This window comes from Oryx dammah, unplaced genomic scaffold (genome assembly GCF_014754425.2).
Source record: "Oryx dammah isolate SB20612 unplaced genomic scaffold, SCBI_Odam_1.1 HiC_scaffold_3, whole genome shotgun sequence".
NCBI classification, from domain to species: Eukaryota; Metazoa; Chordata; class Mammalia; order Artiodactyla; family Bovidae; genus Oryx; species Oryx dammah.
In genome coordinates, this window is record NW_024070187.1 from 111,505,837 (window position 1) to 111,649,054 (window position 143,218).

Genomic DNA, 143,218 nt, shown 5'->3' on the forward strand with positions numbered 1-143,218 from the left:
GGATTCTCCGGGCAAGAATACTGGAGTGGGGTGCCATTTCCTTCTCCAGGAGATCTTCCCGACCCAGGGATCAAACCCAGGTCTCCTGCATTGCAGGCAGATTCTTTACCGTCTGAGCCACCAGGGAAGACAAACTGGTAAACATCAGCCAACAAATGAGGGCTGTTGACAGACAGGCGGGACTGGCTTTAACTCAAACACTGCCCTACTTTATAAGTGGCATTAGGGTACTTCCCTGGTGGTCCAGTGGTTAGAACTCCATGCTCTCACAGCAAGGGTCTGGGTTCGATCACTGCTCAGGGAACTAAAATCCCCGCAAGCCACATGGTGTGGCCAAAAACATAATTTTTAAAATTACAAATATAAATAAAAGACTTCAGATCTTTAATTAGAACCTATATGTCTAAGTCAAGTTTTATCTGTGATAAAAGATCTCAGGGACTATGAGGACATAAAGAGGGCTTTCACGGACTGACAGTGTTTCATGGCTGAAAGTTTAATGCCAACTTTGAAGACTCTTTAAAAGAAAGCTGAAATAACAACTACCTCGCATTTGTTTTAACCCTCTGGCCTCGCCAGAGACGTGAGGAGGAACAACTGGTAAGGAAGGTCACATCACCCGCTGAACGACCCTCCCCTTCCCTGCTCACAGGACACGGAACCCAGTGCCCCCATGACCCTGAGACAGAGCCCTCCTGGTACAGGAGGGTCGCAGTGGGTGATGACCAAGGCGCTGCATTTCCCTGTTAAGAAGAACTAGGGGGAAAAGGGTGGACCCACAATTACCACTTCCTGTTCCCCAAATACGCAAAAAGCCGTCAGGTGCTCTGCCAAGCTGATCCCCGACAAACTGACAATTTCACATTTAGATGTGGTTCGCAGAGAAGGAAAAGGAAATGGCCACCCACGCAGTATTCTTGCCTGGAGAATCCCGTGGACAGAGGAGGCTGGTGGGCTACAGTCCATGGGGTCGCCAAGAGTCGGAGACGACTGCGCACACACACATGCGTGCGCACACAGAAAATCAATTCTTTTCTAAATCACTTTGGCTGATAAATGTAGAAGGAATGACGGAACTGGAAAACTACCATTTTCCAAGCCCCAGTGGAATGACTGATTCAGGTAGGTCATCAATGGATGTTTACAACCATTAGTTTTGGGGAATTTGGGTCTCTCAAGGTGTTTGGGAATAGGATACTCATACATGATGCCAAAGCACTATCTTATGGGTCACTTGCTAATTGCAAATAGAAAAATGGACTTTACGACTGAGATCTATCACCTTAAGCCTGAGCCAGCATCAAAGTTGGCATCACTCTGGATGGATGGTGGAGCAGGCCGTGGGATATGGTGAGGGCTTCATAGGGGTGCAGAGTGAAGTCCACATCACTCAGGAAGCATCCTCACCTCCAGAGTATTTAACCTGAATCTAAGCAAGTCTCCAGACCTACCTTCCAGTTCACAGGAAACACCAGGGGCAGAGGAACAAGGTGAATGATACCTTAAAGAAACAGTCTGACACATTCAGGGTGGGGGACATTCTACATGGAAACTGCCTTGGACCTGCCAAGCCTATCACAGGAAAGAAAAAAAGATTCTAGATTAAGAGTCTCAAACAATAATACAATGCAGTACATAAACCCTGATTAGAATAAATCTAGGGAAAACAGCTATAGAATAGACTGTGGTAACTGGAACATGGGCTGATACGATTAATCTTACAGAATTACTGGTAACTTTCTTAGGTATGAGAAGGGCATTTCACTAATGTGAGAGAACGGCCTAATCCTTGGAGACACATCCTGAAATACAGTCAAGTGTCAAAGCACTTTCAAATGATTAACAGCAGCAAAAATACACACACAGAGGACACACATGCGAGAAAGCACGAGAATGCAAGTACGGCAAACATTAACAAGGACTGAACAGTTCTTTCATCTTTTCTGTATATTTGAAAATGTTCATGATAAAAAAATAGCAAACTCAGAGCCTCAACAAAAGCTCAGTTGTGAACTTCTGAATGATCCCTCCATTCCGTTCACCCTCCCAGATCCCAGTAAAGAGCCCTGAAAGACTGCGGTGGGGACCGTGCTGACTTCGTCCTGTCTCCTTTTTAATCTCAAGGCCCCTCTGCCCTAACTCCTCTGAGCGTCCGTGCGTGCTAAGCCACTTCAGTCGTGTCTGACTCTTCGCCCCCTATGGACTGTACCCGCCAGGCTGCTCTGTCCATGGGATTCTCCAGGCAGGAATGCTGGAGTGGGTTGCTATGCCCTTCTCCAGGGGACCTTTGTGACCCAGGGATGGAACCCAAGCCTCCTGCGACTCCCGCCCTGCAGGTGGATTCTTTACTGCTGAGCCACCAGGAAAGCCCCCTGACCTCCTTTATGGGAGGTTTTTTCTTCCTCTGTAAAACGGGGTGTTGATCCCCACCTTAGAGCAACTAAAAAGGTTCTGGGCAGCGGAGAGGAAAGCATCCAGCCTGGCACATAGTACAGGCCCGATCCATGCACCTGGACAAAGAGCAGAGCAGGTGAAAGATTAACTCAGAAAAGGACTCACACTTGGACTTGGCATTGCCCCCAGCCCATCCTCCAGCCACACAAAGGATCGCGTCCACCTTCTCTGTTCCCAGGAGTTTCCCCACCTCAGCTGTCACCTGAAACAGAAGGGCCAGAAAAAGAGGCACAGATTGTCGGGTAAACCTCGACAGGCTGACGCCTGACGTTGCTATAGTCACCTCCATTGAGCTTTCACTTCTTTGTAAGTCAGTTTACAGTACCTGGCAATTAACACTTTGAAAATCAGATGCAGGACTAATTTACAATGAACATTTTGGACAGTAAAGCCTGACTGCATTTCAGTGTGATTTTTATAAAGCAACCTAGAGTCTTCTGAATATTCTAAAGGGTGGAGACATACACATTCCTGGGATAAAACAATAAATAAAGTAGGAAATGTTTAAAAAAAAATCAAAAACAAATTCATGAAGCGTTCCATATTTTTTAAAAAAAAAAATCACCTAGGATTTCACTGCCTATAGCTAGATTTCTGTTTATTTCTTTCCAGAATTTTCTTTGCCAATCACAGAATCATAATCTGAGATAATCAATTCTACTCTCCCTCCAATACAAACATCCCATTAACTGTAACTCAAAAAAAAAAAAAAAAAAAACCCAAAGCCAAAGAGAAATTTTTTCCTTTTAAAAAAAAGCAATAAAAAATAATTCATGGCAAAATGTTGGTAAGCAATGAATACATGCGGGTTCATTTTAATTCTCTACCTCTGTTTGATTAAAATGTTTAAAGTGTTAAAAACATACACATGTCTTTTGTTATAGTTTATTAAAACAAAAATCTGAGTAGACACACAACCCTGGCCATCATCCATGAATCTTTTCCATATTTTCCTGGAATGGCTGAAAGGATCACAGCCTGTCAACAGCTTTGTTAAGATCAAGCTTCTAAAGAAGCAGCTTAACACAGGCGTGGAACTCTCTCAGCAGTTAACATTTCAGCCTCTGACGGCTTTCCCTAACAATTTCTGAGACTCAGATCACTCTTTCGGGGGAGCTGCCTGGCGGTCCAATGATTAGGACTCCACGCTTCCACTGCCAGGGGCATGAGTTCCATCCGTGGTTTGCGAACTAGGATCCTGCAAGCCACGGGGCATGGCCAGAAATAAATAAATTATTCTTTCATATAGACCGATTTGGCAATGGAAACCAATCTTTCCTCTCCTCTACATTCTATACCAAAATCTTTCAATTTAAGTAGATTCCTGACCGTCCCTTGGCAAGTACCTGACGTAACCCTGGTCCAGCTTGTGAGATCTTCCTCCTGTTACCCCGGTTCCCTGGCTGCCTCCCCTTCATTTCTAAGCCACATCCCATTGCCGACAGCGAGATCTCATCCGCCAGAAGCTACATCATCTCCCCGACCTCTGTACCTGCACACAATCTGCGCTCTACCTTTTAGGGAAGCACGGAGCCCACAGCAACAACGCTCCTGCTTGATTTGTCTTTTTTTTTTACCACCTCTGTGTTCTATTTTTATAATAAAATTAACGAGGCATTTTAAAATTCCTCGCCCTTAAATCCTTCCTTCTGCCTATCCAACTGTCTTCTATAGGTTTAGTCTTCTTCTCACTTCTTCATCTTCTGTCACTAGTGAATTTTCAGCCTAAGGGGGCCAATTTAAATATGCCTGTGTGTGTGCTCACTCAGCCATGTCCAGCGCATTGCGACCCAGTGGAATGTAGCCCGCCAGGCTCCTCTGTCCATGGGATTCTCTAGGCAAGAACACTGGAGTGGGTTGCCATGCCCTCCTCCAGCGAATCTTCCCGACCCAGGGATTGAAGATGCATCTCAAGTCTCCTGCACTGGCAGGTGGGTTCTTTCCCATTAGCGCCACCTGGGAAGCCCTAATTTGCATGTCCTAAGGTTGAACTTCCTCTACTAGAGCTTTAGAATCAAAACCTGGATGTCATGCTGTTTGTCCAGGAATTCCTGATTGAGCGACTGGGGGATGAGAAGGCACAGGAGGGGCTAAAGATGTTAAAAGCTAAGCTTTTCCCAGTCTTCGTCCTACAGATGTGGACAATTTCACATTCGAAATGGGACACAGACATCAGAAAGCTGCGGCTAAAGGGGCAGGAGAGACACTGGCCGCAGAGGACCGCGTCTGGAGGAGCTGCCGCGGTCCACGCCCAGGGCCTCCCGTGCGTCTGGTGTCACTTTTCCTTGCTTTATTCACACGAAGCTATTCTGCTGAGAAGCAACTTTAACATGCAGTTAAGAGCACAGGCACCACCCCCTACCAGAGCCCAGGTTCAAATCCCAGCTCTGCTACCTATGACCTGTCTAAGCAAATACCTGCGACTTCCATACCCATTTCTAAAAGGGAGATACGATGAGACTTGGCTTTGGGGGTGTTAAAGAGATTAAGCGGCCTATTGCAAATAAGACACTTCTTACGATGTCTGACACACAACAAATCCATACTGAGTTTTCCTATTAAGTCCAATAAAACCAATAAGAGCATTAAGCACAGGAATCATTAGGAGGCTTCCTTGGACTGCGAGCTGCAGGGTTGGCATGAAGACCACAGATAGCACATCCTTCATGCAGCTGGTGGGAAGGGCTCTTCCAGAAATGCAGACCTGCTTAAGAGCATCTCAGATACTTATACCAAGACATCCAACAAACTGTCAACAGTTCCTCATCAGGGGCACAGTCACAGGGAGAAAGAGGGATATTTCACAATTTATCTATATAGCTGTAGAGTTTTGCCTGACTTCTTTACAATACGCCTGGTCGGGAAGGTTCCCCTGGAGAAGGGAATGGCTACCCACTCCAGTATACTTGCCTGGAGAATCCCATGGACAGAAGAGCCTGGTGAGCTACAACAGTTTACGGGGTCGCAAAAAGTCCGACATGACTCAGAGACTAACACTGTCACTTTCACTTTATAATTGGAAATGACCTAGTTTGTTAGTATTTTTGCTTTGGGTAGGGGGAGCTCCGCTTTCTGGAACGTATCTTCAATAAATAAGAGACGGAGATGAAGATGTTCACCACAGTATTCTCAACATTAGTAAGTAAAAGAAGTTAGAGTAAAAAAAGGAAAATTGCCAAAAAAATTTAAATGTACAAGGACAAACCAAAGAAACTGTGACCAATCCATACAAAGAAAAATTACAAGTTGACACAGAGGTGTTATTGAGTGATCTGAGGAAGAATTCAAGCTAAGTTAAGTTGAAAAAAGAGAAGCTGACCATAGCTTATAAAATACGAATTTATCTCAACCTGTAAGACTTACAGTATGCAGAAGAAGCACAAGAAAATGGGCTAAAATGTGAACTAACTAGTGAGCTAACTAGACATGGATCATGGGCTACTTGTCTTTGTATTTTTTTTTTTTTCACTTTTTCCAAATTTCCCTCCATGAGCACAATGGCTCTCATAATTAGAGAAACAACAGTTGAAAGAAGGAGAACACACCGCCCGTGGAGCCCTCTCCCCAGGGCTCCCCACTCCACGTGCAGTGCTTCCCTGGAATCACCTGGTCGGCTTGCTCTGCGAACAAGTCTGTCATTTTAACCACGACGTTGGCACTGGCCTCTTCGTTCTCCTGCACGTCGATGCTGGCAACCCACTGGAGCGAGGAGAAAACAGGTTTGGTCAAGAGGCAGTCAGGCATGACAGATTCAGGCGGGAGCTGGAGACAGGTTAGAGGCTTAAGCGAAAACCCACTAGAGGAAGGACCTAGCAATTGACCTCTAGCACCCCTTGCAAGGCTTTCCGGCTTTGGCCAGCATACCCCTTCCTGATCCCCAGGCCAGTCCACTGTACCTCCATACACCTCTTCCCCTTCCACTCTCACCTCTGAAAGCCAAACCCTGCTGGTGCAGAGATGCCCGAGACCAGGGATTTGCAAATCTTTCCTTAAAGGGCCAGAGGCTAAGTCTTTCAGGCTGTGATGGCCATACTGCCTCTGCTGCAACTACTCAACTCTGTATCACAGCTAGAAGCAGCCACAGAAAACAGCCCAGGAATCGATGAAAGAGCTTGGCTGTGTGCTGAGAAGACATCAGTCGAGGAATTATGAATTTTATATAATGTTCACATGTGGCTACTCTTCTTTGGATTTCTTTTCACCAATTAAAAATGGGGAACTCCTTTTTAGCTCTTGGACTCTGTGATAACAGGTGCCAGGCAAGATCCAGCCAGTGGAGAACTGGAATTTTCCAACCCCTGTCCCAGAGCACAAAAGGATGACTGTGGGCATGGCTATCAGGTCAGAGTTTGAATCCTGGTTCTGCCATACAGCGACTCTCTCATCCACTTACTCGGCAGAGGTTCCTCCCATACAAAATGAGGGCTGTCAGCAATCAACTGGGTTAGTGAGAGAATTAAATGAAATGCAGGATGCTATGGTGGACAAGTGGCATCACAGACTCAATGGATATGGGTTTGAGCAAACTCTGGGACATAGTGGAGGACAGAGGAGCCTGGCATGCCGCAGTCCATGGGGTCCCAAAGAGTCAGACACGACTGAGCGACTGGACAATATCGGCTGCTGACACTCGGTGCTGACTCAGAACGCTCCAGGGCCCTGCAGTCTGAAGGCCCCAGAGATAAACATCTCCCCCACAAGCTTTGAAGAACAGAGCATCCATTCAAAACACTCACTGCTCTGTGTCACAGTGAGGAGGGTACTGAGACAAAGAAATAGCTCATCCCAGAGCCCCCAGAGCTCCCAGGAAGGAAGGGAGAGAAAGACAAAGTCACGGGTAAGTCAGCTCTCCAGATTCCCCACGTGAAAGGACACCCACCGTACACCTCCTTCCACCCCGCCCTGAGAGGAAGCACAGCCCCTGCACCTGTAACACATGGATACAGAAGCCCTGTATTTCTTTTTTAATTGGAGGATAATTGCTTTACAATGTTGTGTTAGCTTCTGCTGCACAACAGCGCGAATCAGCTGTTTGTTTGTTCGGCTGCTCAGCTGTGCCCTATTCTTTGCAACCCCACGCACTGGGGCACCCCACGCTTCCCTGTTCTTCACCAGCTCTCGGAGCTTGCTCAAACTCGTGTCCACCTAGTCCTCTCTCGCCCCCTTCTCCTCCTGCCCTCAGTCTTTCCCAGCATCAGGGTCTTTTCTAATGAGTCAGCTCTTCGCATCAGGTGGCCACAGTATTGGAGCTTCAGCTTTAGCATCAGTCCTTCCAATGAACACCCAGGACTGAGCTCCTTTAGGATGGACTGGTTTGATCTCCAGGAATCTGTACCATTTTTCTAGATTCTATATATACATGTTTTAACTCTGTATTAATGTTACTGGAAAGACTAAATGGAACAAAGAGTATGTAGGGACCCTGATGTGCAGGAGCTTAGTGCCTGGCCCTGGGCTGGCAGTCCTTAAATGTTCCACCCACCCCCCCTGCAGACCTGGGAAGACGTCTCAAGACAGGTAAATGGTGGGTATTCAGAACCTTTCGAAGCATATTCCTATACTAATACGAGATGAAAACCCTGACTGCCTTTCTCCCTGGTCCCAGGCTGCTGCTGCTGCGGGCAAGTAAACCCCCAGGAAAGCTCCCGGAGCTACAGCGGGGTCTCTGAGCAAGAAGCCGCTGCAACTCAAGACACTGCGGGTGGAGTCTCCACCTGGAATTCGTGGGGCAGGCTGGGGGCAGGGGCAGGGTCCCCGACTCGGTGACAAGCGCACCTCCTACCCATGATGCCAAGTACTCCAAGTAGTCTTTGCCAAACAAAAGGCATTTGCAAGCTTTCAAAATATCACATACAAGGGAAGCTAATGGAACAGGGCTATATATCAACAGGGGGTTTCCCACGTGGCGCTAGTGATTTAAAATAAAAAACACGCATGCCAATACAAGAGATGCGGGTTTGATCCCTGGGTCGGGAAGATCTCCTGGACAAGGAAATGACAACCCACTCCAGTATTCTTGCCTGGAGAATTCCATGGACAGAAGAGCCTGGCGGGCTACAGTCCACGAGGTCGTAGAGTCGGACACGACTGAAGCAACTGAGCAGGTATATATCAATAACATATGTATATCAATAGTAGCTAACATTTAAATAGCTTTTACCAGCATCAGGTAATTTACACCTTATACGTAATGACACCAATTATTTAATCCTGATAACACCTCTAAGAAATAAATACAATCAGTACCCCCATTTTATAGATGGGGAAAGTGAGGCTCGCTAACATGAAGCGGTCAGTTCAGGGTCACAGGGCTAGTAACCCCAATGGCCGTGAACAAGGCAGTGATTTCAGATCCTTCCCTCCCGTGACCTCTCCCTCCGGTTCTGATCTGTCTGGAATCATGCCCGACACTCCGGACCCCGCAGAGGCGGCCTCCCGGCAGAGCAAGGCCCTGCACCTGGGCCCGGGTGCGCACGCAGACCTGTAGACCTGTGCGTGCACCTGCAAGCACTCACGTCTCAGGGGGTTCAGCGGCCCCCAGCTCCCTTCCGGACCGCCCTCCAGCGCGGCGCCCGAAGGCTCCTCCGCGCCAGCCCGCCGAATTACCCAGTTGCGGGCCCGGAAGGCCTGCACGCATCGCGAGCCCAGCGCGCCCCGGCCGCCGTACACCAGCACCCGGCGCGCCTCGCCCGCGGCCGCCGCCATCCCTCCGCTGCGTTCTGCTGCCGCTGCTGCCACCGCCCCGAGCGCGGACGCGCCGCCCCGCCCCGCCCCGCCCCGCCCCGCCCCGGCAGCCCGCCCGCCAGCCCAGCCAAGAGGGTCCCGCGGCACCGCCGCGCCCCAGCCCAGCCCGCTGCTGCCGCCTAGCGCGCGCCACCCGTCGGAGCTCGGCCGGCCTCCGCCCCGCGCGCCGGAGGGCACGCCCCGGCGTGACACCCACTGGGAGACGTGACCTCCAAGTGCTGTTTCATTTTCCTTTGCACAACAAGCCTGAGACAGGTTGTGTGTGTGTGCGTAATGTGATCTCCAAGTGGTGTGTGTGTGTGTGTGTGTGTGTGCGTGAGAGAGAGACGTGATCTCCAAGTGCTGTTTCATTTTACTTTGCACAAACCTGTGACAGCTTGTGTGTGTGTGTGTGTGTGTTGCTCAGTCGTGTCCGGCTGTTGCGATCCCATGGATTGTAGCCCACCAGGCTCCTCTGTCCATGGGATTATCCTGGCAAGAATCCTGGAGTGGGCTGCCTTTTCCTACTCTAGGGAAAGAGGAGAAGGGAGTGACGGAGGATGAGATGGTTGGATGGCATCACCCACTCAATGGACACGAGTCTGAGCAAACTCAGGGAGAGGGTGAAGGACAGGGAAGCCTGGTGTGTTGCAGTTCACAGGGTCGCAGAGAATCAGACATGGCTTAGAGACTGAAAAAAGAACAACTCTAGGGTCTTCCCCACCTAGGGATCAAACCGTGTCTCATCTGTCTCCTGCATTGGCAGGTGGATTCTTTACCACTAGCACCACCTGGGAAGCCCTGTTATATGAATTGTCGACTAAACAATATTTTCACAACCTGAAATTAGAGAGTTATTTTATTTGGTGGTCAAATTTAGGACTCAGAACCTGGGAGACAGCATCTCAGTAGCTCTGAGAAAACTGCTCCCAGTGAAGAGCCTAAGCTACTCCATCTTGTAAAAGAGCTCCATTTTGCAAAGGTACGGGGCAAACAGACTTAGACTTTGGATATTGCCTAAACTTGCCCCACTGTGAGTGAGCCAATCAGCCCTTAGGTTAAACCTCCTGATTTTAAGTTCAAGAATTTGTGATTTACCTTGGAAGTAATGATTTACCTTTGTGATTTACCTTGGAAGTAATGAGTTACCATTGTGATTTACCTCGGAAGTAATGATTTACCATGGAAGTAAAAAAAACAACCAGAAATCCACACACAACCCTATAGAAGAGGGTAACCAATCAGTAGTCCTTCAGCCTGAACACCCCCTTTGTTACCCTTTCACCTGAATATTCCCTATATAAGCAGTGTAACCCAAAACTCGGAGCTCCTCTCCTTAGCTGCTGCGTAGGTAACGGTGGGAGCCCCAGCTCGAGCTTGGTAATAAAAACTCCCTTGCTTTTGCATCGGATATCAGCTCCCTGGTGGTCATTGGGAGATTTCAGGACTTGGGCATAACACCAGGAAGCAGGAGGGGAAGTCAAGGTACATACAAGTTTGCCACAAAGGGAGCAGGCAGTCTGAAAGTCAAAGATCAGGTATCAAGGAACTTGGCTTTCTGTGTCTGGGAAGAAGCAAGCCTCTGTACTCACTGAGTTCATTCCTTTCATATGCACCTCAGCTACAGCTATCTAGGGCCAATCCTGTTTCCTTATTCACCTTGCTTCTTGCATTCTCCCAGCTCCTCAGCAAATGGGGCTGGGGGAAGCCTGGGGGGGTGGGGCGCCACATCCACTGGGTCACATGGATCACAGTTAGTTTTGGGAGCCCTCATTCACCTTTGGAGGCCAGCAATCACTGATGGCTGTTTCATTCCTTGTTTATTGATATGGCAGGAGATATTTTCATTTTACAGTATGTTGTTCATTACCAGAAAAAAAAGAATTGCTATGTCAAGGTCATTGTGATGAAGAAGCATTTCAAGGACCTGATCTCTAGCCCAAACCCAGACCTTCAGTTTCCTCAGGAAAGAAGTGTCTGGAATGGCCCATCCCCTGCCTGCTACAATGGGTTGCAGCACCAGCAGGGGTGAGTCCGGTTCCCTGAACTCCTGTTGGTTAACAATGCATCCCCCAGGACCCCCTCCAGAGATCTGACACCAAAGGAGGAATTTCACTGGGCCACTTCAACCCCACTCTGCCCCCAAACCTATCTGAGTGGCTGTTGCCAGCCTCATGTGACATTCGGTGATTGTCTAAAAATTTAAAATTTAAACGCACAGTGTAAGACAGAAATTAGGGAATACTGCATTCCTTGTGCCTGTAAGCGAAAAGAAAGTGACATGTCTTCACCACTGTGCGCTCAGTCTTTCAGTCTCGTCCCACTCCTTGCGACCCCATGGACTGGAGCCTGCCAGGCTCCTCTGTCCAAGGGATGCTCCAGGCAAGATGACTGGAGTGGGTTGTATTTCCTTCTCCAGGGGCTCTTCACTATCAGAAGAGACACAGACCCCAACAGGGTGATGGGAGAAGATTATTTGCTAAAACATTAGAAAAACACTTTCCCATTCAGATGACATGACCCGTGAGGGATAAAGAGGGCGTGTGTGTGTGTGTGTGTGTGTGTGTGTGTGTGTGTGTGTAAGTGTTGGGTCCAGGCTGCCCCAAGCCATCTCAGAGCTGTAGTTTTACCCACAGCGGATCCACCCAGTGATAAATTCAAGAATCATAAAACCTTGCTTACAGATTTCAGTTAAAAGGGTTGGGAACAGAGGTCATTTCGTGGCATTCATAACACTTCTAGGGGTTCTGACAGCAGTGACATTTCAGAGAAAGCAATGCCCAGGCACGCACCAGAGATCAACATCTGATACTGCGCATTGTTGGCAACATTCCAAGGCTAGTCTTTCCATCTTTGCTTTCCTTCTACCGTTTGCATTTTGTGAAACTGCTTGTTGTCTCTTTTAGACTCAGATCTACCTGATTTTGCCTGCTAATAGCTCCTTCGTCATTAAGAGAGCCGCAATAGGGTTATTCAAATACTCGAAATGAAGAACAGTTAAACTCTCTGCTGAAACCTTAGTCTAGTGGGAGATATAGGGTTACTTCCTCCGGTAACACACTCCTCCACACTGCAGTCAGGTGAAGACGTCTCTGTAGAGACTTCCCATGTGGTTGTAGTAAACATGGGCTGTGGGGGCAGGTGCTGAGGGAGGACCAGGAGACGCACCTGAACTCTTGAGCCCGTGTGTCTGGGAGAGCCGACCCCGAAGCAGTGGATCACCCCGTGTCCGGAAGATGCTGAGGACCCCTGGGGTTGCTGGGACCCCTGGGGCATGACCGGCGCCCAGCAGCATGCCTGGATGGTTCCAGAAGGCGTGGTACGGGCTGGCCTCTCTGCTCAGCTTCTCCTCCTTCATCCTGATCATCGTTGCCCTGGCACTGCCCCACTGGCTGAGTGGGAAAATCCTCTGTCAGACGGGAGTGGACCTCGTCAACGCCACGGATCCAGAGCTGGTCAAATTCATCGGAGACATTTACTACGGACTCTTCCGCGGTTGTAAGGTGCGGCAGTGCGGGCTGGGGGGCCGCCAGTCCCAGTTCACAAGTGAGTATACTGCGGCCACAGAAGCTGCTTTAGAACACTTATTTGTAAATACTTGTATGGGGTGCGGGCACGCGCGCTCAGTCACCCCGTCGAACTCTTTGCGACCCCATGGACTGTGGCCCACCCACCAGGCTCCTCTGTCCATGGGGTTTTCCAGGCAAGAATACTGGAGTAGGCTTGTGTCTAAATGCAGAATTGAAGAGCCGCTTCAGTCTAAGGCATGGTGACAAAATCCACAGTAAGCCAAGGACTTACTCTTGTTCAGCATCAAGATAAATCTTTTTTTTTTTTCTTTCTGCGGAGGTTTGTAGATCTTTGTACTTCACCTCTATGAATAATCACTATTAATATGTTGAGTGCTTACTTGTGTCAGACATTCTACAAAATGCTTTCCACGGCTTGTCTCTGTTAAGCCTTGTAACAAATTTATAACAAAGGCATTATTAACATTTCCATTTTGCAGAGGGTTACACGGACACTCGGAGAGTTTACTACCTAACTTGCCTGAGGTCAACCAGCCAGGAAACAGTGTCAGACTTTAGATGCAGGCCATGCAACTGGGGTGCACTCAGCCAGTCTGGCCTGCGAGTGTGGACCAGCTGCTGAAATGAAACTTACACTGCTGTTTACATTAATATAAAAGCTTCAGAGTCTGAGAAAAAGCCAAAGAGCTCTACATCTGAACACTGGAATCAGACTACCTGGGTTCAAAGCCCGAACTCATTGTTTCCTGGCAGGGAGAGCTCAGGCACAGCTGCTGTCTGTGAACGTGAGCAGGTACTGACCTGGGCAGGCAGACATCCAGGTCACGTCAGAGCTGTTCTGCGTGTAAACAGAGCAGGAATCCAAGCCCAGCGTATGGAGGGTCCTCTGGGAAGGAAAAGACAACCCCAAAAGGCCAATATTCTGCATGTCTTCAGAATGAAACAGATTGCCGGTGAGAACAGCAGCCTACAAATTCATAAGTAGCCCACAGAATGGAAAAACAAGGGAATAAGGAATTTTCTTCATTATTTGATTTCTGTATGCCAGGACTGTAGTGGAGAAGGATATGGCAACCCACTCCAGTACACTTGCCTGGAAAATTCCATGGGAGGAAGAGTCTGGTAGGCTACAGTCCGTGGGGTCTCAAAGAGTCGGACACGACTGAGAGACTTCACTTTCTTTCTTTCTTTAGCCAGAGTATCTTCTTAAACATATCAAGAGAGAAAACTGGAACCACTGACAAATAATACAAATTGGCTTCACTTATATACATAAAGGATATATATATTAAAAATTGTTAGGTATAGCAATAAAAAAAAATTCTTGGGGAATATTTATATTTACCCAGAAATTAAATTAGACAAGAGATACTGAAAAAATAGCTAGGTCTTTTAAGAATATGAGGGGATAAAATATATCAGCAAATCTGATTGTGCTGTACAGTAGAAACTACCACATTGTAAAGCAACTATACTCCAATAAAATGTAATAAAGATTACATAGAAAGCTGAAAACACATTTAACATGAATAAATAAATAAATATAACAAAGAAATAGGACAAGCTGAAAGGAAATGATGACAACTGTGTGCAGTACTTGGTTCTGAGCTGGGTCCATTTACTGTAAAGGACGTCACTAGGATAACTGATGGAACTTGAACCGGGCGTCAGGACTAAACAGCAGTTATACGCCAGTGTTAACCTAATGATTTTCATAGTTGTATCATGGTTGTCAAAGAGAATGCCCTTTTTGAGGAAATTGCCCCTGAAATACTCAGGGTTGAAGGAGCAATGTACCCTCACATGGTTCAGGGGGAAAAAAAAATTATTGGTAGCATCAAGGTTATTTCAAAACCACTTATTCAAAAAAAAAAATTAAGTGGGAGATGGCACAATTTTTAAAACAGTTGTAGATAATTTGCAAATTTTTTATTCTGTATTAGATATTCAAGATTTATATGATTTGAAGAGAAAGCAGAGTATATTTCTCGATACCTTTACATGTATAGCTCCTAGAGCCAACATCACCTACCTAGGAGGTGCATCAGAGCCCACCAGCCCCAAGACAGAATCAGGATTTACCTGCTACTATCCATAGAAATTTTAAAAAATCCTGCTCCTAGGGCCTGTGTGCAGATCAGGAAAATTGGGGGGTGGGTGTGAAACTGTTTTGTAAACTGGAGTAGGAAGGTTTGGTTAGGTCTCGTAAGACAAACAGCCTCCATTCCCACCTTCATAGGGATCTCCCCTAGAGTCACCCAGGAAGGTCAATTTCCAAATCAATCAGGGAGAAAAGCAAAGAGCTATATATACAGGATGACTTCCCAGGTAGTTCAGCAGTAAAGAATCTGCCTGCCGATGCAGGAGACTCACGAGAGCCCAGGTTCAATCCCTAGGTAGGGAAGATTCCCTGGAGAAGGAAATGGCAACCCAGTCTAGTATTCTTCCTTGGGAAATGCCGTGGACAGAGCAGCCTGGTGGGCTACAGGCCATGAGGTTGCAAAGAGTTGGAACAACTGAGCGACTGAGCACATATATAAGCACTCACATATGCAGCACAATCGTGATTAAGATCTTTGTTTGTACCCAGACTTTCTGAAATAAAAGCGAAACAGCCTAGCCATTTGAGTAGAAAAAAAGAGACAGATGCTTATTTAGCCGCGTTCATGTAATCACCCATATTGTAGAGTATTTGTGGGCCTGGTATTCGAGGAAAACAGGGATGAGCTAAACAGAGGAGTGTCTGCCACTAGAAGCTTTCCATCCCGGAAAGAGAAAGGCAGTAAGTGATCCCTGAGCAGTGACACATTAGTGTTACAAGCTTCCTTCTTTGTTCATTTCCTTCATCCATTTCTGTGCTGGAGAAGAAATCTTACTTATGCTCATCTACCTGATGAGGAAACCAAGGATCTGAGAAACCAATAAAGAAAATAATTTCTGTAAAAACAGCTGATGTAGTGCCTGAAAGGTAGTATGTGCTTGATCATTTTCAATTTGCTGGTGCCCTCGTCATCTCTCACCCCCAAATATTCCATCCACAACCAGACCTGGAACTGACCTCAGATCTCACGCTTTTCTTGTTACTGTCTATTTTAGAGAACAGGCCTCTCTCAGATGTGTCTTCTGCAAATATTTTCTCCTGTTCGGTGACCGTGTTGTTGTTTTTTTTGACACTGTCTTTCAAAGGGCAGAATTTTTTACCATTTTAATGAAATCTAATGTATCAATTATTTCTTTTTTAAAATTATTTTTTTCCTTGCTAGGGGTAAAAAGGACCTCTGGATGTCTCTAGGATATTACAAATTATGTAATAATAAGGTAATTATCTAATTTGAGATGCTAATAGGTTGATTAATCACTTCTGGGATTCAAGCAAGGTATCTTTTGTACACAATAAGAATATTTATTCAAACTCAGGACTTGCCTGGTGGTTCAGGAGCTAAGACTCAACACTCTCAACACAGGGAGCAACTAAAGAGGGAAGATCCCACGTGCTGAAATGAAGATCCGATGCAGCCAATAATAAATACTTTTTTTTTTGAAAAGGAATATTCAAATTCAAAATAAAGCTTCTAGAATTTCAGCTCTGCAAGAACTAAATTTTTACATTTTTGCTTATCCAAGTTATCTGATTTTCCTGCTATGCTGTGTGTCTGTGCTAAATCCCTTCAGTCATGTCTGACTCTTTGTGACCCCATAGACTGTAGCCCGCCAGGCTCGCCTATCCATGGGAATCTCCAGGCAAGAATACTGGAGTGGGTCACCATGCCCTCCTCCAGGGGATCTTCCCAACCCAGGGATCGAACCTGCCTCTCTTACATCTTCTGTGTTAGCAGGCGGGTTCTTTACCACCAGTGCCACCTGGGAAGCCCCCACATCATTTCATATGCCCCCAAATGCCCTCACCCATCATAGTAATTGGTTATTTCTCAATTTTTTATTAGATCAAATCTGGAGATGGTTTCATATCACTACATGGATATGATTAATTCTTTTCAAAAGCGATATTGTGTGGATTGTGCTTTAATTAATTAAATCAGTCTCCTACTGATTCATGGGCTTCCCAGGTGGTTCAGTGGTAAAGAATCTGCCTGCCAATGTGGGAGATGCAAGAGACATGTGTTCTATCCCTATGTTGGGAAGATTCCCCTAAAGGAGGAAAGGGCAACCCACTCCCGTATTCTTGCACGGGAAATTGCATGGACAGAGGAGCCTGGGGGGCTACAGTCCATGGAGTTGAAAAGAGTTGGACAGGAATCAGCACAGCACCAATTCATATTTTCGTTTCTCTCCAACCTTTTGCTGCTTCAATGAATATCTGATACACAGACACACACACACATGTATATACAGCTTTGAGCTGACCAACCTAGGTAGCATATTCAAAAGCAGAGACATTACTTTGCCGACTAAAGTCCGTCTAGTCAAGGCTATGGTTTTCCCCTGTGGTCATGTATGGATGTGAGAGTTGGACTGTGAAGAAGGCTGAGCGCCAAAGAACTGATGCTTTTGAACTGTGGTGTTGGAGAAGACTCTTGAGAGTCCCTTGGACTGCAAGGAGATCCAACCAGTCCATTCTAAAGGAGATCAGCCCTGGGATTTCTTTGGAAGGAATGATGCTAAAGCTGAAGCTCCAGTACTTTGGCCACCTCATGCGAAGAGTTGACTCATTGGAAAAGACTGATGCTGGGAGGGATTGGGAGCAGGAGAAGAAGGGGACGACCGAGGATGTGATGGCTGGATGGCATCACGGACTTGATGGACGTGAGTCTGAGTGAACTCCGGGAGATGGTGATGGACAGAGAGGCCTGGCGTGCTGCGATTCATGGGGTCACAAAGAGTCGGACACGACTGAGCGACTGAACTGAACTGAACTGAGCACATGTGGGAGTGCTTTTCCTAGAAGTGAAATGAGACATGCTGCCAAATTCCTCTCAAAGATAGTTGTATAAGTTAATATCACTAGCAGGTTTGACAGCATCTCCTTCCCTATACCTTCATCAACACCACGTATTAGCGAACCTTTGGTCTTTGCCAATCACATAGCTGATGATTTTCTATTTTAAGTGTTTGGTGAGGATTATTATGCTGGTCATATGTCCTAAGGATTGCATGAGCAAGTAAGGGGATAAGGAAACAATTAGGTAATCAGGCACAAGCTACCACATTGGGAATGAAAAAAAAAGAAAAATGCTGAGAGTTTGCAATAAAAAATAAAAATCTAAAGGACACTAAGATATAAGGAATGGAAATGAAAATGAGAAGTCCTACAGGGAAAAGTCCCATGGGAAGGAGTTCAGAAAAGTTCAGAAACTTTTTCCAGGGTAAAGTTTCTCAGGCCGAGGAGATAACCACATGAAGATAAATACACATGGAAAACTAAAAGGAAAATTCGATCAGAACTAAAGATGTAACTGTGCTGTGTCTGGAAACTTCTGAGTGGAAAGGACACTTTAAAGGGAGAGAGACCAAAATTCTTGTTCTCAGACTTGGCAGACACCAGCCTTCTCTGAATAAAAATGGGCAGGTAAGCCAGCAAAGGAGCGGAGGAGGGAAGGGGACGGGGTCAGGCAGAGAGTGGAGCCAGGAAAGCTTTGAATCGTGGATCTCAGTTGGGGTGGGAGAAGGGCTGGTCAGTTTGGTGCCAAGTAGTGAACCAGGGAGGCGGGAGTGCACAGGATGGACCCAGGTTAGACCAGAAAGTATTCAGTAGAAACCTCAGAGTAGTTGCAGAGGAAGGGGTTTGCCCAGGTGTTTTTATTATTATTATTTTTTTTAGCTTTCATCATTTTTTTTAAAGTCTTTATTGAATTTGTTACATCATTGCTTCTGGTTTATGTTTTGTTTTTCTGGCCATGAAGCATGTGGGATCTTAGCTTTCCCAGCCAGGCATTAAACCTGCACCCCTTGAACAGTAAGGCCAAGTCTTAACCTACTGGACCACCAGGGAAGTCCCCGTTTTCATTGTTTCAAATCATTCACATATAATAACTGAAACCAGTGACTCTCAACTCTACATACCATATGGTATATAGGACTATGGGGCTTCCCTGGTGCCTCAGACAGTAAAGAATCCATGTGCAATGCAGGAGACCCAAGTTCGATCCCTGGGTCAGGAAGATCCCCTGGAGAAGGAAATGACTATCCACTCCAGTATTCTTGCCTGGAGAATCCCATGCACAGAGGAGCCTGGTGGGCTACAGTTCATGGGGTTGCAAAAGATGTGGACAAACAGCACTCTGACCCTGATGAAAGCTTTGTGATCGGCCTTCTTAGACTACTTCTCGTGCCAGGCTCCTTTGCTAAAGAGACACCCCCTGGGGCTTGTGTGGATCAACTCACACCAGATCCCAGAGCTGCAAGGCTGATGCAGCTTAAACACCCAGCTGGGGTATATTCCGATTTTGCATCCACCCTAAGGAAGCGAAGGTTGTTGGGGAACTGATACGGGGTAAATTTATCTGGGAAGTCTCTTGCTTTCTGGAAGCTCAGCACTTGCTGCCTTGCCCTCACTCTGCTGTGCTAACGCCTTCATGGTAAGCAGCTCTGAGGCTGACGTGTTGGCTGGGTCTTGTCTCCGCAGTCTTCCCACACCTGGTGAAGGAGCTCAACGTGGGCCTCCACGTCACGGTTCTGCTGCTCCTCTTCTTGGCCTTGGCGCTGGCTCTGGTCAGCATGGGCTTTGCCGTTCTGAACATGATCCAAGTTCCGTACCGGGCAGTCAACGGCCCTGGGGGCATCTGTCTATGGAATGTTCTTGCAGGTAAGGGAGGCCCCACGGGGAGAGAGATTCCTGCCCACGTCACCAGGAGGCTAAGTTCCAAGCAGGAGGGCACAAGGTGTGAAGGAGTGAAAATACCCCACCTCAAGCTTCACTTCCCTGGGTTTGTTACCTTCCTGATGGGCCCCAATGTCCTTCTTACTAACAGTTGAAGAATAGCTGTCGTCATGAAGAATCAGGTCTTAGTGTGTATGAGTGGCTGAGGACTTGGAGCAGCAAAGAGGTTGGGATGAGAGACAAGGAAAGACAGAAAGATGGAGGTTGGAGAGATGGGGACCCTGGGACCAGTGGTAGGGGAGCTGTTGCTGTGAAGCTGGAGGAACCTCACAGAGAACAGAGGAGAAGGAACCTGGGGGCTCACAGTCCTTATTTTCTGTGACCCTCATAAGCTCCCTATGCTTGTTGTTGTTGTTCAGTAGCTAAGTCGTGTCTGACTCTTTAGGACCCCATGGACTGCAGCCCAGCAGGCTCTCCTGTCCTTCGATATCTTCTGAAGTTTGCTCAAATTCATGCCCATTGAGTCCATGGTGCTATCTAACCATCTCATCCCCTGCCACTTCCTTCTCCTCCTGCCTTCAGTCTTTCCCAGCATTAGGGTCTTTTCCAATGAGTCACCTCTGTGCATCAGGTGGATAAAGTATTGGAGCTTCAGCATCAGTCCTTCCAATGAATATTCAGGGCTGATTTCCTTTAGGATTGACTAGTTTGATATCCTTGCAATCCAAGGGACTCCGCCATATTATTAGACCCATAGCTACAGATGAAGAACCTGAAGCTCAGAGATGTTAAAAGATGTACTGAAAGTCACATAGTCATGAGTAGTAGAGGCGAGATTCCAACCCAGGTATAACTGAGTCTAAGCCTTTTGTCTTTTCATTAGTCCATGGTGTCATCTATGACCACCATGACCTATTTTCCAAGACAAAACCCAAGTCAAAAGATGTGTGTAAGTGTGTGTAGGTGTGTTGATTTAGGAGAGTATCTGGTATATAGAAATTAATTCACCTTTAGTTCAGCACTGAAAAAAATCACCTGTAATGAAAGTAACAAAATCCCCAAAAATGATTTCAGAAAGTCCAGGTCAAATGGTGAAGGTGTCCTGATGTCAATAACCCCTCGCTACCTCACTACCTTAAACAGGATGACCAGCAAGTATAAAAACAAGTAATGTTGGTTTTCTCCACTTAAAAAAAAAAAAAGAGAGAGAAGGCAAAAGGAGGAGATGACAGAGGGTGAGATGTTTAGATAGCATCACCGACTCAATGGACCTGGATTTGAGCAAACTTCAGGAGATGGTGAAGGACAGAGGAGCCTAGTGTGCTGCCCTCCAGGGGGCTGCAAAGAGCTGGACATGACTTAGGGACTGAACCGTGACAACAGTGTTGCTTTATCATGCATTAGAACCTAATGTCAGTAAATCAATTATTACACACTTGCCTATATTTGCAGACTATGGCCATCGTGTAGAATTTCTTATAGACGTGGCTCACTCCCATCTAGACTTGCATATCTCTGCCTGAATCCTCACAGTGACTGGCATGTAGAAAGTGTTCAATCTCACTCTTTAAATAAATGCTTATCTAGGTCAATTTCCTTCCTTCTTGAGGCAGTACTCTCAAGCTCAGAGTATTTATAAGAAGGCAATTTGACAAAACTTGACTCTCAAAAGGCATAAAAATATGAATAGCCTTTGATTAAACAACCCCATACAGTAATTTATGCTAAGAAAATAACTGGAAAAGAGCACAAAAATATACATTAAAAGGTGTTTCCTGCAGTGCTTTATAATATAAAAAATTGGAAGCAATCTAGAAATGCAGAAATTAAGTTACCCTTAATTAAACTTAATTAAATGTGTCACTGGAATGAAGCATCATAGACCAATTTAAAGTGGTGCTGTAACAGAATATTTAGCAACATGGAAAAAAAATTTCAAGTTAGAAAAAAATCAAGTGTAAAACAGTAGAAGTACCATAATACTAATTCTGTTAAAAAGAGAGAAATGTGAAGAAATATACTAAAATGTTCCAAGTGTTTTCATTTGACTTTTAGGGGGAAAAGCAAATTTGTCTTTTCATCTTTATGATTTTCTTGGATGTCCAAGTTTTTTCCAAGGAAAGAATAATAATCTAAAGAAAGATAATAATAAATGTGTTTTTAAAATATTAATTAAAATCGGGGTAGGAGAAAAGTCGAGCAAAAGAGAGAGAGATGGGGAGAGAAAAAGAAACAGAGAGAACCCGGAAGGTCCAGGTCCGAAGCAGCAGGTAGGGAAAGACATGAAGTCTGTCCCTCTCGCCTCTCCTTTCCTCCTTCTCTTATCTCTTCTTATCACTAAGCTTGGAAGGAGGATATTAAAGAGGAGAGAACTGTCTAGCCCACTGCTGATCCTCCAGTCCACCCCATAAGATGCTCTTGTGTCTTTCCTTATAGCCTCAGGGTCTGCATACACAGGCTGAATTAGTTAGAGATTGAGCTTATCCAACGTGGGTAAGTGCCCTGCACTGGATAAAGAAAAAATTAGAGGGCTTGAGATTCAAAGTTGATCTGATAGGAAGCTTATTCCCACACCTCTTACCCCTCACACAGTGAACTATCTACTGCTTTAAAAAGCAAATTAAAATTTGTGTCACCCTCAGAATGTTTTAAGGGGCTTCCCTGGTGGCTCAGTGGTAAAGAACATGCCTGCCAATGCAAGAGACCTGGGTTTAATCCCCAGGTTGGGAAGATCTCCTCGAGGAAGAAATGGCAATCCACTCGAGTATTCTTGCCTGGAAAAATCCCATGAATAGAGGAGCCAGGAAGGCTACAGTCCATGGGATCCATCGCAAAGAGTCGGACACAGCCAAGCAACCTAAACCTTAGAAGTTTGTTGCTTGTGCCCCAGAAAAACCACCTCACCTCTAGGAGTCGAACTGCAGAAAAAAGGGCTGTGTATGAGGGTGTACTTTCTGGGTTTCAGGCGGAGTCATGGCCTTGGCCATCGCCAGCTTCATGACCTCGGTAAAATTTCACGACCTGACAGAACAAATCGCCAACTTCCAGGAGAAGCTGTTTCGCTTCGTGGTGGTGGAGGAACAGTACGAGGAGTCCTTCTGGATCTGTGTGGCCAGTGCCTCAGCCCACGCCACTAACCTGGTTGTGGTGGCCATCAGTCAGATCCCCCTGCCAGAGATCAAGGCCAAGATCGAAGAGGCCACGGTCACAGCTGAGGACATCTTGTATTAATAACCTGCACCTAAAACCAGTTTTTGGTGTGAATGGAAACCTCCCTTTTCTTTTTCCAGGTTTCACAGTCCAGAATGTCTGTGTTACTGGCAGAAAGAATAAGGAAGTGGAAGGGGGGAGGGTAGTACGTGCACCAGAAAAGAAAACTTTCTGAATTTATAGCACCTCTCTACTTCTTTCTCACTGATCTTGCAGTTAGAGACTGCCACTTGCCACCTGTCTGTGATGCTGGATGATTCACTTAATATCTATCAAATGGGAATATTAATGACCTTGCAATGTTGTAATGAGTTTTTTGTTGTTGTTCAGTCACCAAGTTGTGTCTGACCCTTTAAACCCCATGGACTTCAGCATGCCAGGCTTCCCTGTCCTTCACTGTCTCCTGGAGTTTGCTTAAACTCATGTCCATTGAGTTGGTGATGCATCCATCCATCTCATCCTCTGTTGCCCCCTTCTCCTCCTCCCTTTAATCTTTCCCAGCATCAGCGTATTTTCCAATGAGTTGGCTCTTCACATCAGGTAGACTAGTGTTGGAAATTCAGCTTCAGCACCAGTCCTTCCAATGAATATTCAGTGTTGATTTCCCTTAGGATTGACTGGTTTGATCTCCTTGTTATTCAAGGGATTCTCAAGAGTCTTCAACACCACTGTTCAAAAGCATGAGTTCTTTGGTATTCAGCCTTCTTTATGGTCCAACTATCACATCTGTACATGACTACTGGAAAAACCTTACCTTTGACTATGTGGACCTTTGTCAGCAAAGTGATGTTACATGGATGATAGTGTTGCCAGCCTTTGTGTACTGGCTGACACCCTATACATATAAGACAGTACACATTCCAAGAAATGTCTAGAGACTCTTGGTATATTTCACTCAATACTAGGAAAGAGGCTAAGAGGAAGATGATAATATGCCTGACCTCCAGAGACACCTAGTCTTTCCACAGGACACAGGAATCAGAGAGCAACAATAACAGTAAGGATGAAAATAACCACCCTTCTTTGGGGGCTTTTCTTGTGGCTTGGCTGGTAAAGAAACCACCTGCAATGTGGGAGACCTGATTTTGATCCCCGGTTTGGGACGATCTCCTGGAGAAGGGAAAGTCTACCCACTTCAGTCTTCTGGCCTGGAGAATTCCATGGACTGGCTACAAAGAGTTGAACATGACTGAGCAACTTTCGCTTTCACTTTTCACTCTTCGTTAGAGTGGCTACTGCCTCCATTGCTAAAAGTTTTACATATACTAAGTCATTAGGTCCTCAGCACAAGTTTGTTGGTATAGTACTACTTAAGTCCTATTTCATAGAAGAAGAAACTAAGGCATAAAGAGGTCGGATCACTTACCAAGGTCAGGAATTAAATGGAGGGAAGTCTGAAGCCAAAGGGTACATGTTTAACCACTTGGCTAATCTGAGGTTTGGTGTACAAACAATCACAGAGCAATGGGCTCAGTGTTATAACGGCATATGGAAAAAGGACCCAAGAAGGAGTTCATGCTTCAGGAGGGAATGCGATGTGCATCCCAGAGTTGACACTCGATCTAAACTTTGAAAGAAGAGGAGACTTTTTCCAGTGGTAAAGGAAGCAAGGTTGAAGGATTCCAGGTCAAGTCAGTAATGATAAGGAGGCACGGCATATGATATTACAAGTGTTAAGTGTGTTAGCCGCTCAGTCCAGTCTGACTCTTTGCAATTCCATGGACTGAATCCCCTCAGCCTCCTCTGTCCATGGGATTCTCCAGACAAGAATACTGGAGTGGGTTGCCATGCCCTTACAAAGGGGACTTGAAAGTATGTGCCCAGCAGGGTTAGAATATTGCTTTATTGCAGCTGTTGGACAAACCCAGATGCTTTGTATTAGGTTTTCCTAAATGGTGCTGTGATAATGGTTAATTTTATGTGTCAACTTGGCTAGGACATGGTACAGAGATGTTGGAGAAACACTACTCTAAATGTTGTTGTGAAGGTATTTGGCAGGAGGTGATGGGGTTAAACAGTAGATTTTCAGGAAAGCAGATTGCCCTCCATAATATGGAATGGTCTCATCCAATCAGCTGAAGGCCCTAAGAAAGAGACTGACTCCCCCAAGGGAGAGGGAATTCTGCCAGCAAACTTCCACTGGACCCAAACTGCAACTCTTCCCTTGGTCTTCAGACTGCCAGCTTACCCTATAGATTCTGGATTTGCCAGTCTCCACAGTCATGTGAGCCAATTCCTTGTAATATATATATATATATATTACACACACACACACACACACACACATACAGACACACATACAAAGACACACACACACACATCCTATTGGTTCTGTTACTTTGGCACATGACTCTAGTACACAACTGTTTGTTGTTGTTCAGTCAGTATGTCATGCCTGACTCTTTGTGACCCCATGAACCGCAGCACACCAGTCTCCTCTGTCCTTCGCCATCTCACGGAGTTTGCTCAAACTCATGTTCATTGAGTCAGTGATGCCATCCAACCGTCTCATCCTCTGCCACCCCCTTCTGTTGCCTTCAGTCTTTCCCAGCATCAATGTCTTTCCCATGAGTCAGCTCTTTACATCCAGTGGCCAAAGTATTGGTGCTTCAGCTACAGCAACAGTCCTTCCAGTGAATTCAGGGTTGATTCCTTTAGGGTTGACTGGTTTGATCTCCTTGCAGTCCAAGGGACTCTCAAGAGTCTTCTCCAGCACCACAGTTCCCAAGCATCAATTCTTTGACACTCAGCCTTCTTTATGTTCCAACTCTCACATTGTACATGACTACTGGAAAAACACAACTCTGTTAACTCTATTAATTCATTTTCCCACTATGCCAGCTGGGGTGAATCCTTTCCCAGCCCTCCTGTCTTCATGCCAGGTGAAAGTTATTCCCCCTGCTCCCGTCCCCGCAGATTAGCTTCCACTAAAATGACGCCTGATATGGACTCACCCTACTTCTCTTAACAATGAGCCTCAGAAAGTTTCCATGGAATCTCTTCTAATTGCTTGTGATTCCCTCTGTGTCCTGCCCCTTTCACCTCTCTGTCCCCACTCCAGACACAGTTGCAGTCCTACTTAGCAGACTGTTGTCACTCATCAAATATGCAGAATGGCACACAATGGAAGGCAGAAAAAATGTGATAGGATATGCATCCAAAAGACAGAAGCAGGCTGCAGTGCTGTCTTGAAAACATGTGGAAAGGTCAATGTTCTATCAAGTTTAACATGAAGTCCTGCAGACAGTTCTTTACAATCAAAAACATAAACACAAAATTTGGGCAACAGTTTATATGATAAACATCTGAGGGTCGTGGGACATGTATTCATTCATTCAACAAGTGCTGAAGTTTCTGCAAGTAGAGCAGTGAACAGACAAAACTTCCTGCCCCTGCAGAGATTTTGTTCTCTGAGAAGCTGTGGTTGGGTGGGTATTGATGGTTGGTGACTCATCTCTGACAGCTTGTGAGCTCCTAAAAAATGCCACCCTAAGCCTTAGATTTCACCCTGATGAGACTCAGGTCTGTGCAGACTCTCAGGTGGTGGAAGAGTGAATTTGGTTTTGCTTCTAATAGTAGAATTGCCTTATCAAGATGGTAACCTTGATGAAGATCCATCTGCTCCATGGTGTCAAAGGGCAGGTGAATGTGTAGTTTTTCAGTGACAGGATCTACAGCTTTCCAAAAGGTTTCAGAAGTGTCTATTTTCAAGCCCTGGTCCACCAGGCAGCGACCTCCATGCTTCTGGAGATAGTCAGGTTTGGTCTGAAAGGTATCTCTCAGGAATATCACAGAAGAGCTTCCTATATGGAACGTACTGAGTTTTGTTAGGAGTGAGGGGAGGAGTGGAGACAATACATGTCTGGGCCACAGTGCACTCACGTGAGACTCAAAGGTACAGAGAAAGTATTGCACCTTTATTCTGACCATAGTTAATCTGGTCATTTTATGAGTCAAAAAAAGAAAAATAAATGCATAATTCAGTTTATTATTTTTCTTGAAGACTTGAATATTACATTTTTTATTTTTAAAATTAAATTTATTTATTTATTTTAATTGGAGGCTAATTGATTTACAATATTGTAGTGGTTTTTGCCATACATTGACATGAATCAGCCATGGGTGTACATGTGTTCCCCATCCTGAACCCCCCTCCCACCTCTCTCCCTATCCCATCCCTCAGGGTCATCCCAGTGCACCAGCCCTGAGCACCCTGTCTCATGCATCAAACCTGGACTGGCGATCTGTTTCATATATGATAGCATACATGTTTCAATGCTATTCTCTCAAATCATCCCACCCTCGCCTTCTCTCACAGAGTCCAACAGTCTATTCCTTACATCTGTGCCTCTTTTGCTGTCTTGCATACAGGATCATCATTACCATCTTTCTAAAATCCATAGATATGTGTTAATATACTGTATTGGTGTTTTTCTTTCTGACTTACTTCACTCTATATAATAGGCTCCAGTTTCATCCACCTTATTAGAACTGATTCAAATGCATTCTTTTTAATAACTGAGTAATATTCCATTGTGTATATGTACCACAGCTTTCTTATCCATTCGTCTGCTGAACAGCGTAAAAGGGTTGGTTCACTTTCTCCTCACCCTCTCCAGCATTTATTGTTTGTAGACTTTTTGATAGTAGCCATTATGACCAGCATGAGATGGTACTTCATTGTGGTTTTCATTTGCATTTTCTTCTTTGGAGAAATGTCTGTTTAGTTCTTTGATCCATTTTCTGATTGGGTCGTTTATTTTTCTGGAATTGAACTGCAGGAGCTGCTTGTATATTTTTGAGATTAATTCTTCATCAGTTGCTTCATTTGCTATTATTTTCTCCCATTCTGAATGCTGTCTTCACCTTGCTTATAGTTTCCTTCATTGTGCAAAAGCTTTTACGTTTAATTAGGTCCCATTTGTTTATTTTTGCTTTTATTTCCAATATTCTGGGAGATGGATCACAGAGGATCCTGCTGTGATTTATGTCAGAGAGTGTTTTGCCTATGTTTTCCTCTAAGAGTTTTTTTAGTTTCTGGTCTTACATTTAGATCTTTAATCCATTTTGAGTTTATTTTTGTGTATGGTGTTAGAAAGTATTATAGTTTCATTTCTTTACAAGTGTTTGACCAATTTTCCCAGCACCACTTGTTAAAAAGATTGTCTTTTCTCCATTGTATATTCTTGCCTCTTTTGTCAATGACAAGGTGTCCATAGGTGCATGGATTTATCTCTGGGCTTTCTATTTTGTTCCATTGAGCTATATTTCTGTCTTTGTGCCAGTACCATACTGTCTTGATGACTATAGCTTTGTAGTATACTCTGAAATCAGGCAGGTTGATTCCTCCAGTTCCATTCTTCTTCCTCAAGATTGTTTTGGCTATTCGAAGTTTTTTGTATTTCCATACAAATTGTGATATTATTTGTTCTAGTTCTCTGAAAAATACTGTTGGTAGCTTGATAGGAATTGCATTGAATCTATAGGTTGCTTTGGGGTAATATACTCATTTTCACTATATTGATTCTTCTGATATATGAACATGGTATATTTCTCCACCTATTTGTGTCATCTTTGATTTCTTTCATTAGTGTTTTATAGTTTTCTATTTTTAGGTCTTGTGTTTTTTAGGTAGATATACTCCTAAGTATTTTATTCTTTTTGTTGCAATGGTGAATGGAATTGTTTCCTTAATTTCTCTTTCTGTTTTCTCATTGTTAGTGTATAGGAATGCAAGGGATTTCTGTGTCTTAATTTTATATCCTGCAACTTTACTATATTCATTGATCAGCTCTAGCAATTTTCTGGTGGAGTCTTTATGGGTTTCTATGTAGAGGATCATGTCATCTGCAAACACTGAGAGTTTTACTTCTTCTTTTCCAAATTGGATTCATTTTATTTCTTTTTCTGCTCTGATTGCTGTGGCCAAAACTATGTTGAATAATAGTGATGAGAGTGGGCACCCTTGTCTTATTCCTGACTTTAAGGGAAATGCTTGCAATTTTTCACAATTGAGGATAATATTTGCTGTGGATTTATCCCGCACAATTGCACTCATCTCACATGCTAGTAAAGTAATGCTCAAAATTCTCCAAGCCAGGCTTCAGCAATACGTGAACCGTGAACTTCCTGATGTTCAAGCTGGTTTTCAAAAAGGCAGAGGAACCAGAGATCAAATTGCCAACATCCGCTGGATCATGGAAAAAGCAAGAGAGTTCCAGAAAAACATCTATTTCTGCTTTATTGACTATGCCAAAGCCTTTGACTGTGTGGATCACAATAAACTGTGGAAAATTCTGAAAGAGATGGGAATACCAGACCACCTGACCTGCCTCTTGAGAAACCTATATGCAGGTCAGGAAGCAACAGTTAGAACTGGACATGGAACAACAGACTGGTTCCAAAGAGGAAAAGGAGTACGTCAAGGCTGTATATTGTCACCCTGCTTATTTAACTTATATGCAGAGTCCATCATGAGAAACGCTGGACTGGAAGAAGCACAAGCTGGAATCAAGATTGCCGGGAGAAATATCTATAACCTCAGATATGCAGATGACACCACCCTTATGGCAGAAAGTGAAGAGGAACTAAAAAGCCTCTTGATGAAAGTGAAAGTGGAGAGTGAAAAAGTTGGCTTAAAGCTCAACATTCAGAAAACGAAGATCATGGCATCCGGTCGCATCACTTCATGGGAAATAGATGGGGAAACAGTGGAAACAGCGTCAGACTTTATTTCTTTGGGCTCCAAAATCGCTGCAGATGGTGACTGCAGCCATGAAATTAAAAGACGCTTACTCCTTGGAAGAAAATTTATGACCAACCTAGATAGTATATTCAAAAGCAGAGACATTACTTTGCCGACTAAGATCTCTCTAGTCAAGGCTATGGTTTTTCCAGTAGGCATGTATGGATGTGAGAGTTGGACTTCGAAGAAAGCTGAGCACTGAAGAATTGATGCTTTTGAACTATGGTGTTGGAGAAGACTCTTGAGAGTCCCTTGGACTGCAAGGAGATCCAACCAGTCCATTCTAAAGGACATCAGCCCTGGGAATTCTTTGGAAGGAATGATGCTAAAGCTGAAACTCCAGTACTTTGGCCACCTCATGTGAAGAGTTGACTCATTGGAAAAGACTCTGATGCTGGGAGGGATTGGGAGCAGGAGGAGAAGGGGACGACAGAGGATGAGATGGCTGGATGGCATCACTGACTCGATGGACCTGAGTTTGAATGAACTCTGGGAGATGGTGATGGACATGGAGGCCTGGAATGCTGCAATTCATGAGGTCGCAAAGAGTCAGACACAATTGAGCAACTGAACTGAACTGAACTGATTCCTAAGTACTTTATTCTTTTCATTGCAATGGTGAATGGAATTGTTTCCTTAATTTCTCTTTCTGTTTTCTCATTGTTAGTGTACAGGAATGCAAGGGATTTCTGTGTGTTAATTTTATATCCTGCAACTTTACTATATCCATTGATTAGCTCTAGCAATTTTCTGGTGGAGTCTTTATGGTTTTCTATGTAGAGGATCATGTCATCTGCAAACAGTTAGAGTTTTACTTCTTCTTTTCAAATCTGGATTCCTTTTATTCCTTTTTCTGCTCTAATTGCTGTGGCCGAAAATTCCAAAACTATGTTGAATAATAGTGATGAGAGTGGGGACCCTTGTCTTGTTCCCACCTTCAAGGGAAATGCTTTCAGTTTTTCACCATCAAGGATAATGTTTTCTGTGGGTTTGTCATATACAGCTTTTATTACGTTGATGTATGTTCCTTCTATTCCTGCTTTCTGAGGGGGGGGGCGGTTTACCATAAACGGATGTTGAATATTGTCAAAGGTTTTCTCTGCATCTATGGCAAACCACTCCAGTACTCTTGCCTGGAAAATCCCGTGGATGGAGGAGCCTGGAAAGCTGCAGTCCATGGGGTCGCTGAGGGTCGTACACAACTGAGCAATTTCACTTTCACTTTTCACTTTCATGCATTGGAGAAGGAAATGGCAACCCACTCCAGTGTTCTTGCCTGGAGAATCCCAGGGACGGGGAGCCTGGTGGGCTGCAGTCTCTGGGGTCGCACAGAGTCGGACAAGACTGAAGCGACTTAGCAGCAGCAGCATTGAGATAATCATATGATTTTTATCTTTCAATTTGTTAATGTGGTGTATTACGTTGATTGATTTGTGGATATTGAAGAATCCTTGCATCCCTGGGATAAAGCCCACTTGGTCATGATGTATGATCTTTTTAATATGTTGTTGGATTCTGTTTGCTAGAATTTTGTTAGGGATTTTTGCATCTATATTCATCAGTGATATTGGCCTGCAGTTTTCTTTTTTTGTGGCATTGTTGTCTGGTTTTGGTATTAGGATGATGGTGGTCTCATAGAATGAGTTTGGAAATTTACCTTCCTCTGCAAAATTCTGGAAGAGTTTGAGTAGGATAGGTTTAGCTCTTCTCTAAATTTTTGGTAGAATTCAGCTGTGAAGCCGTCTGGCCCTGGGCTTTTGTTTGCTGGAAGATTTCTGATTACAGTTTCAATTTCCGTGCTTGTGATGCGTCTGTTAAGATTTTTTTATTTCTTCCTGGTTCAGTTTTGGAAAGTTGTACTTTTCTAAGAATTTGTCCATTTCTTACAAGTTGTCCATTTTATTGCCATATAGTTGCTGATAGTCTCTTATGATCCTTTGTATTTCTGTGTTGTCTGTTGTGATCTCTCCATTTTCATTTCTAATCTTGTTGATTTGCTTCTTCTCCCTTTGTTTCTTGATGAGTCTGGCTAATGGTTTGTCAATTTTATTTATCTTTTCAAAGAACCACCTTTTAGCTTTGTTGATTTTTGCTATGGTATCTTTTCTTTTTCATTTATTTCTGCCCTAATTTTTAAGATTTCTTTCCTTCTACTAACCCTGGTGTTCTTTATTTCTTCCTTTTCTAGTTGCTTTAGGTGTAGAGTTAGGTTATTTATTTGACTTTTTCCTTGAGCTAAGCCTGTAGTGCTATGAACCTTCCCCTTAGCACTGCTTTTATGGTGTCCCATAGGTTTGGGGTTGTTGTGTTTTCATTGTCATTTGTTTATATGCATATTTTGATTTCTTCTGTGATTTTTGGTTATTCAACAGCATATTGTTCAGCCTCCGTATGTTGGAATTTTTAATAGTTGTTGTTGTTGTTTTTTCCCCTGTAATTGATGTCTAATCTTACTGCATTGTGATCAGAAAAGATGCTTGGAATGATTTCTTTTTTTTTTTTTTTAATTTATCAAAGCTAGATTTATGGCCCAGGATGTGATCTATCCTGGAGAAGGGTCCATGTACACTTGAGAAAAAGGTAAAATTCATTGTTTTGTGGTGAAATGTCCTATAAATATCAATTAGGTCTAACTGGTCCATTGTATCATTTAGAGTGTGTGTTTCCTTTTAACTGGCAGTTTTAAGTTCAGAGAAATAAGTGAATCGCTCAGGCCACATTATTCATCAGCCATGGAGAAAGGATTCAGTCACCACCTAAGCAATGTCAAGGTCACCATTTTCCCACAGCAGGATTGCACTTCTTGTGAGACTTCTAGGGCTCCTTCCCAAGACTCCTGCAGATAGCTGTTCAGGTTGAACCTCACCCACAGGAGAACTGCTCACATCTATCCCATCCTTCACAGACCTGTTGTGGCCTGATCCCTGCAGATGCTTCCACCAGAGAAGATGCTTTTTCTTCCTGTTCACCAAGGTGCCTGGCAGGCTCACAGCACCTGAACCCAGTCCATGAACAAACTGTTAATCATAATATTACTTTATGACATTGGTTATCAGGGTTACAGTCTGTGATCTACTTCCTGGTAATCAGTAGTTTTTTTCTGGTGTTGGTGGTGGTGTTCAGTTGCTAAGTCATGTCTAACTCTTGTAACCCTATCGACTGTAGCACCCCAGGCTTCTCTGTCCTTCACCATCTCCCTGAGTTTGCTCAAACTCATGCCCATCGAGTTAGTGATGTCATCCAACCATCTCATCCTCTGTCGTCCCCTTCTCCCTTTGCCCTCAATCTTTCCCTGCATCAGGGTCTTTATCAGTGAGTTAGCTCTTTGCATCAGGTAGCCAAAGTATTGGAGCTTCAGCTTCAGCATCATCAGTGCTTCCAATGGATATTCAAGATTGATTTCTTTTTGAATTGACTGGTTTAATCTCCTTGCAGTCCAAGGGACTCTCAAGAGTCTTCAACACTGCAGTTCAAAAGCATCCATTTTTCAGGGCTCAGCCTCCTTTATGTTCCAACTCCCACATCCATACATGACTACTGGAAAAACCATAGCTTTGACTAAACAATGCATGTCATGAAATATCCTTCCTGCCCTTGTTGTCTGTGCTCCACAAAGGAGAGGATTTTGTGAGTTTCTCTCTGCTCTTTCCAAGTTCTTGCACAAGCAGTTGCCTGATAAACACTAAATAAACTATGAAGTAAGTTATTGTACACCCCAGATTTGTCCCTGAATGTCTGTACTGTGATGGGTTAAATTGTGTCCTGTCCTAAATTCGGATATTAAAATTTCAACCCCTAGTGACCATGTTTGAAAATAAAGTCTTTGCAGATTTAATTCTTTAACCAAGGTCTTGAGAGTGAGTCCCTAATTCAGTTTGACTGGTGTCCTTACAAGGAATGGAAATTTGGACACAGGCCTTGAGAAGATGAAGGCACAGAACAAGTGATGCTTTTACAACACAATGAAGGGCAAAGATGGCCCATTCATCTCCAGAAGCTGGGACAGAGGTGTGGGACACATTATCCCACACAGACTCAGAAGGCAGCTGCCCTGCTGACCCTTTGATCTGGTCTTTTCTATGGCTTAACACACCCAGTTTGTGGCTCTCTGTTATAGTAACCACAGGAAACCATTATATGAATATCTGTTGACCAATTGATCACTCTCTAGGTTAGGTATAACTTGCACACAATTCCAGATATTGAATTTTGTTATCATATGTTTTATCATCATTAAACACATATTGTGTAGAAACCCTGGCAATAATGAAAAGCCAGTGAAGCATCGATATGAAATTCCATATAGTGGCTACCTTACATAGTGGGGTGTGTGAGATCCTGATACAGTGTGATATGGGATCATAGACGGCTTCTAATGTACTAGAAAATTTACCAATTCTGGACATTCTTCTAAACATGATTCCACAGTATGCATCTTTCATGTCTGCCTTTCTTCAGTAAGTACAATGTTAGGAGATTCTTTGTTCTTCTTAAGGTGGTGTAACGTTATGACCAACCTAGACAGCATATTAAAAAGCAGAGACATTACTTTGCCAACAAAGGTCTGTCTAGTCAAAGCTTTGGCTTTTCCAGTAGTCATGTATAGATGTGACAGTTGGACTGTGAAGAAAGCTGAGCGCCGAAGAACTGATGCTTTTGAACTGTGGTGTTGGAGAAGACTCTTGAGAGTCCCTTAGACTTCAAGGAAATCCAACCAGTCCATCCTAAAGGAGATCAGTCCTGAATATCCATTGGAAGGACTGATGCTGAAGCTGAAACTCCAATACTTTGGCCATCTGATGTGAAGAGCTGACTCATTAGAAAAGACCCTGATGCTGGGAAAGATTGAAGGCAGGAGAAGGGGATGACAGAGGATGAGATAGTTGGATGGCATCATCAACTTGATGGACATGAGTTTGAGTAAGCTCCGGGAGTTGGTGATGGACAGGGAGGCTTGGTGTGCTGCAGTCCATGGGGTCGCAAAAGGTTGGACACGACTGAGCAACTGAACTGAATTGAATGGTGGTGTAATAGTCCACTGTGTACATAAGGAAAATTTTCCAGTATCTAGGTATCTTAGATGGGCACTTGAGTTGTGTTGACCTTTGGTCATTGAGAATAATGCTGCTGTGAATATGCATGAAATAGCTCTTGGTGGTTGAATGCTTTAATCCTTTGGGCACACTCCTAGAAGAGGAAGTTGCACTTTTCTTATCATTAATAATTCTTATATTAAATGTCCTCCATTTCACATCCTGTGGTTTTCTTTCATCTTTTGGTGGCCCGAGTTTCAGGGCCTTCTTACTGGACAGGTGTGCCTGGGCAGGGGAAGAGTCTGGGGTTGGACTCCCAGCTTGATCCACACACCAAGCCGGCACAGAAGCTCCCTTCACTGTACAGTAGGCAGAGCCAGGCCCTTGCAAGGGTGTCGCCACCGTGAGGTGGGTGCCCAGCATGCAGTAGTGGACTTGCTGAGATCTGGCAAGGTTGCAGGCCTTTTGGTATCCCTGGGGTTATTCCTTCTGTCTTTGGGAGAACTTTTTGGCTTTGACTCTTGCAAGTGAAGCAGGAGTGTGAGCGTGTGTGAAGCTACCTTCTGTGACAGGAGAGGAGAGAGGGCTGGCTTCAGTGGGCAGGGGAAGACACAGGTCCTTAATGCAATTTTATTTAAGAAGTCGGAACCCCCCCATCCATCCATTTCCTGCCCTTAGCCCACCAGATTGGCAGCTTTCCCCTCATCCCTCTAGGCTGCTTTCCTGCGTTTTCGGTCCAAGAATCTGCCAAGGGCTCAGTGCTCTTGAAAGTGAATGAAGAACGTCCGGATCTCCTTCGGGTAGATGGTGACCTCGGGGCCTCCTGGCGGTGGCGAGGGCTGACTGGAGTTGCCTGGGAGCAGAGAGGGTCAGTCCAGCCTGGCCCCTGGACCACCTGCTTCCCCAGGTCCCCTCCTCCCAGAATCCCCCTGGCAACACAGCTCCTGCTGCGTCTGTGGCTCCCACTGTGGTCACAGCCTTCAGCTGCCCCCTCTCGACAGGACTCCACTTCTGGAAGGCCTCTTTCACTTCTGGCCTCCCGCAAGGGCACAGCACTTTGAAGACATGTACAGGGGTCCTTGCCCCACTTGGCCTCATATCTCCATGGGTTGCAGCACCATATATGTGCCTAAGAGCCTTCTCACTGAGGCCATGAGGGGGCCCTGCCCTTGATCTCAATGGGCTCTCCTTAGACACACCCTGGGGTTTAGGCTTCATGCTTGGGATGGAAGTATTTCGTCCATTCACCCACACCTGCTGCCATCCATCTGTCCATCCATCCATCCCTGAATCCAATTCCTCCACCCATCTATTGTTGTCACTCCATCCAAACTTCAGTCTTCCATCAACCATCCAACTTCTTTCCATCCATCCTATCATCTATTCACTCATGCATACATCATCCATCCATGTTCCTTCCTTCCTTCCATTCATCTTTCATCCATCTATTATCCAACCATGTATCTTCCTGCATCCATACTTTCCTTCCTTCCTTACATCCTTTTTTTCCAACTAAATACCCTTCATTCCATCAGTCGATAATACACTGGCTAGGTGTCTACCAAAATCACTGCAGATGGTGACTGCAGCCATGAAATTAAAAAACACTTGCTCCTTAGAAGAAAAGTTCTGACCAACCTAGACAGCACATTAAATAGCAAAGACATTACTTTGCCAACAAAGTTCTGTCTAGTCAAAGCTTTGGTTTTTCCAGTAGTCATGTGTGGATATGAGAGTTGGACTGTGAAGAAAGCTGAGTGCTGATGAATTGATGCTTTTGAACTGTGGTGTTGGAGAAGACTCTTGAGAGTCCCTTGGACAGCAAGGAGATCAAGCCAGTCAATCCTAAAGAAATCAGTCCTGAATATTCATTGGAAGGACTGATGCTGAAGCTGAAACTCCAATATTTTGGCCACCTGATGTGAAGAACTGACTCCTTGGAAAAGACCCTGATGCTGGGAAAGATTGAAGGTGGGAGGAGAAGGGGACGACAGAGGATGAGATGGTTCAATGGCATCACTGACTTGATGGCCATGAGTTTGAGTAAGCTCTGGAAGTTGGTGATGGACAGGGAAGCCTGGTGTGCTGCAGTCCATGGGTTTGCAAAGAGTCAGACATGACTGAGTGACTGAACTGAACTGCAGTGTCTACCTACATACCCAGACTATGCTGCGGTGCAGTAGATAAAGAAGAGATAAACAGGTCAGAGCCAATTGACAAGGAAGGAGGAGCAGAGGAGGCACCTGGCTCAGACATGAACCTGAGGGAGCCTGACTAGGAGCTGGTCCAGATGAAGATCAAAGGCAAGCCAGGTGGAGGGGGGAGCAATGGTAAACTCTGGGAGGCAAGCAGTAGCCTGGGGTTCACAGGAGTAAATGTCGGGTGTGCACTGTAATGCACACCACGGAGGGTATCACAGTCCCTCGGGGTACACATGCAAATCTTGGGTTTATCTAGACCTGGGTGGCTTGTGTGGTCTTGAACGCACATGTGCACAAACATTCACACAGCCACACACACATAGACACATACACTCTGTGTGGAGCCCTGGCAGATGGAAAGTGAATGGAACTTAGAGTCTACGATCTTCTTTGGTTGATTCAGGAAGACTGAGACCCAGAGGAGGAGGATTGTCAGCTCCAGGTCATACAGGCCTTAGGGGCAGAGCTGGGGTCTGGCTGGGGGTCAGGCTGGGGACCCGGGGCAGGGTCAGGACCAGGGCGTCCGAACCTCTGTGGCGGTGAGGGTCCCCCGTGCTCCAGGTCCAGCGATGCATCTCGCTCACATCCCAGGTCCCTATTAGTGAGTGCTCCTCCACAGACACCACGGAGCCCAGTCCCCTCAGCACAGACTGCAGGACAGAGCACAGGGAGGGGTGAGCACCCAGACCCCAAATCTGAGCAGAGAATCCAACAGCAGCAGGGCGGCCGCACCAGGACCCAGGGCCCAGCATCCCCCACATTCATTGTAGTGCAAGTCTGTGCGAGAGGAGGGGCAGTCCCATTTTACAGATAAGGAACTGAAGCTAGGGGGGTGGTGGAGCTGACCACCCAGAGCTGAGGTGGATCAGCACTCTCAGCAGGTGACAGGCACGTTGAGCCACTTCAACATCGAGTGCCTGTCTCTCCGTGATGTTCCCGGGAGCCCTGCATGGCCCTGGGATGATGTCAGTTATGTTCTGCATCCCCTTTCCCCGAATGAGCATCAAACCAGCCTCCAGGCTGAGAGAGGAGGTGGGTGAACACTCTTCCTGGGAAGGAAGGACAGGCAGCTGCCCTGAGAGCAGGGGTTGTTCTGCAGGAGCTTTCCTGACCTGGGGGAGGGGACGGCATGGAGGGCAGGCTCCCTGTGCTGCTTCTATCTGCCCTCTGCCTTCACATCTGCTCCTAAGGGCCACGAAAGCTTGAGAGGACAGGGGTCTGGGACACTGACACCCATCAGGTGCGCTAAGTGCCAGGCACCTGGGTGCACACAGTCCCATCCCAGCCTCTCGGCATCCCTGTGGGCAAAGACTCTCTCCTCCCCACTTACAGGTGAGGAGACTGAGGCTCAGAGCCCAGGGGCCCACGAAGCCCAGAGGAGGCATGCAGACTCGCCCCTGGACTGTGTGAGTCTGATCACCCACTAGGGAGTCTGTGCAAGAATCTGTTCACTTTCTTATTAAGCATTTAACTTCTGTGTTGTGTAAGAAGATGTACTACAAGAAAAAATGATAAACAAAATACACGTGTGCTACATGATGGTAAATTCAGAAGACCATCATGAGGGAGGGTGAGGGACCCCCAGTTCCTTTGTGAGACCACCCTGATGTGGTGTTTGCCAGGTGCCGTCTGTGTCTGGAGCAGTGGCTGCATTTTGCTGGAGCAGCCATGAAGAGATACCCCACGCCCAAGGTAAGAGAAACCCAAGTAAGATGGTACGTGTTGCAAGAGGGCATCAGAGGGCAGACACACTGAAACCATACTCACAGAAACATAGTCAATCTAATCACACTAGGACCACAGCCTTGTCTAACTCGGTGAAACTAAGCCATGCCCACAGGGCAAACCAAGATGGGCGGATCATGGTGGAGAGGTCTGACAGAATGTGATCCACTGGAGAAGGGAATGGCAAACCACTTCAGTATTCTTGCCTTGAGAACCCCATGAACAGTATGAAAAGGCAAAATGATAGGATACTGAAAGAGGAACTCCCCAGGTCAGTAGGTGCCCTATATGCTACTGGAGATCAGTGGAGAAATAACTCCAGAAAGAATGAAGGGATGGAGCCACAGCAAAAACAATACCCAGCTGTGGATGGGACTGGTGATAGAAGCAAGGTCCAATGCTGTAAAGAGCAATATTGCATAGGAGCCTGGAATGTCAGGTCTATGAATCAAGGCAAATTAGAAGTGGTCAAACAAGAGATGGCAAGAGTGAATGTCGACATTCTAGGAATCAGTGAAATAAAATGGACTGGAATGGGTGAATTTAACTCAGATGACCATTATATCTACTACTGCAGGCAGGAATCCCTCAGAAGAAATGGAGTAGCCATCGTGGTCAACAAAAGAATCCGAAATGCAGTACTTGGATGCAATCTCAGAAATGACAGAATGATCTCTGTTTGTCTCCAAAGCAAACCATTCAATATCATGGTAATCCAAGTCTATGCCCCAACCAGTAATGCTGAAGAAACTGAAGTTGAACGGTTCTATGAAGACCTACAAGACCTTTTAGAACTAACACCCAAAAAAGATGTCCTTTTCATTATAGGGGACTGGAATGCAAAAGCAAGAAGTCAAGAAACACCTGGAGTAACAGGCAAATTTGGTCTTGGAAGGCAGAATGAAGCAGGGCAACGACTAATAGAGTTTTGCCAAGAAAATGCACTAGTCATAGCAAACACCCTCTTCCAACAACACAAGAGAAGACTCTACACATGGACATCACCAGATGGTCAACACCGAAATCAGATAGATTATATTCTTTGCAGCCAAAGATGGAGAAGCTCTATACAGTCAACAAAAACAAGACCAGGAGCTGACTGTGGCTCAGATCATGAACTCCTTATTACCAAATTCAGACTTAAATTGAAGAAAGTAGGGAAAACCACTAGACCATTCAGGTATGACCTAAATCAAATCCCTTATGATTATACAGTGGAAGTGAGAAATAGATTTAAGGGCCTAGATCTGATAGATAGAGTGATGAACTATGGAATGAGGTTCATGACATGGTACAGGAGACAGGGATCAAGACCATCCCCATGGGAAAGAAATGCAAAAAAGCAAAATGGCTGTCTGGGGAGGACTTATAAATAGCTGTGAAAAGAAGAGAAGTGAAAAGTAAAGGAGAAAAGGAAAGATATAAGCATCTGAATGCAGAGTTCAAAAAAATAGCAAGAGATAAGAAAGCCTTCTTCAGTGATCAATGCAAAGAAATAGAGGAAAACAACAGAATGGGGAAAACTAGAGATCTCTTTAAGAAAATTAGAGATACCAAGGGAACATTTCATGCAATGATGGGCTCCATAAAGGACAGAAATGGTATGGACCTAACAGAAGCAGAAGATATTGAGAAGAGGTGGCAAGAATACACAGAACTATACAAAAAAGATCTCCATGACCCAGATAATCACGATGGTGTGATCACTCATCTAGAGCCAGACATCCTGGAATGTGAAATCAAGTGGGCCTTAGAAAGCATCACTACGAACAAAGCTAGTGGAGGTGATGGAATTCCAGTTGAGCTGTTTCAAACCCTGAAAGATGATGCTGTGAAAGTGCTGCACTCAATATGCCAGCAAATTTGGAAAACTCAGCAGTGGTCACAGGACTGGAAAAGGTCATTTTCATTCCAATCCCAAAGAAAGGCAATGCCAAAGAATGCTCAAACTACCGTACAATTGAACTCTTCTCACATGCTAGTAAAGTAATGCTCAAAATTCTCCAAGCCAGGCTTCAGCAGTACGTGAACCACGAACTTCCTGATGTTCAAGCTGGTTTTTGAAAAGGCAGAGGAAGCAGAGATCAAATTGCCAACATCTGCTGGATCATGGAAAAAGCAAGAGAGTTCCAGAAAAACATCTATTTCTGCTTTATTGACTATGCCAAAGCCTTTGACTGTGTGGATCACAATAGACTATGGAAAATTCTGAAAGAGATGGGAATACCAGACCACCTGACCTGCCTCTTGAGAAACCTATATGCAGGCCAGGAAGCAACAGTTAGGACTGGACATGGAACAACAGCCTGGTTCCAAATAGGAAAAGAAGTACATCAAGGCTGTATATTGTCACCCTGCTTGTTTAACTTATATGCAGAGTCCATCATGAGAAACGCTGGGCTGGAGGAAACACAAGCTGGAATCAAGATTGCCAGGAGAAATGTCAGTAACCTCAGATATGCAGATGACACCAGCCTTATGGCAGAAAGTGAAGAGGAACTAAAGAGCCTCTTGATGAAAGTGAAAGAGGAGAGTGAAAGAGCTGGCTTAAAGCTCAACATTCAGAAAACGAAGATCATGGCATCCGGTCCCATCACTTCATGGGAAATAGATGGGGAAACAGTGGAAACAGTGTCAGACTTTATTTTGGGGGGCTCCAAAATCACTGCAGATGGTGACTGCAGCCATGAAATTAAAAGACGCTTACTCCTTGGAAGAAAATTTATGACCAACCTAGATAGCATATTCAAAAGCAGAGACATTACTTTGCCGACTAAGGTCCGTCTAGTCAAGGCTATGGTTTTTCCAGTGGTCATGTATGGATGTGAGAGTTGAACTGTGAAGAAGGCTGAGCGCCGAAGAATTGATGCTTTTTAACTGTGGTGTTGGAGAACTCTTGAGAGTTCCTTGGACTGCAATTCTGAAGGAGATCAATCCTGGGATTTCTTTGGAAGGAATGATGCTAAAGCTGAAAATCCAGTACTTTGGCCACCTCATGCAAAGAGTCGACTCATTGGAAAAGACTTTGATGCTGGGAGGGATTGGGGGCAGGAGAAGAAGGGGACAACAGAGGATGAGATAGCTGGATGGCATCACTGACTCGATGGATGTGAATCTGAGTGAACTCTGGGAGTTGGTGATGGACAGGGAGGCCTGGTGTGCTGCGATTCATGGGGTTGCAAAAAGTCAGACATGACTGAGCAACTGAACTCAATTGATCTGAGTCTGGGTAGTCACACCAGGGTTTGTCTCCCGAGGGTGCCTCCTCCTGGGGGCCTGACTCAGTGATGTCGGAGCAGGACACGGGAAGGGCAGGTTACCTGCAGGTTCACCGTCACAGGCCGAGACAGCACGGGGTCCTGGTCCACCTCATACAGGTGCTGGAGCCGCAGCAGGACACGGCGGAGGTCTGCCTTGGGCTCGTGCTTTCGGTCTTGGGGACAGAAGGAAGGTGGCATGAGGACACAGTCTCGGCCTGGCACTTTACACTCTCACCTCCCTTTCACATCTTCACCCTCCCTCGGAGGCAGCTAACACAGCCCCACTTCGCAGATGACCAAACAAGGCTCAGAGAGGGGCGGGCACTTGCCCAGACACACAGCTGGTGTGCATAAAGGAGGTGGGGAGGACTCCAACCCAGGTGCAGCCAAAGTGGTCACCTCCTACCACCCACACTGGGGCTGCTGCTGAAGTCTGGAAAGTCTTCGTTCTTATTCACTGGTGAGGTCCTCATTGGGCCTGTCCCTCCAGCCTCCTGTTCTCTGGAAGGTTCTCTCTGCCTCAGTCCCTGTGAAGCGGGCTGTGGCCTTGTCACCCTGAAGATGAGGCACCATCACAAATGTGACTGTGCACAGTCACTGCGGTGTTATTTCTGCCACCGAGACATAGGAAACATGATATAATACAGCCTCCATCTTCTGGTCCTTTGAGAACAGATGAGGAGGGCAGTCCTGCCAATCCCACAGAACCCGGGGACAAAATGACGTATGATGTGGGAGGACAATGATGCTGTGGGCTCCTTGTCCACTGCAGCTTAAGAGGTCTGCAAATTCTCTTCTCTCCATTCATAGAGCCGAGGTTAGGGACTGGAGCTCTAGAATCAGGGAAAGTCTTCTCAGTGCAGAACATGAAGCTGACGAGCAAAATGGTGATGAAGATGGTGGTGACGATAATGATAGTGATGGCAATGATCATGCTGCTGGTGATTCCTTGAGGTTTCAAGCAACATGAGGGGCAGCAGGCCTCACAGCATCCTCTGTGGCTGTGGCTCCCCTGGCTCAGACTATACCAATCTCTCTCTAACAGGATGGACTTGACCAGCCCAGCCACTTTCATCTACAGAGTTGAGCCAACAACTCAGCAACATCCGTCTATCAGGGACAAAGAGGACCTTTGGCTTCTGCCTCTTTTTCCTCCTCCTCATTCCACAGACACTTACACTGGAGGGTGACAGCCCTTGGTGGGTCTCTGAGAGCAGAAGTGGGGCTGAGCCATGGTGAGCCAGGCCGTTGAGATACATACAGTGTAACAGAGCAGGTAGAGTGGAGCAAACACCTTGGTGATATGAATAACGGGTACCTGGCAGTTGTTTCCTCCTCCAGGAAGCCGTCCCTGATCACCTGCTGGGGGCTTCCCTCTGTACACAGTCACTGCATCTGATATTATCCAGACCCACCTTGTTCCTGCTTGCTGAGTGACCTGCCTCCCTGTGGACCTCAGATCCCTCGTTGGGCAGATAAGGAAACCAGGTGACCTCACAGAGCCTGGACGACTCTGAGGAGGGTCCTTTGTCTGGTGAAGGGTTGGGGGACCGGGCTGACATGGGGAGGCAGGAGTGAGTCTGGACACCTGAACGCCTGCCGCACCTTTCTGGAGAGTCTGCAGGTGCTCTGTGTGGTTTGAGCTGTACTTCCAGCCGGGGATGCTGAGGATCTGCAGGTGGACGCCTGGGGGCAGCGTCACAGCCTTTTGCTTCCAGGGACCTGAGCCACGCGGGGCAGTCTCTGAAAGGCAGATGGACAACAAGGAGAGGCTTTGGGCCAAACTCTCCTCCTGACTCTCACAGCTTGCCACACTGAGTCCTCCACTTCATCTGATCTCACTCCCTCCCACCTGTGGCCCACACGGCAGGAGCCTGAAGCACCTGTTGGTGCAAACGCCCCAGCCTTCCCTGAATCTCTGGTCCAGCCGGTTCAAACTGCAGACGGGGAGATGGGAGCAGAGAGAAGATGCCATTTCTTCAAGAACTTGCAGGGAGTTCACACAGAGACCTGCTCTGTGAACAAGGTCTCAGACGACAGCTCCCGTGCGGTCATCTATCACTGCCCCTGCCCAGAGGGACTCAGCCCTCCTCTTGCAGGAGATGCTCTGTTCAACTCTGGGCTCCAGCTGGAGCCGCCATCTCTTCACAACTCCCAGGCCTCAGTGATTGGTCGGGCTTGGGTAACTGGATTCGATCTGGGCCAATCAGAACCTCTCCCTGGCATCTCTGCTCTTGAAACAGGAGTCTCAAGACTCCTTCCCTGGGGCTTCCTTGGTGGCTCAGATGGTAAAGAAACTGCCTGGAATGCGGGAGACCCGGCTTCGATCCCTGGATCAGGAAGATCCCTGGAGGAGGAAATGGCAACCCATTCCACTATTCTTGCCCGGAGAATTCCTTGGACAGAGGAGCCTGGTGGGCTACAGTCTGTGGGGTCGCAAAGAGTCAGACACAACTTAGCGACTAATACACACACACACACACACACACACACACACACACACACACAGCTGTATGACCTTTAACGAGTCATTGAACCCTCTTTGCACCTCAGGTTGCTCACATTTAAAATGAGAGGCCTGCATCTGAGGCCCCTGGTCACTTCCTACCCCATAGTAGCCCAGATCCCTGCGGGCACCAGCTAAGCCCCAGCGCTAGACAGGTCAGCTCACCCAGGGCAGTGATGGCAGGTGCACTGAAGGGACCCCCCACCTCACCGTTCATCTCTCTGAGCATCACAACAGGCCGGTGCTGCAGCGCCAGCCCGCTCCTCTGGTGCAGGCCACTGGTGAGGGTCCTGGATCCCAGAAGGAGCCAGAGCACTGGGTGGACGACCGAGGTGTCGTTCAGTGTGAGGTTGTTGCCCAGGGCACCCTTGTCATTGTTCCACAGCCGCCGGTGGAGCATGACCTGCAGGGGACAACTGTCTGACTGGGCCTTCCTGGGCCCTGGGGTCCCAGAGAGTGACCAGCAGGGCCTCCTCCTACCTCCACCTGCTCGTTCCTTTGGCTGGAGACGCCGTGTGCCTGTGTGGAGAGCAGCACCAGCCTGCTGCGTCTGTCCTGGATGAAGGCTGATTGGACCATGGGGTAGTAATTCTGTGGACAGAAACATTGGCAGGTTGGTGGTGGGGGCAGTGGGCCAGGTGAGCCAGCAGGTCCGGAGTCTCCCTCTGGCCCCAGGGGGCCTCCTGCATGGGCGCAGCAGCAGCCCAGGGTGGTGTGGTAGTGAGGGGAGGGACTCTTAACTTGTGAGATGGACACACTGGGATTCAAATCCAGCTCCACTGCTTCCTGACCTTATGCCCTGGGGGACTCAGCCTGCCAAGCCTCAGTTTTCCCATCTGTAAAATGTGCCCCCAAGGTCCCCCTAGTGCAGGGAGAGAATGAGACATTTGTGCCCATCCAGCCTGGGATGCCCCCAGCCAGTGGTTCCCAAATAGAAAGGGCCTGGTGTCTGGGCTGGAAAGTGCTCATACAACCTTTCATTCTATTTGTTTGTTCTATTGGAGCAAAATGGCCTGCATTGATAGTTCTGGACCCTCTGGATCCCAGACCACAGTGGGTGAGGACCAGCCATAGAGATGAAGGGACAGAAGCTCACGGAAGACAGAGCAGGGAGGAACCACACCCCTTCTCAGGGCCCCGGTGGAAGGAGAGACAACTAACAGGGACAGAGACTCAGGAGGTGCCCAGTACAGCGCTGCCCCTGGATCATCCCAGTGCTCAGCACAGATCTGGGGGAGATCACTGTCTTCCCAGGAGAGCACCAAGGCCCAGGGACACCCTGGGACACACTCAAGGTCACGCTGATGGAGGGCGAGGCCCTGGGAGCTGATTGAATTTGGAATTCAGCCCCTGCTCAGCTCTCCCTGGAAGACAGGCTGTGGCTCAGCTCAGAGCAGCCAGGGAGGGTCACACCCTATTCAGGCCTAGACAAGTATCATGTGCTTAATCCTCAAGCAACCCCCAGTATGTCACCCATTGACCAAAGAGAACCTGCGGTGCACACAGGAAACCTCAGGGACACACCTCATACGTGGTGGCTCCAGAACTCTGAGACCAGGTCTGAACATGCCTGGGCCACAGGCCTGAGGGGCAGACACGCTAGGGAAGATGCTCTGGAGCTTAAGGGGATCTCTCCTGCCTTCCGAAAACCTGCCGTCAGGGCTCTGTCTCTGGCTGCTGTGCCCCCAGGAGAGCTCAGGGCGTACCCGAGCGATGGCGTTGCTCTTGTAGGCCCTGTATGGCCTGCGCTGCATCTGGTAGCCGTTGTCCGAGTAGAGGACCCGCCCCATGTCCAGCTTGGTGCTTGTCCTCAGGATGGCCTCGCGGTTCAGCTCCAAGGGGCCCACCCGGTACTCCTGCTCTATGCGATGGCAGAGCAGCTCCCCGTCAGAGCCCTGGGGTCCACGGGCCAGCTGGGAGTAGATGGAAAACGTGGGCTCAATGTCGTTCACCTCCCTGGAGGAGAAGCAGGACAGGTAGGTCAAGCCTGAGGAGTCTTCTGGATGCCCCGCCCTTCTCCTTTCTTCCTTCCTCTCCTTCAGTTTTCCCCCCTCCATCCTTCCTGCAGGTTGGGGGCCGGGTAGCCTGCTTGGACAATAGAACAGTAGGGACCCTGTCCTCTGAAGACTGGTTACCCAACCAGGCCTGGGGGCTCTGTCTGTCCTGCTCATGAAAACACAAGAACTGCTCTCGTGTCTAGGTCACTGCCACCGTGGGCTCCTGTCCCGCCTCTGGACTTAGGTACCATCGAGGTGACACAGCATAGGCAAGCAGAGCAAGACTGCAGAGACTGGAGCAGCTCATAACTTCATCGAACTTCCCTGGAGGAAGGACCGTGTGCCAAGCCCAGGTCCAGGAGCTGGGTGTCTGAAGCATGACAGGCCCTCATTTCCTCATTCCCCGGCCTGTGAGCACCTCCATGAGCTGAGCACAACCAGGGGGCCGCCCTCACCTGTAGAAGTACTGCCGGATCTCAGTCACCAGCGGCCCCTCCACGACCTCCATCCTTACAGCCTCCCATGCTGGCTCTGCTCGACCATTGGGTGTAAACACATAATTATCTGAAATGGGGCCATGATTGACATCACTCTTCACATGATACTCCCTGAGACTCTGGGTCACCAGTACTGTTCGGTTACTCTGCCTGCACAGAAAGGAAAGAGAAAGGAGTGTCATCGTCATGGACAATGTGCCATCCTTATGCTAGAACCAGGCTCACAGAGCCTCTATGGAGATGCCAGCCTGGAACCAGGGGTGGACACAAACAACCTCCTCAGCTCTTCAGTGACAGCCATGAGGTCATTGAGTGAAGTTCACACACTTGGCTTGGAGGAGAGTTGGCTGGACCCACCAGAGCCCACGCAGCATCAGACCCTATCTGTGTCCAGGACTGGATTCCACAGAGGAGGGCACACAGGCTTCAGTGCAGGCTCCTGAGGATACAAATAGAGAGTGTGTCATGTCTGCAGAGGCTGTGCCTTCATTAGCCCGGCCCCATTATCCTAGATGCCAGCAGGGGGGTATCTACTCCTTCAGGAGGTCATCAAGCCAGGACATCGTGGAAGTCTGTCACACTGGTGCTGTCCCCAGGTCACTTGCCAGGGCCTTCAGTTAACCCTTCATCCTTTCTTCTGGACCCTCACAAGTAGGGATTATGAACACATCTCAGGACAGAGGCATAGCACTCTGGGAGATGTGACCTCATTTCCTGAGATCCCACACACAGGAAATGCCAAGAAGGACTCAAAGTCACACTCCATTCTCACTCCCTTAGGTTAGGACTGGTGGCATGGATACACTGGGGATAAGGGAGGAATCGGCTCAGAGCCTTGCACACATGGATTTGCGTTGCCACCCTGGGTGTGGCCTAAGCAAAGGCACAGCTATGCATTTGTATCCCAGCTGGCCCTGTCTGGCAGCAGGGGTTGAAAAAGTGACATGTCTGTGCTCCTTTGAGGATTTCTGCAGGGTTCTTGTGGCCAAGGAAAAAAGAGATCTTGGAGGAGCGCCCTCCTGAGCTCCTTGGAAGAGGGGAGGAGGAAAAGAACCCTTTTCATTAGTCTGGCACCCAAGCCTTTCTCATCTGACCCCAGGCCCCCACCCCTAGCTTCCTTTCATAAGAGGTCCTCTCAGTGCCATGTTGAAACTTGCAAGTCAAACCCCACTATGGGAGACATTCACAAGTCATGCACCTGATGATGGATGTGTATCTAGAAAATAGGAAGAGCTCGTATTATTGTTGTTGTTCAGTTGGATAATACATGTCCAACTCTTTGTGACCCCATGGACTGCAGCACCAGGTTCCCCTGTACTCTCCCAGAGTTTGTTCAGATTTATGTCCATTGAGTCAGTGGTGCTATCCAAGCAACTCACCCTCTGTCACACCATTCTCCTTTTGCCTTCAATCCTTCCCAGCATCAGGGGCTTTTCCAATGAGTCATTTCTTCACATCAGGTGGCCAAGGTATTGGAGCTTCAGCTTCAGCATCAGTCCTTCCAATGAACATTCAGGGTTGGCCTCCTTTAGGATGGACTGCTTTCATCTCCTTGCAGTCCAAGGGACTCTCAAGAGCCTTATCCAACACCACAGTTCAAAAGCATCAACTCTTTGGCACTCAGCCTTCTTTATGTTCCAGCTCTCACATCTGTACATGACCACTGGAAAAACCATAGCTTTGATATATTTTGGACTTCCCTGGTGGCTCAGATGGTAAAGCCTCTGTATATAATGCAGGAGACCCGGGTTTGATCCCTGGGCCGGGAAGAGGCTCTAGAGTACTCTTGCTTGGAAAATCCCATGGACAGAGGGGCCTAGTAGGCTAGAGTCCACGGGGTCACAAAGAGTCAGACATGACTGACTTCACTTTTACTTCTCCTTGATATATATGGACCTTTGTTGGCAAAGTGATGTCTCTGCTTTTAATACACTGTCTAGGTTTGTCAAAGCTTTCCTTCCAAGGAGTAAGCATCTTTTAATTTCATGGCTGCAGTCACCGTCACAATGATTTTGGAGCCAAAGAAAATCAAATGTGTCATTACTTCCATTTTTTTCCCCTCCTATTTGCCATGAAGAGATGAGACCAGATGCCATGATCTTAGTTTTTTTAATGTGGAGTTTCAGGATGGCTTTTTTACTTTCCTCTTCACCCTCATCAAGAGGCTCTTTAGTTCCTCTTCACTTTCTGTCATTAGAGTAGTATCATTTGCATATCTGAGGTTGTTGATATTTCTCTCAGCAATCTTGATTCCAGCTTATGATTCATCCAGCCCAACATTTTGCAAGATACACCCTGCATGTAAGTTAAATAAGCAGGAAGACAATATACAACCTAAATGTACTCCTTCCCCAGTTTGCAACCAGTCCATTGTTCCATGTCCACTTCTAACTGTAGCTTCTTAACCTGCATACATATTTCTCAGGAGAAGGATAAGGTGGTCTGGAATTCCAATCTATTCCAGAATTTTCCACAATTTGATGTTATACACTTAGTCAAAGGCTTTAATGTAGTCAATGAGGCAGATATTTTCCTGGAATTCCCTTGCTTTTCTATGATCCAATAAATGTTGGCAATTTGATTTCTGGTTCCTCTGCCTCTTCGAAACTGAGCTTGTACATCTGGAAGTCCTTGGTTCACTTATTGCAGATGTCTGTCTTGAAGGAATTTGAGCATAACCTAGCTAGAGTTGGTGCAAAATAATTGTGGTTTTTGCATTGTTGAAATTTGCTGTTTGATACTGGAATACATTCTTTAATGAATAAAGTTATATGTCATTTCAATGTGCCTTTCTCACTTTATGTTTTTCTGCTAATGACATTACTTTCTGTTTGTTTTATATTTATTTTAGGCTACAGGAATGATGTTAGATAAAAAGCAAATTTCAACGATTTTCTTATTTGAGTTCAAAATGAGTTGTAAAGCAGCAGAGACAACTTGCAACATCAACAATGCATTTGTCCCAGGCTCTGCTAACAAATGTACAGTAATGTGATGGTTCAAGAAGTTTTGCAAGGTAGATGAGTGTCTTGACGATGAGGAGAATATTGGCTGGCCATCGAAAGTTGACAACAACCAATTGAAAGCCATTATTGAAGCTGGTCCTCTTACAACCACATGAGAAGTTGCCAAAGAATTCAATGTCGGAAATCTATCATCATTCAGCATTTGAAGAAAATTGGAAAGATGAAAAAGCGTAATAAATGGGTGCTGGCAACCCACTCCAGTACTCTTGCTTGGAAAATCCCATGGACGGAGGAGCCTGGTAGGCTACAGTCTATGGGGTCGCAAAGAGTCGGACATGACTGAGCAACTTCACTCACTCATGAGCTGACCAACAATTTAAAAATCAGCCTTTTGAGTGTCATCTTTTCTTATTCTATACAACAACGATGAACCAATTCTCAACCGAATCATGAAGTGTGGCAAAGGTGGATTTTGTATGGCAACCATCAATGGCCAGCTCACTGGTTATCTGAGAAGAAGCTACAAAATCTTCCCAAAGCCAAACTTGCACTGAAAATGAAAAGTCATGGTCACTGTTTGGTGGTCTGTGCCCATTTGATCCACTACATCTTTCTATATGCCAGCAAAACCATTACATCAGAGAAGTATGCTCAGTAACTCTCAAATGCTTTCACAACCAGCAGGAGACAGAAAATGCTTTCCAAGAGTTCATGGTATCCTGAAGCACAGGTTTTTATGCTATAGGAATAAACAAACATTTTTTCTCATTGCCAAAAATGAGTTAATTGTAATGGTCCCTATTTTGATTAATAAAGATGTATTTGAGCCTAGTTATAATTATTTAAGGAGCTTCCCAGGTGGCACTAGAGGTAAAGAACCCACCTGCCAATTCAGAAGATGTAAGCCATGTGGGTTAGATCTCTGGGTTGGGAAGATCATGTGGAGAAGGGCTCAGCAACCTACTCCAGTATTCTTGCCAGAAGAATCCCATGGACAGGGGAGCCTGGCAGGCTGTGATTCATAGGGCCAAAAAGAGTTGGACATGACTGATGTGACTTGGCATGCATGCACGCACATAAGGGATTTAAAATCCACTGTCTGAAACTGCAAATACTTTTGCCCCCCAAAAACGAATTGTTTGTGAAATGAGCACAGTTGTACAGTATCTGGAACATTCTTTGGCATTGCTGCTATTAGGGACTGGAATGAAAACTGACCTTTCCTAGTCCTGAGGCCACTGCTGAATTTTCCAAATTTGCTGACACATTGAGTGCAGGACTTAAACAGCATCATCTTTTAGGATTTGAAACAGCTCAGCTGGATTTTCATTACCTCCACCAGCTTTGTTTGTAGTAATTCTTCCTACACTGAAAGAACTTTTACAACTCCATAATAAAGAACATCCCAGTTTTGAGATGGGCAAAGGATCTAAAAACACATTTCACCAGAGGAGATGCACAAATGGCCAACAGGCCCCTGGAGAGATGTTCAGCGTCTGTAGTTCTCAGGGCGCGCAAATCAAAGTCACAACAAGATGCCACATCATATCCACTAGCATAGCTATATCCAAAAGGCAGATAAACACAAGTGTAGGTGGAGATGCGGAGAAATTGGACCCTCATACACTTGGATAAGAATGCAAAATGGTGCAGTCATGTGGGAAACAGTCCAGCCGTTTCACAAAAAGCTTAGCATAAGAGTTTCCTGTGACCTAGTAATTCCACTCCTAGGAACTAACCCAAGAGAAAGAAAAGCTTTTGTCCACACAAAATCTTGTACATTCATATTCACAGCAGCCTTTTTCACCATAGCCCCAGAGTGGAAACCACCCACATGCTCATGAGATGAGGACTGGACAAATGAACCAAGGGATATCTGTCAGAGGAATATTATTGGGTCCTGAAGAGAAATAGTTTCACTCACACCGCAATGTGGATGAAACTTGGAAAAGTCAGGAAGATAGACAGCAGGACATGAGTTCTCCTCCTGGGAGGCAATGTGTGGGGTTGTGGCTTAGACGTGAGGCATCTGAAGGTGGGCAGGGAGGGGTTGGGAGCTGAAGCTGGTCTTTCAGGGGTTCTGCAAGAGGGGTATGGGGCCTGAGAAGGTGGGCAGGAAAGGGTTGGGAGCTGGAGCTGGCCTTTCAGAGGTTCTGCAGAAGGGGCATAGGGCTCTGATGACAGCTCAAGCTGGCCTGCAGACTCCACCTTTCCCAGCCAGACACCAGGCCGTGGTAGCACTCAGAACCTGCTGGGGTGAAACCGCATTTCTGCTGCTCCCCCACACTCTCTGCAGTCTATCCTGCCTCTGTGCCTCATGCCCTCTCAAGAAGGACTTGTGGGCTGACTGGAAAACTGAGCCCCATTGGGGGCAGGGGGGTCCTGGTCTGTTCTTTCAGACTGCTGACAGATGACGGGGCTGAGCTCCAGGTGACACTCACTTCACACCAATGCACCCTGCCTTCCTCTCCTTCTCTGTCTGCCTCTTCCTTCTCTTTCCTTACCCCACTTTCTGCTAGATGCTCCCCCAAGCTTCCTGTCCACTCCCCACACCTACAGACTTCTGCTTTGTTAGGAGATCACATCAGGAAACAGAAGTGGATGTGTTGGACAAGAAGCTGAAGAGGAATAGAAACTGCCTGGGATGAAACCTGAGCGTGCACGTGGAGGCTTCAAACTCTGGGGAGACTTTCCTGGGCTCAGCTGCCAAAGAATGCTGGTGAGTGAATAAATACTTGAATGGATGAATGGATGGATGGGTGGATGGATGGATGGAAGGATGGACAGAAGGATGGATGAATGAATGGATAAATAGGATGGATGGATACATTGATGGATGATGGATAGAAACATACAGGGTTAGGTGCATAGATGAGTGTGTGGGTGAGTGCATAGATGGATGGGAGTGTGGGTGAATAGATGGATTTTTGTGGCTCTGAATATTAAAAAGTAGATAATATGACTATTACCAATTCCCAGGATGTGATCTGCACTGCCCCATTTTCCGTGAATCAAACTCTTTGGAATAAATGAATTCAAGAACGGCTATATGGATCTGGCCTAGATTCTCACTACTAAACATAAACCTGATTGCACTGCAGGGAGCTCCCCCACCATCACACCGTCACCCTGCAGCTGAGGAAATGGAGACCCAGGAAGGGCTTTACTTGCCCAGGTCCCAGGGCCCTCCTGTCCTCAGAGGCAGCAACAACTGCACCTCACCTCTCCCAGATGCTGTGCATCAAGTTGGTGTCCTTGTCTAGGAATACGGTGTAGCAGTCATTCTTCACAGGCACTAGGCTTCCGCCCACCTGCTTGCCACTTCTCCTGAGTCTAAGTCCAAACTGCCTGGAGCTGGCCAAGGAGGTCACAGGCTCCCCAGTGTCCTCCTGGGGCCTTCTGCTGGGCTGGATGCTGTAGTGCCGGTAACTGAGTCCTTGGATCGTGGTCAGCACGTGCAGGTCATAGGCAGAGGGCATCTCCTTTGATCTTTGGAACTGAAAGTCCTGAGGGACAAGATGAATGATGGATGTCAGATATGGAAGATGCCTTAGTCTCCTTGGAAACCCTGGGCTTACACACCTGGTGGATGGAGTGCTTGCTCTGCACAGAGATAGCTGGGTCATCCATCACTGGGCTGAGCTGCTTTCCTGTCCTGCATCCTCTCTGCACAACAGAATCAGTCCTCTTCCCCCTTCTTCCTTCTCCAGCAGGGCTGCAAACCACCTGCCCTCCTCCCACACTCCTTCCTGTTCCTGCCTCTGAGCCTTTGCTCATGCTGTTCCCTCAACCTGGAAGTCTCTTCCTTGGAGGGTGGGCTCTTGTCTCTTGATCCTCCAATTTCCCTGAGGAGGGAGGCTTCCAGGTCACCCCCGCAGGCCTTTCTCCATCTCCACGTCATCGGATTCAGGCAAGGGAATCGGGTGACACCACTGAATCCACGTAGGGAGTGGGGGATGGGGCTCACTCAGTATGGAACAGATGTCAACTCTGGGTCCTGTGGGGAGGATTTACGGAGCTATGAGCAAATTCATGTTGCTTCCTACAGCCTCCAGCCTGGCCTTTCTCTGAACTGGCAGACACTCTGTCCCCACCCCACACGCCATACCTTTCCTGAAGGTTTTCCTTCACCACACTTATCATCTGTCCCTTTCTACACTTTCTTATTTTCTCCCTGCCTGGATCCCCCACTAGAATAGGAGCCCCCCAAGGGCAGGGACTTTTGTCTACTTGGTTGTTAAAGTTTCTCCAGTGCCTAGAGTAACGCCTGACACATAGTAGGTGCTCAAGAATATTGAAGTGCATTGACACTTAGAGAGTGCTGCCTTTGGGTGGGGAGGGGGATGTTTTGTGTTGGGTCAGCTCAACCCAGCCCCCTCCCCGCACCTGACCACAACAGAGGAATCTTCCTCTGCTGTCTCAGTTAAGGACTGCTGCCCTGGCCAACAGGTCATCACTCCACACCTCAGCTGTCTATATCTGTGTCTGTTCCTTGAATTCCATGGGGACTTCAGCGTCAGGGACGAGCACTCAGCTAGGGGCCTCACCAGAACAGACATGCAGTTGTGTTTCCTGAATGGCTGACTAATGGCATCACCTCCTCCACCTCATCCGGCAAGGGCTGGCTGGGTGACAGCAGGGTCACCTTTAGACAAGTCTAGCTCCAGGTCTGGGAAGGCCATGGGGAGGGACAACACACGATGTGGGTGTCTTAGAGAAGCAGCTGGGCCCTACCTGTAATACAGCACCTCCATAAAGATGCACATTTAGGACTTCTGATGGACTTCTCATGCAAAGTGGATATTTTCCTGAGAGCATATATGCTCTCCATGTAACCCAGACCACTGTGAGGCCTTATAGGGTAAGCACAGCAGAAGGGACTTCTGGTCAACTCAGATGCCCAAAGCCTAGGGTCAGACCCCTGGGTGGATCCACTGACCCTGATGGTGACTCACCCCATGACACTGTCCTCACAATGAGGGCAGCGTGTCACATGTTCCCTTTAGACACCCTATGTCTGGGGGCCCCACGCAGAGCAGGGGCAGCAACAGGGCATGCACCATAGATGGGATGTCCCCCTCACCTGTGCAGGCACAGGGTGGCCTGACTCGTCTGTGATGCTGACATCGGGGAATTCCACAGTCAGGGTGATAATGGTGGTGACCATCCAGGCCAGTGGGTTGTAGACCACCGCAAAGTGTCCCCCACGCTTTGGGCCTGCACACAGAGAACAGACTTTACTGACTGTGGGACCTGACCCACATCTCATCCCTGGTGCCCCTCGGAACAAGAGAAACTGAGGCAGGTGAGCCTGGCCTGCAGAGTCCAGAGGGAAGGACAGGCAGACACATGGGCTCTCACGTGCAACTTCCTCCTCATCTGTTCAGGCTGTGTCCTGGATCCCAGATGGGGTGAGGGAGGCGTCCCCCCAGAGATGAGCTCCTCACTCATCTCTTCCTGTCAGCCCACTTTACTGGTGAGGACACAGGTCCAGAGCAAATGGTCAGCTGTCCAAGATGACCCATGGCCTAAGGCATGGCTCCAAAGCTTGAGTGCTTGGCAATGTACAGACAGAACTCGCTGGACCTTGGAGGGTCAGGGTCAATTATCAAAGTCAGCACTGGAGCACTCTTTGGTATGAACCTGGATTCCCTTTCCACTCCTTCCCCACCCCATATGCCCCAGGCTATGACCATGTTTGATGACTTCTGGATCTGGCCTCTGTCCATGCAGTTCCCATGGCTGGATGCCTTTCTGGGGTCTCCACCTGCCCTTTCCTTGGGGAGCTGCCCCTGTGAGCTCATGGGAATGGCTGGCCTCACCAGACACTGAAAGGACCCAGTTCTACCTCCATTTCTATGCCCGTCATCGCCTCCCCACCCCAGTCCCTGTAGACAGGATTCCAGTCTGCTGCACTCCTGACCCCAGGGCTCTTCCAGAGTCTGAAGGTAAGATGGAACTGTACACAGAGCAGAGGGCAGAGCTGGGCAGGTTAGGGGAGGGGCAGGGTTGGGAGGGCACAGTGAGAGAGAGCAGGGTGAGTGTGGACCCTGGGAAGGTGGGCGGCCCACGTGCTCCAGCAGGAACAACAGTTATCTCTGTTGGCCCAGGATTTTCAAGGATGAAGCTCGTCAGCTGCAGGCAAATGGGTTGATACTCACTCTCCACCTGTGAAACCCTCACAGACAAAGAAGCTGGTCACATGGCAGCCCAGATGGGATATGCCTCCAAGCTGAGCTCGGGAAGGAATGCAGGGGCCAGACTGGCTAAGGTTCTTGAGGAAACTGCATGCTGTCTGCAGAGCTGGGGAGCACTTGGCTAAGGGTCCCAATCCAAACTGTGTGACCCTGGACAGGGCCATAACCTGTGTGTTGTGCATGGGTCCTCAGCTATGAAGTGAGGACAGTGACAGTTTCAGCTTTCAGGATGTGTGATTCCTGTTAAGTCGCTCAATAGTGTGTGACTTTTTGAGACCCCATGGACTGCAGCATGCCAGGCTTTTCCATCTCTCTCCATCTCCTAGAGCTTGCTCAAACTCATGTCCATTGAGTTGATGATGCCATCCAACCGTCTCATCCCCTGTCATCCTCTTCTGCCCTCAGTCTTTCTCAGTATCAGGCTGTTTTCCAATGAGTCAGCTCTTCACATCAGGTGGACAGACGATTGGAGTTTCAGCTACAGAATCAGGTCTTCCAATGAATATTCAGGGTTGCTACCTTTTAGGATTGACTAGTTTGATCTTCTTGAGTACAAGGGACTCTCAAGAGTCTTCCTCAGCACCATACCATTGTTCAAAAGCATCCATTCTTTTGCACTCTGCCTTCTTTATGGTCCAGTTCGCATATCCGTACATGAACACTAGAAAGACCATAGTTTAGGCTATATGGACGGTTGCCAGCAAAGTGATGTCTCTGCTTTTTAATACCCTTCCTAGGTTTGTCAAGGCTTTTCTTCCAAGAAGCAAGGGTCTCTTAATTTCGTGGCTGCAAGTCACCATCTGCAGTGATTTTGGAGCCCAAGAAAATAAAGTCTTCCACTGTTTCCATTTTTTCCCATCTGCTTGTCATGAAGTGATGGGACCAGATACCATGATCTTCATTTTTTTTGAATGTTGAGTTGTAAGCCAGCTTTTTCACTCTCCTCTTTTACCTTCCTCAAGGGGCTCTTTAGTTCCTCTTCACTTTCTCCCATAATGGTGGTATCATCTGCATATCTGAGGTTATTGATATTTCTCCTGGCAATCCTGATGCCAGTTTGTGCTTCATCCAGCCCAGCATTTCACATGACGTATTGTGCATGTAAGTTACATAAGCAGGGTGACAGTATACAGCCTTGATGTGCTCCTTTCCCAATTTTGAAGCAGTTCATTGTTCCATGTCTGATCCTAAATGTTGCTTCTTGACCTGTATGCAGGTTTCTAACGAGGCAAGTAAGGTGGTCTGGTATTCCTATCTCTTGAAGAATTTCCCGCAGTTTGTTGTGATCCACACTATCAAAGGTTTTAGTGTAGTCAATGAAGCAGACGTAAATGATTTTCTGGCATTCTCTTGCTTTTTATGATCCAAGGGATGTTGGCAGTTTGATTTCTGATTCCTTTACCTTTGCTAAATCCACCTTGTACATCTGGAAGTTCTCCATTCACATAATGCTTAAGCCTAGCTTGAAAGATTTTGAGCATAACCTTGCTAACATGCAAAATCAGCATAATTGTGTGGTCATTTGAACATCTTTGGCATTACTGTTCTTCAGGACTGATATGAAGACTGACTTTTCCAGTCTTGTGGCCACTGCTGAGTTTTCCAAATTTGATGGCATGTTGGGTGCAGCACTTTAACAGCATCATTGTTTAGGATTTAAAAGAGCTTAGTTGGAATTCAGTCACCCCCATTAGCTTTCTTCATAGTAATGCTTCCTCAGGCCCACTTGACTCACACTCCAGGATGCCTGACTGTAGGTAAGTGATCACACCATTGTGGTTATCAGGTCATTAAGTGTTACATTAAATTGTGCAAACAGTATGTTGGCAACATCCAGAATGTGTTAGCATTTATTCCTCCCTCTAGTTTTCACAATAGCCCTTCCTCAATCATAGAGAGGAAGCAGAGCTCAGAGAAGTGAAGGCATCTGCCCAGCTCACACTGAAATGAGGGCCTCCACTAAATGGGACTTGAGTCTGACATTCAGATATCCTGGTCTGTCCCCTGACCCTCAGGCTCTCTTCTCAGAATGGGGTGGACCCCTCCATGGCCGACTGTGCCCCCAGGGGCCTCGCTTACCTGAGTTTGCTGGAGACCTGTCCTGGATGATGGAGGCCATCAGCTTGTGCACCCCTTGCATCCCAGTGCTCAGGAGCTCCACAAACATGTCACCAACCTTGACAGCGTGAGTCCCGGTGATGGCGTCATGGTGCTGGACCTGGGCCCCACCAGAGCAGAGCAAGAGTGGGGTCAGGCCGTCCTCTGCTCAGCACCTGCTGTCCTGATGCCCACTGGGCCCTGACTCCCCTTCCCTCTCAGCAGCTGCTGCTGGAGAATTGGGGGTTTCTCATCTGTAAAGTGGACCTGTAGTAACCAGGGACTGGGAGGTGTGCTGGGCTGGAAAGGGGGAAGCACACAGCCCAGGATGGTCCAACCCTGTCCTGTCTCTACGAGGCATCGCGTTACCTCGGAGACTGCCCAGCGGAGCTGCTGGAGCTGCTGCAGGCCCCAGGCCGGGTCCAGGAACCGGTGGGGAGCCAACAGCACATAGCGTGTGAACATGGACTCCCCGGCATACAGCAGAGCACCGGCTCTCCTCACCAGCCCCTTGAGACCACTTCGGGAGGCGTAGAATCCAGTCCAGGCATGAAATAAATCTAGGAGCAAAAGGCCAGGAATGGATCTCAAGTCCTGCCCACGGAGGCCCCTGAGCCCCATCTGGGAAATGCTGAGGAAGATGAGGTCAGAGATGGATCTGCCTGGGTCCCCGTAGACACAGTCTAGGCCTGGGATGACCTCAGGGTTCCTGGTCCAGCCAAGTTAGCAATGGTACAAGATCCCTCAAGGCCTGGGTAGCTGGTAGGGTCAGGCAGGGCTGGGGCAGGCCTGGAGAATCCCAAGTGCTGAAGGACTGTGACAAGGACAAGAAACCCAGTGTGCACCTGGGCCCCTGGAATGGCCTGTGGGGAAAGGCCCTGGAATGGGGGATGATGGCAAGACCCAGAGGGAAGGGCTGGAGTGTGGCAGCCCAGTATACCTCTGAGGACAAAAGAGATCCTTTACTGGCCTGCATCCCAGTAGGTCCCTCTGTCTGCCTATCAGGAATGAATGGCAGGGGGGTGGGAGTTGACATACCCCTGTAGCTACTTCCCTGACCCTGGACAGAGTTCAAAGCAGGATTGAGAGGAAACATGCTAAGCACATGAGGTCTGAGCTGTCTCTCAGCAAGTGTTTCATCTTCCACTCTTCTCCACTCCTATGGCTTCTACAGACTGTGCTGTGCCTTCACTTCAAACACTCTGTTGCTGAGTGCTTCCAGTTAGGCCCTGGGGTTGGGCAAAGTTGGCTGGGTGGCAGGGCCTGGTCACAGTCCCTGAGCTGCCCTGGCTCACGGAGTCCTGGCCACAGTCTCTCCCCACACCCACACCCCCTAGATCCTCTTTCTCTGCAAAAGGGAGCAGGATAACAAGGATCGTTGAAGGATTCTGGCATTGTATGCAGTAAGGGTTTCAGATGTTCAATAATTTCACCAACACCATCCCCCACGGATGCCCTGAGCAAGGGCTGGACTGGGCTGTGGAGGGCCTTTCTGTCTCCCCAGCTGTCAGTGGGAGGCTGTGTGTGCATAATTCCTGTCTGGCTTACAGATAGAGGAGCTGGACCTTCTAGGGGTCCGCTTGGAGGCAGGTGGGGCTGGACCGGGAAGAGGCGCTGATGCTGGGCTTCCTTCTGGGCATCAGGCCCCGGGCTACCTTCCTCAGCATGGAGTGCCCACACCATGTCCAGGATGGCGCCTGGCCTCCCAGGATGGAGATGCTGCTGTCAGTGTTAACAGCTGCATCTGCTGAGCCCTGGCTCTGGCCCAGGCACTAGGCTAAGGGCTCTCCTCATCTCACTTCATTCTCACACTGGATGCACTAACCAAGATGAATGTCCCCGCTTTCCTGGCACAGAACGGTTCCACGGTGCGCACAACCCACCACAAGGCTCAGTCCACGACCTTTCACCCTGAGCCTTTCCGGCCACAGCCAAACCCGTCCTGGCCTCCGGGACACAGGCTTGTGGGAGACAAGGTCCCCCAATAATGCCTCTGTGGCAATAGGTGAAACGTGGGGCCCTGAGGGGAAGAGGAGACAGCCGATTGAGACTTAAGGTCAGGAAAGGCTTCCTGGAGGAGGTGACATGCATGCTTGCATGCGGAGTCGTGTCTGACGCTGCGACCCCATGGACTGTGGCCCGCCAGGCTCCTCTGTCCATGGGATTTCCCAGGCAAGAATCCTGGAACGGGTTGCCATTTCCTCCTCTGAGGGGTCTTCCCTACCCAGGGGTCCAACCTGCATCTGCTGTGTCTCCTGCACTGGCAGGTGGTTCTTACCACAAGCACCACGTGGGGATCAGAGGAGGTGACACTACAGGACAATTGGGACTTTGCAGGAAGAGGAGGTGGGCACGGGGCAGTCCTCCGGCAGCACTGCAATAAAAGGCAGAGACGGGACCTGCTGCGTGTGGACAGCGTGAGAGGCTCCGGGAGCTAGGAAGTGGGCAGAGTGTGGAGGGCGTCAGGCTGGAGGGTCAGGGCCTGTACCTCCCCCAGGGCCCCTAGCAGGCTCCAAGCAGAGGCCTGAGCAGGCACTGAGTTTGGGGGCCCCTTTCCTCCCTGGCACTGAATCCCTCCCTGCTCCCCCACCAGAGGATCCTACCTGAGGAATAAGGCAGGAAGTCTCGGTGGTCTTGGACCTTCCAGGAGAGCTGGTGAGCGTGCACAGCCTGGAAGTAGTTGCCCAGCGTAGCGTACTGCACCGAGATGCCGTGCTGGTGTGTGAACTTGTTGACCTCCTCCATTACACGGTCCATGTTGGTGAATTGCAGTGAGGCATTGAAGAACTGCCTGTCACATCCCTGCAGGCCCGGGGACAGAAGCAACGCCCTGCCCTTCTGGGTGCAGAGCCCAGCCTGCACGGGGAGAACCCCTCCTATCCCCATGACCACCCGCACTCCCCGCGGCGGGCACAGATCCCGGGCCCTGTGCTGGTGTGTCTGCCTCTCTGCCATGTGGAGGGCGTTTCCCCAGCACGGGTTTGTCTTGCAGCTGCAGGTTTGTGTCCTTTCACAACATCCCCCGGTTCTGCACACTCACCAGGGCCACCTTTGGCTGCCACGAGCTGATCTCTTTCTCTATGAGACTGGAGAAATTCCGCATGTGAGATGATTCAGGTTTTGGCTTTCTGTGTCTGATTGACTTCACTTCTTGACTGTTTCTTAAACCCCAGCACATTACTAGATATTAATAACCTTAATTATGGTAAGATACTAAACATGAATAAAAAGGATAATGGCTTACTTGAATTTACTGACCTTAATTACATCCTCTGAAAGATATCAAAGTATAAAAACTGATAAATTCTTGGAAATATATAATCTAAACTATGCATAAATAGAAAGAATGAACAATGGATTCCTAGTAACAAAATTGAACCTGGATTCAGATACCTCTCAAGAAACCAATGATCAACTTTCAGTGGAAATTTCTATCAACTGTTGAAGAGGAACTGATACACATTCTTGTTAGTCTGTCCCATAAACTAGAATTGGACAGAAAAGTTTCAATATAATTTCTTGGTCAAATACAAGGCCAAGATGACCCTGACATGAAACTAGGCAAAGAAACCTCACTATCTCCTAGGAACATAGACACAAAATCAACAGCACATTAGCAAAACAAATTCAAATACATGAAGACAATATTATACCATCTTCAAGCAGGATTTATTCCAGGAATGCAGGGATTGTTCAACATCCTCAAATCAATCCATGTACTACAGCACACTAAGAAAATGCAAGATAAAAATTGTATAATCATCTCAACAGATGTGAAAAAAGCATATGACATAATTCATCTTCCATTTATGATAAAAACTCTCATCAAAGAAGAAGTGGATGGAAAGTATGTCATCATTTGAGAGATCGTATATGACAGCTGACAAGTGACATCAATTCAAGGATGAAAAGATAAAACCTATTCCTGTGAGATCATGAAAAAGACAAGGGTGATCCCACTCACCACTTATTTAACATGGTTTTATAAAGCATAGAGAGCAGCAAATAGGAAAGGAAAGACATGTAAATTGGAGCAGAACCAGTAAAACTCTCACTAATGGCAATTATAATGGTGTTATAGAAATAGAGATCATATAAAACCCGAAAGGCAAATCTTAAATGAATAACAGCAGTAAAGTTGCAAGATAAAAATATCAATACACATAATCACCTGCTGTGATGTTTCCACACACTAATAACTAATCATCAGAAAGAGAAATGAAGGAAACAATCCTATTTATAGTTATATCAAAAAGGTGAAATACCTAAGAATACATTTCATGGAGCAGGTGCCAGCCCTGTACACTGAAAACTAGACGACACCGTGATGATAGAAATGGAGGAAGACACAAGTGGGAAAACACTCTGTGCTCATGACTGCAAGAAGAGGGCCTCCTTTTCCAAAGCAATCTACAGATTCAGTGCAACCCCTATGAAAATTCCAAAGACGTTTTTCACAGAAAGAGAACAACCAATCCTAAAATTTGTGAGAACCACAGAAGACTCTGAGTAGTCAGAGCAATCTTTAGTGGGAAGAACGAAACTCAAAGCATTGTGCACCCCGATTTCAGACTTCACTGCAAAGTCACAGCAAGCCAAATAGTCTGGTAGCAACAATAAAGATACAGATGGATCAATGGGATAGAATAGAGCGCTCAGGAACAAAGCCATGTATGTATGGTAATTATATTACAGCAAAAGGGTAAGAATACAAACTGGGGAAAGGACATCTTCTACCAGAAACGGTCTGGTGAAAACTGAACATCCTCATGTGTAGAATGAAGTTGGACCACTGCCGGACACTGTACTCAAAGAGTAACTCAAGTTAAGCAAAGACTTGATTGTAATTCCTGGAACTATAAGGGCTTCCCTGGTAGCTCAGCTGGTAAAGAATCCACTTGAAATGTAGGAGACTCTAGTTCAATTCCTGGGTTGGGAAGATCCGTTGGAGAAGGAATAGGCTACCCACTCCAATGTTCTTGGTCTTCCCTGGTGGTTCAGCTGGTAATCTGCCTGCAATGCGGAAGACCTGGGTTCGATCCTTGTGTTGGGAAGATCCCGTGCAGAAGGAAACAGCTACCCACTCCAGTATCCTGGCCTGGAGAATTCCGTGGACTGTATAGTCCAAGTGTTCACAAAGAGGAGGACATGTGAAACTATAAAACCTCCAGAAGGAAGTGTATGCAGTAAATTCCTCATCATTGGTGTTGATGATGAGTTTTTGGATTGGCACCACGTGGAAAGGGATAAACAAGCACAATCAACAAGCAGACTACATCAAACTAAAAGCTTCTGCACAGCAAAGAAACACCATAAATAAAGACAACCTATGAAAGGAGAGAAAATATTTGCAAGTCATAAATCTGAAAAGGGTTAATATCCAAAATATATAAAGAACACATCCAAATCAGTAGTAATAATGCAAACAAGTCAGGTAAAAAATGGACAGAGGTCTTGAAAAGACATTTGTCCGAGGAAGACATGGAGATGCCAACAGATAGGAAAAGATGCTGAACAAATAAAATTAGACAGAGGTACAACCTCACAACTATTAGAACAGCTATTGTTTATGAGAAAAGAAGCAACTAACATATGTCAGGATAAGGAGAAAAGGAGACATTCATGCGCTGTTGGCTTGAATGTAAATTGGCCCAGCCATGATGAAAACAGTATGGAGATTCCCCCCAAAATTAATAATAGAGCTGATTCAGCCATCCCCTCTCTTCATACTTATTCAAAGGCAACAAAAGTACTATTTTGAAAAGACTTTTGTATCCTCATGTTCACTGCAGCATTATTTATAATAGTCAAGGTGTGGAATAAACCAACCATCAATGGATGATCAGATCAAGAGAACGTGCTTTACGTACACAGTGTTATTCACCATCAAAAGAGGAAATCCTGCCATTTGCAACAACATGGGTGGAACTTGAGAGCATTATGCTCAGGGAAACAGTCAGACAGAGGAAGATGAAATACTGTATGGTGTCATGCGTATGTGAATTAATGGAAAAGAGAAAATCTGTGAAAAATGGGTTCATGTAAAAAGAGAACAGATTGGTGGATGCCACAACCAGGAGGGTAGGGTGGATGCATGATGGAGGCCGTAAGGCACAAATTGCCATCTACAAAGTTAGAAGGTTGTAAGGTTGCACTGCACAGAATGGCGGCTGTGGTGAGCAATACTCTATTGTTGAATTGAAAGTTGTTGAAAGGTAAATCTTAAAATTTGCATTACAGGAAAAAATTGTGTAACTATTTGTGGTGACAGATATTAACGAGATCTTTGTAGTGATCATATTACAATACATATATATGCATACATAAAAGTGAAAGTCAAAGTGAAGTTGCTCCGTCATGTCTGACTCTTTGCAACGCCATGGACTGTAGCCTACCAGACTCCTCAGTCCATGGAATTTTCCAGGCAAGAATACTGGAGTGGGTTGCCATTGCCTTCTCCAGGGGATCTTCCCAACCCAGGGATTGAACCTGGGTCTCCCGTATTGCAGGCAGACGCTTCACCATCCGAGCCACCAGGGAAGCCTCATAAGCATACATACATAAATATAATTCTTGAGACAGTAAACATTTCATTGTTTTTTTTTTTTAAACTGCCTACATATATGCCTGTCAAGCTGCCATATATTAATATATTTTGATATATTTTTATTCTGTTTACCCAATATATACAATTTTGGTCAAAAATTTATTAATATTTGCTCATATATACCGGAGTAGGAAATGGCAAACCACTACACTATTCTTGCCTAGAGAATCCCATGAACAGAGGAGCTTAGAGGGTTACAGTACACAGGATCACAAAGAATTGGGCACAACTTAGTGACTAACACATACATACACACACACACACTCATATATTAAAAATAATTTAACTCCCTCCACCCCCCCAAAAAAGAGAGAGTTGTACACAAAGAAAGCAGGGTGTATAGCTTTTCTGATGGCCTGAGCACAAATTCCACTTTCCTAGCTGCCCTGCTAAGTACCTGTGTGGCGTCAGAAAAATTCCCTAACCTCTCTGGCTCTCAGTTCCTTATGAGTAGTAGACAGGACACCATAGGGCCTGCCCCTGTGCCCAGTTGGGCAGAGAAAATGGGGGAGACACATGCCTCCCATAGAAGAGTACCAGGCACACACTGGGTGCTCCATACAGTTTAGCTGTGACAACAATGGTGACTGGGTGTTGGGCACTGTCCCCTGGGGGTGTCTTTCCCATCTTGACCTCAAATCCAGCCTATGAAGCAGGTCCTGTCATCATCCCCATTTCACAGATGACAAAAGTGAGGCCCAGAGGGTCCCAAGTCTCACAGCCCCTGAGTAGGGAGCCAGGAGTCAGGCCCAGGCTTCTGCTGCCAGCACTGAGAAGGAGAAAGGAGGGGAGAGCTGGGGAGAGGCTGGAGCCTGTGTTGGGGAGGGACTGCATTGGAGGCGGAGGTGGTGGGGGTGAGCCAGGGTTGGGGGAGGAGCTGGTAGACTGAGTGAGGACTTGGGAAGGCAGACTGAGCCGGGGCTGGGGTGGCCCATTGCCTGGATGGACACTGGCCTGGCTAACGCTGAGCACCAGTCCCGGGTGGACCCATGTGCTGAGGTCGGACCCATGACAGCACGCCGTGGGCAGAATTGAGGAACCAGGGCCTGGTTGGGTCCCCAACTTACCCAGGGCCAGAGGAGGTGTGGTGTCTGGAACCAGGTGGCTCGTTCCCCCATGTTGTACAACATGGCCTCAACAAAGGATTGGAGTTGGGGTACCAGCCATCTGCAGGTGGATGTGGGAAGATGGGTTCACCATCCCAGTAAAATCCTTCACTGAGAGAGGGAGAGGAGTGTTAGGGGGCCCAGCCCTGAGAAGGGCAGCAGCCCGAGGTCTGGGAGACAAGCAGAGCTCAGCAAGGTCAGAGCGTCGGAGCTTCTGTTGCAGACAGGGTGGTGGTAGGCAGATGAGAGCTATGTGGACAGAAGGTGTCACATTTCAGTCCTGCAGGACCTTGGCCACATTACCCTGAAAGGCCCATGATTTTTCAGCTGTTCTGTGGAGCACACACCCTCTGTACCCCAGTTCCTCCACATGGATCAGGTGTGATTCATGTGATGATTCATTCTTTAGGTGACCTCTGGGCCCATCAAATCTTAATCCAAGGACCCCGAGCAGGGCTGTGACCTAAACGACACAAGTGAGATACTCGCCTTTGCACAAAACTTCACACTTGCAAAAATCTCAGTATCACCATGATGAGATTTTCACACTTTTGAAATACAATATAATGAAAAAAACATCATGATGAACAGAATCACAAAATTCTGTACAAAGATAGAGCAGTAGCACAAAATCCTCAGACTCCAATATAGCTTGGGAGGCTCTGACCCCAGGAAGGAACCTCAGGGCTCTGGACAGCCCCCGGTGAGGGTCTCGCCATTCATGCTGGGCAGCAAGGAATCACATAGGAGGGCCCATTGACCAGCCCACAGGAATGACCAATTTGAAACACTGTGAACCTCAGTCTCCTGATCATAAATTGTACGAAGATCACTAAGAGGACTGAGTGAAAGTACTGGTGGAAACGCTGAGAAGCAGCGCCAGGTGCAGAGTGGAGCCCAATGTCAGTAACCTGCTAGTGAGTCCCCCCAGGTTATTCTCCAAGCTGCCCCTTCATCCCACCTCCCCTGTGCATGAGGGCTCAGCCCCTGCCCACAGCCTTGCAGGCACAGAGGGCAGAGGGGACTGGATGTAGGGCTGCCCACAAGACAGCCCACAGCGGGGCTGAGGACACAAAGGCCTTGATACTGCCTCCAGAGCCCAGTGTAGCTGCCCTGTGGCTGCTACCGTGGGACCTTGGCTACACGTCCAGGCCACAGTTGTTCTTTCTGTAAGATGGGTGCTCAGTGCGTGCCCTCAGGGCTGGCCATGAGGGGCGTGGCTGAGGTGGTCCAAGGAGGGTGCTGGAATAGGGACTGGCCCGAGGCAGGTGCTCACGAGCAGTAGCCGAAATGGTCCAGGACGTGTGTGAAGATTTCCTGCTGCGCTGATAGGGATCTGGACCCTTGCCACACGAACTGCAGCTGCTGCAAACCCGGAGGGACGGAGTGAGTGCCCAGGGGTGACATGGCTTCCGGCTCCCTCCCTCCAGGCACCGCCTGAGTTTCCTCACTCACCGCGCCCACTGCTCTCAGGGGTTCAGGTCAAGATGCCCCTCTGCTGCCCCCTCCTCACGGTTCCCCCTGACCTCCCAAAGCCACAGGAGGTGGAGGAATCAGCCCTCCAGATGCTGCCTATCTGCACCTTCTTATGACCCTCCTCAGGGCAGGACTCTCTGCCAAGGCCTGCCAGCCAGGCTGTCTGTAACTCGGCTTGAATGTCCCCAGACATTGTGGAGCTCATTATGGATCATTATAGGTGCAGAAGTGGTTTTCAGTTCTGATGGTTAGAACGTGGATGAGTAGATGCAGCTCACGACTCACCTGGTTAATCTGCATGGCCTCCTTCTGGTCGTAGTCAATCCTGGAGATGACATGGGCATTGAAGCCCGCCAGGGCAAAGAGAGTGGGAGTCGTGGCAGATGCACCAAATGGGTCGACCTGCCAGGAGAATTGTGGTCGAATCCCAAATGTTTCATAGAGAAAGCCGTGTCCTTCTGCAAAGAGATAAAGTTCCTCAGTGACTGAATGGTGGCCCATCACCCCCTCACTCTCTCAGGCTTCGTGCCCTTCTCCAGGGCTGAAATTCTATTCCAGACCAAGCAGGGTCTTGGTGAAACAGATACGAAGTCAAATGGCCCATTACCTAAATATTCATCTACTTATTCATGATTTTCATGGCATCCCTATGTGCAGAGATCAAGGTGACTGCAGAAGTCCCCAGATTTGAGAATCCATTGGTTAAACTTCCCAAAGATGCTCCTGAAATATAATATCTGAATACTCTGAGCTGGGGCTAAAGTCTGCATGTTAGGATGAGAGAACAAAGCCTCAGAGAATTCAGGTGCCTGGTGCCAAGTCAAACTGCCCTTCACTGATGAGCTTACCAGTCTGGGACACTGGCTCTGGCCCAGAAGATTCCAGGGTTCTGGGGCAAAAATGAGATCAGATCCACAAACAAGGCCCAACCAGGAGGTGGGTGACTGCTGGGAGGCTGGGGGGAGCCTGGAGTAGACTTGGGGTCTGGTGCAGAGGAGGTGATGAAGTCCACCAGGTGCTGGACTGGGGGTGGGCTCTGAGGACTCAGGGACCAATGGGAGCAGCAGATGGTGTGTATGAAACAGAGGAGACCAAGAAGGAGCAGCTGGAGAGGAGGGGGGAGACCTGGGGATGGTGGGTCTGAGATGGGGGGTCAGTAAACTGTGCAGAGCACACCCTGACCCCAGATGGTCTGTCTGAGGAGGGCAGGCCCGATGGGTGTTGATTTGGTAGCCCCTAATTCCACATTCTATTCTTGTCTGGAGAATCCCATGGACGGAGGAGCTTGGTGGGCTACAGTCCACGGGTCTCAAAGAGTCGGACATGACTAAGCGACTTCACTTTCACTTTCACTTTCAATTCCACATTCAGAGTCTTTACTTCATTCAGGGGACACAAACCCAGTCTAAAGGGATGACTTACCAATAGTCTCATAGGTCATGGCAAGATCATTCACATCTGCCAGACTTTAAACACAAAGAGCAAATATTAAAAGCAGCAAGGGGAAAGCAACAAATAACACACAAGGTGTTTCTCATAAGGCTAACTGCACAGCTCTTAACAGAAACTGCAGACCTGAAGGAAGTGGCAGGATAAACTTAAAGGGATTAAAGGAAAAAACCTGCAACCAAGATTACTCTACCCAGCAAGGACTGCATTCCGGAAAAATCAAAAGCTTTCCAGACAAGCAAAAGTTAACACAATTCAGCAGCACCAAAGCAGCTTTACAACAAACGCTAAATGAGCTTATCTAGACAGAAAACACAAGAGAAAGAATAGACCTAAAAGAAACCCAAAACAAGAAAGTAAATGGTAATAGGATCACAGGTATCAATCATTACCTTAAATATAAATGGACTCAATGTTCCAACAAAAAGATAGGGACTGGCTGAATTGATACAAAAACAAGACCGCTGTGCATGCTATCTACAAGAGACCCACCTCAGACCTAGGGACACACACAGACTGAAAGTGAGGAGCTGGAAAAAGATACTCCACGCAAATGGAAATCAAAAGAAAGTGAAAGTAGCAATACTCGTATCCGATAAAATAGACTTTAAAATAAAGCCCTTTACAAGAGACAATGAAGGATCCCACATAATGAGGAAGGGGCCAATGCAAGAAGAAGCTACAGCAAGTATAAGTATATATGCACCCAACAGAGGAGCATATCAATACATAAGGCAAATGCTAAAAACTGTTAAAGGGGAAATCAATAGTAACACAATAACAGTGGGTGATTTTAATACCCTACTCACACCAATGGACAGATCATCCAGACAGAAAATTAACAAGGAAACAGAAGCTTTAAATGATACATTGGACCCTTTGGACTGTTTCATCCAAAAGCAGTAGATTTCACATTTTTCTCCAGGGCACTTGGAATATGCACAAGATAGACCACGTCCTAGGTAACAAATCAAACCATGGTAAAGTTTAAAACCTGAAATCATTTCAAGCATCTTTTCTGACCACACGCTATAAGGATAGATATCAATTACAGGGAAAAAAATCTATAAAAACACAAACACATGGAGGCTAAACAATATGTTTTGAATAACTAAGAGATTACTGAAGAAATCAAGGAAACATTAAAAAAAATACCTAGAAGCAAATGACAATGAAATCATGACAACTCAAAGCCTATGGGTTTCAGTAAATGCAGTGCTAAGAGGGAAGTTTACAGCAAAATAAGAAACAAGAGAAAAAGAAAAAAACAAGAAACAAGAGAAACATCAAATAAACAACCGAACCGGACATATAAAGCAAATAGAAAAAGAATAACAAAAAATACTCAAACTTAGTAGAAGGGAAGAAATCATAAATATCAGAGCAGAAACAAATTAAAAAAGAAATGAAGGCAGTAATAACAAAGATTAAAAAAAAACTAAAAGATGATTCTTTAAGAAGATAAACAAAACTGACCATCCATTAGTGAGACTCATCAGGGAAAAAGGTGAGAAATACAGAGACACATGTACCCCAGTTTTCCTACAATAAGTAGGACATGTGAGCAACCTAGATGTCTGTCAACAGATGAAAGGATAAAGATGCTGTGGTACATACATATGATGGACTATTACTCAGTCATAAAAAAGTACATTTGAGTCAGTTCTGATGAGGTGGATGAACCTAGAGCGTATTATACAGAGTGAAGTAAGTCAGAAAGAGAAAACCAAATATATATTAATACACACATATATGGCATCTAGAAAGATGGTACTGATGATCCTATTTCCAGAGCAGCAATGGAGATGCAGACATAGAGAACACACCTGTGAACACAGCAGAGGAAGGAGAAGGTGGGACGAATTGAGAGAACAGCATTGAAACATATACATCACCATATGCAAAATTAGATAGCCGGTGGAACTTTGCTGTATGATGCAGGGAGCTCAGATTCAGTGTTCTGTGACAACCTACAGGGGTGGGAAGGGGTGGGTGGGTGGGGAGGGAGTTTCAAGAGGGACCAGACATATGTATGCTCATTAATGTTGACATAAGGCAGAAACCAATGCAATATTATAAATCAATTAACCTCTAATAAAAATTAAATTTTTTTAAAAGACATGCCTGAGAAGCCATGCTACAGCAGCAGAAGGTCAGAGGCCTGTCCTATCCCAACAAGATCCTGCCCATTCTGACCCCTACCTGAGAAATCATCTTGACCTTAGACTGAGCCCATGTTGACCTCCTTGCTTCATTCTTCCTGTCCAGAGCCTGACACTCAGCAGGGGCTCAACAAAGGTGAAGAGGAGGGAATGGATCCAGGACCAGTGAGGTGTGGTCCAGCATGACCCGCCCACAACATCAGAGAAACATGGCACACTGTGGATATAACCACAAGTGGTGGTCCAGGAAATCAGGGATGATGGTTTGAAAAGGCCCCACTGAAAGTAAGATGTACACCCCTGCCCCTACACACACACACACACACACACACACACACACTCACTCACTTGGGGGCACAAGTTACAGAGCAGGACCAGATGGACTCGGCTGGAGTCATTTGACTGCTGGCTGCATGGACGTCCTTGCAGCTCTCTGTGCCTCAGTTTCCTCATCTTGAAAATGGGGCTTGAACAACACCACCTGCCACCAAGCTGTTCAGAGGCCCCCAGGAGAGAACAGATAGGCAAGCACTTGCTTCACCCTCCTGGGAGAGGGGCTGAGCTCTCAAGCACATTACTGACTGGGCCAGGCTTTGTCAGAATGAGCCCCTCACCTGCTGGCAGCAGGACTCGGGTAAGACTCAGCAACTTTTGAGCCTCAAATTCGACCTCAATGAGCAGGAGTTTGTAAGACCCCCTCATCTTTAGGACTGCCTCTTGGACCGAAGGACTGGAGGAATTAAGTGAATGCCTTGTTCTTAAAACAGGAGGTCATCATGAGATGAAGTCAGACCCATCACCTAGGGTCCCGGCAGCCTGGCTGGTGTTGGAAATTGAGCCCCAAAGAATCCCCTGGGGAGGATCCAGGCGTCCACATCCTTTCCTGTCCCAGTCATGGGAATTTGACTTTGCCTGGATTCTGGCTGCTGTGGTTAAGCCAGCAGGGTCAGCTCTGGGGTGTTCAGGATGGTGGGCATCGTGGACTGAGACCAGAGGCGAGGGATGCCTCTGCTGTGGGCACCTGGAGGAAGACAGGTCAGCGCTTACTCCCTCCCTCTGTGCCCACCAGCCCTGGTCAGCCCTGGACTAAGTCCTGGGGACCCAGAGAAGAATCAGACTCTGGTCACTGTGGAAGCAACCTGTAGTTCATGGTGAAGACGGGAGGTGCTCGGAGTATTGTGGCCCCAGGGGAGAGAGCCTGGACCATGAGACTCATCAGCTGAGTCTGGGTGGAAGCAACAGGAAAGCTTGTTCTGAAAGCACAGAAGACTCTGATATGGGAGCAGGTCAAGGGAAGCAGGAGGCAGAAGGAACAGGTGGTCCTAAAGTGAGGCCTGAGGTTGCATTTTGCAGGCTGGGGAATTCATATGATAAAACTTAAAGCTTCTCTTGGAAGAAAAGCTATGGCAAACCTGGACATTGTATGAAAAAGCAGAAACATCACTCTATCATCAAAGTGCCACAGAATCAAAGCTATGGTTTTACCAGTAGCCATATACAGACGTGAGACTTGGAGCATAAAGAAGGCTGAGCGTCAAAGAATTGATTCTTACAAATCATGGTGCTGGAGAAGACTCGAAAATCTTGGAAAGCAAGATTAAATTAGTCAATCCTAAAGGAAATTACCCTGAATATTCGTTGGAAGGACTGATGCTGAAGCTGAAGTTCCGATACTTTGGTCACCTGATATGAAGAGCTGACTCATTGGAAAAGATCCTGATGCTGGGAAAGATTGAGGGTGGGAGGAGAAGGGGGTGACAGAAGAGATGGTTGGATGGCATCAACGACCCAATGGACTCAATGAGTTTGAGGCAACTCAGGGAGATGGTCAAGGACAGGGAAACCTGGTATACTATGGTCCATGTGGTCGCAGAGTCAGACACAACTGAGAGGCTGAACAATACAAACTCTACTCTGTATGCTCTGTTTGAATTCTCCCAGTTTAATCTTCATGACACCCCTTTGAGGTAGCTCTTCCATCACCATCAAGCACTTTCACAGAGGAGGGAACCGAGCCCTAAGGAGGCTGCACCACGTGCCAGGGTCACAGGGTTGCGAGTTAGCAGGGTCAGGAACCAGCCAGGCTGGCTCGTCTCGAATCCACACCCTCAGCCCCTGCACTCAGGCACACACGGGCACGGTGCCAGCAGTCACAGTGCTGACGGGTCAGTCTCCTGCTGAGAGGGGAAGATGGACCCCAGGACGAGGGCTCAGACACCCAGTCCCAGCCCCACAGGAGGCCACAGGGACACTGATCTGGGGAAGGGTAATCGAACCTGTGAGCTGGAGGATCTGGTCATCAAAGTGGGTCACGGCCTCATCGTGCATGACCTGGCCTCCAAGGACAAACTCCAGGCGACCTTTGGCCACGAGCTGGCGGACCTTGGCATAGTGGGCAGACAGAAAAGCCCAGGTATTTTCTGGGCACATGCCTATAGCATCTCATGGTCCTTCCTTCAAACTCCACAGCCTCATTTATTCTGCAAAAGCAGAACGCTGTCTGTCCTGGTCAGAACTGCATCCAGCTCCAAGAACAGCACCTGCCCCTGGCTGCTGCTTCGTCAGGCGTATACACAGGTACATATGTTCACAGCTTTTGCTTTTGAATGATGCCAAAATTATGGAAAACTTGCAGGAACTGTACCAAAAAACTCCCATAAATCTTTCTTCAGATTATCTCATTGCTAATATTTTTTACCTCTTTATGTTAACACTCCCCCATGTCATTACACACAGTAAGATTTTTCTAAACCATTTGAAAGTACAAGTTAGCAACTGTATGCCTTTATCTGAATAGTTCAGGTCATTCTTGAAAGAAAAAGATCATTACAACTGCTCTAGAATGACCACAACTCAGGCTATTTCACATTTGTAAAGTGCGCATGCGTTCATGCTCAGGTTCTCAGTCATGTCCGACTCTTGGCGACCCCGTGGACTGTGCCCCACTGGGCTCCTCTGTCCATGGGATTCTCCACGCAAGAATACTGGAGTTTATCCTCTAATTTCCAACACTTCCTGAGCATTTCTGTTTCATATTTTTTATGGTTTCAGGCTAGTACGTTTGTAGAATGCTCTTCAAATTGCATTTGTCACATGCCTGCCTAGCAAATATTTTAGAATACAGGAATAAAGGCAATTTCCTGGGACTTCAGTGTGTAAGATGTACTTTCAGAGCTGAGGATGTGACTCTGATCTCTTCTTGGGCTTCCCTGGTGTCTCAGGTGGTGGGGAATCTGCCTACAATGCAGGAGACTCAGGTTTGATCCCAGTGTTGGGAAGATCCCTGGAGAAGGGAATGGCTAACCACTCCAGTATTCTTACCTGGAGAATTCCATGTACAGAGAAGACTGGCGGAGAAGGCGATGGCACCCCACTCCAGTACTCTTGCCTGGAAAATCCCATGGACAGAGGAGCCTGGTGGGCTGCCGTCTATGGGGTCACACACAGTCAGACACGACTGAAGTGACTTAGCAGCAGAGAGAGAAGACTGGCAGGATACAGTCCATGGGATTGCAAGGAGTTGGACATGACTGAGTTGCTTTCCTTTTTACTTTAACTAGGGAGCTAACAACCCACAGACCTCATGGTACAAAAATAAAGTATATCCATGAAAGAAGGGAAGAGCAGAAGCATAAATACAGTCAGAGACCGTGACACTGAGCACACCATGCTCCTGGCAGACTGTGGCATGGATCTGATCTGAAAGGACTGTCTTTGCAGACCGTTCATTTGAGAAATGTGGAATGACACCTGCCGTGTACTGTTTCAAATGTGCACCTGCTTCATGTTGGGCCCCATCCAGGACCTGGATTCAGCCCACACAACTCACGGAAAATTGCTAGTTTCCAGGGACTTCCCTGGTGGCTCAGACGTTAAAGTGTCTGTCTACAGTGCAGGAGACCCGGGTTCAACCCCTGGGTCGGGAAGATCCCTTGGAGAAGGAAATGGCAATCCACTCCAGTACTATTGCCTGGAAAATCCCATGGACAGAGGAGCCTGGTAGGCTACAGTCCATGGCATCGCAAAGAGTCGGAGGCTACAGTCCATGGCGTCGCAAAGAGTCGGACACGACTGAGCGACTTCACTTCCACTTTCACTTTCAGGGACTTATTATTGAATTTCCTGTCTAGGTCTTAGCCAGCACACCTAGCTGTGAGAGGAGGATTAAGTGGTTTGCGTCTGGGGGTGTCCATGTAAAGAAGGAAGAACCGCCCAGTGGACACCAGAGAGCTATGCTTTGATTAACAATACTGACCCAGAACCCACCTGGCAGGTATAAGCTGTGTGACCCTGAGCCAGATGCCTGCCCTCTCTGAACCTGGACTAGCTCTGTGTAGTAGGATAAGGGTCCTCACCTTGCAGGCTGTGGAGAGGAGTCAGTAGAGTAACATGTACAAACCTGACCCCAGCACCTGGCTCACAGCAGAGCCCATCAGATGGAAGGCTCATCCTCTCGGCTTCACATGCTGCAGGGTCACATCCCCTCTGGGGAACTGGTGGACACCTGGCTTGACCGTCTGAGCTCTCTGCCTTGAGCAGGTGGCTGGGCCTCTGAGTTTCACCATCAGCGACTGCTCTGAGGGCAGGTGTTGCCTGGAGGGGACCATGCCCCAGGCACCCTAGGTGCTTACATCCTGCGCATATTCTGGGCACAGCCTCTCTGAGGAGGGAGGACACTCTTGCTTCCAGATGTGGGACATGCAGCTGAAGAGACAGCCCCACCTGTGACCACATGGGGATCGGAGAGGACCTGGCCCCAGGCTGCCCCTCCAAGGACCAGGGCCTCTGACTCCCTGTGATATGGAGCTAATCAGCCCCAGAGGCTAATCCACAGGGATTCCTGCACCCCTGGCTGGTCCTGGGCTCTGGTGCCCATGGAGGCCACGCAGATCCACAAATGAAGTCGGAAGGTGTGGACACAGGCTCACCCCAGAGCGCGCAGGGTCAGAGGTGGCCCCAGGCTCACCCCAGAGCGTGCAGGGTCAGAGGTGACCCCATTCACACCGGCTGAGTGCCTGGCTGGGCTGCCAGAGCTGCAATTATTCAGGAAAAACCGGAAAGGCAGGATCAAACACAAACCTGTCCACCGGGTCTGGGGCTGACCACAAACCTGTACTAAATGGACCCTGGAAACAGCTAAGCCAGGCTGGGGCCTCCTGGTTTATGCAGCCCCACCCTGGCCTCATGGAGCACAACCCAGGAGCTTCTTGAAGGGTCATCCCCGGGACCCCCAGGGCATCTGCTCTCAGCTGGCTGGTGAGGAACCCCTGAGGGCAGCATTACCTGGCCTTTCTGCTCGTCTGAGGCGACACCATCCCACCACAGCCGGAAATACTCCTGCTCCACGGCGATGAACCTACGCTTCCTCTCAAGGGTCAGTGCCTCCACCACGGAGTTGTAGACATTGGTGACATAAGCCTGCATGCTCTCCTGGGGTGGGGAGGGGGAGAGACCATCACTCCAGACCCGTGGGGGAAACCAGAGGGCATGGACCAGGGGCCGAGGAGGAACGTCCAGGGAGACATGGTGTCCGGGGGCCACTGGTGCTCCCCGCAAGCCTGTCCAAGCCCTGCAATCGGCTCCCCCTTCTCCTCAAACAAGGGAGCCTGGTGTCCACTCTGATGGACACACGGTGAGCCCTGCACTGAGACAAGGACCCAGGCAGACCCCCTTTGATGGGAGCCTGCCCCTGAGGAGAGTCATGAGGAGACAGACACTCTACGTGACAGGCGGTCGTGCCAGTCCAGCCAAGGCCCCGGGCCAGCCCAGAGGGGTGTGCTGATCACACCTGCCTTGGAGGACAGACCAGTCGACAACAGGGCCCCGGGAGTGAGGTTCAGGGACCCTGATGGGCCTTCTTGGGATGAAATGATGGGGAAGTGTGTGTCAAGGGCTGAGGCTGAGAGGAGCTGACAGCTCGAGCATCTCTCTGGATCGATCTCCCCGTGCACCCCAAGGCTGGGAGTCCCCAGGATGGAGCTCTGTCTACTCCCATCTGGGTCAGGCTGGCTCAGCATGGTTCCCAGAGATGATGATAAAGGAATGCAAGGAGCCCTGGGAGGGGGTGAGCAGGCAAGGCGGCGATGTGTGCTGACTTGGGCAGCACCCCAGCCCAGGCTACAGTGTCTCTTCTCTAAACTGGGGGTGACAAGCATGCTTCCCCACACGTTAGCAGTTCCACACACAGGAGGGTGACCACCCACAGAGGCTGCCCAGTGACCTGGGACCAGACTCAACCCTCAGCCTCAGGGCCTCTTGCTGCCTGACTCCCTTTAAAATGAGCAACTCACTTATTAACGTCTCACAGAAAGCATTGTATCCATGATCACAGAGTGGTCGTATTCACTTATTTCCCTCCTCCTTCCAGAAAAGAGCTTATGCAGGCCTTGGTTATCATTCTAGTTACCTGCCCCAGAAGCTTATGGAAATCAGTCCTGACCTCTTTTCCTCTGCTCTGGTTCATTCATTCACTCAAGGAATATTTGAGGAACACCTTCTACCCATTGCAGCAGGGGACACGTTCTCACCCCTGCCCACAGCCAGCCCATGTTAGTTGCTCATCGTGTCTGACTCTTTGTGGCCCCATCGACTATATCCCGCCAGGCTCCTCTGTCCATGGAATTCTCCAGGCAAGAATACTGGTGTGGGTTGCCATTGCATTCTCCAGGGGAACTTCCTGACCCAGGGATCAAAGCTGGGTCTCTGTCACTGTAGGCAGATTCTTTACCATCTGAGCCACCAGGGAAGCCCTCAGCCATTCCATAGCCCAGTAGTGATGGACCCCAGGCTGAGACTGCTGATGGCAGAGACCCAGGACACAAACCCACTCTGGAGTCCAGATGGAAAGAGACCTGCAGCTTCAAAAGGTGTGCAGGGGTCACTGGGGGCACCTACCTGTACGGTGTGCAGCCAGCCCACGTCCATGTGGCTGTGGGGAACCACAAATACCCTCAGTCGGGGCTCAGAAAGAGCCCCCAGGGGCCACATCAGGCCCAACTGCAGGAGCAGAGGCAGCCAGCCCCGTGGCTCCATCTCCTCGGCCGGCTCAGGGGCTGGAGGCCGTCTGCCTGCCTGCCTTCAGGGCCCGGCCTCCTGCCATATGACTGGGCCTCAGCCTTTGGTGGATGCAGTGGGAAGGAAACAGGAGTGACGCCCACACAGATGCTGTCACCTGAGCAGTGCAGGCAGCTGGCACCCGCTCACTGCCTGGTAGCGCTCTGCTCCCATCTGCGGTTTCCTGGCCATCCGCCTTTAGACAAACCCCAAATACCGCCTCCCCTGGGGGGACTGCCAGCTTCCCTCTGGCAGGGCCTGGCTCTCCTCACCCCAGTCCTCATGCCTTTCCCTTAGGCCTCTCCCGGTATTTCCCACTGGGCATCTTACCCTTCCCTGCCCCAACCCACTGGATTGGCTCCTTGACACTGCCCTGCAAAACATAACACTCAGTGTGGGGCCTGCCACCATCAGGACGCCCACCGTGATACACTCTCCTTCACATGAAACCCCCATATTGAGCCTTGCAATAGTAATTGTAATCTCTCCTTTAAGGAGGAAAGTGGGCTCCCGCAAGTAGGATCCGACTACCCAAGGATGCAATGCCAAATAAAGCTCAGACTACCGCACAACTTCACTCGTCTCGCACGCCGGCAAAGTCACGCTCAAAACTCTCCCAGCCAGGCTTCAGCAGTACATGAGCCGTGAACTTCCTGATGCTCAAGCTGGTTTAGAAAAGGCAGAGGAACCAGAGATCAAATTGACAACATCCATTGGATCATGGAAAAAGCAAGAGAGTTCCAGAAAAATGTCTATTTCTGCTTTATTGCCAAAGCCTTTGATTGTGTGGATCACAATAGACTGTGGAAAATTCTGAAAGAGATGGGAATACCAGACCACCTGACCTGCCTCTTGAGAAACCTATATGCAGGTCAGGAAGCAACAGTTAAACTGGACATGGAACCACAGGCTGGTTCCAAATAGGAAAAGGAGTACATCAAGGCTGTACATTGTCACCCTGCTTATTTAACTTATATGCAGAGTACATCATGTGGAAAGCTGGACTGGAAGAAGCACAAGCTGGAATCAAGATTGCCGGGAGAAATATCTATAACCTCAGATATGCAGATGATACCACCCTTATGGCAGAAAGTGAAGAAGAACTAAAAAGCCTCTTGATGAAAGTGAAAGAGGAGAATGAAAAAGTTGACTTAAAGCTCAACATTCAGAAAACAAAGATCATGGCATCTGGTCCCATCACTTCATGGGAAATAGATGGGGAAACAGTGGAAACAATGTCAGACTTTATTTTGGGGGGGCTCCAAAATCACTGCAGATGGTGACTGCAGCCATGAAATTAAAAGACACTTACTCCTTGGAAGGAAAGTTATGACCAACTTAGATAAAATATAAAAAAGAAGAGACATTAGTTTGCCAACAAAGTTCTGTCTACTCAAGGCTATGGTTTTTCCAGTGGTCATGTATGGATGTGAGAGTTGGACTGTGAAGAAAGCTGAGCACTGAAGAATTGATGCTTTTGAACTGTGGTGTTGGAGAAGACTCTTGAGAGTCCTTTGGACTACAAGGAGATCCAACCAGCCCATTCTAAAGGAGATCAGTTCTGGGTGTTCTTTGGAAGAACTGATGTTAAAGCTGAAACTCCAATACTTTGGCCACCTCACGCAAAGAGTTGACTCACTGGAAAAGACTCTGATGCTGGGAGGGATTAGGGGCAGGACAAGAAGGGGATGACAGAGGATGAGATGGCTGGATGGCATCACTGACTCGATGGACATGAGTTTGGGTGAACTCTGGGAATTGGTGATGGACAGGGAGGCCTGGCATGCTGCAATTCATGGGGTTCCAAAGAGTTAGACATGACTGAGTGACTGAACTTAACTGAACCCGAGGCTGCACAGCTAGTGGAGGAGCAAAAAGACCTGAAACTCAAAATTACATCTGGATCAGGGATAGTGACCTTGGCAAGAAGACTAAGCTCTCCGGGTCTCAGCAGCCCATCTGTAAAATGGGACGCCCTTAGAGGCGCTCGGGCCCCATGAGGGAATGCACGTGAGATGACAACCACAGGGTCTCCTTACTGGAGGACAGCTGGCACGGAGGTGCACCTGCAGGGGCCAGAGTGTTGCCTGGGGGCCTCTGGACCCCTCGCTCAGGAGCAAGGGAGTGGGCTCTTCTGTCTGATACCCAAATGCCTGAGTGGCTCGTAATACCGCTGCCAGACCTGAGACTCACTGTCCCTTCTGGCCACTGTGTCCTCTCCCCCAGCAAATACATGTGGAGAACACGGTCTCCAAGCAGGTCTCCATCCTCTCTCTCCCATCCCCTCCCTGGTACCCACCTGACCTGCCTTGACCTGCACTTTCCTCCCATTGAGGGTCTTAAACAGCAGACATGTATTATCTCACAGATCGGGAGACCAGAAAACCCCCAGAGAGTTAGGGCTTAGGGCAGCTTCTGTGACAGCCTCAGGGCTCACTGTGCTTCACTGGGTGCTTGCTAAATCTCTTTAGTCAAGTCCAATTCTTGGGGACCTTATGGACTCCAGGACCTCTGTCCATGGGACTCTCCATATAAGAATACTGGAGTGTGTTGCCATGCCCTCTTCCAGGGTATCTATCCAACCCAGGGATCAAACTTGAATTGCTTATATCCCTGGCATTGACAGGCAGGTTCTTTACCAGTAGGTGGCTCAGATGGTAAAGAATCCGCCTGCAACGCAGGAGACCGTGGTTCAGTCCCTGGATAGGGAAGATCCCCTTGAGAAGGGAATGGCTACTGACTCCAGTATTGTTGTCTGGAGAAATCCATGGACAGGGGAGCCTGGTGGGCTACAGTCCTTTGGATCACAAAGATTCAGACACGACAGAGTGACTAAGACACTTCAAGAGAAGGTATCGGTTCCTTGCAGGGACAGGCTACAGCATAGGAGCGGTTCTTTCTGGATCAGGCTCTGTCATGCTGAGTGGTCCCGTGGAAGAGGCTACTTGAGGTTCTGGGACACATGACCTTGGTTCCTGGCAGCAAAGTGTTGTCAAGCGAAAGGGCAGGTGCACATGTGTTCAGCTCCAACGAGATGCACCAGGAGCTGCACACTGAGCCCGGGCACCATGAGAACACATAGTCTTGGCAGGACCCCACAGCAGTGCCAGCTTGTCCCCAGTGTCACACTTGGGCGTGCGGCCTGTGAACGTCTTCCTGATCTGGGCCATAGTGAATCCTGAGAGCGTGAAGCATGACTTGTGCTGGGTGTTCCAGAGAAAGAACGGTCCGATCCTCCTCTGTGCTGCGTGGAGTTTGTAAGATGGACGACCCACCAGCACCACTTCCATGCGTTCTTGTGACATAGCGCTGTCTGTCCTTTACAGCGTGTGACCAGCCTGGGGGCTCAGGATGCCCTGATGGACAGACTGCCTGGGCTACACCCGGTGCCAAGATCCACCCAACAGCAGCAGGGCCCTGGCATCCTCTAGTTTCCAGCCTTCCATGGCTCCCGCGTCTGCCCTCTGGGAGTCTGACCTGAAGCCTGCACCTAGGCCCTCCAGCACATGTCTCCCCCTGCCTCTCTGGCCTCACCTCCCACCCACTCTTCTGCTCAGTCCATCCTGAAGCTGCTGGAAGCTCCACTGCCCCCCATCCTCACGACCCTTTTCCTCTGCCGAGTCCTGGCCTCTGTGCTCCTGGCCTCGAAGGAGCCCCGTCCTCCCAGCACCACAGCTGCAGGGTCAGGGCCTCCCTACGGGCTGAGCCCTTTCCCGGGTCAGGCCCTCTGCCGTGCTGCTCCCTCTGCTGGGAAGCTTCTTCCCCCACTTCCTGTCTGGCTGGTGCTATTCCCCCTTTATGCCTTTATGTCACCTCATCTCTGAGAGATTTTCTCTGGGCCTCCCATCCAGCCTCCATAGCATTTACTGAAGAATATTATTCTGTATTAACCTGTGTGCTTGGTCCACACCCTCCTCACCCACCAGACAGGCTTCATGGGTCCATTATGTCCTTTGCTGGATCAGCTCCAGGAACAAAGCAGGACCTCTTGATCTTTTGAGGGAAAGAACTCAGGGATGTAACTGTCATGGACATGGCTGTCCCCCTTCGACCATGGACGACATGGGTGATACCCACAGCACAGCATATAGAGCTCAGCTCAGCAGCTCCTCCCAATTCTACCTCTACCTGCTGTGTGAGCGAGTCCCTCACTCCTGGAGCAGGGCAGTGCACACCTCCTGAGAGCCTGACTCAGAGCCCCGGGCTCCTGACCTCTACAGTGGGCACTCGTAGGTCTGTCCATAGGGTGGTTTGGATCCTAAGCTGCTGGAGATGTACGTGCCCCGCCAGTGCCTGACCACAGAGGTAACTGTCCTCATACACAGCAGGTCCACCCCATCCCAGGCTGCAAGGCTACCTGTACCCCATTCTCAAGTTTTCATCAGTTAACAGCCACTGAACCCTGACTCTGTGCCAGGCTCTGTGCTGGAGGTGAGGGGACAGGAATTGTGCTGCCCCCGGGATGCCCTTGTGGGGAGATAGGACTTGGCCATGGTGGCTGTGCCCACAGGAGAACCTGCTCTGGTGGTTTGGATGTGCTTGGAGGACCCTGGAGGGCTTCCTCCAGGAGGGGTGGAGGGCACAGGGTGCTGGGGAGATGGCTGGTCCTGGGCCAGGGTGTGGTAGGAGACCCAGGGCAAGGCTGGGTCTTGCAGGCTCTTTCTCTCCCTCTGCTCTGGCTTCCTCTCTTTATAACTCCACCTGTTCCCTCTCCCTGGCCATCTCTCCTCTAATCTCACTCTGGGGCTGGGAGATGGATAGGCAGGGTTTTCAAGTCCATCCACACTCCTGCGCTCCAGGGGTCATTAGTGTCCAGAGGGGAGGTTATTGCTCTGCACTGGGTGAGGCAGCTGGAATCAGAAGCTCATCCTCCACTCATCTGTCAGGATCACATGGGGAGCAGCTCTACTTTCCTCCTTGGAACTGGCTTCCAGGGCTTTGTCCAGCTCTACAGGGCATCCCTGGGGAGCAGGGGAGTTCAGACAGCTCTCCCCCCAACAGAGGGCATTTGGGGCTGGGGAGAAGGAAAAGTTTTTCAGGGCAGAGTCAAACACCCACAGTTTGAGAACCTTCCTCTCTACCCACTCCCGTTCAGTTTGTCTTGCATAAAATGGGCTTCATACTAAGGCAGGCAACCCCAGTGCAGAACCTGGGCACAGAGGCCACAGCTGCATGGCATTGAGACGCTTTCATATGGCCATCTGCTCCTGCCATCTCTTCTTCTCCCCTTCTTGTGCCAACCCTTCTGAGGGTACCCACCAGCTCCAGAGCCCCTCCGTGTCCTGCTCTGTCTCATAATGGTCACCAGGGGCACAGAGTCCTGAGGCAGCTGCTGCTCTTGGTCCTGAAATTATGAGGCCAGTGGGATCTTTCATATTAATAATCCTTACACTGGGTTTTCCGTGTTTCACTTGCTATATGATTTCCTTCCATCTTTTGGTGGCCTGAGCTGTAGGAACTTCCTGTAGGGCAGGGGTGCCCAAGGGCCAGGGCAAGAGTATGAGATTGGACGCAGAGCTTGGCATCACACATCCAGGTCAGTAGGCCAGTGTTGTAGCTCCCTCCTGTATATCTTAGGCATATCCCTCCACAACAGGGGCGTCTCCACCCTGGGATGAGCCCATGAAGGTGCCCAGGTCACAGCAGGGCCAGTGTTAACACTGGTGGACTTGCTGAGATCTGGCAGGATGCAGGCAGATGCATTTTGCTATCCCTGGGGTTATTCCTTCTGGCTTTGGGAGAACTTCCTGGCTTTGATTCTTGCAGGTGAAGCAGGAGTGTGAGCCTGTGTGAAGCTACCATCCATAATAGGAGAGGAGAGAGAGGGCTGGCTCCAGTGGGCAGGGGAAGACACAGGTCCTTAATGCAATTTTATTTAAGAAGTCGGAACCCCCCCATCCATCCACTTCCTGCCCTTAGCCCACCAGATTGGCAGCATCCCAGGCATCCCTCTAGGCTGCTTTCCTGTGTTTTCGGTCCAAGAATCTGCCACGGGCTCAGTGCTCTTGAAAGTGAATGAAGAACGTCCGGATCTCCTTTGGGTAGATGGTGACCTCGGGGCCTCCTGGTGGTGGCGAGGGCTGACTGGAGTTGCCTGGGAGCAAAGAGGGTCTGTCCAGAATGGCCCCTGGACCTCCTGCTTCCTCATGTCCCCTCCTCCCGCTTCCCCCTGACAACACGGCTCCTGCTGCATCTGTGATCTGTGGTTACAACCCTCAGCTGACCCCTCTTGAAAGGACTGCACTGCCAGGGAGCCTCTTTCATTTCTGGCCTCCCCTGAGGGCACAGCACAGTCAAGCCATGTACAGGTGGCTCTGGCCCTGCTTGGTCTTGTTTCTCCATGGGTTGTGGACTCGGATATGTGCATAAGAGTCTTCTCACTGAGGCCATGAGGGGCCCTATCCTTGATCTCAGTGGGCTGTCCTTAGACACACCCTGGGGTTTAGGCTTCCTCCTTGGGATGAAACTTGCTCCTGCATCCATCCCTCTATCCATCCATCCATGCAAACATCCAATCATCCACCACACACTCTTCCATCCTTTCATACTGCCCTCCCTCCTGCATCCTCCTATCCATCTGTTCAACCTCCATCTACACAACAATCCATCTTCCATCCATTTTCCTCCCTTTCATTCATCCTTCACTCATTCTCTTTCCTTCCTTCCTTCCTCTTTCTATCCATCCATCACTCAACCATTGACCTGTCTATCATCCATCCACTTTTTTTCCTTCCATCCTTTTTTTCTATCAAACCATCCCTTTATCCATCTGTCTATCATACAATGACTAAGTGCCTACCTATGCAGCCAGACTATGCTGTATGCAGTAGACAAAAAAAGGAGATAAATGGGACAGAGCAAAGTGAGGGAGAGGGGAGAGCAAGGGAGGCTACTGACCCAGCCCTGGGCCAGATAAAGGGACAAGGGCTTTCCAGGCAGAAGGAACAGCAGAGGCAGATATTTCCAGGCAAGAAGCAGTGTGTGCGTGCGGCATAATGCAGAGCAGGGCAGCTGTCACAACACCTGGGGGTGCACCTCAAGTGTGGGGTCACTAAGGCCGCAGAGGGTTGTAGTCTTGGACACACAAGTGCATGCACGCACACACACAACCTATCTGTGGCTCTGGCACGTGGAGACTGACCTGAAGCCTAGAGTCTATAACCTTCTGCGGCTGATTCAGGAAGACTGAGACCCAGAGAAGGACGGCCAGCTCCAGGTCACACAGGCCTTAGGGGCAGAGCTGGGGTCTGGCTGGGGGTCAGGCTGGGGACCCGGGGCCAGATCAGGACCAGGGAACTGGAACCTCTGTGGTGGTGAGGATCCCGCGTGCTCCAGGTCCAGCGACGCATCTCATTCACGGCCCAGGTCCCTGTGAGTGAGCGTTCCTCCACGGACACCATGGAGCCCAGTCCCCCCAGCGCAGACTGCAGGACAGAGCACAGGGAGGGGTGAGCACCTAGACCCCAGATCTGAGCAGAGAACCCAACGAAGAAGGGCAGCCACACCAGGGCCAGGGCCCAGCGTCCCCCACATTCATCGTAGTGCAAGTCCCCATGGGAGGAGGGGCAGTCCCATTTTACAGATGAGGAACTAAGGCCGGAAGGAGCTGCTCCCAAGTGCTGAGCTGGATCAATACTCCCAGCAGGTGGCAGGCAGGTGGGGCCACCCCAGCAAACACCCAAACACCAGGGTTTGTCTCCCGAGGGTGCCTCCTCCTGGGGGCCTGACTCAGTGATGTCGGAGCGGGACACGGGAAGGGCAGGTTACCTGCAGGTTCACCGTCACAGGCCGAGACAGCACGGGGTCCTGGTCCACCTCATACAGGTGCTGGAGCCGCAGCAGGACACGGCGGAGGTCTGCCTTGGGCTCGTGCTTTCGGTCTTGGGGACAGAAGGAAGGTGGCATAAGGACACAGTCTCGGCCTGGCACTTTACACTCTCACCTCCCTTTCACATCTTCACCCTCCCTCGGAGGCAGCTAACACAGCCTCACTTCGCAGATGACCAAACAAGGCTCGGAGAGGGGCAGGCACTTGCCCAGACACACAGCTGGTGTGCATAAAGGAGGAGGGGGGAGGACTCCACCCAGGTGCAACCAAAGCTACTGCCTCCCACCGCCCACACTGGGACCGTTGCTGATGTGTGGAAAGTCTTCGTTCTTATTCACTAGTGAGGTCCTCATTGGGCCTGTCCCTCCAGCCTCCTGTTCTCTGCAAGGTTCTCTCTGCCCTGGCCCCTGTGAAGGGGAGTGTGGCCTTGTCACCCTGAAGATGAGGCACCATTGCAAAGGTAATGTGTCAGCTCATTGCCACCAAGACCTAGGAAACGTGTCGTACTAGAGCCTCCATCTCTGGACACTGGAGAACAAATAAGAAGGGCCACCTGCTGGTCCCACAGAGCAAGGGGTCGAAATGAACTGTGCTGTGTGAGGCAGAGAGCATGTGGGCTCCTTGTTACTGCAGCTTAAGAGGTCTGCAAAGTCTCTTGTCTCCATTCAAGTGATGGGTTTAGGGACTGGAGCTCGAGAATCGGGGAAGGATTTCTGACACTGGAAAAGGATGCTGGAGATGATGACAATGGTGATGCAGGTGATGAAGATAAGGGGGTTGTTTGTTTCTGGGGAGGCAGGCAGCCCTCTTGCCATCCCCAGTGCTCCCCTCGCTCAGCTTCTTACACACACACACACACACACACACACACACACTGGAGCCAAATGACTCTGCTGCTGCTGGGAACCCTGTCCACCCCGTCAGATGAGTCAGGTGGGCAGTGGTGCAGGGATGCTGGAGGTCAGAGTCAGGAAGCCACGTGGCTTCAGGCGTGAGCCAGCCTTTCATAGATCCAGCTTATCAGGCACAAAGGTAACTTCTGGCCTTGACCTCCTTCTGTTCCTCCTTCTTAATTGGGCTGACACTTATATGGGAACACCCTAGGCCCTGAGTGTGGCTTTGGGGACACAGCAGTGGCTGGGGCACTGTCAACCCTGTCCTGGAACTGCTCAGAGCCTAAAGGGGCAGGTAAGGGGTACAGGACCTATTCGTTTCTGGAAGGTGTTGCCTCCACCAGGAAGCCCTCAGTGATGCCCAGCTGGGACTTTCCTCGGATCAATGTCATTGCTCTCTGATGAACTGCCTGCTTCCCTCTGTAGACAGAGGCCCCTCGAGCCCAGGGATGTTTCCTGTGTCATCCATGGCTCAATCCGCAGTGCCTGACATTAGAACCATTTTTCAAGGCATGAACGGAAACTCATCAGTCATGCCTGAGCCCAAAATTCAGGTGGGACATCGGTGTAAATGGCTCCAGGAGAAGACCCTGGAAGAAGCAAGACCTCACAGAGCCTGGAAAACTCTGAGGAGAGCCCCTCTGTCCAGTGATGGGCTGGGGGACCGGGCTGACATGTGGAGGCAGGAGTATGGACACCTGAACGCCTGCCGCACCTTTCTGGAGAGTCCGCAGGTGCTCTGTGTGGTTTGAGCTGTACTTCCAGCCGGGGATGCTGAGGATCTGCAGGTGGATGCTTGGGGGCAGCGTCACAGCCTCTTGCTGCCTGGAACCTGAGCCACGCGGGGCAATCTCTGAAAGGCAGTTGGACAAGGAGAGGCTTTGGGCCAAACTCTCCTCCTGACTCACAGCTTGCCACACTAAGTCCCCCACTTCATCTGATCTCACTCCCTCCCACCTGTGGCCCACATGGCCGGCAGCCTGAAGCACCTGTTGGTGCAAACGTCCCAGCCTGCCTTGAATCTCTGGTCCAGCTGGTTCAAACTGCAGACGGGGAGATGGGAGCAGAGAGAAGACGCCATTTCTTCAAGAACTTGCAGGGAGTTCACACAGAGACCTGTTCTTGAACAAGGTCTCAGACGCCAGCTCCCGTGCTGTCGTCTATCGCTGCCTCTGCCTAGAGGGTCTCAGCCCTCCTCTTGCAGGAGATGCTCGGTTCAACTCTGGGCTCCAGCTGGAGCCGCCATCTCTTTACAATTCCCAGGCCTCAGTGATTGGCCAGGCTTGGGTCATGTGATTCCATCAGGGCCAATCAGAGCCTTTCCTGGAATTTCTGCCCTTGACACAGGCGTCTCAGTTCCTTTGTTCCAAGAGGTGTTCACAGCCACCTCCCAGACAAGAGGAGAAACAAGGTCTGCAGACAGAAGCTCAGGTGACAAGAAAGAGAGGGTGGACAGCCGCACGAAGGGCCCAGCACCTGAGGAAGCAATACACGTTACCCTTCTCTCGGGTGCGTCTGCCCCAGAGTAAACGCTTCTCTGGCTCCGTCTCAGTACCTTTGGTTTTTCTCTTTGCAGGTGGAAGAGCCCAGTGCCCCAACCTGGGATGGAGCTGGCCACAGCCATGGACAGGACCGTGGATGGAGCTGACCACAGTCATGGATGGGACCGTGGATGGAACTGACCACAGCCATGGAGCTTTTTCACCATGGCAACATCCTCTCTGCTGCCAGGAAGGAACCACTGACTGACACAGGAGCAGCCCCAGCCCAGCTGCCCAAACCTGTCCCTCTCCTCAGAGTCTGCCCCTGGACATAGGCGTGGCTGGGCAGGCAGCTCCTGACAGTCCCAAAAGAGACGGACTGACCACCTTCTCCCGAGAGGCTCAGAGCTACCCTGTCTCCCTCCTGCCCCAGCCTCTTGTCCAGCTCATCCTTCCATTCCACTTGCTTCCCCATACCCAGCCCAACTACCTGCCCCTTCAGTTTCTTTCCTGCCAAACAAGAGAACATCAGCTGTTATTTCTTGAAGTTGATCACTGTATACCACCTGGTCTAGGGTTGCAAACTCCACCAAACATACAGACATCAGGTCTCTCGTGACCTCTAATCCCTCTTCACCCTGAAGCTGGATCCCATGACTTGTTCCCCAGTAGAGCCCCTGAGAAATCCTTCAGGACAAGAGCTGGGTCAAATGCAGTAACAGTCTGGAGCATATGTCAGGCACTCAACAAATGCTCAGTGAATGAGTCAGCTACCACCCACCTTCTTGCTAATGCCTTGTGAAGGTCTAGCCTAAATCTCAAACAGGGAAAACCTAAAATCACACCCTCATCAAAACTTCTGCAAGTGATGAGAAATAGAAAACAGGTTAAGGATTACAGGCAAAATTTGGAATTAATGTGAGTTTGACTCCATCCACTGAAATAAGTCAAATATTGTAATAAAGCCAGACACAAGTGTCTTGGTTTTATAGTGCACATAAAATTTATGTTTATACTTTAGTATAATCTATTGTGTGCAATAGCATTGTGTCTAAGAAAAACAGTTTATATATACATTAGATTTTAAAAGCTTTCTTGTTAAAAAAAGTTACCTCAGGTGAGACTTCAGTGATTAGCAATCTTTCTGCAAAAACAATCACAAAGGTCACTAATCCTATAGCAATTATAGTAATAATGAAAAATATTTGAATACTGTGAGAAATAGCAAAATGTGAGACACTGATGTGAACTGAGCAAATGCTGTTGAAAGAGCAGTGCAGATGAACATGCTGCATGCAAGGTGCAGCAAACCTTCAATTTGTAAACAATGCAATATCGTCAATGCTCAAAAAAAAAAAAAAAAAAGGAAATGCATATATGTTGAGGTATGCCTGTAGAGAGAATGGACAGATACACACTTTGTGTTTATGTCTATAAAATTTAAAAGATTCTTTATAGTAGCATCTTCAAATACTTTCAAACGCACTCACTGTTTAAAGTATTTCATGTTCAACTATTTAGCTATGATACCCAACTGTAGTGAAGGAAATTTATAGAAGTCTCAGGAGAGGCAACTCATAAAACTTGCAGATCAGGACATAGAATAGAGTCACCCTCACTTAGTGACAATGCAATTAATTCAGATAAAGCCAGCCTTTTAAATGCTGAGCAACCAGACCTGAATGGTGACATATATCATAGGAAGAAGTAGAAAGTGTCCTCAGAGAAGGAAATAGAGGAGATTGAGGGGAAAGAGGTAAGGAGGGGATCGCAGTAAGTCCCTGCTGTGAACCTACAAGCTTTATGACCTTGAACGAGTCACTGAACCTCTGTGCACCTCAAGTTGCCCACATTTAAAATGAGGGGCCTGGATGTGAGGACTCTGGTCCCTTCCTACCCCAAAGTAGCCCAGATCCTGGCAGGTACTGAGAGAGTTAATCCTTAGGTGGATTGATAAGCAGTCCAGGGTCCTTGAGGAGAAGAAATGGACAAACATTTTTTCTTCTACATTTCTTTGTCTTAGACCCAAAAGATGTTTTTACTTAAACTCTGAGGTGTTATGACAGCAATCTTTAAGACTAACTTTCTTTAAGCCCAGAGCTAATGATTACACAACAAAACAACTCGTTTTGCTCAAAAGTATGTTTTTCTTTAAACTCTGTACTAATGATTAGATAATAAAAAAGTATCGTGCTCCAGGACATGTTTCTCCTGCTTAAGAAGTACCTTCTGACTAATCTTATCTTAAGACTTACTTGTGGCAGTCAGTCTGGTAAGACCTCTCTCTTGTTGGTTCTAACCTTGTTCATTTAAGATATCACTTGTGGGAGTGGGTCTGGTAAAAGTATATAAGGGCTTGATATGACTACCAAGTGGGGTTCGCCCCCTCCCCCTTCTGATGTCCATGTCAGAAGCTTTCTCTGTCATTTTACAGAGTAATATAACTATTGCCACACAAAAGGTCTGAGTGATCAAGCCTGGGCCCTGATCCCAAAGCTAAATTCTTCATCTTCAGAGATCACAAATCAACATTGTTCACCCTTAGCTATCAATATGAGCTCAGCCCCATCCCTGGAAAGGTGGGCTCCCCTGGGGGCAGTGAAGGCAGGTGAACTGAAAGGACCCCCCACCTCACCGTTGATCTCTCTGAGCATCACGATGGGCCGGTGCTGCAGCGCCAGCCGACTCTTCTGGCGCAGGCCACTAGTGAGGGCCCTGGATCCCAGTAGGAGCCAGAGCACCGGATGGACAACCGAGGTGTCGTTCAGTGTGAGGTCAACTACCATGTTTCCCGGATCGTTGTTCACCAGCCGCCGGTGGAGCATGACCTGCAGGGGACAACTGTCTGACCAGGCCTGCCTGGGCCCTGGGGTCCCCGAGCGTGACCAAAGGGGCCTCCTCCTACCTCCACCTGCCCATTCCCTTGGCTGGAGACGCCGTGCGCCTGCTCGGACAGCAGCACCAGCCTGCTGCGTCTGCTCTGGATGAAGGCCGATTGCACCATGGGGTAGTAATTCTGTGGACAGAAACATTGGCAGGCTGGTGGTGGGGGCAGTGGGCCAGGTCAGCCAGCAGGTCCAGGGTTTCCCTCTGGCCCCAGGCGGCCTCCTGCATGGGCACAGCAGCAGCCCAGGGTGGCAAGTAGTGATGGGAGGGGCTCTGACTTGTGAGATGGACACCTTGGGATTCAAATCCAGCTCCACTGCTTCCTGATCTTATGCCCTGGGAGATCCAGCCTGCCCAAGCCTCAGTTTCCCCCTCTGTAAAATGTGCCCCAAAAGTGCCCTGCTGTAGGGAGACAGTGAGGCATTTGTGCCACTCCAGCCAGAGATGGCCCCCAACCAGGGATTCCCAAATAGAAAGGTGCTGGTATCTGGGCTGGAAAACGCTCACACAGCCCTGCCCTTTCCTGTTTTGGAGGAAGATGTCCGGGGCTGATAGCCCTGGACTCTCTGGAGCCCAGGGCACAGTGTGTGAAGAACAGCTGTAGAGATGAACTGACAGAAGCTCAAGGAAGACAGAGCAGGGAGGAACTACACCCCTTCTCCGGGTCCCTCTGGAAGGAGAGACAACTAATCAGAGGAAGGCTCAGGAGGTGCCCAGCACGGCACTGCCCCTGGATCATCCCAGGCCTCAGCACAGCTCTGGGGGAGGTCGCTCTCTTCCCAGGAGAGCACCGAGGTCCAAGGACACCCAGGGACTCACCCAAGGTCATGCTTCTGGAGGGCGAGGTCTGGGAGCTGAATGATTTTGGAATCCAGCCCCTGCTCAGCTCTCCCTGGAGGACAGGCTGTGGCTCACCTCTGAGTAGCCAAGGAGGGTCACACCCGGTTCAGGCCTAGACAGGCACCACGTGCTTAATCCTCAAGCATCCCCAGTTGGTCATCCATCTGACCAAGGAGGACCCGCGGTGCACACTGACCTCAGGGACACAGCTCATCCGCGGTGGACCCAGAGCTCTGAGACTTGGTCTGAACACTCCTGGCCACAGGCCCTAGGGGCTGACTCAGGGCAGAGGGGCTCCAGAGATGATCTGGCCCTAAGGGGACTCTCCTGCTTTCTGGAAAATGGCCATCAAGATTGGGTCTACAGCAGCCACACCCCAGGAGAGCTCAGGGTGTACCCGAGCGATGGCGTTGCTCTTGTAGTCCCTGTAGGGCCTGCGCTGCATTTGGTAGCCGTTGTTGTCCGAGTAGAGGACCTGCCCCGTGTTCAGCTTGGTGCTTGTCCTCAGGATGGCCTCGCGGTTCAGCTCCAAGGGGCCCACCCAGTACTCCTGCTCTATGCGATGGCAAAGCAGCTCCCCGTCAGAGCCCTGGGGTCCACGGGCCAGCCGGGAGTAGATGGTGAACGTGGGCTCATTGTCGTTCACCTCCCTGGAGGAGAAGCAGGACAGGTAGGTCAAGCCCAGGGTGCCTTCTGGATGCACCTCCCTTATTCTTTCATTCATCTCATTCCGTTACCCTCCCTCCATCCTTCCTACAGCCAGCGGGCTGGGGAGACTGCTTGGGCAACAGCACAGGAGGGACCCTGTTCCCTGAGGTTCTGGGCTCCCAGCCACACCTGGGGGCTCTGTCTGTCCTGCTCATGAAAACACAAGAACTGCTCTCGTGTGTTGGTCACTGCCACCGTGGGCTCCTGTCCCGCCTCTGGACTTAGGTACCACCAAGGTGACACAGCGCAGGCAAGCAGAGCAGGACTGCAGAGACTGGAGCAGCTCATAACTTCATCGAACTTCCCTGGAGGAAGGACCGTGTGCCAAGCCCAGGTCCAGGAGCTGGGTGTCTGAAGCATGACAGGCCCTCATTTCCTCATTCCCCTGCCTGTGAGCACCTCCATGAGCTGAGCACAACCAGCGGGCCACCCTCACCTGTAGAAGTACTGCCGGATCTCAGTCACCAGCGGCCCCTCCACGATCTCCATCCTCACAGCCTCCCACGCTGGCTCTGCTGCACCGCTGGGTGTAAACACATAATTGTCTGAAACAGGGCCTTGCCAGACATCACTGTTTGCGTGATACTCCATGAACTGCTGGGTCATGTATACCTTTCGGTTACTCCGCCTGCACACAGAGGAAAGAGAAAGCAGTGTCATCATGACAGAAAACATGTCATCCTCATGCTGGAACCAGGCTCACAGAGCCTCCATGGAGACGCCAGCCAGGAGCCAGGGATGAAGAGACCCTTCAACAGGACGAATGTGGTCTATCTGTACAACAGAATATTACTGAGTCTGCAAGAAGAATGAGGGGTCTCATTCACCCTTCAACGTGCCTGAAAGTTGGAAACATGATGAGAATTGAAAGAAGGCAGCCTGCCAAGTACCCCATATGGTATAATTTCATTGCATGATATGTCATTGTAGGCCAGTCTGGAGAGACGGAAAGGAGGTTTGAGTCACCAGGGCTTGATCGAGGTGAAAGATGCGTGGGGCCGGAGCCATGATGGAGCCTAAGTCCACAGCGCTGACTGCACCTTTCCCAGCCTGACCAGGGAGACTCAGAAGGTTCTGGGGCTGCACTCCATTTCTGCTGCTCCCCACACACTCCCCTGACCACCTCTGCTGGATCCTGTAGGTCCTGGCTGCTTCTGTGTCCTGGCCTAGACTCACACACTTAGAAATAGAGCTCGATGCACTACAGGGAGCTTCAGTACCATCACACCCTCGCCCTTTGGCTGAGGAATGGAGATCCAAGTAGGCATTACATGCCCAGGTCCCAGGGTCTTCCTGGCCTCAGAGACAGCAACGACTGTGCCTCACCTCTCCCAGACGCTGTGCATCAGGTTGGTGTCTAGGTCCAGGAAGACGATGTAGCAGTCATTTTTCACAGGCACCAGGCTCCCGCCCACTTGCCCGGCAAGTCTCCTGAGTCGGCCTCCAAACTGCGTGGTTTTGGCCACAAATGGCTCAGGCTCCCCAGTTTTCTCCTGGGAACTCCTGCTGGGCCGGATGCTGTAGTGCCGGTAACTGAGTCCTGGGATCGTGGTCAGCACGTACAGGTCATAGGCAGAGGGCATCTCCTTCGAGGGCTGGACCTGCAAGACCCAAAGGACGGGGTGAATGATGGATGTCAGGATGGAAGGTGCCTCAGTTCCCTTGGAAACCCTGGGCTTACACACCTGGCGGATGGAGTGCTTGCTCGGCACGGAGACAGCTGGTCACCCAACAGGGGGCTGAGCTGGCTCCCCTCCTGCATCCTCCCTGCTCAACTGGGTCCAATCTCCTCTCCCCTCTTCCTCCTTCTCTCCTGGGGCTGCAAACCACCTGCCCTCCTCCCACACTCCCTCCTGTTCCTGCCTCTGAGACTGCTCACACTGTTCCCTCGACCTCTTTAGAGGGGGCTCCCTTGTCTCTTAATCCTCTGATTTTTCCAAGGAGGGAGGTTTCCAGGTCACCCTGCAGGTCTTTCTTTACCTCCATGTCATCTGATTCAGGGAAGGGAATTGGATGAGGACACTGGGTCCATGCGGGAGGTTCTTCAGTCTCTAGGGAGCGAGTGTCACTTCTGGGTCTTGTGGGAGGATTTGGGGCGCTATGAGCAAGCCCATGTGGCTCCTCATATACTCCAGCCGGGCCTTTCTCTGAACTAAAGCAGACACCCATCCCCACCCCACACCCCTAACCTGTCCTGATGTTTTCCTCCACCACAGTTGTTATCTGTCACTCCGAACTTTCTGATTTTCTTCTTGCCTGGATCCCCCACTGGAATAGGAGCCCCCCGAGTGCAGGGACTTTTGTCTACTTGGTTATTAAAGTTCCTCCAGTGTCTAGAGTAATGCCTGACACAAACTAGGTGTTCACTAGTATTTAAGAAAGAGCATTTGGGCTTGGTGGGTGGTGCCTTTGGGTGGGGAAGGGAGATGTTCTGTGTTGGGTCTACTTCACCCAACACCCTTCCCTCCCCTGACCTTGACATAGAGGAATCTTCCTCCTCTCTCTCAGCTAAGGATCACTGCCCTGGCTGCCTGGTCATTACCCCACGCCTTAACTGTCCATTTCTATGTCTGCTCCTTGAATCCCAGGATGGGTCCCAAGTCCAGGGATGAGCACTCATCTGGGACCAAGCCCAGCACAGGCTTTCAGGAATGTTTGCTGAATGGCTGACTGATGGCATTACTCGATCCATCTCCCCAAGGAATGGCTGGCTTGGTAACAGGAGGGTCACCTCTAGAACCAAGTCTAGCTCCAGGTCTGGGAAGGAGATGAGGAGGGACCACACACGTTGTGGGTGTCATAGCTGGGGCCTGCCCCTATGACAGCACCTCCATAAAGATGCACAATGAAGACTATTGCTGGCTTCCCCATGAGAAGTAGAAATTGACACAGGGTTATATACATATACACCAAGCCACCTCAGTGTTGTCTGACTCTTGGTGACCCCATCAGCTGTAGCCCACTAGGCTCTCTGCCCATTAGATTCTCCAGTCAAGAGTACTGGAGTGGGTTACCATGTGCTCATGCAGTGGATATCCCAACCAGGTATTGAACCCTTTTTTCTTCTGGCTCTGCATTACAGGTGGATTCTGGTCAACTCAGGTATGCAAAGGGCAGGGTCAGTCCACTGGGTGGATCCACTGACCCTGATGGCGACTCACGTATAGGACACCCCTCACAGTCAGGGCAGCGTGTCACATCTTCCCTTTAGATGCCCACTTTGGGGGCCCAGCGCAGAGCAGGGGAAGCAACAGGGCATGCACCATAGATGGGATGTCCCCCTTACCTGTGCAGGGACAGGAAGGCCTGACTCATCTATGATGCTGAGTTTGGGGAAGTCCACAGTCAGGGTGATGATGGTGGTGACCGTCCAGGCCAGCGGGTTGTAGACCACTGTAAAGTGTCCCCCAGGCTCTGGGCCTGCACACAGAGAACAGGCTCTACTGCCCTACCTGACCCAACTTTCACCCCTGGTGCCCCTCAGAACAAGAGAATCTGAGGTAGGTGAGACCAGCTCATCAGAGGCCAGGGGGAAGGACAGGCAGACACATGGGCTCTGATGTCCAACTCCCTCCTCATCTATTCAAGCTGGGTTCTGATTCCTAGGCAGGATGGGGGAGTGTGCCCCTAAAGATGAGGGTCCTTGACCTCCTCACTCATCTCTACTTTTCAGCCAACATTACTGGTGAGAAGACTGAGGTCTATAGCAAAGGGTTAGGTGTCCAAAGTGACACATGTCCTAAGGCCTGGCTCCAAAGCTGGAGCGCTTGGCAATGTACAGACAATTCTCTGGAGCTTGGAGGGTCAAGGTCAATCACCAAGGTCAGCACCGAAGCCCTCTTTGGTATGAACCTGGATTCTCTTTCTGCTCTACCCCCCACCCCAGGTGACCATCTATGACCACATTCAATGACTCCCAGATCCCTGAACACTGCACACCCTGTCCAGTCCCTGGCCTCTGCCCAGGCAGTTCCCATGGCTGGATGCCTTTCTGGGGTCTCCACCTGCCCCTTCCTTGGGGAGCTGCCCATTGAGCTCATGGGAATGGCTGGCCTCACCAGATACTGGAAGGACCCAGTTCTACCTCCCTTTCTATGACCGTCATCCCCTCCCACCACCAGTCCCTGTGGACAGGATTCCAGTCTGATGCACTCCTGACCTCAGGGCCCTTCCAGTGTCTGAAGGTAAGATGGGACTGCACACAGACACAGAGCCGAGGGCAGAGCAGGGCATGTGAGGGGAGGAGCGGAGTGGGGAGGGCACAGTGAGAGAGAGCAGGGTGATTGTGGACCCTGGGAAGGGGGGCGGGCCACATGCTCCTGCAGGGAAGGCACCTATCTCTGATTGCCCAGGATTTGCAGGGGTGAATCCCCTCAGCTCCAGGCAAACAGGGTGACCACTCATCCTCTACTTGTGAAACCCACAAAGTCAAAAAAACACGTGCATCTTGTCTGCAGAGCTGGGCAGCACAGGGGTATGGGTATCATCCTCCCTGTGTGACCCTAGGCAGTACAGGGATATGGGGACCATTCTTACCTGTGTGACCCTGGGCAGCACAGGGGTATGGGGACCATTCCTACCTGTGTGACCCTGGGCAGCACAGGGGTATGGGGACCATTCCTACCTATGTGACCCTGGGCAACTCACGGGTATGGAGACCATTCTTACCTGTGTGACCCTGGGCAGCTCAGGGGTATGGGTATCATCCTACCTGTGTGACTCTGGGCAGCACAGGGGTATGGGGAACATTCCTACCTGTATGACCATTCCTCCCTGTGTGACCCTGGGCAGCTCAGGAGTATGGGGACCATTCCTTCCTGTGTGACCCTGGGCAGCTCCATGATCTCTTTTCCATGTGTGCCCTCAGCTATGAAGTGAGGACAGTAACACTTCCAGCTTTCAGGATGTATGAGGTTTTACACTAAATTGTGCAAGCAGTGTGCTTGGCAACATCCACACTGCATTACCATTTATTCCTGCCTCTAGTTGAAGGCAGGAACTAGGCCTTCCTCAATCACAGAGAGGAAACAGCTCAGTGAAGTGAAGGCATCTGCCCAGCTCATGCTGAAATGAGAGCCTCCCTTGCACGGGCCTTGAGTCTGAAGCTCAGGTGTCCCAGCCCATCCCCTAATCCTCAGGCTGTCTTCTCAGACTGGGGCAGACACCTGCCATGGCCAACTGTGTCCCCATGGGCCTCCCTTACCTGAGTTTGCTGGAAACCTGTCCTGGATGATGGAGGCCATCAGATTGTGCACACCTTGCATCCCAGTGCTCAGGTGCTCCACAAACATGTCACCCACATTTGGAACATGAGTTCCGGTGATGGCGTCATGGTGCTGGACCTGGGCCCCCGCAGGAACAGGACAAGAGTGGGGTCAGGTCGGCCTCTGCTCAGCACCTGCTGTCCTGATGCCCACTGGGCCCTGACTCTGCTTCCCTCTCAGTAGGTGCTGCTGGAGAACTGGGGATTTCTCCCACTTTACAGAAGAGAAATCTGAGGTCAGAGAGGCTGATGATCTTGCCCAAGTATTGTTGACCTTGGGAAAACACATAGCTATGTCCCTGATGCTGGACAGAAAACAGACTTCTGGAAAGGACCCTGCCCAGCTTCCCTCTGTGACCCACTCATCCCAGAATTGCTGATAACCTGCTCCAGACAAGCCCCACACATGGCCTTGTACTCGTCTGCACCATGTAGGATGGATGGTCTCTTCCCAGAAGGGAAACATGATCCCATGCGGTGAAGCCACATGTCCGCTCACCCTGATGGATGCTACAGTCAATCCCGTTACACCCCACACAATGACTGGTCCTGCCAGCAATTCCCTTTCATGACTATGAATCTCATGGGCTGTGAGGCCCATTTCTGACTGGAGAGGAGACAAGTTATAGGAGATCTTGTGTCTCAGTTTCCCCTTCTGCACAGTGGGGAATACGTAAGATGGAGATTCATGAACAGCTTTCTTTGTGTCAGCCACAGAGCCCACCAGCATATGTGTATTATCACCTTCAACTGTCCCATTAATGTCCTGAGTGAGCATGTAGTTCTCATTTTTCAAGGAGGAAATTAGAGCTCAGAGAGGGGAATCCTGAGCTCATAGAGCTGAGCTGAGATGTGAATCCAGCCAGGATTGTTGGACACCAATGCCACTCCACTTAGCCCTTTCTGCTCTGGGACAGTCTGGCTTTAAATCTTACTGAACCACAGCTGGACCCTGGCAGGCCATGGTCCTAGCCTTGGGGCAGCTCCATCATGCATGGTCTTGTGACCTACGGTGACCTCAGTGTTCTCATCTATAAAAGGGACCTAAGTGACAAGGGACAGGGAGGTGTGCTGGCCTAGGGAGGGGGAAGCACACAGCCCCGGAATATCCAATCCTGTCCTGTCTCTGAGAGGCACTGTGTTACCTCGGAGACCGCCCAGCGGAGCTGCTGGAGCTGCTGCAGGCCCCAGGCTGGGTCCAGGAACTGGTGGGGAGCCAACAGCACATAGCGAGTAAACATGGACTCCCCAGCATACAAAAGACTGCTAGCTCTCTTCGCCAGCCCCTTGAGCCCACTTCGGGAGGCGTAGAATCCAGTCCAGGCATGATGCATGTCTAGGAGAAAAAGGCCAGGAGTCAGTGGGAGGGCCTGCCCTTGGAGGCCCCTGAGCCCCACTTGGGAAATGCTGAGGAAGATGAGGTCAGGATGGATCTGCCTGGGGCCCCAGGGACACAGCCTAGGCCAGCAGGTGATCTCAGGGTTCCTGGTCCAGCCAGGTCAGCAATGGTACCAGATCCTGGAAGGCCTGGGACACTGGCAGGGGCAGGCTGGGCAGGGGCAGGCCTGGAGAGGCCTGAGTGCTGAAGCATTGTGACGAGGAAAGAATCCCAGTGAGCACCTGGGTCCCTGGGATGGCTGTGAGGAGGGGCCCTGGAGGACTTCAGAGGAGGAGGTAGAGGGATGAGGGCCAAGAAGTCAGGACACAGAATGGAAGGGCTGGAGTGCTGGCCGCCCCTGTGTGCCTCTGAGGAAAATCAGGGTCTGGAGAGGCATGCCTTCCACCAGGTCCTTCTGGTTTTCCATGGAGGCAGGCTGGCAGGGACATTGGGAGCTGAGATCCTTGAAACCACTCTCCTTACCCTGGACACAAAGGTCATGGCATGACGAAGTCCCCAAGGGGCATGACCAACTCCCACCAGTGCCCCACTGGAAACCAAGGCTGCCTCTGGACATCACTCAAGCCTCTCTTGTGAAAGAAAGGAACTGGCAAAGGAACAGTGGACAACACTGAGCCCGCCTATATCTGTCCCCACCCTAGGCAGTCCACATTAGGCAGGCGGGTGAGGTAGGGCTGTCTGACCCAGCGGCCCTGTGAACTCCACTGGCAGAGCTGAGGAGACTGGGAAACCACATGTCACTGCTTTGGTGACATCTCCCTTGCACCGAATCCCTCCCTACCCCCAGAGGCTCCTACCCGAGGAATAGGGCAGGAAGTCGCGGTGGTCTCGGACCTGCCAGGCAACTTGGTCAGAGTGCACAGCCCGGAAATAGTCACCAAGCGTGGCATACTCCATTGATAAATTGAACTCCAATGAGTGACTATTGATGTAATCCATTACAATGTCCATGTTGGTGAATTGCAGCGAGGCGTTGAAGAACTGCCTGTCACATCCCTGCAGCCAGGGGACAGAAACAATGTCCAGCCCTTCTGGGTAAAGAGCCCAGCCTGCACAGGGATAGCATCTCTTCATCTGCATGATGGCCCCCCTCTCCGCATGATGGACACTGACCCAGCACGGGACTCACTAGCTCTCTCCTCTAGGAACACAGCAGGTGCTCCATCCAGTTTGGAAGGGACAACAATGGTGACTGGGTGTCCGGCACTGTCCCATGAGGGTGTATTTCATTATAAGACAAATTCAGCCAATGGAGCAGGTCCTGTCATCATCCCCATTTCACAGAAGAGGAAAGTGAGGCTCAGATGGTCCAAGTCTCACAGCCCCTGAGTAGGGAGCCAGGATTCAGGCCGAAGCCTCTGCTCCCAACATTGAGAAGGGGAAAGGAGGGGAGAACTGGCAAGGAGCTGGAGCCTGTGTAAAGGAGGGGCTGCCTTGGAGGCGGAGACTGTGGGGATGATCCAGGGTCGGAGGAGAAGCTGGTAGACTGGGTGAGGACTCGAGGTGCAGGGAAGGAAGACTGAGCCAGGGCTGGGATGGCCCACTGCCTGGATGGACACTGGAATGGTTAGAGGTGGACACACAATCCTGGGTGGAGTCAAGTGCTGGGGTCATACCGAAGAGAGCAGTACCTGCACAGAGTTGAGGAACCAGGGCCAGGGACCCCAACTTACCCAGGGCCAGAGGACGTGTAGAGTACGGAACCAGGTGGCTCGAGTCAACACATTCTTCACCAGGAGACTGGTAAATTTTCGGATGTTGTCCTCAGTGACAGGGATTTGCATTTGGAGGTACATGTCATCCAGGGATGTACCTGGGAAGATGGCTTCACCATCCCAGTTAAATCCCTCACTAAGAGAGAGAGGAGAATTAGGGGGCCCTGCCCTGAAAATGGCAGCAGCACAAGGGTGGGGAGGCAGGCAAGGCTCAGGGAGGCCAGAGCATCGAGGCCTCTGTCTCCCATCAGGGGCTGGACAGTGTGGTGGGGGGCAGACGGGAGCTGTGTGGACAGAAGATGCCCCTGTGTGAGCCCTGTGGGCACTTGGGCACCTCACCCTGATCCTACAGGGCATCCAGAACCTGCTAGTGAGTCCCCCTTGCCTCTTCTCTCAGCTGCTGTTTCATCCCACCTCCTCTGCTCACGGGGGCTCAGCCTCCACCCACGGCCTCCCAGGAACAGAGGGCAGAGGGACTGGATGCAGGGCCCCCCACCAGACAGCCCACAGGAAGGCTGGTGCCAGAACCCGGAAGTTTTGACTCAATCGCCTGAGCCATTCCATCTGCCCCATAGCTGGTACCGCGGGACCTTGGCTGGGTGTCCAGGCCTAAGCTATTCCTTCTGTAAGATGGGTGCTCAGTGCATGCCCTCAGGGCTGGCCATGAAGGGCATGGCTGAGGTGGTCCACAGAGGGTACTGGAATGGGGACTGGCCCGAGGCAGGTGCTCACGAGCAGTAGCCGAAATGGTCCAGGACATGTGTGAAGATTTCCTGCTGCTCCGACAGGGATCTGGACCCTCGCCATACGAACTGCAGCTGCTGCAAACCCGGAGGGAACAGGGTGAGGGCCCAGGGGCGACACGGCTGCCGGTTCCCCTCCACAGGCCCCACCTGAGTCTCGCTGCACCCGCTGCTCTCAGGGGTTAAGGGTCAAGATCCCCCTCTGCTGCCCCCTCCACAAGGTTCCCCTTGACCTCTCAAAGCCACAGGAGGCGGAGGAATTGGCCCTCCAGATGCTGCCTGTCTGCACCTTCATCTGACCCTCCTCAGGGCAGGACTCTCTGCCAGGACCTGCCAGCCAGGCTGTCTCTAACTCTGCTTGAATATCCCCAGACACGGGGAGCTCATCACCATCACTAAAGGTACAGCGGCTTTTTCCAGTTCTGATGGTGAGAAAGTGGCTGAGTAGATGCGGCTCACCACTCACCCGGTTATCCTGCATGGCCTCCTTCAGGTCGTAGTCGATCCTGGAGATGACGTGGGCATTGAAGCCCGCCAGGGCAAACAGGGTAGGGGTCGTGGAGGATGCACCAAATGGGTCCACCTGCCAGGAGAACTGTGGCCGGACCCCAAATGTTTCATAGAGAAACCCATGTCCTTCTGCAAAGAGATAAGTTTTGCCACTCCCTCAGGGCCCTGTGCCCTTCTCCAGGGCTGAGATGCCACCTAATAGGCATGGAGGGCCTTGTGAAATAGATGGTAACATTAGGACTTCTTCCCAGAATCATTGGTCTATTAACATTGTAATGCATGATTTATAAGCCAGCCCACAGAAGCACGAATCAGGTGTCTGAAGAAAATCCCATATTTGATATGCCATTGATTCCAGCTCCCCAAGGGTTTCCCCTCAATATAATCTAATCTCTGGCCAACCCCCCACCACATCTTGGCTACACATACACTGGCCTGGTTACACTCAGATGGGCTATCTTGGCTGTTGTCTGCCCTTTATGACTCACTGCTTCTACTGCGGTCAGGACTGTGCTCAGGAATGCACATGAAAGACCGGTGCTCCCCCCTAGGAGCCCTTGCTTGGGAAACATTCGGGAAAACTGCTCTGCTCCACCCCGGGTGGCATCAGAGAAAAGGGCCAATCAAACAAAGGTTTTGGTGGTATGGAACTACATCAGCCTGGGATGCTATCAGGTCTAACCCCTGTGCATCTCCACCTCGCCTCAGTGGTAGAACCGAGAGGGATGAGGAAGATGCCTGTGTCAGTAAGGGACTGACAAAGTCCGACCAGGGAAGGAAACCTTTGGTAGAGAGTCTGCGTACACCCCCATCTAGAGCAGGGAAGGACGCCTCTGGTGGAAAAAAAAAAACAAACCATGGTTGTGAATGGCACTTTTTTCTCACTAACAGATGGGAGCTAGCAGTTCCAGAACCACTCCCTTAAATGTTTTTTGTTTTTGTTTCTAAGCCGGGAGAAGTTTGTCACTCAGTCGTGTCTGACTCTTTGCCACCCCATGAATTGCAGCACGCCAGGCCTCCCTGTCCATCACCATCTCCCGTAGTTCACTCAGACTCACGTCCATCGAGTCCATAATGCCATCCAGCCATCTCACCCTCGGTCGTCCCCTTCTCCTTCTGCCCCCAATCCCTCCCAGCTTCAGAGTCTTTTCCATTGAGTCACCTCTTCGCATGAGGTGGCCAAAGTACTGGAGCTTCAGCTTTAGCATCACTCCTTCCGAAGAAATCCCAGGGTTGATCTCCTTCAGAATGGACTGGTTGGGTCTCCTTGCAGTCCAAGGGACTCTCAAGAGTTCTCCAACACCACAGTTAAAAAGCAACAATTCTTCGGCACTCAGCCTTCTTCACAGTCCAACTCTCACATCCATATATGACCACAGGAAAAACCATAGCCTTGACTAGACAGACCTTAGTCTGCAAAGTAATGTCTCTGCTTTTGAATATACTATCTAGGTTGGTCATAACTTTTCTTCCAAGGAGTAAGCGTCTTTTAATTTCATGGCTGCAGTCACCATCTGCAGTGATTTTGGAGCCCCCCCAAAATAAAGTCTGACACTGTTTCCTCTGTTTCCCCATCTATTTCCCATGAAGTGATGCGACCGGATGCCATGATCTTCGTTTTCTGAATGTTGAGCTTTAGGCCAACTTTTTCACTCTCCTCTTTCACTTTCATCAAGAGACTTTTTAGCTCCTCTTCACTTTCTGCCATAAGGGTGGTGTCATCTGCATTTCTGAGGTTATTGATATTTCTCCTGGCAATCTTGATTCCAGCTTGTGCTTCTTCCAGTCCAGCGTTTCTCATGATGGACTCTGTATAGAAGTTAAATAAGCATGGTGACAATATACAGCCTTGACGTACTCCTTTTCCTCTGTGGAACCAGTTTGTTGTTCCATGTCCAGTTCTAACTGTTGCTTCCTGACCAGCATACAGATTTCTCAAGAGGCAGGTTAGGTGGTCTGGTCTTCCCATCTCTTTCAGAATTTTGCAGTTTATTGTGATCCACACAGTCAAAGGCTTTGGCATAGTCAATAAAGCAGAAATCGATTTTTTTCTGGAACTCTCTTGCTTTTTCCATGATCCAGCGGATGTTGGTAATTTGATCTCTGGTTCCTCTGCCTTTTCTAAAACCAGCTTGATCCTCAGAGGTTAGGAAAACATGCCTGATCTTCTTCTGTGATACTGAATGGTCATGGTGTTCTGTGAAAGATGGGGAATTCTGGCCATTTGAAGGGTCTCTTTTTAAAATTTTATTTTTACTTTATTTTACTTTACAATACTGTATTGGTTTTGCCATACATTGACATGAATCTGCCACGGGTGTATACGAGCTCCCAATCCTGAATCCCCCTCCCAGCTCCCACCCCATATCATCTCTCTGGATCATCTCCATGCACCAGCCCCAAGCATCCTGTATCTTGTATCGAACATAGACTGGCGCTTTGTTTCTTACATGATAGTATACATGTTTCAGTGCCATTCTCCCAAATCATCCCACCCTCTCCCTCTCTCTCACAGTCCAAAAGTCCATTCTATACATCTGTGTCTCTTCTGCTGTCTCACATACAGGGTCATCATTACTATCTTTCTAAATTCCATATATATGTGTCAGTATACTGTATTGGTGTTTTTCTTTCTGGCTTACTTCACTCTATAATCGGCTCCAGTTTCATCCATCTCATTAGAACTGATTCAAATGTATTCTTTTTAATGGCTGAGTAATACTCCATTGTGTATATGTACCACTGCTTTCTTATCCATTCATCTACTGATGGACATCTAGGTTGTTTCCATGTCCTGGCTATTATAAACAGTGCTGCAGTGAACATTGGGGTACATGTGTCTCTTTCAGTTCTGGTTTCCTCAGTGTGTATGCCCAGCAGTGGGATTGCTGGGTCATAAGGTTGTTCTATTTGCAATTTTTTAAGGAACCTCCACACTGTTTTCCATAGTGGGTGTACTAGTTTGCATTCCCACCAACAGTGTAAGAGGGTTCCCTTTTCTCCACATCCTATCCAGCATTTATTGCTTGTAGACTTTTGGATCGCAGCCATTCTGACTGGTGTGAAATGGTACCTCATTGTGGTCTTGATTTGCATTTCTCTGATAATGAGTGATGTTGAGCATCTTTTCATGTGTTTGTTAGCCATCCATATGTCTTCTTTGGAGAAATGCCTATTTAGTTCTTTGGCCAATTTTTTGATTGGGTCGTTTATTTTTCTGGAGTTGAGCTGCATAAGTTGCTTGTATATTTTTGAGATTAGTTGTTTGTCAGTTGCTTCAATTGCTATTGTTTTCTCCCATTCAGAAGGTTGTCTTTTCACCTTACTTATAGTTTCCTTTGTTGTGCAGAAGCTTTTAATTTTAATTAGATCCCATTTGTTTATTTTTGCTTTTATTTCCAATATTCTGGCAGGTGGGTCATAGAGGATCCTGCTGTGATTTATGTCGGAGAGTGTTTTGCCTATGTTCTCCTCTAGGAGTGTTATAGTTTCTGGTCTTACGTTTAGATCTTTAATCCATTTAGAGTTTATTTTTGTGTGTGGTGTTAGAAACTGATCTAGTTTCATTCTTTTACAAGTGTTTGACCACTTTTCCCAGCACCACTTGTTAAAGAGATTGTCTTTACTCCATTGTATATTCTTGCCTCCTTTGTCAAAGATAAGGTGTCCATAGGTGTGTGGATTTATCTCTGGGCTTTCTATTTTGTTCCATTGATCTATATTTCTGTCTTTGTGCCAGTACCATACTGTCTTAATGACTGTGGCTTTGTAGTAGAGCCTGAAGTCAGGCAGGTTTATTCTTCCAGTTCCATTCTTCTTTCTCAAGATTGCTTTGGCTATTCAAGGTTTTTTGTATTTCCATACAAATCTTGAAATTATTTGTTCTAGCTCTGTGAAAAATACTGCTGGTAGCTTGATAGGGATTGCATTGAATCTATAGATTGCTTTGGGTGGTATACTCATTTTCACTATATTGATTCTTCCAATCCATGAACATGATATATTTCTCCATCTATTAGCGTCCTCTTTGATTTCTTTCATCAATGTTTTATAGTTTTCGATATATAGGTCTTTAGTTTCTTTAGGTAGATATATTCCTAAGTATTTTATTATTTTCGTTGCAATGGTGAATGGAGTTGTTTCCTTAATTTCTTTTCCTACTTTCTCATTATTAGTGTATAGGAATGCAAGGGATTTCTGAATGTTGACTTTATATCCTGCAACTTTACTATATTCATTGATTAACTCTAGTAATTTTCTGGTGGAGTCTTTAGGATTTTCTATGTAGAGGATCATGTCATCTGCAAACAGTGAGAGTTTTACTTCTTCTTTTCCAATTTGGATTCCTTTTATTTCTTTTTCTGCTCTGATTGCTGTGGCCAAAACTTCCAGAACTATGTCAAATAGTAGCAGTGAAAGTGGGCACCCTTGTCTGGTTCCTGACTTTAGGGGAAATGCTTTCAATTTTTCACCATTGAGGATAATGTTTGCTGTGGGTTTGTCATAGATAGCTTTTATTATGTTGAGGTATGTTCCTTCTATTCCTGCTTTCTGGAGAGTTTTTATCATAAATGGATGTTGAATTTTGTCAAAGGCCTTCTCTGCATCTATTGAGATAATCATATGGCTTTTATTTTTCAATTTGTTAATGTGGTGAATTACATTGATTGATTTGCAGATATTGAAGAATTCTTGCATCCCTGGGATAAAGCCCACTTGGTCATGGTGTAAGATCTTTTTAATGTGTTGTTGGATTCTGATTGCTAGAATTTTGTTGAGGATTTTTGCAACTATGTTCATCAGTGATATTGGCCTGTAGTTTTCTTTTTTGTGTGGCATCTTTGTCAGGTTTTGGTATTAGGGTGATGGTGGCCTCATAGAATGAGTTTGGAAGTTTACCTTCCTCTGCAATTTTCTGGAAGAGTTTCAGTAGGATAGGTGTTAGTTCCTCTCGAAATTTTTGGTAGAATTCAGCTGTGAAGCCGTCTGGACCTGGGTTTTTGTTTGCTGGAAAATTTCTGATTACAGTTTCAATTTCCATGCTTGTGATGGGTCTGTTAAGATTTTCTATTTCTTCCTGGTTCAGTTTTGGAAAGTTGTACTTTTCTAAGAATTTGTCCATTTCTTCCACGTTGTCCATTTTATTGGCATATAATTGCTGATAGTCATCTCTTATGATCCTTTGTATTGTCTGTTGTGATCTCTCCATTTTCATTTCTAATTTTATTGATTTGATTTTTCTCTCTTTGTTTCTTGATGAGTCTGGCTAATGGTTTGTCAATTTTATTTATCCTTTAAAAGAACCAGCTTTTGGCTTTGTTGATTTTTGCTATGGTCTCTTTTGATTCTTTTGCATTTATTTCTGCCCTGATTTTTAAGATTTCTTTCCTTCTGCTAACTCTTGGGTTCTCCATTTCTTCCTTTTCTAGTTGCTTTAGGTGTAGAATTAGGTTATTTATTTGATTTTTTGTTGTTTCTTGAGGTATGCCTGTATTGCTATGAACTTTCCTCTTAGCACTGATTTTATAGTGTCCCACAGGTTTTGAGTTGCTGTGTTTTCATTTTCATTCATTTCTATGCATATTTTGATTTCTTTTTTGATTTCTTCTGTGATTTGTTGGTTATTCAGAAGCGTGTTGTTTAGCCTCCATATGTTGGAATTTTTTAATAGTGTTTCTCCTGTAATTGAGATCTAATCTTAATGCATTATGGTCAGAAACGATGCTTGGAATGATTTCGATTCTTTTTAATTTATCAAGGTGATCTGGAAAAGGTTCCGTGAGCACTTGAGAAAAAGGTGAAATTCATTGTTTTGGGTGAAATGTTCTATAGATATCAATAAGGTCTAACTGGTCTATTGTATCATTTAAAGTTTGCGTTTCTTTGTTAATTTTCTGTTTAGTTGATCTGTCCACCGGTGTGAGTGGGGTATTAAAGTCTCCCACTATTATTGTGTTATTGTTAATTTCCCCTTTCATACTTGTTAGCATTTGTCCTACATATTGCAGTGCTCCTATATTGGGTGCATATATATTTATAATTGTTATATCTTCTTCTTGGATTGATCCTTTGATCATTATGTAGTGGTCTTCTTTGTCTCTTTTAACAGCCTTTGTTTTAAAGTCTATTTTATCGGATATGAGTATTGCTACTCCTGCTTTCTTTTGGTCTCTATTTGTGTGGAATATCTTTTTCCAGACCATCACTTTTGGTCTGTATGTGTCCCTTGTTTTGAGGTGGGTCTCTTGCAGGCAGCATATATAGAGATCTTGTTTTTGTATCCATTCAGCCAGTCTTTGCCTTTTGGTTGGGGCATTTAACCCATTTATGTTTAAGGTAATTATTGATAAGTATGATCCCATTGCCATTTACTTTATTGTTTTGGGTTTGGGTTTATATGCCTTTTTTGTGTTTCCTGTCTAAAGAATATCCTTTAGCATTTATTGGAGAGCTGGTTTGGTGGTGCTGAATTCTCTCAGCTTTTGCTTGTCTGTAAAGCTTTTGATTTCTCCTTCATATTTGAATGAGATCTTTGCTGGGTACAGTAATCTTGGCTGTAGGTTATTTTCTTTCATCATTTTAAGTATGTCTTGCCATTCCCTCCTAGCCTGAAGAGTTTCGATAGAAAGATCTGCAGTTATCCTTATGGGAATCCCCTTGTGTGTTATTTGTTGTTTTTCCCTTGCTGCTTTTAATATTTGTTCTTTGTGTTTGGTCTTTGTTAATTTGATTAATATATGTCTTGGGGTGTTTTGCCTTGGGTTTATCCTATTTGGAACTCTCTATTTGGGTAATTATTTCCTTCCCCATTTTACAGAAGTTTTCAACTATTATCTCCTCAAGTATTTTCTCATGGTCTTTCTTTTTGTCTTCTTCTTCTGGGACTCCTATAATTTGAATGTTGGAGCGTTTCATATTGTCCTGGAGGTCTCTGAGGTTGTCCTCATTTCTTTTAATTTGTTTTTCTTTTTTCCTCTCTGATTCATTTATTTCTACCATTCTATCTTCTATTTCACTAATCCTATCTTCTGCCTCTGTGATTCTACTATTTGTTGCCTCCAGAGTGTTTCTGATCTCATTTATTGCAGTATTCATTATATATTGACTCTTTTTTATTTCTTCTAGGTCCTTGTTAAACCTTTCTTGCATCTTCTCAATCCTTGTCTCCAGGCTATTTACCTGTGATTCCATTTTGATTTCAAGATTTTGGATCATTTTCACTATCAATATTCGAATTTCTTTCTCAGGTAGATTCCCTATCTCTTCCTCTTTTGTTTGGTTTGGTGGGCGTTTATCCTGTTTGTTTACCTGCTGGGTATTCCTCTTTCTCTTCATCTTGGTTATATTGCTGAGTTTGGGGGTGGCCTTTCTACATTCTGGGAATTTGTGGAGCTCTCTTTATTATGGAGTTTCCTCACTGTGAGTGGGGTTGTATCAGTAGCTTGTCAAGGTTTCTTGGTTAGGGAGGCTTGTGTTGGAGTTCTGGTGGGTGGAGCTGGATTTCTTCTCTCTGGAGTGCTATGAAGTGTCTAGTAATGGGTTATGAGACGTCAATGGTTTTGGAGTAGTTTTGAGCTGCCTGTATATTGAAGCTCAGGGGTGTGTTCCTGTGTTGCTGGAGAATTTGCATGGTATGTCTTGCTCTGGAACTTGTTGGCCCTTGAGTGGTGCTTGGTTTCAGTGTAGGTATGGAGGCGTTTGATGAGCTTCTATTGAATAATGTTCCCTGGATTCAGGATTTCTGATGTCCTCAGGATTTGGACTAAAGCCTCCAGTTTCTGGTTTTCAGTTTTATTTTTACAATAGCCTCAAGACTTCTCCATCTATACAGCACTGATGATAAAACATCTAGGTTAAAGATGAAAGGTTTCTCCACATTGAGGGTCACCCATAGAGGTTCACTGAGTTACATAGAGAAGAGAAGAGGGAGGGGATAGTTAGAGGTGACTTGAATGAAATGAGGTGGGATCAAAAGAGAAGAGAGCAAGCTACCCAGTAATCACTTCCTTATGTGCGCTCCACAGTCTGGACCACTCAGAGGTATTCACGGAGTTATACAGGGAAGAGGAGAGGAAGGAAGTAGACAGAGGTGGCCAGGAGAATAAAAGAGGGAAATGAAAAGGAGAGAGACAGATCTGGCCAGTAACCAGTTCCCTGAGTGTTCTCCACTGTCTGGAACACACAGAGATTCACAGAGTTGGGTAGAGAAGAGAAGGGGGAGGGAGGAGACAGAGGCCACCTGGTGTAGAAAAAGGAGAGTCCAAAGGAGGAGAGAGTGGTCAAGCCAGTAATCTCACTCTCAGGTAAAATTGGGTACTGGAGATTGGGTTTTTAAATGTACAAAATTGACAACGAATACCAAAAAGCAAAGATTAAAAATCTGGAGTAGAGATTGGATTTTCAAAAATACAATATTAAAGAAAAGAAGAAGAAAACAAAGCCACTAGAATTATTAAAAAACAACAACATCAACCACAAAAAGACTATATACAGCGTTTGCTTTAAAAACAGGTTCCTTTTTTTTGAAAAGTAATAATAGGTTATAAAAATAATAATTAGAGAAATAGAGGGCTTAAAATTTAAGAAAGTTTAAAAAAGAAGAAGAAAAAGAAAAGAAGAAAAAATAATCATGCAACCACATCAACTAAAAAAAAAAAAAGAACGATCGTAAAAGTAGTAAAGGTATATCTGGCCCTTTCTCTGGTGTTATGGGCTGTGTGGGGTCACTTCCAAGGTGGTTGCTTCTGTTTAACTTCCTCTGTTTGCTGGTCTCTTCAGTGTCTGATTTCCATCTTGACACAGGGAGGGTGGTGGTGGCGCACTGTTTTTGAAGCCAATGATCTGCTTTGCTGGGTGCCTGATGTCCTCTGCCAGCATTCAGAAGTTGTTTTGTGGAATTTACTCAACGTTGAAATGTTCTTTTGATGAATTTGTGAGGGAGAAAGTGGTCTCCCCGTCCTATTCCTCCGCCATCTTCTGAAGGGTCTCTTAACTATGATACTATTTTACAACTAGACCGGTTCTGAAGAAAACAAGAGAAATGGGTAGAACTGCCATCTGTCTTGCTCTTTATCTCTCTGTGAGACATTCCAGACTTGTGTCCTATGGGTACAGATTTGGATGTGAAACCTACAGCTCCCTCCTGATCTCTTACTCTGCCTCTGTATCTGGGGCTCCAAATGAACAGGCTGAGAATCAGGGCACCCTTCTAGGAGGGGTTGCCTCCGTCTCAGTAGAATATTTAGAGGATCCAAAAGGTACATGGAAGGCTTTATGGGACTAACTTTACCTTATGACCTTATTTGGCGAGATGTAATGCAAGGAGATCCAACCAGTCCATTCTAAAGGAGATCAGCCCTGGATGTTCTTCAGAAGGAATGATGCTAAAGCTGAAAATCCAGTACTTTGGCCACCTCATGTGAAGAGTTGACTCACTGGAAAAGACTGGTGCTTGGAGGGATTGGGGGCAGGAGGAAAAGGGGATGACAGAGGATGAGATGGCTGGATGGCATCACTGACTCGATGGACATGAGTTTGAGTGAACTCCAGGAGATGGTGATGGACAGGGAGGCCTGGCATGCTGTGATTCATGGGGTTGCAAAGAGTTGGACATGACTGAGTGACTGAACTGAAATGAATACATGTCTTAGGACAGATGCTGACTCCTGACTCAAGAGCTTGAGTTTTGGGGGAAGTTACTACTTTTGGAAATGAGTAGCTTAAGGTAAGGAGAAAGTGGGAACACGAAATAGCCCTCCTCCCTACTTGCAACCAAACATTTCCCATAACAGACTCCCTTTGCTGGATGTATTCTTGCAGGACTCAAGCGAGTGTGCACTGACTTTTAAATATGCTAAGTTGGCTGACATAGAATAGGGAGGGAAGGAAACTCCTGGAAAATTCCTAGTAGTTATGGGAGGCTCTCAACATGTTTACTGATGTTGACCCTGAAAGTTCAGATGGAGAAATGGTCCTAAAAAATAGATTCCTCACTCAGTCAGCTCCATATTTCTGCCATAATTTACTAAAACAGGCCTTTGGACCAAATCAGTCTTTAGAAAACGGTTGCAGCTGGCTCAGACAGTATGTTATGGCAGAGAAGATGAGGATGAAAATACGAAAAAAGAGCCAGTCAGAAGACTGATGCCCCAACAATGGCTGTTAGACCTGCTCTGAAACTGCCTGAGAAAAATGCCCAGAGGGACCCAGGTAAAAAGGGATGGGCTTGCTATTACTGTGGAAAGGACAGACATCTCAAGCGGGATTGCCCTCAGGCATCTAAGCTGCCTTCAGCTCCATGTCTAGTCTGCAAAGGAACATACTGGAAAAGAGACTGCCTTCTGAGGTGTAGGCCCCAGGGATCAGACTCAAGAAAATCATGATTGAAGGTGCCTTGGGCCCCACACAAGCTCCCCTCCTAATTACACCCGAGGAACTCCGGGTATTAATAACTGTGAAGGGCCAATCTGTCGATTTCTTTTGGAAACAGGAAAATTTCTCTGGTGCGCTGAAGACCTCGTCCAGTTTCCTCCCAGTCCACTACTGTAATGGGACTGTCAGGACAAGTCATATGCTATTATTTCAGTCATTCTTTAAGCTGTAACTGAGACTCTGTGCTGTTTTCTCACAAGTTTCTGATTGTGATGAAGTCTCCCTCACCCCTTCTGGGGAGGGAAATACTGAAAAACGTCCGGGCCTCTGTTTTCGTGCATATGGAGCTTTCCCTTTCTCTCCCATTAGTTGAACAAAATGTAAATCTCAAAGTGTGGGCTGATGGAAAAACTGTGTGTTGAGCACAAAATGCTCTTCCTGTCTTTATCAAGCTCAAAGACTCTCCCCCATTTCCACACCAAAAACAGTGCCCACCAATGCCCAAAGTTAAGGAAGGTTAAAGCCAATCATTAAAAATGTAAAGGAACAAGAACTATTAATTCCCTGTAACAGTCCATACAACACTCCAATTTTAGGTGTAAATAAACTCAAATGATAAATGGAGACTTGTTCAGTTCAGCTCTATTCACTCGCTCAGTCATGTCTGACTCTTTGCGACACCATGAACTGCAGCACGCCAGGCCTCCCTGTCCTTCACCAACTCGCAGAGTCCACCCAAACCCATGTCCATCAAAATCGTGATGCCATCCAACCATTTCATCCTCTGTCATCCCCTTCTCCTTCTGCCCTCAATCTTTCCCAGCATCAGGGACTTTTCAAATGAGTCAGCTCTTCACATCAGGAGGCCAAAGGATTGGAGTTTCAGCTTTAGCATCAGTCCTTCCAGTGAACATCCAGGACTGATCTCCTTTAGGATGGACTGGTTGGATATCCTTGCAGTCCAAGGGACTCTCAAGAGTCTTCTCCCATACTACAGTTCAAAGGCATCAATTATTTGGTACTCAGCTTTCTTTATAGTCTAAAGTCTTATAGTCTTATAGTCTTTATAGTCTTAAGTCTTATAGTCTCACATCCATACATGACCACAGGAAAAACCAGAGCCTTGACTAGATGGCCCTTTGTTGGCAAAGTAATGTCTCTGGTTTTTAATATGCTGTCTGGGTTGGTCATAACTCTCCTTCCAAGGAGTAAGCATTTTTTAATTTCATGGCTGCAGTCACCATCTGCAGTGATTTTGGAGCCCAGAAAAATAAAGTCTGACACTGTTTTCACTGTTTCCCCTTCTATTTGCCATGAAGTGATGGGACCGGATGCCATGATCTTCGTTTTCTGAATGTTGAGCTTTAAGCCAACTTTTTCACTCTCTTCTTTCACTTTCATCAAGAGTCTCTTTAGTTCCTCTTCACTTTCTGCCATAAAGGTGGTGTCATCTGCACCTGAGGTTATTGATATTTCTCTCAGCGATCTTGATTCCAGCTTGTGCTTCCTCCAGCCCAGCATTTCTCATGATGTACTCTGCGTATAAGTTAAATAAGCAGGGTGACAATATACAGCCTTGTACACTTTTTCATATTTGACTTCTTCAAGATATACAAATAATAAGTGTCTAATCCTTATATTTTATTGTCTAAAATTTCTGAAGGAGAAAATATTTTCCAGTCACTGATTTGATTGATAATTTTTAGAGTTAAACCTATATTAAGTCATCCTCTACCTATGACACTAAGACAAGAGAGGATTTTTATGAATCAGGATACTGCCCCATTTGGATTCTGGGTTATGCAGAACTTGCCTGGCCTTTATATTAACTTATAACTGAGACTCAGCAGGTCCAAACTGACAAGCTGGTTTGGTCCCCAGAAACTCAGAAGGCTTTTAAGACTCTTTAAACTGCTCTCTGGCAGCCTCCCACTTTGAGCTTACCCACAGGATCAGAGTTTATTTCCTTTGTTACTGAAAAAATGGCTATGGCTACATTGCTTAAAGGAAAATTGACACTATTGTTTCACTGTTGGCGTCCAGCCCCAGCAGGATCCAGGGGTAGAGAGAGATAAAGAAAGAATGTTGCAGATAAGAAAATAGAGGGGAGAAAGAGGTTGATATTTCTTGGTTTACACAGAAAACCAATAAAGCCCCAGCACAGGACTTGCTCTGTTCACATAGACCACAGGCGCCCTCTTGATGGGGAGAAGGTGCAGAGCACCTTCTCGAGAGGGTCTTAGAGGCCCAGGCAGGAAAGTGAACTCAGAGAGCCTCTGCACTCCAAGTGATCAGCCTGAAAAAGAAAGGGAGAGAGAAAAAATGACACTGGGTGACCAAGCTTCAGTGAGCGAGGCCTGTAACTTTATTTTCAAAAGGAACTTTTATACCTTGACTTGTACGTAGAGGGAAATGAAAGATGCAAAGTCATGCAGAGTCAGCCCAAACATTACATCTGTTTTGTCTTTATTGAAATCAGGATTTTTTCTGTATACCTTTTCCATAAACAATATTGTGTACATTATCTTCTGGCCTTGGAGGCCTGTGGACATTTTATGACCCTCTTTTGATAAAAGCTGCTCAACCAGAAAACTTATTTTCCCTTTAAGTGTTTTTTTCTTTATATTTTTAATCTATGTCAGCCTCAGAAAGTATTAAACAGAGTTACATCTTCACGGAGCAAAGGTGCAGTGAGTTACAACAAAGAAAGAACCAATTTGCTCAAAGATCTGATGTGGTTAATTCCAAGGCTACTACTTGTTTTTCTTACATTCCAACTATGTTAACTAATGCACACCCAAGTGCACAGTGGATAAGAGATATGGGAACTTGGCAGCAAGCATTTGCTCAACAATGAAATCCTACACCAGCACTACTCTAATAGTTTTTAACTCTTTAAAAGGCTCTATACTTTTAGAATGTTTTAGGCTTCCCGTGTCTCTCACAGTTGGGAGGCTGTAAACAATCACATGCGTAGCTGCAAGAGTCTGGATAAACCTGCCAAGCAAGCTAGAATGCCAACAGAAGGGGTTTGAATTGAAATATTCTTTTCATGCCCAAGAGACTTATCAACTAGAGCCCTAAGCTGATTTTTTCCAGAGAAAGGTGTTCGGAGATAGCCCCCTATTAATGTCAGAAGAGTTGGTGAAAGGCACAAAATAGTAAGACAGATTCTGGTTTGGGGGTAGATGCTTGAGCAGGTCCAGGGGGTCCCTCAAGTCCTGATCTGCCTTGCTCGTCAGGTTTCTTCCACATGACCTTGTCATGGGTGGGATCTCCCATGCTGGCTCCCGGCATTTTCCTAATGCCTAAAGCTCCTAAGCTTATTAATCGACAAAATCTTACTGTACTGACTTCTCATGATGTAAGTGGGATCTTAAACTCTAAATCTCAGAGTGACAATGGCTCGATCTTTAAAACTACAGTAACTCAAGGGGTGTCAAAAGTTCTAGGAATAGAATATCGCTTACACTGTTCCTGGAGACCCCAATCTTCAGAAAAAGTTGGAAAAGCTAATGACATTATTAAGAGGCATCTGTGTAGGAAACTCAGAAGCATGAGACAGTTGGTTTAATGTTCTCCCTGTAGCTTTAATGAGGGCTCGAACTCCCCCTAAGAAGAAGGACCTGTCTCTATGACAGACTGTTTTTGTGCACAGATATTGTCATAGACCCTGAAACCTTAAATTAACTATGTGACTCAGCTTTCAACTTGTCAACCTCCTCATCAATTGAGGGCTTCCCATGGTGGGTTTCTCTGCTTCAAGGAAAAGACTTTCTTCAACTCTTCTTCATCTGATGACATCAAAAAATTCTAAGAAGGACTGATATAATATTGATCTTAACTGTGGATATAATCAACTTTTAATTTTGATTATGTTTTAACTTGGTTTAATGCCTATTTTGCCTTATATCTGTAACTGTTAAATGGGGTTTTTTTCTAACTGTCTGAAAGCTGAGTCGGGTCCAACTCTTTGAATTCCCTTGGACTGCTCATATCAGGCTTCCCTGTCTTTTGCTGTCTCCCAGAGTTTGCTCAAACTCATGTCCATTGAGCTGGTGGTGCTGTCCATCATCACATTCTCTGTTGCCCTTTTCTCCTCCTGCCCTCAATCTTTCCCAGCATCAGGGTCTTTTCCAATGAGTTGGCTCTTCACATCAGGTTGCCAAAGTATTGGAGTTTCAGCTTCAGCATCAGTCCTCCGAAAGAACATTCAGGGTTGATTTCCTTTAGGCTTGACTGGTTTCATCTCCTTGCTATCCAAGGGACTCACAAGAGTCTTCTCCAACACCACAGTTTGAAAGCACAAATTCTTCAGCCTTTAGCCTTCTCTAATTCCCTCAGCCATACATGACTACTGGAAAAACCATAGCTTTGGCTATATGGACTTTTGTCGGCAATGTGATGTCTCTGATTCTTAATATTCTGTCTATTTGTCATAGCTTTTATTCCAAGAAGCAAGTGTCTTTTAATTTCATGGTTGCAGTCACCTTTGGCAGTGATTTTGGAGCCGAAGAAAATAATCTGTCACTCTTTTCCATTGTTTCCCCATTTATTTGTCATGAAGTGTTGGGACTGAATGCCATGGTCTTAATTTTTGGAATGTTGAGTTTTAGGCCAGCTTTTTCAATCTCCTCTTTCATTTTCATCAAGAGGCTCTTTGCTGCTGCTGCTAAGTCGCTTCAGTCGTGTCCGACTCTGTGTGACCCCATAGATGGCAGCCCACCAGGCTCCCCCATCCCTGGGATTCTCCAGGCAAGAATACTGGAGTGGGTTGCCATGTCCTTCTCCAAAAAGAGGCTCTTTAGTTCCTCTTTATTTTTTGCCATAAGGGTGGTGTCATCTGTGTTTCAAGGTTACTGATATTTCTCCCTGCAATCTTGATTCCAGCTTGTGCTTCATCCAGCCTGGTATGCATGATGCATTCTGCATATGAATTACATAAGCAGGGTGTCAATATACAGCCTTGGTGTACTCCTTTGTCAATTTGGAACCAGTTTGTTGTTCCATGTCTGGTTCTAATGGTTGCTTCTTGACCTACATACAGGTTTCTCAGGAGGCAGGTAAGGTGCTCTGGTATTCCCATCTCTTGAAGAGTTTTCTGTTTCCTATAATCCACACAGTCAAAAGACTTAGCCTAATCCATGAGACAGATGTAAGTGTTTTTCTGGAATTCTCTTGCTGTTTCTATGATCCAAAGGATGTTGGCAATTTGATCTCTGGTTCCTCTGCCTTTTCTAAATCCAGGTTGAATATCTGGAAGTTCTCGGTTCATGTATTATTGAAGTCTAGCTTGAAGGATATTGACTGTTATCTTGCTAGCATGTGAAATTAGAGCATCGTAGTTTCAACTTTCTTTGGCATTACCCTTCTTTGGGATTGGAATAAAGGCTGACCCTTTCCAGTCTTGTGGCCATTGCTGAATTTTCCAAATGTGCTGGTCTATTGAATCAGCACTTTAACAGCATCATCTTCTAGGATTTTAAATAGATCAGCCAGAATCCCACCAGCTCTACTAGCTTTGTTTATACTATGCTTCCTAAGGCCCATTTGACTTCATAATGCAGGATGTCTGGCTCTAGGTGAATGACCACACCATCGTGGTTATCCAGGTCATCAAGATTTTTTCTCCAGTTCCTTTGTGTATTCTTGCCACATTTTCTTTAATCTACTCTATTTCTGTTAGTTCCTTACCATTTCTTTCCTTTATGTTTCAATCTTTTTACATGAAATGTTCTCTTGGTATCTCCAGTTTTCTTGAAGAGACCTCTAATCTTTTTGATTCTGTTATTTTCCTCTATTTCTTTGCTTGAGGAACCTTTCTTGTATCTCTCCTTGCTATACTTTGGAACTCTGCATTCAGAAGGACATATCTTTTCATGAATTCTGCATTCAGATGGGCATATCTTTCCATTTCTCCTTTGCCTTTCACTTCTCTTCTTTCCTAATCTATGTGTAAGACCTCCTCAGGCAACCATTTTCTCTGGTGCATCTCTTTTTCTTGAGGATGGTTTTTGTAACTACCCCCTGTACAATGCTATATATTGAGCCTGTAGGATAGGTACAATCACAATATAATGAAACGCCATCCCTGTGGGGTAATGTTCTCCACAAACTGGGGAACAGTAATACCAAAGAAGCTCTCCCACTTCTGTGAAGGTTCTCAACCACATGCCATGTTTCTCAGTCTGGGGAACCAACAAAGGACCTGGGAATCCCCAGGAAATCTGATCTTGAAGGCCAGTGGCCTTTGATTATCAGACTTCCACAGAAATGGGGGGAACAGATACTCCAGTCTTGGAAGACCCAAACAAAATCTTGCACATACCAAGACCTCCAGGAAAGGAGCAGTAACCCTACAGGATGCTGAGCCAAACTATATTTTAATGTTGGAGGGTCTCCTGAGGAGGCCTGGGTCACCCAGGGTTCACCTCAGAGACAGAGGCATTGAGAGCCACAGTTCTGGAAGGTCCCCCTTGCCGTAAATCCTCTTGGAGGTCGCCATTAACACCATACCCTGTAGACCACAGTGCTTGGTAACTGCAGGCCAAACAACTATCAGGAAGGGAGTGCAACCCCACTCATCAGCAAATAATTGGATTAAAGCTTTACTGAGCAATGATCTGCCCCCCAGAGCAAGATCCAGTTTTCCCCAATGTCAGTCCCTGCCATCAGGCACCTTACCCAAGCCTCTTGGCCTCTTTCATCATAAGACAGACAGAAAAAGCAAGAAGAGCCACAGTTCCACAGTGGCTAGAACAAAAACCACATTACAGAAAGTTAATCAGGATGAAAAGGCAGAAAGATATGTCCCAGAATAAGGGACAAGATAAAACCCCAGAAAGACAACTAAATGAAGTGGAGATAGGCATCCTTCCAGAAAAAGAATTCATAATAATGATAGTGAAATGATGCAGGATCTTGGGGAAATAATGGAGAAGAGGCAAGAAATGTTTTCCAAAGACCTAGAAGAACTAAAGAACAAACAGCGATGAATAATACACTAGAATAATCGCAGAATAACTGAGGAAGAAGAATGGAAAAATGACCTGGAGGACAGGATGGTGGAAAACACTGCCCTGCCACAGAACAGAATATAGAAAAGTGAATGAAAAGAAATGAAGGTAGCTTAAGACACCTCTGGGACATCATTAAATGCACCAAAATTTGCATCATAGGGGTCCCAGAAGGACACAAGAGAGAGTCCCAAGGATAAACCCAAAGAGGAGCACACCAAGATACATAGTAATCAAACTGACAAAAATTAAAGACAAAGATAAAATATTAAAAGCAACAAGTGGAAAACAACAAACAACATACCAGGGAACTCCCATCAGGCTATCAGCTGATTTCTCAACAGAAACTATGCAAGCCAGAAGGGAATGGAATGATACATTTAAAGTGAGGAATGGGGAGAAACTGTAACCAAGAATACTCTACCAGCAAGACTCTCCTTCAGATTTGATGGAGAAATTGAAAGCTTTCCAGAAAAGCAAAAGTGAAGAGAATTCAGCACCATCAAACCAGCTGTTTTTTTTTTAAATTGGAGGCTAATTACTTTACAATATTGCAGTGGTTTTGTCATACATTCACATGAATCAGCCATCGGTGTACATGTGTTCTCCATCCTGAGCCCCCCTTCCACTTCCCTCCTCATCTCATCCCTCTGGGTCATCCCAGTGCACCAGCCCTGAGCACCCTGTCTCATGCAATGAACCTGGACTGGCTATCTGTTTCACATATGATAATATACATGTTTCAGTTCTATTCTATCAAATCATCCCAGCCTTGCCTTCTCCCACAGAGTCCAAAAGACTGTTCTATACACCTGTGTCTCTTTTGTTGTCTCGCATATAGGGTTGTCATTACCATCTTTCTAAATTCCATATATATGTGTTAGTATACAGCATTATTGTTTTTATTTCTGACTTACTTCACTCTGTATAATAGACTCGTTTCATCCACCTCATTAGAACTGATTCAAATGTATTCTTTTTAATGGCTGAGTACTACTCCATTGTGTATATGTACCACTGCTTTCTTATCCATTCATCTGCTGATGGACATTTAGGATGCTTCCATGTTCTGGCTGTTATAAACAGTGCAGCGATGAACATTGGGGTACACGTGTCTCTTTCAATTTTGGTTTCCTTGGTGTGTATGCCCAGCACTGGGGTTGCTGGGTCATATGGCAGTTCTATTTCCAGTTTTTTAAGGAATCTCCACACTGTTCTCCATAGTGGCTGTACTAGTTTGCATTCCCACCAACAGTGTAAGAGGATTCCCTTTTCTCCATACTCTCTCTAGCATGTATTGTTTGTAGACTTTTGGATAGCAGCCATTCTGACTGGCATGAAATGGTACCTCATTGTGGTTTTGATTTGCATTTCTCTGATAATGAGTGATGTTGAACATCTTTTCATGTGTTTGTTAGCCATCTGTATGTCTTCTTTGGAGAAATGTCTGTTTAATTTGTTGGCCCATTTCTTGATTGGGTCATTTATTTTCCTAGAATTAAGCTGCAGGAGTTGATTGTATAATTTTGAAATTTGTTCTTTGTCAGTTGCTTCATTTGCTACTATTTTCCCCCATTCTGAAGGCTGTCTTTTCACCTTGCTTATAGTTTCCTTCGTTGTGCAAAAGCTTTTAATTTTAATTAGGTCCCATTTGTTTATTTTTGCTTTTATTTCCACTACTCTGGGAGAGGATCCTGCTGTGATTTATGTCAGAGAGTGTTTTGCCTATGTTTTCCTCCTGGAATGTTATTGTTTCTGGTCTCACGTTTAGATCTTTAATCCATTTTTAGTTTATTTTCTAGTTTCATTCTTTTACAAGTTGTTGATCAGTTCTCCCAGCACCACTTGTTAGAGAGATTGTCTTTTCTCCATTGTATATTTTTGCCTCCTTTGTCAAAGATAAGGTGTCCATAGGTGCATGGATTTATCTCTGGGCTTTCTATTTTGTTCCATTGATCTATGTTTCTGTCTATGTGCTAGTAACATACTGTCTTGCTTACTGTATCTTTGTAGTTTAGCCTGAAGTCAGGCAGGTTGATTCCTTCAGTTCTATTCTTCTCTCTCAAGATTGCTTTGGCTATTCAAGCTTTTTTGTATTTCCATACAAATTGTGAAATTTTTTGTTCTAGGTCTCTGAAAAATACCATTGGTAGCTTGATAGGGATTGCATTGAATCTATAGATTGCTTTGGGTAATGTACTCATTTTCACTATATTGATTCTTCCAATCCATGAACATGGTATATTTTGCCATCTATTTGTGTCATCTTTGATTTCTTTCATCAGTGTTTTACAGTTTTGTATATATAGATCTTTTGTTTCTTTAGGTAGATATATTCCTAAGTATTTTATTCTTGTCGTTGCAATGGTGAATGGAATACTTTCCTTAATTTCTCTTTGTTTTCTTATTGGTAGCGAATAGGAATGCAAGGGATTTCTGTGTGTTGATTTTATATCCTGCAACTTTACTATATTCATTGATTAGCTCTAGTAATTTTCTGGTGGAGTTTTTCGGGTTTTCTATGTAGAGGATCATGTCATCTGTAAACAGTGAGAGGTTTACTTCTTTTCCGATCTGGATTCCTTTTATTTCTTTGTCTGCTCTGATTGCTGTGGCCAAAACTTCCAAAACTATGTTGAATAGTAGTGGTGAGAGTGGGCACCCTTGTCTTGTTCCTGACTTTAAGGGAAATGCTTTCAATTTTTCACCATTGAGGATAATGTTTGCTATGGGATTGTCATATATAGCTTTTATTATGTTGAGGTATGTTCCCTCTATTCCTGCTTTCTGGAGGGTTTTTACTCATAAGTGGATGCTGAATTTTGTCAAAGGCTTTCTCTGCATCCATTGAGATGATCATATGGTTTTTATCTTTTAATTTGTTAATGTGGTGTATTACATTGATTGATTTGTGGATATTGAGAAATCGTTGCATCCCTGGCATAAAGCTCACTTGGTCATGATGTATGATCTTTTTAATGTGTTGTTGGATTCTGCTTGCTTTTATTAAGGATTTGTGCATCTATGTTCATTGGTGATACTGGCCTGTAGTTTTCTTTTTTTGTGGCATCATTGTCTGGTTTTGCTATTAGGGGGATGGGGGTCTCATAGAAAAGTTTGGAAGTTTACCTTCCTCTGCAGTTTTCTGGAAAAGTTTGACTGGGATAGGTGTTAGCTCTTCTCTAAATTTTTGGTAGAATTCAGCTGTGAAGCTGCCTGGTCCTGGGTTTTTGATGGCTGGATGATTTCTGATTACAGTTTCGATTTCTATGCTTGTGATGGGTCTGTTAAGATTTTCTTTCTTCCTGGTTCAGTTTTGGAAAGTTGTACTTTTCTAAGAATTTGTCCATTTCTTCAGTGTTGTCCATTTTTGTCATATAGTTGGTGATAGTAGTCTCTTGGGATCCTTTGTGTTTCTGTGTTGTCTGTTTTGATCTCTCCATTTTCATTTCTGATTTTGTTGATTTGTTTCGTGATGAGTCTGGCTAATGGTTTGTCAATTTTATTTATCATCTCAAAGCCAGCTTTTAGCTTTGTTGATTTTTGCTATGGTCTCTTTTGTTTCTTTTGCATTTATTTCTGCCCTAATTTTTAAGATTTCTTTACTTCTACTAATCCTGGGGTTCTTGAACCTGAGGTTTCCTATCCAGCGCTGACATGGATCTTGGGGTTCCTCTGGAGTCTCCACAGGGGAGTCAGGCCTCATCTCGAGTGGAGACATGCATGTCCGCTTTCCTCCCAAGCTGTAGCAGCAGTGTCATGCTTCCTGTCGAGTTGACACAGGGATCTGTGGCTTTCCCTCGAGGCTTTCCCACAGGACTGTCACATGTGCCACCGTGGTGTGAGTTGATACTCGGGGTGACAGTCGAGGCAGTGCAGGGAAATCAGGTTCTTCTGGAGTGGACTGAGACATTTGGGGGTCTTTTGGAATGGTGGCACTACCCCTGGAGTTCCTCTCGACTTTCCTGTTGAGAGCGCCTCCTCTTGAGATGCGACGGGAACACCGAGAATCCTTTCCTGACGAAGCAGGGAAAGGAACCCTCATCTTGAGCAGACAAGGGGGAAACGGGGCTCCTCTTGAGTTGTGGCGGGACCCTCGGTGTAAAGTTAGGTTATTTATTTGATTTTTTTTTCTTGTTTCTTGAGGTAAGCCTGTGTTGCTATGAACCTTCCCCTTAGCACTGCTTTTACAGTGTCCCATAGGTTTTGGGTTGTTGTGTTTTCATTTTTTGCTGGGAGCCAGCGTGAGGAATCCCACCTGTGACAAGGTCATGTGGCAGAGGCCTGATGGGCAAGGCGAGTCAGGCCTCAGGTTTTCCCCCTGGTATTTCCTGAGCATGTACCCCCCAAAATAAGAATCTGCCTGCTTTTCCATTCTTCTGACATTCTCTGGAAAAAGTTAACTCAGGGCTTTAGTCTTCTGCATTTGAAAGGGATGTTCAGTTCAAACCCCCTCTGATAACTCTCTAGCTTGCCTGACAGGTTCCCCTGGACCTCTTATAGCTTGTGAATTGTTTACAGCCCCCAACCGCGAGAGGCACAAAGCGTCAAAACATCTTAAAGGTACAGAGCCTTTTCTAAAGAGCTGAAAACCATATTGGTGACGGATTTCACTGTTGACTCAATGATTGCTGCCAGGCCTCCATATTCTTTATCTTTTAAGCACCTGGGAGGATATTAATCAATGTAATAGGGATATAGAAAAAGGTATATAATAGTTTTGATGTTAGCAACACTAGACTTTTGAGTTAATTACTTTTCTTTGTTATATATCACTTCACTCCTCTTGTGTCCTTGCTATGTAAGAATGTAACTTTATTTAGTGCTTTCTGAGAGTGGCAACAGACTTTGGGAAGAGCAAGACAAATAAGTCTTCTGGTTGACAAACCCTTATCAGAAAAGGGCCGTAAGATGTTAATTGGCCCTCTGGCCAGAAGATGATGTAAATCACCTATGCAGAGTACATTATGAGAAACGCTGGGTTGGAAGAAACACAAGCTGGAATCAAGAATGCTGGGAGAAATATCTATAACCTCAGATATGCAGATGACACCACCCTTATGGCAGAAAGTGAAGAGCAGCTAAAAAGCTCTTGATGAAAGTGAAAGAGGAGAGTGAAAAAGGTGACTTAAAGCCCAACATTCAGAAAACGAAGATCATGGCATCTGGTCCAATCACTTCATGGAAAATAGATGGGGAAACAGTAGAAACAGCATCAGACTTTATTTTGGGGGGCTCCAAAATCACTGCAGATGGTGATTGCAGCCATGAAATTAAAAGACGCTTACTCCTTGGAAGAAAAGTTATGAACAACCTAGATAGTATATTCAAAAGCAGAGACATCACTTTGCAGACTAAGGTCTGTCTACTCAAGGCTATGGTTTTTCCTGTGGTCATGTATGGATGTGAGAGTTAGACTGTGAAGAAATCTGAGCATCGAAGAATTGATGCTTTTGAACTGTGGTGTTGGAGAAGACTCTTGAGAGTCCCTTGGGCTGCAAGGAGATCCAACCAGTCCATTCTGAAGGAGATCAACCCAGGGATTTCTTTAGAAGGAATGATACTAAAGCTGAAGCTCCAGTGCTTTGGCCACCTCATGAGAAGAGTTGACTTATTGGAAAAGACTCTGATGCTAGGAGGGATTGGGGGCAGGAGGAGAAGGGGACGACAGAGGATGAGATGGCTGGGTGGCATCGTGGACTCGATGGATGTGAGTCTGAGTGAACTCCGGGAGTTGGTGATGGACAGGGAGGCCTGGCGTGCTGCGATTCATGGGGTCACAAAGAGTCGGACACGACTGAGCGACTGAACTGATCTGATGCAGAAAGAAAGCCTGGTTTTGATAAGAGTCAGGGCTGCTGATGCTGCCTAATTTTATATTATCCATTGATGTCTATGTACAAAAAAAGGTATAAAAGGCCTTTCTAGACAGTAGGGGCTGGGGCAGTCACTGGACTGGTTTCCCCCATGTCTTCTCTTTACTCTAATTTCTGGCTGAATTCCCATCTGGGGCGTAGAGGCTCACCATGTCTACTTACTTGCCCCGGCTTCTAAGATCCACGTGAGAGGAAGCCCAAGGTGGGGCACCCCCCACTATTCAAGAGGATGCCAGTGGCCTAACGTAGATGGTGCAAGTTCCTTGTCTGGAACTTTATTGGTTTTCCACATAAACCAAGTTATTCAGCCTCCTTTCTCCACTTAATTTTCCTACTACACTATTTCTTCCTAATCTAATCTTATATTAATAAATAAACAAGTTTTTCCTCGCCCATGCCGTCCCTGCTTCGAATTCCCTGGATCCACCGGGGCTGGACCCCGACAATTTTCCTTCATTTCAATGCATATTTTGATTTCTTTTTTTATTTCTTCTGTGATTTGTTGGTTATTCAGCAGCGTGTTGTTCAGCCTTCATATATTGGAATTTTTAATAGTTTTTCTTCTGTAATTGACATCTAATCTTATTGCATGGTGGTCAGAAAAGATGCTTGGAATGATTTCCATTTTTTTTTTAATTTACCAAGGCTAGATTTATGGCCCAGGATGTGATCTATCTTGGAGAAGTTTCCATGTGTGCTTGAGAAAAAGGTAAAATTCGTTGTTTTGAGGTGAAATGTCCCATAGATATCATTTAAGTCTAACTGATCCATTGTATCATTTAAAGTTTGTGTTTCCTTGTTAATTTTCTATTTAGTTCATCTATGCATAGGCATGAGGGGGATATTAAAGTCTCCCACTCTTGTTGTGTTATTGTTAATTTCCCCTTTCATACTTGTTAGCATTTGCCTTACTCCTATGTTGGGTGTATATATATTTATAACTGTTATATCTTCTTCTTGGATTGATTCTTTGATCATTATATAGTGTCCTTCTTTGTCTCTTTTAACAGCCTTTATTTTAAAGTCTATTTTATCTGATATGAGTATTGCTACTCCTCCTTTCTTTTAGTCTCTTTTGTGTGGAATATCTTTTTCCAGCCCTTCACTTTCCATCTGTATGTGTCCATTGTTTTGAGGTGGGTCTCTTCTGGACAACATATATAGGGGTCTTCTTTTTGTATCCATTCAGCCAGGCTTTGTCTTTTGGTAGGGTCATTCAACCCATTTACATTTAAGGTAATTATTGATAAGTATGATCCCTTTGCCATTTACTTTGTTGTTTTGGATTCGAGTTAAACACCCTTTCTGTGTTTCCTTTCTAGAGAAGATCCTTTAGCATTTGTTGGAGAGCTCAACCAAACCAGCTTTACAGCAAATGCCAAAGGAACTTCTCTTGGCAGGAAACACAAGGAAAGAAAAAGATCTACAGAAAATAAACCCAAAACAATTAAGAAAATGATAATTGGATCAAACATATTGATAAGCACCTCAAATGTAAATGCATGAAAAGCACCAACCTCCACTTACCAGGTCAATCTGCTTAGCCCATGCAAATAATTTGCTCCTATTTTATATTGTTAGGTTAATCATGTTTCCATAATCGTTTATATTGTAATTATCTTTTATTTTTTCTCTGGCTATTGATTGTGAAAACTGATAAGATCTTTTACCTTTGTGATTATGTAACTTACTCAATACTATTGTGTCATGATTATTCAACAGAAATATTATAGAACTCTATATCACCAAAACTACCATTTAATAGAAAAACCTGTAATCACTTTTTAAACTGCAGATACATATCAGAATTTTCCTGGAATTTTTTTTAAATACAAACGACCAATATTGCTTTTTTTCCTCCAGAGCTCGAGATATGTTTCTAATGAATCATCATAGTTAAAAACAACTGGACTATATGATGATCTTTTACTTTTATCTAGTTTGTTTCACTTTTGCTATTTAATATTCAGGGCTCCCATTTCATTTAATTTTTGCTTTCCAATTTCTTCATCTCTTTTTTTCTTTTTCACCCCTTATTCAATTGTAGTAGCAATGCTTTTGTGTGTGTGTGTGTGTGTGTGTATAATATGCATAACATATACTTATATATCTTAGAATATTTATGAGTTTCTGCCTAAATAAAAAATGTATGACATTTTGATTTCAGTTGTTTGACTAAGTATGAATAGAATGCTAGATTTTTAATTTAAAAAATAGATATGCAACAAAAAAGAAAGATGTACTGTCCAGCACAGGGAACTCTATTTAATACCTCATAATAACCTATAATTAACGAATCATTTCAAGAATAATATGTGTGTGTATGTACACCTGAATCACATTGCTCTGCACCTAAAACACTGTAAGTGAACCGTACCTCAATAATAAATATAATAAGAAAAATTAAATAACTCTTAAAAAAGATTGAGACCATCACCTGCTGGCAAATGGTGGTCTGAGACCAGAGATGAGGAATAGTCATTCTGTAGGTACCAGGAGGAAGACAGCTCAGCGCCCTTTCCCTCCCTCTGTGCCCACCAGCCCTGCTCTGGTCAAATCCTGGACTGGGCCCTGGGGACCCAGACAAGAGTCAGACACCGGTCACTGCCAGAAGCAAACTGTAGGTCACCATGAAGAGGGGAGGTGCTCGAGCACTGTGGCCCCAGTGGAAGGTTCCTGGACATGAGACTCCCTAGGTGAGTCTGGCTGGAAACAACAGGAAACCTTGTTCTGAACCACAGGAGGCCTTGTCTTAGGGGCAGATCTGGGAAGCAGGAAGCAGAAGGAACAGGAGGAAGGCAGGAGATGAGGCCTGAGGCTGCATTTTGCAGACGGGGGAGTTTATATGGTCAAACATAAAGATTCCCATGAGCTTATCACTTACATCTAGAAATAAGCAGTAGAAACTCAGAAGGAAGGAAGCACAGATTAAAGAGTTGAAAGGAGAGACGGTAAGAAAATCCAAAGAGAGAGCCCAGTGCCATGGTGATGTCCTGCACAGGGTCCAACTTTAGTGGAGTGACAGTGGGCTAGAGCCCAGCCCACACTGCAGTCAACCTGGCTCTCCCAATGACACTTTGCCCTTCTTGTAGCTTCTGTCTTAGTGTCTCTTCTGTGAAAGAGACTGAGAGCCTGATGCCCTCTGGACAACCTGCCTTCTGGGGTGAGTGAAGTGATGCCTGTGGAAAACACCTGTTAAGTAGAGGAGAATGTGCCCTTCGTGACAGTATGTGTGGCGATGGAGGTTGTGAAGGTGATGGTGGTGTGACAGTGGTGGTGTTAGTAATGCCTATGGAAGAGACGATGATGGTGGTAGTGGTGCTATTGACGATAGCTGTGTGGGTGATGACAGCTGAGATGACCGTGGTTGTGGTGTTGACAGGGATAACGATGATGTGAATGGAGTTGGTGGTGATGATGATGGTAGTGAGGATGGTATAGGCGGTGGTGACGATTATCAGTTTCCTGTTAACGCTGTTGGCATGGATGATGGTGCTTGTGCAGTGGTGGTACAGTTAGCCCTGGAGGTTTCGGTGGTTCTGCTGGAAGTGATGGTGCTGGAAGAGGTTGGAGTGTTAGAGGTCACCATGAAGGTGATAGTGCTGGTGATTCTGGTGGTGCTTGTGGTGGTGGAGACAGTGTTGTTGGTGGCAGAGGGGGAAATGTTAGCACTAGACGATCTGCTGTTGGTTTTCATAGTGGTGAAGGTGATGAGATTTGGAAGATAGTAGAGGTGTTGGTTTTGTGATGGTGTGGATGTAACAGTTGAGAGAGTGGTTGTATGCACTGGTGTTAGAAGTGGTATTGATGTTGGAGGTGAAATGAGAAACGGGGAAATGGGAAACGAATATATTTTCAATAGGTTCCCCATATTTTTCTACACTTGCTTTTTTTTTGTCCCCCTTCTCTACAAGAATGGTGTTTAAAAAAATTAATACACTTTTAATTTTGACGGTGGTAGGAATGCGAACAGTGGTGGGGAATATGGTGGCTTTGGAAGAGGTGCATGATGGGTAGGTTGTGGTAATGGTGGTGATTTTGGTGTTGCTGTTGGAGGTGTTGGTGTTAGAAGTGATGCAATGATGGGCTGAGGTGTTAGTGGTGACGATGGTGGCGCTGGAGGATTCATTATGGACTTGGAGGCAGTGGTATTGGAGGTGGTACAGGTGGAGATAGTGATGGTGACGTTGGTAATGGTGGTGGTGGTAATGGTGATGGTGCTGATGCTGGAGGTGTGGGCGTTATAGGTTATGCAGTGATGTGCCAAGATGTTAGTGGTGGTGATGGTGGTGTTGGTCATTCATGACAGACTTGCAGGTGGTGTTGTTGGGGGGATACAGGTGCGGACATTGATGCTGGTAGTTGTCATGCTGGCAATGGCAGTGGAGTTGGAGGGGTCGGTATTGGTTGAAGAGTTGGTGGGTGAGGTGGTGGCAGAGATGGCATCTGACCCTTGTTGACCATTGATTAGAGACCCACATGCTTTGCTCAATGTGATCTATTTGAATTATTTCTATTTAAACTTTATAACACCCCTTTGAGACAGATCATACATCATTATCAAATATTTTTATACAGGAGGCAACTGAGGCTTATTGAGGCTGCATCACTTGCCCAGTTTCACAGTGTTGGGAGTTAGCAGAGTCAGGAACCAGCCAGGCTGGCTCGTCTAAAATCCACACCCTCATCCACTGTACTCAGACACACATGGACACAGCACCAGCAATCACAGTGTTGACTGGTGACCATCTCCTGCTGAGGGCGGAAGACAGAGCCCAAGACCAGGGCTCAGACGCCCAGTCCCAGCCTCAAAGGAGGCCACAGGGACTCTGGTCTGGGGAAGAATAATCAAACCTGTGAGCTGGAGGATCTGGTCATCAAAGTGGGTCACGGCCTCGTCGTGCATGACCTGGCCTCCGAGGACAAACTCCAGGCGACCTTCAGCCACAAGCTGGCGGACCTTGGCATGGTGGGCAGAGAAAAATGCCACGTTACACCTCTCAGGCTGAACCGTTTTTGTTTGCTGCTCTCATGCTAATGCATCTCCCGGTCTTTCCTTCAGACTCCTCAGCCTCATTTCTATTGCAAATATCAGGACACTGTCTGTCCTGGTCAGCCCTGTGTCTGGCTATCACAACAGCATCTGGCCATAGCTGATGCTTCATCAAGCATATATACAGGTACATATTTCACAACTTTTGTTTTGAAATAATTTCAAGGTTATGAAAGCATTACAAGGATTGTAAAAAACACTCCCCTCCCATAAATCTTTCCACAGATTGTTGTTTTTCAGTTGATCAGTCATCTCTGACCCTTTTTAACTCCATGGACTGAAGCACTGCAGGCTTCCCTGTCATTCACTATCTCCCAGAGTTTGCTCAACTGGATGTCCACTGAGTTGGTGATGCCATCTAAGCTCCTTCTCCTCCGTCATCCCCTTCTCCTCCTGCCTTCAATCTTATCCCGCATGAAGGTCTTTTCCAATGAGTTGGCTCTTCTCATCAGGTGGCCAAATAACTGGAGTTTCAGCTTCCCCCAATTATCTCACTGTTAATATTGTTTACCCATTTCCTTAACACTATTTATTTATTTTAATCCAAGATATGGTTTACTTAAACCAATTGAAAATAAACGTTAGCGGCTTCATGCCTTTAATTCCATAGTTCACTAAGGGTTGAGCAAGAAGAATAATAGCTCTTATATAATTAACTAAATCAGGAATTTAACATTAACAATGCTACCGATGATTAGTGGACGTTGACATGCTAGTAATCAGTGAATTAAAACGGACTGGAATGAGTGGATTTCACTCAGATGACGATTGCATCTACTACTGCGGGCAGGAATCCCTCAGAAGAAATGGAGTAGCCATCATGGTCAACAAAAGAGTCCGAAATGCAGTACTTGGATGCAGTCTCAAAAACGACAGAATGATCTCTGTTCATTTCCAAGGCAAACCATTCAATATCACGGTAAACCAAGTCTATGCCCCAACCAGTAATGCTGAAGAAGCTGAAGCTGAACGGTTCTATGAAGACCTACAAGACCTTTTAGAACGAACACCCAAAAAAGATGTCCTTTTCATTATAGGGGACTGGAATGCAAAAGTAGGAAGTCAAGAAACACCTGGAGTAACAGGCAAATTTGGCCTTGGAATACGGAATGAAGCAGGGCAAAGACTAATAGAGTTTTGCCAAGAAAATGCACTGGTCATAGCAAACACCCTCTTCCAACAACACAAGAGAAGACTCTACACATGGACATCACCAGATGGTCAACACCAAAATCAGATTGATTATATTCTTTGCAGCCAAAGATGGAGAAGCTCTATACAGTCAACAAAAACAAGACCAGGAGCTGACTGTGGCTCAGATCATGACCTCCTTATTGCCAAATTCAGACTTAAATCGAAGGAAGTGGGGAAAACCGCTAGACCATTCAGGTACAACCTAAATCAATCCCTTATGATTATACAGTGGAAGTGAGAAATAGATTTAAGGGCCTAGATCTGATAGATAGAGTGCCTGATGAACTATGGATGGAGGTTCATGACATTGTACAGGAGACAGGGATCAAGACCATCCCCATGGAAAAGAAATGCAAAAAGCAAAATGGCTGTCTGAGGAGGCCTTACAAATAGCTGTGAAAAGAAGAGAAGCAAAGAGCAAAGGAGAAAAGGAAAGATATAAGCATCTGAATGCAGAATTCCAAAGAATAGCAAGAAGAGATAGGAAAGTCTTCCTCAGCGATCAGTGCAAAGAAATAGAGGAAAAGAACAGAATGGGAAAGACTAGAGATCTCTTCAAGAAAATTAGACAGACCAAAGGAACATTTCATGCAAAGATGGGTTTGATAAAGGACACAAATGGAATGAACCTAACAGAAGCCAAAGATATTAAGAGGCGGCAAGAATACACAGAAGAACTGTACAAAAAAAGATCTTCATGACCAAGATAATTACGATGGTGTGATCACTCACCTAGAGTCAGGAATCCTGGAATGTGAAGTCAGATGGGCCTTAGAAAGCATCACTATTAACAACGCTAGTGGAGGTGATAGAATTCCAGTGGAGCTATTTCAAATCCTGAAAGATGATGCTGTGAAAGTGCTGCACTCAAGATGCCAGCAAATTTGGAAAACTCAGCAGTGGCCACAGGACTGGAAAACATCAGTTTTCATTCCAATCCCCAAGAAAGGCAATGCCAAAGAATTGCTCAAACTACCACACAATTGCACTCTTCTCACACACTAGTAAAGTTATGCTCAAAATTCTCCAAGCCAGGCTTCAGCAATACATGAACCATGAAATTCCAGATGTTCAACCTGGTTATAGAAAAGGCAGAGGAACCAGAGATCAAATTGCCAACATCCACTGGATCATGGAAAAAGCAAGAGAGTTCCACAAAAACATCTATTTCTGCTTTATTGATTATGCCAAAGCCTTTGACTGTGTGGATCACAATAAACTCTGGAAAATTCTGAAAGAGATGGGAAGACCAGACGACCTGACCTGCCTCTTGAGAAACCTATATGCAGGTCAGGAAGCAGCAGTTAGAACTGGACATGGAACAACAGACTGGCTCCAAATAGGAAAGGGAGTACGTCAAAGCTGTATATTGTCACCCTGCTTATTTAACTTCTATGCAGAGTACATCATGAGAAACGCTGGGCTGGAGGAAGCACAGGCTGGAATCAAGATTGCGGGGAGAAATATCAATAACCTCAGATATGCAGATGACACCACCCTTATGGCAGAAAGTGAAGAGGAACGAAAAAGCCTCTTGATGAAAGTGAAAGAGGAGAGTGAAAAAGTTGGCTTAAAGCTCAACATTCAGAAAATGAAGATCATGGCATCCGGTCCCATCACTTCATGGGAAATAGATGGGGAAACAGTGTTAGACTTTATTTTGGGGGGCTCCAAAATCACTGCAGATGGTGACCGCAGCCTTGAAATTAAAAGACGCTTACTCCTTGGAAGGAAAGTTATGACCAACCTAGACAGCATTTTCAAAAGCAAAGACATTACTTTGCCAACAATGGTCCATCTAGTCAAGGCTATGGTTTTTCCTGTAGTCATGTATGGATGTGAGAGTTGGTCTGTGAAGAAATCTGAGTGCCAAAGAATTGATGCTTTTGAACTGTGGTGTTGGAGAAGACTCTTGAGAGCCCCTTGCACTGCAAGGAGATCCAACCAGTCCATTCTAGAGGAGATCAGTCCTGGGATTTCTTGGAGGGTATGATGCTAAAGCTGAAACTCCAGTACTTTGGGCACCTCATGCGAAGAGTTGACTCATTGGAAAAGACTCTGATGCTGGGAGGGATTGAGGGCAGGAGGAGAAGGGGACGAGAGAGGATGAGATGGCTGGATGGCATCACTGACTCGATGGACTTGAGTGTGAGTGAACTCCGGGAGTTGGTGATGGACAGGGAGGCCTGGCGTGCTGCGATTCATGGGGTCACAAAGAGTCGAACACGACTGAGCAACTGAACTGAACTGATGCTACCAATGAATTCACATGCAGCTGAAGAGGTCAGTCCCAACCTTGATGACATGGAGAGGGGGAGAGGACCTGTCCCCAGACTGTCCCTCCAAGGACCATGGCCTCTGACTCGCTGTGATTCAGAGTTAATCAGAAGGTTAATCCACAGGGACTCCTGCACACCTGGATGGTCACTGGCTCCAGTGTCCGTGGGAGCCACACAGATTCATAAATGAAGTCAGAGGGTGTGGACACGGGGTCACCCTGTTGTGGCCAGGGTCAAAGGTGACCCCATTCACACCAGCTAGTGCCCGGCTGGGTTGCCAGAGCTGCAACTTTTCGGGAGGCACCAGCAAGGTAGGATCTTACACAAACTTGTCCTCTGGGCATGGGGTTGAACACAAACCTGTACTAAATGGACCCTGGGCACAGCTCAGCATGGTTGGGGCCTCCTGGTCTATGCAGCCCCGACCTGTCGCACAGAGCATAACCCAGGAGCTTCCTGCAGGGTTGTCCCCGGGACCCCCAGGGCATCTGCTTTCAGCTGCCTGGTGAGGACCCCCTGAGGGCAGCATTACCTGGCCTTTCTGCCTGTCTGAGGCAACGCCATCCCACCACAGCCGGAAATACTCCTGCTCCACGGCGATGAACCTGCGCTTCTTCTCAAGGGTCAGTTCCTCCACCACAGAGTTGTAGACGTTGGTGACATAAGCCTGCATGCTCTCCTGGGGTGGGGAGGGGGAGAGACTGTCAATCTAGATCCATTGGGGAAACCACAGGGCATGGACCAGGGACCGAGGAGGAATGTCCAGGGAGACACGGTGTCCGGGGGCCACTGGCGCTCCCCCCAAGCCTGTCCAGGTGCTGCAATCGGCTCCCCCTTCTCCTCAAACAAGGGAGCCTGGTGTCCACTCTGTGATGGACACATGGTGAGCCCTACACTGAGAGAAGGATCTGGGTGGACAACCTTTGATGGGAGCCTGCCCCTGAGGAGAGTCATGAGGAGACAGACACTCTACGTGACAGAGGGATGTGACAGCCCAGCCAAGGCCCGGGCCAGCATCCCAGTGGGGTGTGCTGACCACTCCTGCCTTGGGGCACAGACCAATTGACAACAGGGCCCAAGGAGTGAGATCCAGGGACCCTGATGGGCCTCCTTGGGATGAAATGATGGGGAAGTGTGTGTCAAGGGCTGAGGCTGAGAGAAGCTGACTCCACGAGTCATCTCTCTGGATCTATCTCCTCTCCGGAGGCTGGGAGCCCCCAGGATGGAGCTGAGCATGCTCCCATCTGGGTCAGGCTGGCTCACCATGGTGCTCAGAGATGTTGATAAAGGAATGCAAGGAGCCCTGGGAGGGGGTTAGCTGGCAAGACAGCGATGTCTGTGACTTGGGCAGCACCCCACCTCAGGCCTCAGTGTCTCTTCTCTAAACTGGGGGTGATAAGCATGCCTCCCCACATGCCAGCAGTTCCACATGCAGGTGGGTGAGCACCCACAGAGGCTGCCCAGTGAGCCAGGACCAGAGTCAAGACTCAGCCTCAGGGCCTCTTGCTGCCCGACTCCCTTTAAAATGAGCGACTCAGTTATTAACATCTCATGGAAAGTATTGTATCCACGATCACAGAGTGGTCCTATTCATTTATTTCCTTCCTCATTCCAGAAAGAGCTTGTGCAGGTCTGGGTAATCATTTCAGTTACCTGCACCAGAAACTTATACAAATCAGTCTTTCCCTCTTTTCCTCTGCCCTGGTTCATTCATTCACTCAATGGAATTTCGAAGGACACCTTCCACACACTGTGGCTGGGGACACATTCTCACCCCTGCCCACAGCCAGTCTACCTTAGTTGCTCTGTCATGTCCGAACCTTTGTGACCCCATGGACTATAGCCTACCACACTCCTCTGTCCTTGGGATTCTCCAGGGAAGAATACTGATGTGGGTTACCATTTCCTTCTCCAGGGGATCTTCCTGACCCAGGGATTGAACCTGGGTCTCCTGCATTGTAGGCAGATTCTTTACTATCTTAGCCATCAGGGAAGCCAACATCCAGTCCATAGCCAAGTACAGGTGGGCCCAAGGCCAAGTTCCCTCATGGCAGAGACCCAGGACACAAACCCACTCTGGAGTCGAGATGGAAAATGACCACAGCTTCAAGAGGTGTGCAGGGGTCACTGGGGGCACCTACCTGTACGGTGTGCAGCCAGCCCACGTCCATGTGGCTGTGGGGAACCACGAATACCCTCAGTCGGGGCTCAGAAAGAGCCCCCAGGGGCCACATCAGGCCCAACTGCAGGAGCAGAGGCAGCCAGCCCCGTGGCTCCATCTCCTCGGCCAGCTCAGGGGCTGGAGGATGTCTGTCTGCCTGCAGGGTCCGGCCTCCTGCCAGCTGACTGGGCCACACCCTTTGGTGGATGCAGTGGGAAGGAAACCAGGAGTGACGCCCACACAGATGCTGTCACCTGAGCAATGCAGGCAGGTGGCACCCGCTCACTGCCTGGTAGCGCTCTGCTCCCATCTGTGGTTTCCTGACCATCTGCCTTTAGACAAACCCCAAATGCTACCTCCCCTGGGGGGACTGCAAACTTCCTTCTGGCCGGGCCTGGCTCTCCTTACCCCTGTCCTCATGCCTTTCCCTTAGGCCTCTCACAGTATTTCCCACTGGGCATCTTGCCCATCCCTTTCCCCAACCCAGTGGACTGACTCCTTTACACTGCCTTGCAAATCATAACTCTCAGTGTGGGGTCTGCCACCACCAGGAAGCCTGCCCTGCTACACTCTCCTTCACATGAAACCCCCAGTCTGAGCCTTGCAATAGGAATTGTAATTGATCTTTTAAGGAGGAAATTTGGCTTTCACAAATAAGACCTGACAACCCGAGTTTGCACAGCTAGTGTAGGAGCAGAAGGCCTGAAATTTTCAGAATTAGGTCTGGATCAGGGATAGTGACCGTGGCAAGATGCCTAAGCTGTCTGCACCTCAGCAGTCCATCTGTAACGTGGGACGCCCATAGACGAGCTGGGGACCTGAGAGGACATGCACAGGAGATGACAATAGCAGTGTCTCCTTCCTGGAGGGTGCCTGGCACAGGGTGCAGCCGACAGGCGTCAGAGTGTTGCATGGGGGTCTCTAACACTGACTCAGGAGCAGGGGTCTGGGAATGGGCTCCTCTCTCTGACGTCCAAATGCCTGAGTGGCTCTTTCCATTGCTGCCAGACCTGTGACTCACTCTCCCTTCTGGCCACCTTGTCCACTCCCCCGGCAAATACAACTGGAGAGCACAGTCTCCAAGCAGGTCTGCATCCTCTCTGTCCCATCCTGTCCCTGGTATGCACCTGACCTCACTTGGTCTTGACTTCCTCCTATTGATACAGGATCTGCATCTTGTCCCTTTGAAGCTGGTGAACTTGTGACTGTCTAGGAACCAACAGAACGGAGAAAAGATGGCCTGTGTGACTTGGAGGTTGTCAGAAGTGGCAAGACAGTTTGCCTTGGTCCCTGGTGTGCTCATGTGTGGATTCCGGTGCGCCCGGCTGCGGGGAGCCCTAACCAGGCCCTGTGGAAGGAGACGTGCAGCAGCCCTAGGAGCCCTACAGAGAGAGGGGCAGGCCAGCCCCGCTGCTCCAGGCCCTGCCCCACGTGCCTGCACCCATGTGGAGCTGCTGTCCACATCCCACAGGTGTCTACCATCGTCCCTTCCACCAGGCCTCTGCGTTAGCTGTTCTTGTCGTAGATCATGCGGGATGTGGAAGATACTCATGTCCCTACCTACCATCCATCTCCTTTCACCTCCAGTGTGCACCTGTGGTGGTATGATGTTGACCTGGTGGTACCCAGAGCCTCTCTACTGAGGGCCTGACCCTTGATCAGCATGCCTTTTGAGCCACAGCCCCTACCTGTCCATTCAGCATCCAGATGAAGAATAGAAGACCAGAGATGCCCATGTGAACTCCAAACCGAGTCTTCTCAGCCTCCTTGTACTCAGCCAACCTGACCTACCTCCTCACATGGTCTTGGTCAGTTTTCCCCACTACACTGCTGACTCTTGTCTGCTGGCCTTTTGGCAGGAGTAACCCATAGTGACCAGGCCAGCAAGAACTTCTCCCATGATGGAAGCACCCCCACTTTGAATGCCCAGACCTCTGAACCAGCAGTGTCCAGAGTCGTGTATATGAGATTCCAATTCCCAAGTAGGTCCCTGCGAGTGATGACAAATGGGCCCCACCTGTTTCCTTCCCTTACATTCTACCCCTTGGGGACACCTGGCTGTGGTCATTGGTTTGGGGTGTACATGCCTCCTAGAGGGCGGTTCCCCGGTGTCACAGGTGCCATCTCCAAGCCCCTGCTCAACAGAACCTCCACTGGTTGCTCCATTCCTCTCTCAGTCTGGCAGTTCACAATTGAACCAGTAGTCCTCATGGTTGTGTACCCACTGCCACACCTCCTTACTAAAATCCATGCCACTGGCTGGCACCCTTTACCTCCTAACCCATTCATCCTTGATTTCTTCTCAGAGGCCATAGTGAGGGTCACCCATGTCATCCATTCATCTACTTTGCCCCTAAGAGTCCTGGTTCCTTGTAACCATCTCCATAGCCCAGAGTGGGCTTGCTGCCCCTTTTTTCTTGAAATGTCACAGTAATTTATTGACTTTCCTTCTGACAACTACGTTCAGACACCTTACTTCTGATTCTCGCATCGTATTACCTCAAGTGCCACTGTGGAGCCACTTCTGTAATCTTGTGTCTACCATCAGCCCCAGTCTACAGCCCAGCCCTGTGTCTGAGCTTGTTGGTGATACTAGTGCTCAGTTTGTGGAAGGTCCTCTGGGCCTCTGACCTCACCAACCACCACCATTCAGCCCATTCCTACATCCCTGCATCTTTAATCCTCCCTCCTCTACCTGTCATGGCAGAGTTGGCATCTCTTTTTCACTCAGTGTAGACCAACCCTGTCCTCCTTCCGAGTACTCTGCAGGCTGTTAACATGCCTCCTGCTATTAAATCCTTTGTGATTGGTGTTTAATCTGCCATAACAGGATACCAGAGAAAGGACATAAGCAGCAGATGTATCTTATCTTACAGATCTGGAGATTGCAAGGCCCCCCTTGGGAGGCTAGGAGTCAGGGCAGCTTCTATGTCAGCCTCAGGGGCTCACTGTTCTTCACCATGAGGTGGCATTTCCCTCCTTAGTGCAAGAGCAAGTCTTTCTGGAACAGGCTCTGTCATGCCCAGCTTGAACAGGCTACTTGATGTTCTGTGATTCATGACCTTGTTTCCTGGAAGCAAATTGTCAAGCAAAAGGGATGGTTCCACATGTGTTTTGGCCGCTCCAGTGAGATCACCAGGAACTCCGTATTGAATCCAACCTGGTGAGAAGAACGCAGGGTGCGATACTTCCCCCGCAGCAAAGTCAACTTGTTCCCACCTGTGGGCCTGTGGCCTGTGAGCTCCTCTTGATTGGGCATAGCAGCTTGTGAGAGTGTGAAGCATGACTTGTGCTGGGTGTTCTAGACAAAGAACAGCCCAACCCTACTTTGTGCTGCGTGGGAGCTTATGGAGTGGACACACGAGCACCATTCTCATGCATTTTTTGTGGCATTAGCATTCTCTGTCCTCTTTGCTAAGTGAAATGTCTTGGGGAGTTCAAACTTGTCTTGATAAGCAAACTGCCTGGAGCTGCACCTAGTGCCAAGTGCCTCCCCACAGCAGCAGGGACCCAGCATCCTCTAGCTTCTAACCTTTCACAGCTCCTGTGTCTGCCCTCTGGGAACTGACCCTCAGGCTGCACCTCAGACCCTCTAGGATTCATCCCCCCTGCCTTTCTGGCCTGTTTACAATGAGAGCATTTTTAAAATGTACCAATTTAGAAATTTATTCCATCTAAGGATCCATCATCTCCCATTGACAAATACTATCTCAATAGCAATTCAAACCAATAAGAGGCAAGAGGCATCCCTACAAGGGAGTGCAAAGTATATTGCCTTCACAAGCTCTGGAAAACAGCCTAAGAAAGTAAAGGCCTTCATTGCTTAGCAGGTGCAATGAAGGTTGAGATGACACAGGCCTTTATAGAATGGGACCCTGTATGACAAATTTCCCTGAGAGCTGACACAGCAGAGAGACTACTTGGAAACCCAGTTTGTCTGACTGGCTGGAAGCTGTACCCCATATTATGTGTACATTCTGGATTGCAGAGACCAAGCTCTCAAAATAGAAACAGGACACCCAGCAGTTCAAGTAGAACATATACATCTCAAAGGCACAGGGAGATAAATTCAAGTTCCTCCCAGAAGGGCTTTTTTTCCTTTAAGGTCAGAATTCTGAGAAGATATTTTATCAAGACAACTTTCTCTAACTGCATACACAAAATTCAAAACGTGCTTTGGGTATCAACAGAGCTCCATCTTGGGTGAGTTCTCAATTAAGTGAGTACTTGCAAGTCCTGTACCTGTATAAACCCTGGGTTGGGGTGTAAGCTGAGGGCTGGCAACCTGTCATCCCTCTTCCTTTTAATTTGAAAGGTTTGTTTCCAATTTTAAAGTTGGCTAGTCAGGATAAAATCATACTGATAGCTGAGTGATAGGCCAAGGTGCTACTTGTGAGCATAACTCCTCTCGGTGTCACCCTAGAGTTGTTCAGCTCTTTTACATTTCTCAGTTTCTCCCTCCTGCAGTCTAGAACCACTGTGAATGTTGAGAGCATTGCGTGTCCAACTTTTTCTGCAGGTCCCTGTGAAAAAGTTAAATCGTAGGCAGGCAGTCCCTTTAAGGTGGAGATGAACATTCTCTCTCATGCTTTCCTTAATCCTTATTCAATAATGTATCTTGCCTGAGAGCTGGCCTTTCTTTAGGTCTGGAACTAATGACCACAGAGCACAAGGTCTTACTCATGGAAATGCTTTTCTTAGGCTCTATGTTAATAATTATAATTGTAACAAATTTTGCCTGGGAACCTGTTTCTCAAGACTTGTACCCCTGATTACACAGCAACAGTATATCTTGCCCAGAGACATTGCCCAGAACCCATTCTCCCTGGCCAATCTTGTGCCAAAGTTATCTCAGGATGTATGCCTTGGGAAAGGCTCTGGTGGAACTCTTACACCTTGAGGTATTCTTTTTATCAATTCTCAGCAGCAAGTTGAGAAGTATATAAGGTCCTGCTTAAACTAATGAGGTGGGTACTCTTTCTACGCCTTTATTGTGTCTATGTCAGAAGCTTTCTCTGACCTGTCACTCTAAGTAAAACTTTGCACACAAAGCTCTGAGTGAATGAGACTATCTTTGGTTCCAGAGTTAAATCTCCTTCAGAGACCACAAATCTGGTGGTGCCATTCACTGTAAGCTATTATCTGCACAAGCAAATTTTAAATTAATAAATGAGTTTCTCTATGGACCACTACCCAGTATGTGGACTTGCCTCCAACACTCCCACAAGTTTCTTGGCTGCCTGAGAAAGCTGTCACCAGTTGGAAGATTTGTTTCATTTCTTTGAAGCTAGGAGCTCTCATTTGGTATCTATAATTTTTTCCAACAAATTCTATTAAAGTAGCTGAATATAGGAAACATATCATCTCAGCCTCCTATTTAATCACTGAATCCAAACTACCCCAGTGTCTCTCAACTGAGCAAAAATCCTTGTAACTTTAATCCTTGTAAATTTTAACTTACATTTTAATTACATTTTAATCCCTGTAAATTCCAGGGTAACCCATGGATCTTTTCTTGAAGTTAAATCCAAGGAAAGCCTACTCCTCAAAGTTAGTTTATCCACCGCCAAGTAATACTTAGCATTGTCACCAATTATAGAAGATCCAGGGCACAGAAGGCTTCCCCTTTTTCCATCCTGAGTTCTCCTCAGGTGCACCAATGGTAGATAGCTTGATCCTTGTAGTACTGAAATAGCAGTCAATTTTTTTTTCTTTACAGTTAACTTTTAAGATAAGACCACCTGAGGCTACAGATGATCCTTTTCAGGCATCTTTAACTCCTTGGTCAAAGGCCAAACTATAGGCTGTAGTTAAAGAATTTCTTAAAACCAAGATCCTCAAGTTTCTGAAATGGACAACTTCCTCAGATTAGTGACTAAATATATTTTAAAAGCAGAAAATAAGATGAGAGGCAACTGATCTGACTAAACTCATGATCACAGCTGATATTCAGAACCTGGTAGAAATTGTTTTAGGCCACCTCTCATAAATTAAAATGGAACTATATATCTAGAAGGAAAAAAAAATGGAGATTGAGAATGATGTAGTTGAAGGACACATGTTTCCAGATATTATAAAATGTATTCATAAATTTGTTAATCTAATTAATTCTGGTATGACAGACAGTTCATATGCCTACTTCTTAGTTTTTATTAGAAATTAAGGTTTCTAAAAGTTCAGAATTCTAACTAATGTATTTAATTCGGACTACTGGAAATAACAGAAGAAACAACTCTGCAAGGAAAGAAGGATGTGTCCCTTGGCTAAGAAAAGTTATGAGATATGTGGATGTGCTTTTGCTAAAAATGAAAACAAACAAAAGCCCCTCCTCCCCCTGCAAGTATTTGTCTCAGGATGAAACAGAGAAGGAGAGATCACAGCATGCAGAACAGGGGGTAAGAAACTCTCTATGAGTGGCCAAGCTGGCTAAAATTAAGTGAATTTGCACAGGTGCAGGAAGGCCTAGACGAGCTATCCCACGTTGAAGGTCAGGAAGGGTGGCGGTGAAGAGATAGCCCTCATCCAAGGTAAGCCATGAAGAGATACCCCACGCCCAAGGTAAGAGAAACCCAAGTAAGATGGTACGTGTTGCAAGAAGGAATCAGAGGGCAGACACACTGGAACCATACTCACAGAAACATAGTCAATCTAATCACACTAGGACCACAGCCTTGTCTAACTCAATGAAACTAAGCCATTCCCTGTGGGGCCACCCAAGATGGTCACGTCATGGTGGAGAGGTCTGACAGAATGTGGTCCACTGGAGAAGGGAATGGCAAGCCACTTCAGTATTCTTGCTTTGAGAACCCCATGAACAGTATGAAAAGGCAAAATAATAGGATACTGAAAGAGGAACTCCCCAGGTCAGTAGGTGCCCAATATGCTACTGGAGATCAGTGGAGAAATAACTCCAGAAAGAATGAAGGGATGGAGCCAAAGCAAAAACAATACCCAGCGGTGGATGTGACTGGTAATAGAAGCAAGATCTGATGCTGTAAAGAGCAATATTGCATAGGAACCTGGAATGTCAGGTCCATGAATCAAGGCAAATTGGAAGTAGTCAAACAAGAGATGGCAAGGGTGAACGTCGACATTCTAGGAATCAGTGAACTAAAATGGAGTGGAATGGGTGAATTTCACTCAGATGACCATTATATCTACTACTGTGGGCAGGAATCCCTCAGAAGAAATGGAGTAGCCATCATGGTCAACAAAAGAGTCCAAAATGCA

The 143,218-nt window shown here is 47.4% G+C and overlaps 4 protein-coding genes across 6 annotated transcripts in view; 1 reads left to right on the forward strand and 3 right to left on the reverse strand.

Moving 5' to 3' along the window:
* Nucleotides 1-9,217, reverse strand: part of QDPR (quinoid dihydropteridine reductase) — a 20,018-nt gene extending 10,801 nt beyond the window's left edge. The window contains exons 1-3 of the mRNA XM_040237576.1: nucleotides 9,061-9,217; nucleotides 6,061-6,153; nucleotides 2,560-2,656 (exon numbers count right to left, since the gene is read on the reverse strand). Coding sequence (XP_040093510.1) covers nucleotides 2,560-2,656; nucleotides 6,061-6,153; nucleotides 9,061-9,159 — 289 coding nt within the window. The 5' untranslated portion in view covers nucleotides 9,160-9,217. The remainder of the gene's footprint in view (nucleotides 1-2,559; nucleotides 2,657-6,060; nucleotides 6,154-9,060) is intronic.
* A 2,854-nt stretch (nucleotides 9,218-12,071) lies between these two features.
* Nucleotides 12,072-23,015, forward strand: CLRN2 (clarin 2). The gene is made up of 3 exons (XM_040237578.1): nucleotides 12,072-12,723; nucleotides 19,291-19,470; nucleotides 22,451-23,015. Exons 1-3 carry the CDS (start codon nucleotides 12,471-12,473, stop codon nucleotides 22,714-22,716), a joined length of 699 nt encoding a protein of 232 aa, XP_040093512.1. The 5' UTR covers nucleotides 12,072-12,470; the 3' UTR covers nucleotides 22,717-23,015.
* Nucleotides 23,016-35,129: 12,114 nt separating this feature from the next.
* Nucleotides 35,130-77,751, reverse strand: LOC120861782 (epididymis-specific alpha-mannosidase-like). The gene is given in 20 exon segments (XM_040237579.1): nucleotides 35,130-35,326; nucleotides 37,204-37,324; nucleotides 41,720-41,832; nucleotides 43,265-43,402; nucleotides 44,376-44,568; nucleotides 44,646-44,756; nucleotides 45,872-46,121; nucleotides 46,618-46,809; nucleotides 52,848-53,122; nucleotides 54,709-54,842; nucleotides 57,902-58,040; nucleotides 58,289-58,479; nucleotides 60,523-60,721; nucleotides 65,594-65,670; nucleotides 65,673-65,743; nucleotides 66,888-66,997; nucleotides 67,394-67,566; nucleotides 72,996-73,101; nucleotides 76,003-76,149; nucleotides 77,614-77,751. Coding segments are annotated over 20 exon segments (2,976 nt in total). The 3' UTR covers nucleotides 35,130-35,228.
* A 5,878-nt stretch (nucleotides 77,752-83,629) lies between these two features.
* Nucleotides 83,630-101,460, reverse strand: LOC120861783 (epididymis-specific alpha-mannosidase-like). 3 transcript variants are annotated; one of them, XM_040237580.1, is made up of 14 exons: nucleotides 100,744-101,460; nucleotides 99,868-100,066; nucleotides 98,817-99,007; nucleotides 97,612-97,750; nucleotides 95,695-95,828; nucleotides 93,735-94,009; nucleotides 92,845-93,036; nucleotides 92,098-92,350; nucleotides 90,880-90,990; nucleotides 90,610-90,802; nucleotides 87,209-87,346; nucleotides 85,540-85,652; nucleotides 85,076-85,196; nucleotides 83,630-83,866 (listed from the first exon to the last, which is right to left on the reverse strand). In XM_040237580.1, exons 1-14 carry the CDS (start codon nucleotides 101,140-101,142, stop codon nucleotides 83,769-83,771), a joined length of 2,556 nt encoding a protein of 851 aa, XP_040093514.1. In that variant the 5' UTR covers nucleotides 101,143-101,460; the 3' UTR covers nucleotides 83,630-83,768. The 3 variants fall into 3 exon arrangements, 2 of the variants coding, with proteins under 2 accessions (XP_040093514.1, XP_040093515.1); XR_005720605.1 differs by having other exon boundaries at nucleotides 83,784-83,866; nucleotides 84,914-85,196; XM_040237581.1 differs by lacking the exon at nucleotides 100,744-101,460 and having other exon boundaries at nucleotides 99,905-99,989.
* Between the last annotated feature and the right edge of the window lie 41,758 nt (nucleotides 101,461-143,218).

Bases quoted from the DNA above. Each gene is read 5' to 3' on its own strand.
- CLRN2 (XM_040237578.1), top strand. From the start codon at position 12,471: ATGCCTGGATGGTTCCAGAAGGCGTGGTACGGGCTGGCCTCTCTGCTC. The intron at 12,724-19,290 runs GTGAGTATACTG...TTGTCTCCGCAG, and splicing joins CCGCCAGTCCCAGTTCACAA to TCTTCCCACACCTGGTGAAG. The intron at 19,471-22,450 runs GTAAGGGAGGCC...TCTGGGTTTCAG, and splicing joins TCTATGGAATGTTCTTGCAG to GCGGAGTCATGGCCTTGGCC.
- LOC120861783 (XM_040237580.1), bottom strand. From the start codon at position 101,142: ATGCCCTGTAGGATCAGGGTGAGGTGCCCAAGTGCCCACAGGGCTCAC. The intron at 87,347-90,609 runs GTGAGGTGGGGG...ACTGCCTTTCAG, and splicing joins GATGCTCAGAGAGATCAACG to AGATTGCCCCGCGTGGCTCA. The intron at 83,867-85,075 runs GTTCCAGTTCCC...CTTTGCTCCCAG, and splicing joins GGATCCTCACCACCACAGAG to GCAACTCCAGTCAGCCCTCG.